The following is a 144,179-nucleotide window of genomic DNA, read 5'->3' as shown; positions in this document are numbered from 1 at the left end:
TAAACTTTCCCCAAACCTCCCTTCTTCCCCACTTTGTACTTTTGCAGACAGTTCGAGTGCTCAGAACCCCCATCTTAGTGATTCCCAAGCTGGTCTCAGTTCTGGGGGGGATCACAAGATGGCAGAGACTCCTTTGTCCGGCCACAAGGAGCCTTTTTCTTTGACTGTCACTCCTTCCCAAAATCCCTTTTGCAATCCCTTCCTCTCCCCAGACCCCTCCTTCCCTTTGGCACCGCCCTCTACCCTCAAACCTCTTCCCTCCGACTCCGCCCATTGTGAGTCAAGCCTCCAGCCCCTCTCTGCCTCTGGTTCCCATGGTTTCCCCGCCCACAATCCCAGTTCCCACGCCAGGGAGGGGAGCGGGGGTGAGCCGGGAACCCAAAGCAGGAACCGATCCCAACTTTTCTGCTACCCCTTTCACATATCGACGGTCAAAAAAGGGGGGTGTTGTCCATGGTTATTGGAACCCCTTCCCCCAATAAGTGAGTCAGGATTTATGCAAAGCTCAGATCAATTTTGATCAATTTTAGATATGAAAGTGAATACTTTTGCAAGCTTTTAAAAGCAAATTTAGCAGGGAATCCTACAGTTCCCTTTAACCTCCAAAAAGATTTACTTCTGGAGCTTTGGCAAAATCCTGAAACGGCTGTTGATAATAATAATTTCCCAATTCGATTAGAACATCTATGTGGTAATAGTGAATGGGTGTCAGCCCTCAAGCAGCCTCAGGAAATTCCTTTGCTTCCATCAGAACCTTTTGTAACATTTGTGGAGCAGTTAACATGAGCTATCGAGTTACAGGTTAAGAAAGAAGGAGCCCAAGAACAGGTCCCAGAGGAAATGGCTCTGGCTGATGCAAACAAACAGTGCAAGGCAGCCATCCTCAGCCTGCCCATGGAACTGGCTCCAACCTTAGATGACATGCTCCAGGTGTGTGCCAGGAAGGTTCTCTTCATGACAGCTCACCAGAGATGCATTCAAGCCACCACAAAAAGCCGCTGCTGCAGACACCATACCTCCTGCGCCTGTGCCACGACCACCACCCAAAAAAAGAACGTGTCTCCTGTACAATCAGGCTAGACATTGGGCATCTCAATGCCCTTTAAAGAGACAATTACTGGACTTTCGGGACAATAGGGGCAGGGGGTCTCAGGGGCCCAAAGAGAACCTTTCAAAAAACTAAAAGATGAGCGCCGGCTTGCGCAGCGTGCCGACATAAATGGGGCAAGTCCAAGGAGGGGGGAGAAAAAACTAGAAAATGCAGATGTTAAATTAACAAATCCTGCTTTAACCAGTTCTGCCTTTCAACAGAAGTCACCGGATGTAATAGTAAAAGATCCAGCGACCAGAGAAACAAAAAGTCCTCATGATCTGGTGTCCTAGGGTAACTTTATGATGCTTGTATCCCCAGTCGTCTGTTCTGTTTGTGCTGTATATTGAGTTCTGTGCCTTTAAGACTGGTTCTAAGAGCAAGGAGAAGCACGGAGTTTGTTTTGAGAAAACTGCCTGACTCCTACACATTCTTCTCTGGACGGGGTGTTCGGCGGAGGCTTGGAGAGACTGCAGGACAGATTTTTTTTGCTTTTAGTTAGTTTCAGCTAGCTAGGGCAGAGAAGTTCCCTGAACTGTTTTTTTTTCTTTTTTCTTGGAACTGTTTGAACCTGCTGTGGACTGAAAACCCAGGGGATCACTGGGGGCTTGCACCTGTGGCCCACCGGGGCCTGGACCTCGACATTTTCCAGCAGCGCCGGAGGGACTGGGACTGATGAGAGAGCTGAGCTCCATCCATGGCAAGAACTTTCTCAATTTGCCATCTCACTCCAGAAGGAGAGGTTTTATTGTTTCATATTATTCATTCTTTATACTTGTATGCACTTTGTTTGTTAAGTAAAATAGCTTTTTCCACTTTTCTCCAAAGAAGTTTTTTACCGGACCGGTTGGAGGGAGGGGCCACTTGGGTTTGCTTCCCAGAGGGATCCTATTCAGGGGTTTTCTCCCAAATTTGTCCCTAAACAAGGACATCTGGTCACCTGGGGTCGTGGGTATGCCTATGTGTCCACTCCCCCAGGTCTCAAGTGGGTGCCAGCCGAGTGGGTGAAACCTTTCATCCCTAAAACTGCAAAGCCACGTGCAGAGGCCCCACAAGTGGCCAGTGCTGCCTGGAGGAGGAGAAAGCGCCGAACCCTCTCCTAATTATCCTTTTCCCTTAACAGTGTTTTTCTGGACAGTTTATTTGCACTAGTGGTCATTTTTTATTTTTCAGCTTTAAAGGCACTCAAGATCTGAACTCTTCCATGGACTGAGCCTTCCTCCTTCTCAATTTAATAAGAAAAAGGGAGATGTTGTAGTGTGTTAATTTGGTTTATATTGTATTTCATTTTTATATTGGGTTTTGTAATGTTTCTTGTTCCCTGGAAACTGTATCACATGGTTTGTCCCTGCTCCATCCCGCCCATCCTCCCACACTGGAATGTAACCCAACTCTGTTCCACTCCCACCTTGTCTCTGATTGGGTAGTGGCTTGTCCCTGCCTTTAGCCTCTGCCCCCTGGGTAAAAGCCCTGGGAGGAGGAGGGGCGGTCTCTTTGACACGGGGACCGCAACGGGAGCGGACCCCTAAATAAAGCCATAATTCCCCCCGGACAAAGAGCAGACTCTTTCCTTTTGCCATCGACGGATGCCTGTTCTCTCTAAAGAACCGCAACATAAGACAATAATATCAACTTATGAATAATGCCTATTATCATATCAGTAAATTCACAGTATGTAATTAATATTGTCACAGCAGACCTCACATTTGATATAGAGACAGGTCAAGCCACAGACTCTTGTCTAATAACATGAAAAAGTCTCGGTTTATTCTTTATAATTCAGCCATCCTGACCCTAATTATTCACTGACTTTTGAATGCAGTAAACTCAAACCTTAGGGTTCCTTTTACAGACTCTGACTGCTGGTTATCTCCTACAAGAATATGACTGCAAGTATTTTCTTGCCACCCTTGACCGTAGGCCTTTGCCTAGCTCAATTATGACTGCAACGGACTACCACTGCAGGGTCCAGCTGCAGACCCAGACCAACCTCATAGCAGATTACTCACAGCAGTAAGTGTCTCTCCCATTTGGTCAGTCTTCTAGTCTTCCCAAACCGTTCCTTCAATATTTTCAGTTCCTTTTTCCTCAGGATCTTCTATCTATCCTGTTCTTTTATCAAATTCATAACACAGCTGTGACTTATCAGGGATGAAGTCCCCTGTAACCTTTTCTCTTTAAAATATATCAATTGTAACTAGTTGAAAAAGTTGAGAGAATATATTCCAAACATTCATATATTTATAACAGTAAAATGAAACAAAAAGGGGAGATAAAATTATGAGCCCTTTCACCAGATGAGTTGGAATCTGAAAAACAGGATGGAATCAAAAAGAGACTGCACCGACAAACCTAATCTAAAGCTGAGAAGAAACACAGCATTCCACAGCAAGGATGGACAACAACACTCCACAAAGAAAAAGGCTAGAGAGTCTATCCACCACCCAGAACAAGGTCCCCAAAAGCTTCCACCTTCCGCTCAATATCAAAGACAACAACAGGCCTAAAGAACCCCTAGGAAACACTGAAAAGTCCAAACAGCTCTGCCACCTGTATGGTCACAACCCATGGGTATTAGGATGCATAAAAAAGAAAACACTGAACAACTGACCAGGAAAAGCTATAGTAACTCAGACTGAATAACACTCAAACCTGGTATAAACAAAGTTTGACAGTGATAAAGCTTAACAAAATGAACTCAATAGAACTCTGCCCTAAAAGGATTTCAAATTAATAAAATGTAGCTCAATTATTACTTCAGTAAAACACAAGGTACACTTAAGTCAAAGTCAACCATCATATGCAATACAACTATAAATATGACAAGATGTAGCTTATTCTACTATTATTAACACAAAAATAAAATGAAAAAGTAGAATACTGTAAGTAGAATAACTGCATGATGGTATACTGGAGGGATAAAAGTCTCAACAAGCATATTAAACTTATAAGTAAATCAGTTATGCGAAAAACCCAGGGCAACTGCAAATTTCACCAAAACAAGAATTTAGTAAAACTTAAAGTGCAGGGTTACTGAAAAACAAATATAATAATGTGTAATTTGGCAGACTGCTGAACAGCTGAGTAGCTTCTTGCAATTGTATTTTGTGTCATTTCATCTGGCAAATTTGTTAACATTCTTAAGAAATCAGACTGTTGAAATCTTTGATAGGTAATAAGGCACTGCATTTATTGCTTCTTATCTCTCCAGCAACCTTAAAACTGTAAAAATTAGAATTAATTCAAAAAACAAAATTAACTTTAAAAAATCCCCTATATCAATGCATTTTCAAGGCATACAAACTGCATCCTCTTCTGTCTACAAATGGAAGGTGTTCATTAGCAGTTCATCACAGCTGCTTCAGTTGGAGTTGCCTTTTTTCTAAAACATAACTATACTTTGAAATTTAGAGAAGCATCTTTTAACAAAACTTAAGAATAATTTTGAATTAAACAACTCTTAAACTTGATAAAAACTAATCTGAAGAGAACTTAGCATCCAGATACTAAAGCAATAACATATAACTCAACAGTACTCTAACCTAAACATAGTGGAGCTTAATTATGCTTAGTTCTATCAACCCTTAATTTATATTAAAATATAAATACAACCTTAAGCATAATTCATAGTAGCTGCAGCTTTACTAAAAAAACCCCAAAACAACAACCTAAAGTTTGGTAAACTGCTATTCAACTTTGCAGCATTTTGAAAATGTCTGTACAATATATTCAAGTTTCTTCTATTTCCTCCTGTATTTCTTAGTAAGTTTTCAGATTGCTGGACTGCTGTTACTCTTTTCTTTGAGATTTCTGACAAGGTCTTTTCATTTCCCTGCAAAGCTGTCTGTTCTTGGATCTTTTCTACCTGGATCTGCCTAAACAGGATTGTCTTCCAAGTTAGTTTTAGAGTGGTAAATGCATCCATGACTCCAATTAAAATTTTACTTATCTTTTTACTCTCCATTGTGATAGCAGGTCTCTTCCTCACACTAGTGATAGGTTCTTGCACGATAAGGGAATGAAATGCTGCTACTTTCCTTTCTGGCCCTGTAACGGTAATTGTATATTCACTTTGCAAACACAATGCAGCTCCTCCAATTCCTGTAATTGCAATTGTCCTGTTGTGATACGTCAAGCTGCAGCTTATCTGTGGTCGATCACGTTGCTCTTCTTGGCGCTGGCTGCATTCCCTACGGCCGGGCCGCCCGGCTGGCCCCGGGAGGGATGTTAGGCAGGGGCCGGGCCGGGCTCGGCTGGTGGGGCGGCGCAGTCCATGGGCGCGGCGGCAGCAGCGATGATGGATCCGCTCTGCCCCAAGTCTCTGTGTCTCTGGGCACCGCGGAGGAGGAGGCGAGGGCTCTTTTTTGAGTTTCTCGACAAGGCGTAATTAAAAGCTGTTCGTTTACTACGTCAAAATGTCTCTCTTTAATCATTTTCCCCCTCACTTCAGCCCAATTAATTGATTTTAAACTCTTTCCTGAAACATCTTGTGACTTAAAATTTGAGGGGTCTCTTTCTGGATTCAGTGAGCCTGCATCATGCAAATCTGTCTCTTTTTTTCCGGGATAGAATAATTTTCTCGCTGTTGTATTCCTTCCATTTGTTTATAATTTTAGGTTCCGATCTTCTCCCCCCTTTTCCTTGCAATAATAGAAGCGGCCAGAGGTAGCATTGTACTTGGAGGCGGCGAGCCTCGGTGGTCACAAAATGGCGTCGGCGGTAATGCGCATGCTCCAGATAGGGCGTCGGCATTTTGTTGTACGGAAAAGAACAAGGAGCAGCCCTTCTGTTGTATGAAAGGTCTTTGAAGGGCGCCGCCATTTTGTTGTACGGACGGCTGTGCTGCACATGCGCAGTGCTGCTGAAGGACGCCGCCCGATTCTGCGCCATGTTTAAAATGTGTTCGCTCGGGGGCTGGCCGTCCGGGCCGGGGGGCCCTTCTATATGGCCGAGGGGGACATCTGCAAGACTAGGCAAGCCACGCGCGGGGCCGAGAGAGCCCGCAAAAGGTTCGTTGGAACTCGGTCACGGGCTCAGCGGCGCCGAGCACGGCTCCGGTTTCGGCGGGGCTACCCGCGGTTTCTGCGGGGGGCCAGTCACACAACTGCTCGCTGGAACCTCTAACTTGCTCATAACTGTAACGGGTTAATGCTTTGTTTATCGAACTTGCAAACACAGGATGACTCATTACTTTTAAGAGAATCTTTAAACTTGCAAACACAGAATGACTCATGACTTTTTAAACTTGCAAACACAGGATGACTCATGATTTTTTAGACACATGTGCTATTGCTTAACAAGGCTTTTGAGTTTCAGGAAAAGGAACTGTAACTGTTTTCGGAAGATAGAAGACGGCCTCCTAGCAACAAGATAACACACATTGCGAAACCGACACGATAACAGAAGAAAGAACTGTATAAAATGGGACTGGAAGACCGTAACCGCGTGGCAGTGGGCGGAGTGCAGACTCTCCTGTTGCCCAGCGCTGCATTTGCTTATGCCCCGCTTGCTGTAATTAATAAAATTCTAATTGGGACTAAACCTTAAGTTGTGCAATTTATAACAATTTGGTGCCGTGACTCAGATGAGAATGTTCTGGTAGAATAGGAATACTGGGGAGGCGCCCCACCTCAAGCTGGCCCCAGGATCTCTGTAACCTACCCCGCTCTCACCGACGAACCTAAAACTCGGGACATAAGCAAAGGAGACCGGTCGACCCTATAAACTTTGTGCACAAAGGTCCGGATCGAAGACGCAGGATGCGTAAGTATTGTGTGGAATTACACACGGGGAGCCGTTCGGTCGGGGTCGGGTAGCCTGGAGTGTGCTGTGTGAGAGGGGAGCCGGCAGCCGGACACCCCAAGTGTCACAGTGTCCAATTCGCACTGACCCGCGCGACCACAGGCTAGCTCAGAGTTTCACTGTGGCAACGTGGTAAATTCGGAGCAGCGGACAAAGCGCGCCGCTTCCTCTCTGTGGGAACTTGGATCCCACCGTCAGCGACGGGCACATAGATGACGTAAGCGACCTCGGCAACTAATGAAAGGCGGACTCTCCCAAGCAGGATGTAACGTAGGTTTATTGAGGCAGAGGAAGCACGGGGCTCTGCACGCTGCAACCTGCTGCCCAGGAGAGACCCTGAGGCCAGGCGCACGGCAGTTTTTAAGGGGGGGTGGAAATGGGGGTGGCGACAACCGGTCAGCCAGTCACAGGAATCGGGGGGTTAACCGGGGGTGTGAACCATAGAACTGGGGACCAACCACAAAATGATGGGAGGGGGTCTCCCGGGCCCCAGCCTATCACTCGGCACCCTTCCCGGAGTTTTCTAGAAGCCAGGGAAGGGTCTCTGAGTGACAGGGCGACCACGAGGAGAGGGGGGGGGGGATTGACAGCGACAGGTGCAGGGAAGGGATGAATGACAGAAAACGTCTGGTTTTACAATAGACAAAACAACCAATGCAGAAGGGAAAACCAATGCAGAACACAGGGGTATACAGTGAACTCAACCATTATAAAATAACTTTAAAATCTTACAAAAATAACTTAATAACTTAATAAAAACAATTCTCACACCACCACATCTCCCCCTTTTTTGTTTTTTCAAGAGGAGTGGGACTGGAACGGAGGAGGGAGGTCAGTGATGCTGCGTTGGGTACCCCAGTCCATGCTCTCCTTCATCCGGATCTTCTCCGTCATCTTCCGGGGCCTCTTCCAGCACCTCCTCCAACTCCAGTCCTTCCTCCTCAGGGCTCTCCTCAGTTGGCACGATGACATGGTTGACTGAGGGGGAGTGTGTGGTGGCAGAAATTAAATTATACAATATCCTTTTAAGTAAACCGAACGCAAGCATAATTAACAACAAAACAAACAAACACAGCAACACAGTCTTTACGATGGATGAAGCCCAGCCGGAGATTCCCCAGTTAGTAAAGAGTCCGCTCAGCCAGTCATCTGTCAGCATCTCTCGCATCTGTCGGATGGCAGTGTGGACGTCCTCGGCTTTCAATTAGAAGTTCGCCAGGGTGGCCCACACGTTTGCTTTTGGTTGTGGGACCAGCCATCCGACGACTGAGAGACACAGGCTGAGCAATATCAGGAATCCGAGGGTTAGGTGGAATTTCCTCGGAGCGGGGAATCCGGTCTGGGTGGTTGCCATGTTAAAACTAAAAAACACTAAACACAAAGTTATTCAGGGTAGGAACAGTAGGGGAAAGGAAACTCCGCCCAAGGATGTTGCCCCTGTTTCCTCTTCCGCCTCCACGCTGCGTCTGCCACCTGCGGACTGATGACTGTTTTGGATCCTGAGCCCTTAGGGACGTAGGGCCTCACCCACTTGGATGGAATCCACCTTGGTCCCATGGGGGTGGACACGCAAGCGTATCCACGTCCCCACGTGACCAGGTCATGTGGCCCTTCCATCCTTCCGGACTCAGGATCCCTGACCATGACCGGGGGCCTTTCTCGGATGGAGAACAAGGAGCTCGCCCCGAAGTGCCTTATGATCGGTGGATTGAGACCTTCAAAGGAACAATTAAGAAAGTTGATGGTAAAAAGTGCCCTGGCCAGTCTGACTTGCTGGTGTTTCTGCTTTGAGGACCCGCTGCTGTTGATGTAAAACTCTCTTGATGGTACCATGGGTCCTCTCAACCATGGCTTGACCTGTGGGGGAGTGGGGGATGCCGGTCTTGTGCTCCACCCCCCATTGCTGCAGGAAGCTGCAGAGCTCCCTGGACTTGTACGCCGGGCCGTTGTTGGTTTTGAGTTCCTTCGGGATGCCCAAGAAGGAGAAGGCGTGGATGAGGTGTTTAATGACATCCCCTGCCTTCTCCCCTGTGTGGGCAGAAGCGAACACAGCTCCGGAGAATGTGTCGATAGACACATGTATATACTTTTGGTGGCCAAATTCAGGGAAATGGGTAACATCGGTTTGCCACACCTCACAGCTTCTCAGCCCCCGGGGGTTAACCCCCGCATGCGAGGTTGGCACTGCATGCTGGGAGCAGGACGGACACGCGGCCACAATTGCCTTGGCCTGTTCCCGTGTTAGGTGGAAATGGCGAACAAGGCCAGGCGCATTTTGATGGAACAGTTGATGACTGAGTTTTGCCTGCTCAAAGATGTTCGGCAGGGGGGCCATCTCGGCAGGGGCAGTGAGGGCATCTGCCTTCCTGTTTCCCTCCGCGATGAACCCCGGCAATTCAGTGTGTGACCCAGTGTGCATCACAAAGAAAGGTTGCTCTCGGTGGGAGACTAACTTGACTAATTTCGAGAGCAAATCGTACAATGCAATGTTGGACACGTCTTGAAGGATGGCCTGTTCCGCTCTGGACACCACCCCCGCTACATATGCGGAGTCTGTAACCAAATTGAAAGGTTCGGGAAACCTCTCAAAGGCCCTAACGACTGCGGCCAACTCAGCAACCTGAGGTGATCCTTCCACCTCAGCTACATCAGCCTCCCACTGCTGAGTTTGAGGGTCCTTCCAAGTCAAAACTGACTTGTGGGACCTTTCGGATGCGTCAGTAAAAACGGTTAAGGCTTTGAGTGGCCTTCTGCTGCGAACCTCTTTTAATGATAATACAAATTTGACGTCCTGATTAAAAATTTTGTGGGCAGGCCGATGAATTGAAATTTGCCCAGTAAAGGAATCCAGAGAGAACTGTAAAGCTTCATTTTCTTGAAGCAGGTGTTCCAACATTGACTTTGAAATTTGGCCCGATCTCAACCCGATTGGGATGTGAATACACACAAAGTCACAACCGGCCAATTCTCTGATCCGGAACCTTGCTTTCCGGATCAGCTCAGCCACCAACTCCTGTGCCCGGGTCATCCTTTTGGACCTCTGATGGCTCAGGAAGACCCACTCTATGATGGAGAGTGGATCTTTCCCATCTCGGTCCTTTTTCGGGATGTCTTTCCACTGAAAGATCATCCCGTGGAGGTGCGGCAACTTTCCCAGTATGATAAATTTGAAAGGCAGCTCGGGGTCAAATCGATGAGCTTGCCTTGAGGACATAGCGTCCTGAATTCTTTCCAGAGCCTTTTTTGCTTCTGGGGTAAGAGCCCTAGGAGAACTAAGCTCCTCTCCCCCTTTCAATAAATTGAAAAGGGGGGCTAGGTCTTCGGTGGTCAAACCTAGCCAGGGCCTTACCCAATTCAAAGCCCCACACAGCTGGTGGACATCCGCGAGGGAACTTACCTTTGTTTTGATGGCCAATTTCTGCGGAACAATGGTCCGCTTGCCGATTTCCAGCCCGAGGTACTTCCAGGGTGGCATCCTCTGAACTTTCTCCTCTTGCAGCTCGAAACCTGCAGCAACCAATGCATTGATTGTCAGGTCAAGCGCATGTGTGAGCACATCGTCAGTCGGGGCGCACACCAGGACATCATCCATATAATGATGGATGATGGCCTGTCCCGCGGCTGCGCGGACAGGGGACAACAAGGAGGCAACATACCACTGGCAGATGACTGGGCTGTTTTTCATCCCCTGAGGGAGTACCCGCCAGTGATAGCGCTTCCTTGGGGCTTCTCGGTTGATGGTGGGAACCGAGAATGCAAAACGTGGGGCATCATCCGGGTGAAGAGGAATTTGGAAAAAGCAATCCTTGATGTCAATGATAGCTAATTTCCAATTTTCGGGGAGCATAGTTGGGGAAAGCATGCCCGGTTGGAGAGATCCCATGTCCTCAATGACATTGTTAATTTGACGGAGGTCCTGGAGGAGGCGCCACTTGTCTTTCCCCGGCTTTTGAATCACAAAAACCGGAGAATTCCAAGGGCTATCAGTTTCTACTATGTGTCCTTTTCTTAACTGCTCCTCCACGAGCTCCTCGAGCGCTTTTAATTTTTGTTTAGAAAGCGGCCATTGCTCCACCCAAACTGGATTATCAGTGAGCCAATTAAGTTTTTTGGTGGGACGCTCTTCAATGTTCGCTGTGGAAATGTCCACTGAGGGGTCGGGTATGTCAATCTTGACCCCCCATTGAGCCATGAGATCCCTTCCAAGCAAGGGTTCCTTATAATTTAAAACAAAAGGGTGAATATTTGCCAATTGCCCCTTTGGCCCCTTAATTTGTACCACGCTCTTTGATTGTCTTGCCAATTGAAGCCCTCCAACACCCTGGATGTGTCCAGCCACGTCCTGCAAAGCCCAATGTGACGGCCAATCTTGGGCTGGCACGATCGTCACATTTGCCCCGGTGTCCAAAAGAGCTGTGATGTTCACTGTTTCCCCGCCCACCGTGAACTCGCATTCTACCCAGGGCCTTTCTTCAGTGATGGCTTGCACAGGGCAAGCCACCGGGACCGTTGATGTGTTCCTTGGTCCCCGGGTAGTGATGATCTGTGCGATTACTTGACCTTTTGGAAGAAAGGTCAGTGGATGGGTGCATCGCAGCCAGAGAACGAGATTCTCAAGGTTGTTGACTAAAATCCCCGGGAGAATCTCGATCTCTTGCGGGGTGTACTTACAATCCCTGATGATGACAAGTTCCTTCCCTTGGACTGGCCAGGTGCTTTGTTCCTTTAGGTTTACCGACAGGAAGGTCCAAACCACGCTTTTCAGGTGCAAGGCTTTGGTGAACTCCAACCTGAAAGGTTCCTTATTCGAAGATGTTATTAGAATATGTTTTGACAGGTCACGGTCAGTTTTGAAAGTCACATCAGGTGTGTCACGTCCGGTAAGAATGTCATTTTCGGTTTTGGGCAGCATATCATTGGCGCTTGTTCTTTCTTTCCCCCCTCCCACTGCCTGGTCTGCCCTATTTGTGTCACCGTGCCGGGCGGACCTGCGCTCCTCCCTCAGTTTAACTGACGGGAGTTATCTCCCGTCCCTCCCACTCTCCCACTTCCCCCGCCTCCCCCTTTTTTCTTTTTCAAAAGTTCGATGTCGTTCCTCAGTGGGCAATTATTGGCCCAGTGTCCCAGCTCCCGACAGATGATACACTTGTTTCTTTGGGGAGCATATGGCCTGCGAATGTGTTCTTGCTGGGTGCCAGATATTGCAGCTACTCTTGGTGTTGTTGATTTTGCGTCCCGATCATTACCCTGCATGTAGGGGACCTTGAGTTGGCACACCCGAAGAATGTCTTGAAGGGTCAGAGGAGGGTCTAAAGGGAGACTAAGAATTGCAGTCCTGCACAAATTGTTCGCATTTGCGAACACCATCTCCCTTAGGATCCCTTCTCTCACGGCCACTTCTGATACTTGGACTTCAATTGCTCGGGTGAGCCGCTCCACAAACTTAGTAAAAGCCTCTTTGGTCCCCTGCACGATCTTATAATATGGAATGACCGGGCCATCTGGCACCATGCTGAAAAAGGCTGTGACTGCATGCTCCCTGATGGTCTGGAGGGCTTTGATTGGGATGCTCGATGCTTGATCTGTCGGATCCGTCCACCTTCCCTCACCCATGAGCTGTTCCAGGGTGAGGGCATTCCCATTTTCATCAACTGCAGTCTCTGGATCTGTGAGGAGACTCGGCAAGGCTTCCCTAAGCAGCTGTCTCCATGCTGCCTCCCATAGCTTGAACTCTGTGGAGTCCATGAGGCAGGAGAACAGCTGCCTAAGGTCAGCTGGGATGACAACAGCAGCTTCGAGATTAGAGCGGAGCAAGCCCCTAAAATAGGGGCTGTCCCGCCCATAATCCCGATGTGCCTTGCAGAGGTCTCTGATGGTGGCCTGAGAAAATGGGTGGTGGACTGCTCGAACATTGTGCCCTCCTCGGGAGCCCTTGTAGACAACTGGGGACACTGAGGGAACAGGGGAAGGCTGATGCCTCCCTGCAGGCTCAGGCCCTGGCCCCGCCCCCTCTGGGCCCAGACCGTGGGAACTGGAAGGGGGAGCGTGGGAACCAGCAGGGGGAGCGTGGGAACCGGAAGCCCAGGAGGCAGGTCTTCCGGCAGGGGGCGTGGTTTGGGAACTCGCTGATGTCATGTGGGCGTTCCCGTGGGAGGAGTAACTGGGAGGAGCTGAGGGTGGAGTCCTTGAAGAGGGAGGAGGCATGGGCGGGGTCTTTTGGGGGATAGGAGGGGCCGAGGAGAGGAAGGGGTTGGGCTTATCAAGGGTGGGAAGAAAGGGATTGAAGGAAGGAGGATAGGGGGATGGGGAGGACTGTGCCATGCGGTCTCCTCCATCTTGGGGATAAGGGGTAGGGGAGCCATTTTGTGATGTGGAATCCTCAGCTAAACTAAATCGAACTCGGGGTCTGTTAACTGGGGAAAATGGGGAAGGGTGGAATTCTCGAGCAGCCCGGCCAGGGCTGACCGAGAAGCCCCGAGCAGTCTGGCTAGGACTGCCCGGGCGGGGGGATCGGGTGGTCCTTAAGGGGCCTGAGCTGGCAGGCTGAACCCCTGCTGCTCCCTTAAGGACTCCCTTCTGGGGACGAGGAGAAAGGGCAGGGGGACAAGGAGAACAGGGGGCAGTTTGTCTTGGGGCTGGCTGTTTCTGCACCTTCTTATTCATTTTTGTAACAGCAGCTGAAAGCTGCGAAGCCAAATTAAGAAATTTTGAAGCATGTTTGTCCCCTGAGAGAGCCAAATTATTAATTTTATTAATCACAGCATGCCAAAATTTGGAGCTGTAAATTTGCTCCGGGGACGTGTGAGGAAAGTGCAGGAACACCCACCTGACAAACCTTTTGAGCTCGCCTTTTGAAATTTTTAACTGGGCAAGTTCAATAACAGAATTAAAACTATAACACAATCCTTTCTGAGTGGCCGAGAGGCTACCACCCATGTCTCTCACAATTTGTTTCTGCCGTTCACCGACTAACACCCAGGCAAAATCAAAATGAAACTTAAAACGAACCACGGGTTAAACCTCCTAAAACCGGGTAATTTTCCCAAAACCAGTCCCGGGGAGCCGCGATGAAATTAAAATGCAGTGTCCTAAAACTCTCGGGAATCGCCGCCCGCCCGACTACTGCTTTTAACTTAAAATTTAAAAACGAAAGAGAAAGTAAAAGAGTTCCGAGGAAAGTTTTCCGCGGGGGAATGGGGATAACCGCCACCTCCCCGAGCCGCGCGGCTTGGGGTCCCCCCCACTCCTGGGGGATCCCTTTCCGAAATAGGGCCTTCTTCCTGAAGCACCCTTCCCAAAAAGTAAGTGCCCTCACGAAGAGCAACTTACCCCCTCCTGGAACAAGACGAAACCTGGGGTTGTCAGTATCAGCTGCCTGAAGTGGACCCGGTGGGTGCTCCGGGTTGACCACTTCTCCCCCGGGAGCGAGGTGAAAGCCGCTCCAGCAGGGGTAGCGGAGCGTCCAAAGATTTCTTCGGCTGTCCGACAGCCTAAATCTGTGCCGCGTGGTCCGCCTCGTGTCCTGAGGGTGGGGGCCCCGCGCTGGACGCCTGACCGCTGTCACAGTGTCCAATTCGCGCTGACCCACGCCTCCACAGGCTAGCTCAGTCTCACTGTGGCAACGTGGTAAATTCGGAGCAGCGGACAAAGCGCGCCGCTTCCTCTCTGTGGGAACTTGGATCCCACCGTCAGCGACGGGCACATAGATGACGTAAGCGACCTCGGCAACTAATGAAAGGCGGACTCTCCCAAGCAGGATGTAACGTAGGTTTATTGAGGCAGAGGAAGCACGGGGCTCTGCACGCTGCACCTGCTGCCCAGGAGAGACCCTGAGGCCAGGCGCACGGCAGTTTTTAAGGGGGGGTGGAAATGGGGGTGGCGACAACCGGTCAGCCAGTCACAGGAATCGGGGGGTTAACCGGGGGTGTGAACCATAGAACTGGGGACCAACCACAAAATGATGGGAGGGGGTCTCCCGGGCCCCAGCCTATCACTCGGCACCCTTCCCGGAGTTTTCTAGAAGCCAGGGAAGGGTCTCTGAGTGACAGGGCGACCACGAGGAGAGGGGGGGGGGGGATTGACAGCGACAGGTGCAGGGAAGGGATGAATGACAGAAAACGTCTGGTTTTACAATAGACAAAACAACCAATGCAGAAGGGAAAACCAATGCAGAACACAGGGGTATACAGTTGTCCTAGGGTAACTTTATGATGCTTGTATCCCCAATCGTCTGTTCTGTTTGTGCTGTATATTGAGTCCTGTGCCTTTAAGACTGGTTCTAAGAGCAAGGAGAAGCGCGGAGTTTGTTTTGAGAAAACTGCCTGACTCCTCCACATTCTTCTGTGGACAGCGTGTTCGGCGGAGGCTTGGAGAGACTGCAGGACAGAGATCTTGTTTTGCTTTTAGTTAGTTTCAGCTAGCTAGGGCAGAGAAGTTCCCTGGACTGTTTTTTTTCCCTTTTTCTTGGAACTGTTTAAACCTGCTCTGGACTGAAAACCCAGGGGAGCACTGGGGGCTGCACCTGCGGCCCACCGGGGCCTGGACCTCGGCATTTTCCAGCAGCGCCGGAGAGACTGGGACTGAGGAGAGGCACTGAGAGAGAGAGCTGAGCTACACCCACGGCAAGGACTTTCTCAATTTGCCATCTCACTTCAGAAGGAGAGGTTTTATTGTTTCATATTATTCATTCTTTATACTTGTATGCACTTCATTTGTTTAGTAAAATAGTTTTTTTCCACTTTTCTCCAAAGGTTGTTTTTTTTTACCGGACCGGTTGGAGGGAGGGGCCACTTGGGTTTGCTTCCTTAGAGGGATCCTATACAGGGGTTTTCTCCCAAATTTGTCCCAAACCAGGACAACAGTGAACTCAACCATTATAAAATAACTTAAAAATCTTACAAAAATAACTTAATAACTTAATAAAAACAATTCTCACACCACCACACACAAGTGAGTGTGGACCCTCAGTAGTGCGGTTCCCATTGCCCGCGAGGGCGTGGGCCACGAACAAGGGGAAGCGATTGGTTGCGCAAGTGTGATAGAAGGCACTCCAGAAGATGGGACAGGGGAAGAGCAAGCCCCCTCCACCCATGAAACTCCCACCTGTGCCTAAAGACAGTCCGTTAGGATTCATGCTAGCTGAATGGAAGCAGTATCCTGGGACTAGAGATAAGGATAAGGCCAAAATGATACACTATTGTATAGAAGTATGGGGTGGGAAAGAAATATCTAGAAATGTTTTTTGGCCTGTATTTGGATCATCGGAAGATTGGGTTAGGCAGAAACTCAACTTATGGGTAAACACTAAGACCCCCTTTAGTCAGGAGGAGAGTGACTATGCAAGTATATGGGTTAAGACCCCGGGAGTGTTCTTATTCAACCTAAAAGAAAAACCTGACCCTTGTGAAGATAAGAAAAGAGGGAAACGAGAGGAAGAAGTTCCCTTAGTTCCACCACCGTATGTACCACCACATGCCCCTCCACTCCCGGGTAATGAAAATGCACAGGAACAAGCTGAGACCCCACCTAGAGGTCCGATGACTAGACAAAGGGCGAGACAACAGAATTTATACCCTTTAAGGGAAATGCCCATGGGGGGACCTCAGGCTGGGATAGGGTTTATCTCTGTCCCACTAAGCTCAGGGGACGTACGGGACTTCAAAAAGGAAATGGGGAACTTGTTAGAAGATCCACTAGGAGTATCAGAAAGAGTGGACCAATTCCTAGGTCCCAACATTTATACTTGGGACGAATTACAATCCATATTGGGCATCCTTTTCACATCTGAAGAGAAAAACATCATTAGATGTGCAGGAATGCACATTTGGGATGCCCAGCATGCACAAGGGCCACAAGCAGACCTTAAATGGCCATTACAAAATCCCAACTGGAATCATCAGAACCCAGAACACCGGGGACACATGCAGGATTTAAGAACAATAATCATCCAGGGCATCCGTGAGGCAGTTCCAAGAGGGCAGAATATTAACAAAGCATTTAATGAAAGGCAAAAGAAGGAGGAAACCCCAACTGAGTGGCTAGAAAGATTAAGGAAGAATTTGCAATTATATTCGGGGATAGACCCTGAAGCCCCAGTGGGGCAAGCCCTGCTCAAAACACAGTTTGTTGCAAAATCATGGGAGGATATTAGGAAGAAATTAGAAAAGTTGGACAATTGGCAGGAGAGGGGATTGGACGAGTTATTGAGGGAAGCTCAGAAGGTATATGTGCGGAGAGAGGAAGAAAGCCACAAAAGACAAGTAAGAATGATGGTCACTGCAGTACGGGAAAGCAGAAGACAAGAAACACCCCGAAGGGACAGGTTAGACAGGCCTTCTCATCAGAAGTGGGAAGAAGTGTCGCCGAAGAATAGAGAGACACGAGCTTGTTTTTATTGTGGAGGAAAAGGACATCTGAGAAAGGATTGCAGAAAGAGAATGAAGGATGAGAGAATGTTTAAGGAAGACTAGGGAGGTCAGGGGCTCTATTTGCTGGGGACCAGGACATACCAGGAGCCCTTGATAAAAATAAAAATAGGTCCCCAGCGCCAGGAATTCGAGTTCCTGGTAGACACAGGGGCTGAAAGATCAACCATTCAAAAACTGCCCCTTGGGTGCACCTTTGCCCGAGAAACTGCCCTGGTAGTTGGGGCAAAGGGGGAGCCTTTTGAAGTAAAATCGGTAAAGGATGTAGTAATTGAAACAGACAAAAAGATTAAATTGGGTAACTTCTTAATAGTGCCAGAGGCAGAATATAATCTATTAGGAAGATACTTAATAATAGAATTGGGGATTAATTTAGAAATAGTAGATAAGGAGTTAAAGATTAAGCTATGCCCCCTTAGAGTGGAGGATGAGCAGAGAATAAACCCTGAAGTATGGTATACACCTGAGAGTGGGGGACAAATGGATATACCACCTTTTACAGTTACCCTTAAAAATCCAGATATCCCTGTTAGGATAAGGCAATATCCCATATCCTTAGAGGGATGAATGGGACTTAAACCGGAAATTGATAGACTGGTTAGCAAAGGACTACTGGAATCTTGCATGTCACCATTCAACACACCAATACTCCCCGTCAAGAAGCCAGATGGCACTTAGAGGCTAGTCCATGACTTAAGGGAAATTAACAAAAGGACTGTAGCTCGCTTCCCAGTAGTAGCTAATCCATATACCTTATTAAGTAACTTGGGGCCTAATAATTGTTGGTATAGTGTAATAGACTTAAAAGATGCCTTTTGGGCCTGCCCCCTTGCAGAAAGTAGCCGGGGTTATTTTGCCTTTGAATGGGAAGATCCAGAGATCCATAGGAGACAGCAATTGAGGTGGACTGTATTACCTCAAGGGTTTACGGAATCCCCTAACTTATTTGGACAAGCACTAGAACAAATCCTCCAAGATTACAAGACCAGGCCAGGAGTAACTTTGGTACAGTATGTAGATGATTTATTACTAGCAGGGGAAAGAGAGGACGATGTTCGAAAAGAGAGCATAAAGCTACTAAACTTTTTGGGACTTAAAGGCTTAAAGGTATCAAAGGTCAAGTTGCAATTTGTGGAAGAAGAAGTTAAATATTTAGGCCACTACCTTAGTAAGGGTGAAAAAAGAATTGACCCCGAGAGAGTGAAAGGTATATTAGCCTTGCCACCTGTCCTGGTTTGGGACAAATTTGGGAGAAAACCCCTGTATAGGATCCCTCCAAGGAAGCAAACCCACGTGGCCCCTCCCTCCAACCGGTCCGGAAAAAAACCCAAAACCCTCTTTGGAGAAAAGTGGAAAAAACTATTTTACTAAACAAATGAAGTGCATACAAGTATAAAGAATGAATAGTATGAAACAATAAAACCTCTCCTTCTGAAGTGAGATGGCAAATTGAGAAAGTCCTTGCCGTGGGTGTAGCTCGGCTCTCTCTCAGTGTCTCCTCAGTCCCAGTCTCTCCGGCGCTGCTGGAAAATGCCGAGGTCCAGGCCCCGGTGGGCCGCAGGTGCAGCCCCCAGTGCTCCCCTGGGTTTTCAGTCCAGAGCAGGTTTAAACAGTTCCAAGAAAAAGGAAAAAAAACAGTCCAGGGAACTTCTCTGCCCTAGCTAGCTGAAACTAACTAAAAGCAAAAAAAAGATCTCTGTCCTGCAGTCTCTCCAAGCCTCCGCCGAACACCCCGTCCGGAGAAGAATGTGGAGGAGTCGGGCAGTTTTCTCAAAACAAACTCCGCGCTTCTCCTTGCTCTTAGAACCAGTCTTAAAGGCACAGGACTCAATATTCAGCACAAACAGAACAGACGATTGGGGATACAGGCATCATAAAGTTACCCTAGGACACCACCCCCAAAGAACAAGAGGCAAATTAGGCAGCTTTTGGGACTAATAAGATATTGCAGACAATGGATTGAAAACTATAGTAGCAAGGTTAAATTCTTATATCAAAAACTTAGTCAAGAAGGTTTAATGAAATGGACCTGGGAAGATGAGGAAAGTTTAAAAGGAATACAACAGGACTTAATCCAAGCCCCCGTACTCAGTCTACCTGATTTAAAAAGACCCTTTTATTTATTCATAAACACAGATAATGGAACAGCCTACGGGGTATTGACTCAGGATTGGGCAGGGAAGAAGAAACCTGTGGGGTACCTATCCAAACTGTTAGATCCAGTTAGTAAAGGATGGCCTACTTGCTTACAAGCAGTTGTAGCCTGTGCGCTCCTGACGGAAGAAGCACACAAAATAACATTTAACAGCGAATTAAAAGTGTTATCTCCTCATAATATTAGGGGAATTTTACAACAAAAAGCAGATAAGTGGATTACAGACTCCAGACTTTTAAAATATGAAGGCATCCTTCTAGACTCCCCTAAACTGACCCTAGAAGTGATGGGCTTGCAAAATCCGGCCCAATTTTTATATGGGGAGCCAGATGAAAAGGAATTAGCTCATAACTGCATGACAACTATTGAGGAGCAAACTAAAATAAGACCAGACTTAGAGGAGGAAGAATTAGAAACAGGGGAAAGGCTATTTGTAGATGGATCATCACGGGTTATAAAAGGAAAAAGAGTGTCAGGCTATGCAATTATAGGGGGACCGGAACTAGAGGTTATAGAATCAGGCCCCCTGAATAAAACTTGGTCTGCACAAGCCTGTGAATTGTATGCTGTATTAAGAGCATTAGAAAGATTAAAAGATAAAGAAGGGACAATTTATACAGACTCTAAATATGCATTTGGGGTAGCGCACACCTTTGGGAAAATATGGGAAGAAAGGGGATTGATGAACTCCCAGGGAAAGGATTTAATACATCAGGAATTAATCAAAAGGGTATTAATAGCATTGAGAAAACCTAAGAACATTGCGGTGGTACATTTGAGAGGACATCAGAGAGGAATAGATTTTAGAAGTAGAGGAAACAATGCAGCAGATCAGGAGGCCAAGAAAGCCGCTCTAATGATAATACGACAAAAAGAAAAAGGGGGGCCCGGGACAGAGTCATTGGATGAGGAGAAAGCAGAATACAGATTTACTAAAACAGAAGAGCAGAGGTTATCTCAAATGGGAATATGTAAAGACCAGGATGGAAAATGGAAACTCTCTGATGGACGAGAAGTATTGCCAAAAGCAATAGCGCTGGAAATTTTGCATAGAATACACGAGAAAACTCACTGGGGAACCCAAGTTATAGTAGATCAGTTTGGAATTAAATATATGTGTATTGGAATTCATAACCTGGCCAAACAAGTAGTAGCGAGATGCACAACGTGTTTGCAAGTGAACAAGGCCAGCTTTAGAAAACAACCTCTGGGAGGACGACCATTAGCCCAAAGGCCGTTTGCAAACATACAAGTAGATTTTACAGAATTACCCAAGGTCGGGAGAGTGAAGTATTTATTAGTTATAATAGATCACTTAACTCATTATGTGGAGGCATTTCCCACCACCAGAGCTACCACGCAAGCTGTGGTAAAAGTGCTGCTAGAAAATATAATCCCCAGGTATGGGGCACCTGAAACAATAGACTCCGACAGAGGCCCCCATTTTGTGTCCAAAATCCTTAATGAAACAATGGAGTCCCTGGGAATTAAGTGGGAACACCATACTCCATGGCACCCTCAGAGTTCAGGACGGGTGGAAAGGATGAATGGGGAAATGTCTTGGTTTTGAAAAGACAGGTGTCTGCTATGGAGAGGCAGGCCTCTCTAGGAAATGAGGAATTTGAATCCTTCCCTCCGTGTTATTATAATTTGGAAGATTAAAAATAAAACTTTTCAGTCAGAGCTATGGGGAAAAGGAATAACAGTCCTTTACTAGTAAATATAACAGGACAGACAAAAAACAACAGCAATTATAACAATAGTAGAACAGAACTAAGAACCCCGAGGGCAAACGGTGGAAGCTCCGGCGCTGATGGCTGGAAGCCGGGCGTGGCGGACTGTCCTCCGCAGGCAGGGGGTGTCCTCGGCAGGCAGAGGTGGCAGTGCCAGAGAAGCCGCAGCGGCGGGACCCGGGCTCACCCAAAATCCAGCAGGACAGCGAAGAAACTCCGAATTCCTGGATACTCCAACAGATGGTGGAATTCCCAGGACCAGACTCTTTCGTTAACCGTGGACTCCAGCAGCCAGCAGCCCCTGATCTCTGCTCCCCCGAAGACCAGAAACGCCTGACCCCCACCCTCAGCTCTCTCTCCCGGAGCTTTTTTCCCTCCCCCAAACTAAGTGATCAGCTTTTTTTTGTCCAGGTTAAGTACTCAGCATTTAGTCTCCTAGCAACTTGGGGGGGGAGAAAAATTCTACAGGAGACTTAACCCTCAACAGGAAATTAAAAAACAGTTAACTAAATTAATGATTGAAACCAAACTATCATGGACAAAATGCTTACCGCTTGCATTGCTGAATATAAGAAACCAGCCAAGAACAGACATAGGTCTATCTCCTTTCGAAATGTTGTACAGGATGCCTTATCATGTAGAGAAGCCTTTAACCCATCCCAGTGTAAGAGACCAGGACATCAATCAATACATCACTGCCTTAATGGCATAGCGAGAAGAAATGTGGAAGAAGGGTCTTATAGTACAACGACCCCCATTAGACATTGCACTGCATCAAATAAAACCAGGGGACTGGGTATTAATCAAAACATGGAAAGACACTACCCTAGCGCCCCGATGGGAAGGACCTTACCTTGTATTACTCACAACAGAAACAGCAATAAGAACAGCTGAGAAGGGATGGACTCACGCTAGCAGGATCAAGGGCCCTGTAAGAGAACCAACTACCGAGTGGAAAGTTGTCAGCTCACCAGGAAGCCTGAAATTAAGACTGAAGAGATAAGTAAAAGACTGAATGAACGGATTTACAATTGAATATTTACCCAATCCATATTTAGTAATGATGATGTTAGAATAAGATGCAAGAAAGCAAACTGTAACTGTTACCCATTTGTATGTTATAACTGTAAAGTGTGCGGAGAAGGGTGGTGGACTCACTGCTATAGGGGAAGACCCCTAAAGGGGTTTGCACCCCTTGCTGGAAATTACAAAGAAATATTACTAATTGGCTACTAAACCTAAAAGTATCTCTTGGAGAATTAACTGTAGAATCCAGCGAATGGTGGGAGATATTTGCCAAAGGAGCAAATCCAGACTTGTATTGTCTAAACGTGCCCAGCCCATTCGTAGCAGAAATAGTTAAAGGGCGTTGCCAAAAGGAGCTACAGGAGCTCAGGTGCAACTCTCCACAAGTTAAAAGAGCGAACTGGTATTCTTATGTTGTCCGAAGTCGTAGAGCAGGGCAATCACTACCTCCTGAAGAATTCCCCTGCTGCCGAGAAGATGGTACCCCTCGTGGCTCGACGCACCTGAGTCGACGAGCGAGGCAGAGGGAGAAAAACTGGTGGAGGAAAGAGCCTCGCTTATGGGACAACAAGGCGATGTTCGCTGAACTGCCAAAAGAATGGGACTGATAGTATTACTGAGTTATGGCATTGTCACCACCAGAGGGAGCTTTCAGAAAAGAAAGAATACAAAATAGCCAGTGAAACCAAGCACCCGAATCTGCACACCATAATATGGATGCTATCATTATTAGTATGTTGTACTACCGCAGAGCACAATAACCCCCATCAACCCTTTAAGTGGTCCTTGATCCGATGGGAAGACCATAAAGTATTGTCCTCCATGATTACCCCAGGGAATCCCTCTTTTCAGTGTGAATTGAAAGATCTTTTTCCAGTTTGGCCACCTGTATTCCTTGGGGCCTTTTATTTTTGTGCTGCCTCAAATCCGGGAAAACCGTATTGTAACTATCCTGGGCATTATTATTGTGCGTACTGGGGATGCGAAACAGTATCCTTTGGATTCCCCCCCGGAGGAGGAAAAGATCAATTCATATCCGTAAAATGGTATCCCTATGGATGTAAAGAACCCCAACTATGGCAAGACGGAGGGCTAGGATGGCGGGGGAATTGTAAAGGAATTTGGATAAATGTTACTAAAGGAGACGATCAAGCGTGGGTAACAGGAAAACTGTGGGGGGCACGATTATGGGAACCTGGTACAGACAGAGGGGGACACTTTTTTATCAAAAAGGAACCAGCACCACAAGACTCAGAACTTATTGGCCAAATTCTGTGCTGCAGAAAGAACAGGAATTAGAACAACAATATAAGGGCCAAAGAGACGAGATAAAGAATAGTAACGTAGCCCCGACTGTTAAAGGAGTTGTAAAAACAGGACTAGAGTATAGTGCATTGTGGAAAATAATGCAAGCTAGTTACCAATTATTAAATATAACACATCCGAATTTGACCCGAGAATGCTGGCTATGTTATAGCATTAGGCCTCCCTTTTATGAAGGTATAGGTAGTACACAAAAAGTACGACGTATCAATGGAACCAATCCAGCGCAATGCCTTTGGAAACAGAATAAAACCGAAACACAAGGGGTAACCTTATCCCAAGTAACGGGTAAAGGGAGGTGTATAGGAAAAATACCACCAGAAAAAGAATACTTATGTGGAGTAATTATGACACAAAGAGAAGAGGATAAACCTGCAGGATGGCTCCTCCCTGCAGCAAATACAAAGCGGGTATGCAACACTATAGGCGTCACCCCCTGTTTATCATTAAAGGTTTTTAATTATGCTCGAGATTACTGTATCCAAGTAACCATTGTCCCCAGAATAATTTACCACTCAACTGATTATATTTACCAGCAACATACCACTGCAGAGCATCATCTAGTAAAAAGGGAACCCTTTACGGCCCTGACCATTGCAACCCTGCTGACTATAGGAGGAGTAGGAGCGGGGACAGGAGTAGCCTCCTTGATAAATCAGCAAAAAGAAATGAAGACATTGCGAATGTCAGTAGATGAGGATTTAGGAAGAATCGAGCAAGCCATTGATGGGTTAGTGAAGTCAGTAAGATCTTTATCTGAAGTAGTGTTACAAAATCGCAGGGGTCTAGATCTTTTGTTCTTGCAACAAGGTGGCCTGTGTGTAGCCCTAAAAGAAGAATGTTGTGCATATGCTGACCACACGGGAGTAGTAATAGATACCATGACAGAATTAAGAAACCGACTAGAGCAAAGGAAGCGAGAAAGAGAGGCAAACCAAAACTGGTATGAATCTTGGTTTGATTATTCCCCTTGGCTGACTACCCTGCTATCCACGATTGCGGGACCACTGATTTTATTGATACTTGGATTAACCTTTGGACCATGTATTTTTAATAAATTGATAACAATTGTGAAAGGACGCTTAGAAGCAGCACATTTAATGCTTATTAGAGTAAAATATGAATCGCTACCTAAAGACTCAGAAGATGAGAAATTAGAATGGGCCAGACAGGAATTAAAAAGATTCAATGAACAAATTTAGGCTGAAAGAAAAAGGGGGAATTGTAATGGGTTAATGCTTTGTTCATTGAACTTGAAAACACAGGATGACTCGTGACTTTTAAGAGAACCTTTGAACTTGCAAACACAGGATGACTCATGATTTTTTAGACACATGTGCTATTGCTTAACAAGGCTTTTGAGTTTCAGGAAAAGGAACTGTAACTGTTTTCGGAAGATAGAAGACGGCCTCCTAGCAACAAGATAACACACACTGCGAAACCGACACGATAACAGAAGAAAGAACTGTATAAAACGGGACTGGAAGACCGTAACCGCGCGGCAGTGGACGGAGTGCAGACTCCCCTGTCGCCCAGTGCTGTATTTGCTGTAATTAATAAAATTCTAATTGGGACTAAACCTTAAGTTGTGCAATTTATAACAATAACTTCATTAAGTATGCGGCACGCAGGGAGCAAAGAAGCTGTAATTTCATCTGTCTTTATGTAGCTTGCGGGAGATTTTTAATTACCCTGAGCAATAAATCTCTTATTTCTTGCTTAGAGACCAAATGAGAATGCAATCCTATTGTGAAAAATGCATATTATATGGCTCTACGCAAGATATTTACTATATGTATTATGTTGTATTAATTGTTAATGTTGTATTAATGTTTTGATAGTATAGTAAATATAGTTTTGTAGTTAAAGTGTAGTTTTTGTGTGCCAACCACAGGAAAACGTAAATCTTTCAGAGAAAAAAAGAATTTCCTACTTCCTTATCAGAAGAGATCAACTCCTCCTGCCTCTCAGCCTTGAGAATGCCACAGAGATTAAAGGAAAAAAAGTGATACTAACCAGAGACGGTTCTTTGTTTGAATAGAGTTTATGCATCATGTATGAAATATATGAATATTCAACAGGCTATTGCTTTTAAGAGATGGTCCTTTGTTAGCAGGCGTCCTTCTTCAGAGCTTTTTGCTCGGGGAGGCACCCAGACGTCTGTAACTTTGGGTTTTTTATTGTCTCGTATTGTCCTAACTCTAATTGTTCAATTTTTTTACTCTAATTCTATTTTTATAACCATCTTATTTACTATTAAACTTTTAAAATTTCAAAAACAAGTGAATGGTGTTTTTCACACCTATCAAAGTCTTTAAATTACAATAAACGTCCCTTTGTTATTTTGAGATTTTTTTGACCTGATCTCATGTCCCTTGGTGTCTGCGGAGCCCCGCGGAAAGGGCCCGCTCCGGCAAAGCCGCTGGGCCTGTTGAAAAACCTGCGCATTGAGACTATGAGGGAATGGCCTTGGAACTTCAGCTCCGAAAAAGAGTTGTCTTTCAGGAAATGCTGTCCTGTTTCTGCTATCTTCAAAGCTCGCGCGCCCAGTGCGGAACCGCGAACCGACCGGTGTCCGGGGCTCGGGGTTTTCTAAAGGATAAAACTCACCCGCGCGGAGCTCCTGGGGGTGGCCAAAATCCTCTCTCCTGGCCCCATTTCAATAGCCTCTTTAAGAACTCCTGGTCATACTTAATTGCTTTCTTAGAAAGGATAAGCTGGATGAGATTTAATGTTGCTTTCTCTTCTTTGGACAAAGCTGTCCCCATCTTCTCCAGCCCCGACCTCTCACCTGTTTTATCTGGTGAACCCGCTTCAGCCTTCTGAATTTTTTCTTCCAAAGCCTATCCTCGAAAGGGTTCATGCTTTCATACTCCGAGTGGAGTTTTGCGACGGCCAGCCGCGGAGGCTTCAGGCTGGGCCCCCTGCCGTTCTTCTCCGCAGACCCTCTTTGCACTCCTTCAGAGTTCAAAGAGTCCTGGTCCGCTTCAATATTACGCGTTCTTCTAATGTAGTGGGTCACCATTATGCAGGGGAGAAATGGGCAACTGAATAACAGAATCAATATGATTTCAGCAGAAGCCACTTTATTGTTTACATTCAAGTCCAGTTATAGATTCTAGGACTACTGTCCACGTGTACAGGTATCTCTCGATTGGCTAAGCCACTAGTTCACGAGGTAGGCACACATCCTTCAGGACACCTAATTGGTCAAGTGTCCATCATCACGTTGTGTGTCCTCTATCTAGGTTTTGCATTTTTTGTAGAGTTTCTCAGGCTATTTGTTCTTATTTTTAATCCTGTTGTTGTCTCAGTAGTGTTATAAATGAGAAGACCAAATTCGATAAATCAAAATTTGGAATTTTATTAAGAGACAAAAGAACAGTCTCGGACAGCCACAATTAAAAGGACAGCGTCGAGCCCGGGGTCGGCGCCGGGTGAACAACGATAACACACTCTGCCAGTCTGTTATCCCCCAAGTTCACATCTGGGGTTTGCAGCAGCCTCTTTTTATAGACTGGATCGCGGAGAGAGGCCTGAGATGATGTAAGTCCTCCATCTGAAGCAGCTTCATTAAGTATGCAAGTTTCAGTTCTAAGAGTCTGAATGGATCAGCGGAGGAGGACAATGCTGTCGATGGTCGGTTCCAGGTGTGGTGTAGACATGCTAATTTTGGCCGGAGACCATCTAGATAGAGATCTGAAACCATCATCGGGTTCTCCGGGCTATCATCTCTGTGTTCCGTTGCCCTTTGTTTCCTTTCAGCGAGTCCTGGCAGTGACAGTCTTCTGTCCTCCTTTCTGGTAATTCCAATCAAGCTCTTTCCGTGTCCCTCCCAAACCTTTTCAGGCTAGGGATATTTTGTATTCTGTTGAATCCCCTTCTTCCCAAGTTAACCCACAAAATGCTAAAACAAAACCTAACTTCTAACATGCTACTTTATACAGGACTTATAATCATACATTCAGTATTACAATTGATATTCTATTAACATGAAGTAACTTCAGAGCAGATGTTACATTCCTTTTAACGCTTTGTAGCCAAAGCATGTTTGTGTCTCTCTCCTGGTAGCTAATGCATGTTTGTGTCTCCCTCCTGGTAATTCTTAATCATGTTATGTCTCGTGCTTCCCCCTCCCTTGTCCTTTCAAGCGAGAAAAATTCCTGCACCCTTTTCTGAGCTGCTTAACTCTGAGTTAACTCAGAGTTTGTTGGATTAAAATAAAACCTTACATTTATTTAGATGATATTAAATTTTATCTATCAACACAAATTAACTTTAGGACATATATCACAATCCCCCCTCTTCTAAATTCACCAATTTAATTCGTGTTCTGGTTATAGTCTTTTTTCTCTATCAAGATAAAAAAGCCTCTTAACCATTTTAATTATTCAGGTTATATTTCTCCAGTTGTCTCGTTCCAATAGGTTTTTTCTATGCTTCCTTCCTGCATTCGAGCTTCAAATTTTTCTAACACCTGAGCAGCTTTACTCCTTTTCTCACTCAATTTCATGATTTTTGGGACTGCCTTTGTTTTATTTGCTCCCCCTGAGGCCAATTCAGGGTCCATAGGGAGTGCTGCTATTTGCATTCCCTGGACTACTGTATGGATTAATCTAATTAGACAGGGTATCAGACAGGGCAAGAAGACTAATCCAGCTACAGAACACAGGATAAAAAATCCCACCTTTTTCCACCAATCTCCTGCCCCAAATATTTGATCCCACCAAGACGCTTGGAGTATAGAGTTCCATTTCTGTACTGGGACATGTGCAACCTTTTTAATTTCTGCAGCTAAATCTCTAATTGTCTCTCCATAGTCATTGATTTCTATGCAACACTCTGAGTCATTAAATTTTCCACACACACCCCCTTCTTCTGCCAATAAATAGTCCAGGGCAATTCTATTTTGGTATACAAATGCTCTCATCTGCGAGTGCTGTCGGGCTAACAGCTCTAGAGCATCCGAAGTGTGATTCGAAACTATTTCTACTACAGCCTGTAACCTGATCAATCGGTTTAATAAGTATACTGGGGTTCGGTAGCCCCAGCTCCCATCTTGGGCCCATGTGGCAGGGCCATAATACTCTATAATGCGTTCTGCAGGCCACTCCTCCTCTCCCCATTTCTGATTCCCCCCTACCTGTGGAAATTCTCTCTTTATCTCTCGTCTCCTCCTGCTGAGAGTCTCATATAAAGGAGCCCCTAGTAAATTACTGCCCGTTCGGGGAAGTGTAAAGAATGAGGGTCTAATCATTCCTAGGGTGCAGGACCCTTTCCACTTACGGGGTAGCTCGCTATAAGCTTTCTTCCCACAAATCCAGTAGATTCCACTTGGGGCTTTCCATCTGATATATATGTTTTCTGGGTTTTCCCAAAATCCCGCTAAGTCAGTCAGGGAATAGTATGGGTTAGCATTTGTTACCTGGTGCCAGCAGAGTCCAATTTCTTCTATCTATTTACACCCTTCTTCTCTTTTCTTTCCCCAATACCCGTTGGGGGGTTCGGGTTGCCACATTTTGGACTTGTTGTTTGAGTTTACAGTTAGGGTGGATAGGCATGGGGTGTAACCTACTGTCTCACTGTATGTATTTCCTTCCCTGCTAATGCAAATTGTCCCTATTACCCGTTCATCCAGTGTCCATCCCTCTGGTCGAGTCATTGTTTTTAAGATTTTGTTATCCCATCTGAGCAGTTGTTCAGGGGCTAAACTCTCACCTTTCCAGGGCCACCTTTCTGCTGATCTCAATCCTCCACAGATCCAGCAGTTAGTTAGCCCCAATTCGGTAGCAATTTCTTGCACTAGATCCAGGAAGAGATTTTTGCTGGAGGCAGACAGGCTCCAATCACTAGATTCTCTTTCTAATTGCTCATATTGCTCGCTAAGTGTCCTCATCCTTTCTTGCTCCATTCTTTTCCTCTTTGCTTCTAATTCCTGCCTTTTTAGCTCTAAGGCTACCTTTTGTATCTTGTTTTCTGGCTCCAATCCTTCTTCATCTTTAGAAAAACAAAACACCTTTTCTAGTTTCAGACATACCCTTTCATCATTTTCACTCAGCAAATCCAGCAATATGGGTGCTCCGCTTAAAGAATTGGTTTGCAATTTCTTATTCTGTCCCACCCAATATGTTTTCCCGTTAAGGGTACACATGTCTAGCTTTTTCTTATCATAACACAATTGGTTCACTTGTAAGTATCCCACAAAGGTACTTTCCTTCTTCCCCCCAATCCATACAGTTTTATTACATTCCATGCAGGTGGGAATAAAAGGTAAGCCTTTTAGTTCCCTTCTTTTCCTAGACATTGCCATCGGGTTATTGGTTTTGTTCATTTGAGGCCCACTATTCAATTTGTAGTCCCCTCCCTTTTGCAATGTAGACCAGTCTACTCGTACCCTGGATTTTGAGACCTGATCCCAGGTAAGTTCTGAGTGAACCTCTGGGGGGTCAGTTCCTTTCCCCATCTCCTCCTTGAGGTTGGGGAGGCCATTCGTGGGGTACACGGCTAGGCTCAGGGTCACCAGGGTTACCCACAGGCGTATCCCTCTGCTCAACCCTTCGCCCGTTGGGGTGCCACCAACGGCGGGGTAAACCATCTTCCTGGCAGCAGGGATATTCTTCAGGGTTCCTACAGGTGCTCCTTTGAGCGTATCGCCTTTTGAATTGTTCCCACCTGGCTAATTTCACTTGGTCAGCTAAACAGGGTACTTTCACTGTTCTCCTGCACTCAATCACGAGTGGCTCCGCTCTTTTATTTACTCCTCCCCTTATTCCGTTTGTGAAATAATGAAACCACTCAGGAGAATCCAATTCAAAAAGACCCGATTCTGTGGCAATGTATAGAAATAGATTCGTAAGCCTGCTCTTCTCCTCAAAGCAATGTTCACAAAAACCCCACGGCCTGGCCCCTCTGTAACAATGAGTCACCCAAATCTGTTTACAATACCCGCACTTAAAATGAGCAAAGGGATAGCAGGGACATCCTGCTTGGTTACAACTTATCCGATAAGCGCTGGTCATTAGGTTTCCCGATGTATCTTCAGCTTTAAGTCTCCCGGAGCTGAGGTGACTTTCCACTGCGGAGAGCTGCTTTGCCGTTCAACTCTTTTCACCCGAGATGAGTGTGTCCAACCCTTTTCTGCTGTCCTCACTGCTGTGTCAGTGGTGAGGAGGATGAGAAAAGGTCCCTCCCAGTGCGGTGACAATGGGGCTTCTTTCCACGTCTTGATCAGCACCTGGTCTCCCGGCTGGATTTTGTGAATAGCAAATCCCAGAGGTGTGCCTTGTGCTATTAGTCCGCGTTTTCGGAGCTCCTGTAAATTTTTGTTAATTAAGACAAGATAAGACTGGATCTGGCAATCTTCCATTCGGGTGTGTCCAACCGGCATTCCATGCTCATATGGCATTCCATATAGCATTTCAAAGGGGGACAAACCAGAACCTGAATGGGGTTGGGTCCTAACATTTAGGAGAGCTAACGGAAGGCACCTCACCCATGACATTTTAGTTTCTAGCATAAGTTTGGATAATTGAGCTTTTAGAGTCTGATTCATTCTTTCTACCTGGCCTGAACTCTGAGGGTGCCAAGGAGTGTGATATTCCCATCTGATCCCCAAGGCCTCTGCTAAGTGTTTTATGATCTTTGATGTGAAGTGGGTTCCTTGGTCTGAGTCTATAGAGTCAGGGATCCCATATCTAGGTACTATTTCCTCCAGTAACCTTCGAGCCACGGTTTGTGCTGTTGCCCTGGGGCTAGGGAATGCTTCCACCCAATGTGTTAATTGGTCCACTATTACCAGTAAATACTTATACCTTCCTATTTTGGGTAGCTCAGTGAAATCTACTTGAATCCTCCCAAAGGGACGGTATGCTAAAGGTCGTCCCCCTGGTATATTTTGTCTGATTCTTGACTTATTAATTTTCTGACACACTAGGCAATTCTGAACTTCCTGCTTCGACCATCAGTGAGTTTCCATTTCCCGTTCTCTAATGTACCTCCTATCTTTTTAAAATCCTCGATTTCTTTTTCTGTGGGATGCGGAGGAAATTCCTGGGGACCTTTTGGTATGTTCTCAGGGATTTCAAGGGTGAGAAGAGCTGCTTTTCTGGCTTCCTGATCGGCCAAATTATTTCCCCTTATTCTGAATTGTAATCCTGCTTGATGACCTTTTACATATACTACGGCAATAGCTTTTGGTTCTCTTACTGCTTCGAGGATTTGTCTTATTAAGTCCTCATGCACGAGGTTTTTTCCTCAAGTGTTTATTAGTCCCCTTTCCTCCCAAATTTTTCCAAAAGTATGTACCACCCCAAAAGCATAGAGTCAGTAAAGATGGTCCCTGTTTTCCCTTTCAGCTCTCTTAGGGCTTGCAGTACTGCATACAATTCACATGCCTGAGCTGACCAAGAAGCGCTTAGGGGACCCGATTTGACCACCTCCCCGGTTTTCCCATTTATGATGGCATACCCCAATTTTCTTTTCCCTTCTATGACTCGGGCCGACCCATCTGCAAACCATTTCTCCCCCTCATCTAATTCTTCATCTTCCAAGTCCTCCCTTACTTTTGTCTGCAATTCTATCAAGTCTGAACAATTATGCATAGGCTTCCCCAGTGCTTCCCCATACAGAAATCCTGCTGGATTGCTTGCTTGGGTTGTTCTCAATTCCAATTCTGGAGCATGGATGAGAATGGCCTCATACTTTAAAAGCCTCGCATCCGTGAGCCATTTTTCAGCTTTTTGTTGTAAGATAGTTCTCACATTGTGTGGGGTATAGACTACCATAGGAGCTCCAAATGTGATCTTTTTAGCTTCTTCTACTAATAAGGCCACAGCCACTATGGCTTGCAAACATGTGGGCCATCCCCTGCTTACAGGGTCTAATAATTTTGAAAGGTAGCTTACAGGTTTTTTACCTCCAGCCCATTCCTGTGTTAAAACCCCGTAGGCTGTGTGATTACTTACATCCACAAATAACTGGAACGTTTTGTTTATGTTGGGGAGGCTTAAGACAGGTGCAGTTACCAAGGCCTCCTTTAGCCTTTGCAGTTCCTTGTCATCCTGTTCAGTCCATTTTATCTTGTCCTTTGTCAATTTCTCGTATAGGAATTTTGCCTTATCACTATACCCCTCTATCCACTGCCTACAATAACCCAACAGCCCCAACAATTGGCGTACCTGCCTTTTGTTCTTGGGGGAAGGCAGTTCTAAAATCCCGGCTATTCTTTCTGGATCTAACTTTTTCTTTCCTCTTATGAGCCAGTGTCCTAGATATTTTACTCCTGGCTCGGTGAATTGTAATTTCTGTTTAGACACCTTCAAACCCTTTTCCCCCAAAAAGTTTAATAATTCAATGGTACACTCCCTTACATCCCCTTCTGTTTCACCAGCCACTAATAAGTCATCTACATACTGCAAGATCTTTGTCCCTTTCCTGGGAGAAAATTGACTTAGCAATTGCTCTAGGGCTTGTCCAAATAAATTGGGTGAGTCCACAAACCCTTGAGGAAGTGAGGCCCATCTTAGCTGTTGTTTGCGATTAGTGTCAGGGTCTTCCCACTGGAATGCAAAGAAGTCCCGACTGCCCTCGGCTAAAGGGCAGGTCCAGAATGCATCTTTTAGATCTATGACACTATACCACGTGTCCTCGGGGGAGACTCTATTTAGAAGAGTATATGGATTGGCAACTACAGGAAACCGTGTCTTTGTCCTTTCTTTTATTGCTCTTAAATCTTGCACTAACCTATAGCTTCCATCTGTCTTTTTAATGGCTAAAATCGGGGTGTTATGCCTTGACATGCAAGGTTCCAAAATGCCCTTTTTTATTAGATCCTCTATGATGGGCTTCAGTCCCCGTCTTCCTTCTAAAGGGATAGGATATTGTTTGATCCTTATGGGGTCCTCGGGTCTCTCTATTTCAACTGAAATAGGGGTCATGTCTAGCTTCCCGGCCTCCCTCCCTGTGTGCCATACTTTAGGGTTAATTTTATCTTCATCCTCACAGGTTAGTTTCTATATGCTAACTACGATCCGTGAATCCCTTACAATTAAGTTAATACCCAGTGCTACTATCAGATCCCTTCCTAACAAGTTATAATCAGCTTCCTCTACCAATAACATGTCCCCGCAACAAAATTTAGTATCTGATTCAATTTCTACATTCTTTACTATGGGAACTTTAAAAGGTTCCCCTTTTGTCCCTATAACCACCATAAAGTCCTTGCTGACCTGGCATCCTGGGGGTAACTGTTTAAATGTGCTTTTCTCGGCCCCAGAGTCTACTAAAAAGTCCATCTTTGTTCCCTTGGGTCCAATTTTTAATGTTATCAAGGGCTCTTCTGATGTCATGGACCTTAAAATGTAGAGCCCCTGACATCCCTAATATTCTTGAAACATCTTTTCATCCCTCATCCTTTTCGGGCAATCCCTTTTTACGTGTCCTTTTTTCTTACAGTAAAAGCATTCCAACCCCTCTGCTCGATTCACCGGGGTCCCTTTCTGTGGACGCGCTGGTCCCTTCGATGGTCCTTTCTTTAGAGGTTTTTCTGAAGCCCGGGGCCGTTCCTGTTTTTGGGCTTCCCTTACAGCTGCTACCAGTACTCGAGCTTGTATTTTCTGCTTTTCCTCATCTCTCCTCATATATATTTTCTGAGCTTCCCTTAATAGCTCCTGTAATCCCTTCTCTTGCCACCCTTCAATTTTCTCTAACTTTTTCCGTATATCCTCCCATGATTTTGCTACAAACTGGGTTTTTAGCAAGACTTCTCCCACAGGAGAGTCAGGGTCTGTTCCTGAATATATTTGTAGACTTTTCCTTAACCTTTCTAACCATTCGGTAGGGGTTTCCTCCTTCCCTTGGCATTCCCCAAAAACCTTACTCAGATTCTGCCCCCGGGGTACGGCTTCCCTGATTCCCTGAATGATTATGTTCCTCATATCGATCATATTTCTTCTGCCCTCCTCGGTCTGGGCATTCCATCGGGGATCCTGGCTTGGCCATTTCTGATCTCCCGGGGTACTTTGAGGGTTCCGCCGCTCCCATTCCCTTATTCCTGCCTGTCGTATCATTTCTCTCTCTTCCGTGTTAAATAAGGACCTCAAAATGGCTGTGAGATCCTCATAGGAATATATACTAGTTCCCAAAACCTCATCCAGCCTTTCAGATACTCCTAAGGGGTCATCCATAAGCTTTCCCATCTCCTTTTTGAAAGCTCTCACATCGCTGGTGTTAATCGGGACGTTTACGTACCCGATAATTCCAGGGGCGGTTGGTACTTCTCTTAAGGGAAATAGATTAGCCTTTTCCCCTTCCCCTTCACTCTCTGCCTCATTCATTCTCTTTAGCTGTCTCCTAGTCCTCCTAGAGGGTGGGGTATGCTTATCTTCTGCTGGGACCTGCGGTGCCATGGGAGCGGGACTAAAGAATGCTGCCAGATCTAATTCAAGCGGCTGGCCATCGAGGAGCGGGGCAGGAGCGTGGGGAACCTGCACCACCCCCCCTGATGGCCGAGGAGCCGGCACCGGTTCTAGCGGGGGAGGGAGCCCAACCGGTGGGAACGGGGCCCCAGATTGTGACCTTAACGGAGGGGCAGATGGAGGGGGTGAGGGTCCGGGGATCCTTTGCCCCAAAGGATCTCCCAATCTCCTGGGGTTTTGAGGTTCATCTGGACCTGGGAGGGGAGGGGGTGAGGGCACTAGGTAAGGTGGGGGAAGGTTATCTAAAGGTTCCCACTTATCCCCTGAGACAGAGGTAGGACACTTTAATTTCACAGGGAAAATCCTAGCATCGATCTTTTCCCAGATCCCTGCATATCCCTGTTCCTCTTCACTTCCCCTCTCCTTAACATAAAGTGTTAGTGCTTTGCAAACCCATTCCTCAAATGTCCCAAAAATGGGCCAAGTTACATGGTCCCGTATTTCCACCCCTCCCCATATTTCCATACAGTAATGCACCATCTGACTCTTTGACTTCTTTCTCCTTATGGGGCACTCGTCCCAATGTTCTAACATCCATCCCAATGGACTCTCAATCGGGATTTCAGGGATCCCTTTACTGGTTTCCTGTTTGGCTTTTCTTAAAGCCTTTTTACTATTCTTACTTTTCGTTTGCCCCATGGTATGGGTCCACCAGATACTGTCCCTTTAAGAGTGATCGCTCCCCCTCAGGGTGTTCTCTGGTGATTGTGAGCTCTCCTTTCTCTCTTCCTTGGACCTTTCCCGGTCCTAGGCTGAAAAGTTTACCAGTCCCCGGAACTCTTGTAAGGACGTAACCTTCCCTTTCAGCCTTCCTGTGACCGATCCCCCCTTTCCGAAAACTCCCCGAGTTTTCAGGGCTTAACGTGTGAGGTGCATTTTACCCCCGAAACTTTCGCTTCCCCCGCAACCGACCACGCCCCTCGTGGGACAATGGAACTGCGATTTTGGGGTCCCACTCGCTTCGTGATAAAATCACGTCTCACTCACACGCTCGGTCACCCCCACTCAACCACGCAATACTTATGATCCTTTTCCTGCGTGGGCTCTTCGTGCACGTAGACTTTTACGAGTAGATTTCTTCGCCGCGGCTCCGGAGGTTCTGCTCCCCAAAACCTCCCCGAGTTCCCCGAGAGCTCTGACCTCGCCTATTCCCTTTTAAATGTGGCTTTTTGCTGTTTTAGTCCGTCGTGTGGTTGATCGGTTCCACCCGGCTCTCCCAGCTCTGCCAGGCCGCTGAATTCAGCAGGGCGCCTCCTGGTCAGAGACAGGGGTCCGACGGGGGTCTCGGTATCACTCCAATCACGTCGGGGTCACCAGAAATTGTTATAAATGAGAAGACCAAATTCGATAAATCAAAATTTAGACTTTTTTTAAGAGACAAAATAACAGTCTCGGACAGCCACAATTAAAAGGACAGCATCGAGCCCAGGGTCGGCGCCGGGTGAACAACGATAACACACTCTGCCAGTCTGTTATCCCCCAAGTTCACATCTGGGGTTTGCAGCAGCCTCTTTTTATACACTGGATCGCGGAGAGAGGCCTGAGATGATGTAAGTCCTCCATCCCAGGCAACTTCATTAAGTATGCAAGTTTCAGTTCTAAGAGTCTGAATGGATCAGCGGAGGAGGACAATGCTGTCAATGGTCGGTTCCAGGTGTGGTGTAGACATGCTAATTTTGGCCGGAGACCATCTAGATAGAGATCTGAAACCATCATCGGGTTCTCCGAGCTATCATCTCTGTGTTCCGTTGCCCTTTGTTTCCTTTCAGCGATTCCTGGCAGTGACAGTCTTCTGTCCTCCTTTCTGGTAATTCCAATCAAGCTCTTTCCGTGTCCCTCCCAAACCTTTTCAGGCTAGGGATATTTTGTATTCTGTTGAATCCCCTTCTTCCCAAGTTAACCCACAAAATGCTAAAACAAAACCTAACTTCTAACATGCTACTTTATACAGGACTTATAATCATACATTCAGTATTACAATTGTGTCCTAGGTTACAATGTAAAATGTGCCCAAAGTATGTATTCTATCACCATCTACATGAAATGTTGTTGTGCACCACTGTTTCCCGTGCCCCCTCCCTCCAGACTATCTTCTGTTAATGGCCCATCAATACCGTCCTGCATGACTCAGATAACTCTCCCCAGGAGCTATCTCTGTTTAATAGGCAATCAAGGACCCATTGCAAAACTGATAAAATGATATCAGTCCATTGTGAGATGCTCCGCCCAGGGGGAGGAGCCAAGCATTCCCACCTAGATATAATCTGGGCCTTGGGACAGCACAGGCAGCCTTACCCACTAGACTCCCAGAGGACAAGAGCTACCAGACCTTTCTGCAAGAACACTGCTTCAACAAGACCACTTCATCTAGACTGCTACCATCACGGTTTCAGGTTGTATTCTGACTCTGTCAGTGATCTTTTGTATCATTGCATGTGTTTTATTTTATTTTGCCTTTTTTTTTTCCTCTCCTATTAAATTGTTTTTTCTGGCTTGGAGTCTCTCGCTGGTTTTGCCTTCAAGCCAGCACATACATTTTTGTCGCCCAACGTGGGGCAGGAGGTACTGAGAAAAGTCAGAATTACAATTTTGTAGTGAGGAAAAAAGAAACAGCTGTCCGCTATGATGCTCAACATGCTTTCATATATCTTATACCTAGCTCTCTACATTTTTCCACACATGGGGCAGTACTTGCCGGTCTTAATGCTCATGTGTAGACCAGGGTATGGTACCAGAATTGCTGTATTGGTCTATTATGTTTATTGTATGATAACCTCTGAGGCAATGAGCATCATTCGGAATATATATTCTATTTTGTGTTCTTGTCCTGGTCCAGAATGCTACATCTGGGCTCTCAACAATCGCACCCAGCCCCTGTGGGGAGGGGTAAAGAATAATTTTTTCCAGCCTTTTAGGTATGGTACAGCAGTTTTCAAAAGTATTGAGTTCTCTCTAGGTGCCAAGGACAGCATAATATTGTTGTTAGTTCTGCTTTGCCTTCTCTGTACGGCCTGCACCATGCTCACCATGTTTAGAAATCAAACACTACATGGGGTTGTGCAGCGTCTCCTTGAGGAGGAGGGAAAAAGAAACAAATGCAAAACAACGGCATCCGTGTCTACACAAACTGTCGTAAAGGAAACAGGAACCGCATCTATGCAGACTGTCACAGAAGAGAAAAGAACCAAAAACAAGGCAACAGTTTCTGCATCTACTCAGACCATCACAGAGGAGAAAGGAACCAAAAACAAAGCAACAGTGTCAGTGTCTACACAAGCTGTCACAGAGGAGAAAGAAACCAAAGGTGCCATCAGCATCTCCACACAAACTGTCACCGAAGCAGAACAACCTAAACCAGTGGCAGTTGCCCCTGTTCAGAAGAAGAAATCAAAGAGCAAATCAGTCCGCATAATGACTGATGAGGATGTGGCAGGACCTTCGCACCCAGCAGAAGAGACAGAGCCAGAGATCATCACCCGCTCTCTATCCCTGGGTGAACTGCGTGACCTGCGGAGGGAATTCACCCGCCAGACAAACGAGTCCATCCTGACCTGGCTGCTCCGCATCTGGGACACTGCAGCCAATGACACCATTCTGGATGGAAGTGAGGCCAGGCAACTAGGATCGCTGTCTCGGGATGTGGTCATTGACCAGGGGATCGGGAGAACCCAACAAACTCTCAGCCTCTGGCGGCGACTGCTAACAAGTGTGAGGGACAGATACCTTTGTAAAGAAGACCTCCAGGTGCACCAAGGAAAATGGAGCACAATGGAACAAGGTATCCGATGCCTGAGGGAATTGGCTGTGCTGGAGATCATTTTCTCAGAAGACGAGAGATTTCCTAAAAGCCCAGATGATGTCCAGTGCACATCGCAGATGTGGTTGAGATTTGCACGGCTTGGACCAGAGATGTACTCCCGTTACCTGGCAACGCTGCAATGGAGGGAAGGTGAGGACAAGGTGGGCGTCTTGGTCAATAAACTAAGAATTTACGAGGATACTGTCACCGCCCCATTTCGTACTCATGTCTCATCCGTGGAAACAAGGCTGGCTGAGCAAGTCCGGAGCTTGATTGAAGAGGGCCATCAGAAACTGAGAAAGGAACTTAAGGAAGAAATTTACCACATCTCGCCAGAACCAACAAGAGTCTCTGCCATTAGGAGCAGGTATCCACCAGCCAGGGAGAGAGGATACACTCCACGGGGTAACCTCTGGTCTTTTCTTCGGGAGCATGGAGAAGACATGAGGAATTGGGATGGAAAACCCACCTCCTCCTTAGCAGCCCGGGTACGTGAACTGAAGAGAGAGACACCTACCACGAAGAGCTCATCTAGAGCCAACACTGCTCCAGTCTCAAAGGCACAGAACTCCAGACAGTATAAGAAGAATGATATGACTGATCCACTTGAAGGGACCTCAGGAACATATTTACAGGAAGAAAGCAACGTGTACCATGACCAGGAATAGGGGGCCCCTGCCTCTAGCCAGGTAGAGGAAAGGGACAATTGGATCTATTGGACTGTGTGGATCCGATGGCCTGGCACATCTGACCCACAAAAATATACGGCTTTAGTTGACACTGGTGCCCAATGTACCCTGATGCCATCAAGGTATGTAGGAACAGAATCCATTTCTATTTCTGGAGTGACAGGAGGGTCCCAGCAGCTGACTGTATTGGAGGCCGAAGTGAGTTTAACCGGGAATGGGTGGCAAAAACACCCCATCGTGACTGGCCCAGAGGCCCCATGCATCCTTGGCATAGACTACCTCAAAAATGGATACTTCAAAGATCCAAAAGGATATCGCTGGGCTTTTGGGATAGCTGCTGTAGAGACAGAAGACATCAGACAACTGAGTACCTTGCTTGGTCTCTCAGATGACTCCTGTGCTGTGGGACTACTAAGAGTTGAAGAACAACAGGTACCAATCGCCACAACAACAGTACACCGACGGCAATACCGCACCGACAGAGACTCTGTGATTCCTATCCATGAGATGATTCGGAAACTAGAGAGCCAAGGGGTGGTCAGCAAGGCTCGTTCACCTTTCAACAGCCCTATATGGCCAGTGCGTAAGTCCAGTGGAGAATGGAGACTGACTGTGGATTACCGTGCTCTAAATGAAGTCACCCCACCACTAAGTGCTGCTGTGCCAGACATGTTAGAGCTTCAGTACGAGCTAGAGTCCAAGGCAGCAAAGTGGTATGCGACCATTGATATTGCCAATGCCTTCTTCTCCATTCCTTTGGCAGCAGAGTGCAGGGCCCAGTTTGCCTTCACCTGGAAGGGCGTACAGTACACCTGGAACCGACTGCCCCAGGGGTGGAAACACAGCCCCACCATCTGCCATGGACTGATCCAGACTACACTGGAAAAAGGTGAGGCTCCTGAACATTTACAGTACATTGATGACATCATTGTATGGGGGAACACAGCAGGGGAAGTCTTTGAGAAAGGAGAAAAGATCATCCAGATTCTGCTGAAAGCTAGTTTTGCCATTAAGCGAAGTAAAGTGAAGAGACCGGCCCAAGAAATCCAGTTCCTGGGAGTAAAGTGGCAAGATGGACGGCGGCAGATTCCCACTGAGGTCATCAATAAGATCATTGCCATGTCCCCACCGACCAGCAAGAAGGAGACACAAGCTTTCCTAGGCGCCATAGGTTTCTGGAGGATGCACATTCCTGAGTACAGCCAGATTGTGAGCCCTCTCTACCTGGTCACCCGCAAGAAGAACGATTTCCACTGGGGCCCTGAACAGCAGCAAGCCTTTGCCCAGATCAAGCAGGAGATCGCTCATGCAGTAGCCCTTGGCCCAGTGAGGACGGGACCAGAGGTGAAGAACGTGCTCTACTCAGCAGCCGGGAACAATAGCCTGTCTTAGAGTCTTTGGCAGAAGGTGCCTGGGGAGACTCGGGGCCGACCACTGGGATTCTGAAGCCGAAGCTACAGAAGATCTGAAGCCAACTACACTCCCACAGAAAAGGAAATCTTAGCCGCCTATGAAGGACTTCAAGCTGCCTCAGAAGTAATTGGCACTGAAACGCAGCTGCTTTTGGCGCCCCGACTACCAGTGCTGGGATGGATGTTCAAGGGAAAGGTTCCTTCCACGCATCATGCCACTGACACCACATGGAGCAAATGGATTGCCCTCATCACACAGCGCGCCCGTATTGGAAACCCGAATCGCCCTGGGATTCTGGAAATTATAACTAACTGGCCTGAAGGTGAGACTTTTGGATTATCTTTTGAAGAAGAGGAAGAACAAGTGACACGTGCCGAGGAAGCCCCACCGTATAACGAGCTACCAGAGACTGAAAGACAATATGCCCTTTTCACTGACGGTTCCTGCCAAATTGTAAGCGCTAACCGAAAATGGAAGGCTGCAGTATGGAGCCCCACACGACGAGTTGCACAAGCTACTGAAGGACAAGGTGGATCAAGTCAGGTTGCAGAACTTAAAGCCATCCAGCTAGCTTTAGATATTGCCGAACGAGAGAAGTGGCCAAGACTCTATCTCTACACCGACTCATGGATGGTAGCTAATGCTCTGTGGGGATGGCTGAACCGCTGGAAAAAGGCCAATTGGCAGCGCAGAGGGAAACCCATCTGGGCTGCTGAGATTTGGCAAGACATCGCCGCCCGAGTAGAGAAGCTGACCGTGAAGGTTCGACACGTGGACGCACATGTGTCCAAGAGTCAGGCTAATAAAGAGCATCACAACAACGAGCAGGTGGACAAAGCCGCCAAGGTGAAAGTATCACAGGTGGATCTAGACTGGCAACACAAGGGAGAAGTATTCTTAGCCTGTTGGGCCCATGATGCGTCTAGTCATCAGGGGAGAGATGCAACATACCGATGGGCCCGTGACCGAGGGGTGGACCTTACTATGGACAACATCTCACAGGTCATCCACAACTGTGAGACCTGCGCTGCAATCAAACAGGCCAAGCGGGTAAAGCCTCTGTGGTACGGTGGACGATGGTTGAAGTACAAGTATGGGGAGGCCTGGCAGATTGACTACATCACCCTTCCCCAAACCCACCAAGGCAAGCGCTATGTGCTAACTATGGTGGAAGCCACCACTGGATGGTTGGAGACCTACCCTGTGCCTCATGCTACTGCTCGGAATACTATCTTAGGCCTTGAAAAGCAGGTCTTGTGGAGACATGGCACTCCTGAGAGAATCGAGTCAGACAATGGGACCCATTTCAAGAACAGCCTTATAAACACCTGGGCTAGAGAACATGGCATTGAATGGATATATCACATCCCTTATCATGCACCAGCTGCCGGGAAAGTTGAACGGTGCAATGGGTTACTTAAGACTACCCTGAAGGCGCTTGGTGGGGGGACTTTCAAAAATTGGGAACTGAACTTAGCAAAAGCCACCTGGATGGTCAACACTCGAGGGTCAATCAATCGAGCTGGTCCTGCCCAGTCTGAACCCTTGCACACAGTGGATGGAGATAAAGTCCCTGTGGTACACATGAAAGGCATCTTAGGAAAAACTGTTTGGATTAATCCCACATCAAGCAAAGGCAGACCCATCCGTGGGATTGTTTTTGCTCAAGGACCTGGTTCCACTTGGTGGGTAATGCAGAAAGATGGGGAAACCCGTTGTGTACCACAGAGAGACCTAATTTTAAGTGAGAACTGAGTGTAGGGTTTCATTCTGTATATGTGTATATTTATCTATCTAGCTGTAAGAATGTATTAATTTAAGTATGATGTAGATGGTCATAGAATAAGGGGTGGATTATGTCCTAAGTTACAATGTAAAATGTGCCCAAAGTATGTATTCTATCACCATCTACATGAAATGTTGTTGTGCACCACTGTTTCCCGTGCCCCCTCCCTCCAGACTATCTTCTGTTAATGGCCCATCAATGCCGTCCTGCATGACTCATAGATAACTCTCCCCAAGAGCTATCTCTGTTTAATAGGCAATCAAGGACCCATTGCAAAACTGATAAAATGATATCAGTCCATTGTGAGATGCTCCGCCCAGGGGGAGGAGCCAAGCATTCCCACCTAGATATAATCTGGGCCTTGGGACAGCACAGGCAGCCTTACCCACTGGACTCCCAGAGGACAAGAGCTACCAGACCTTTCTGCAAGAACACTGCTTCAACAAGACCACTTCATCTAGACTGCTACCATCACAGTTTCAGGTTGTATTCTGACTCTGTCAGTGATCTTTTGTATCATTGCATGTGTTTTATTTTATTTTGCCTTTTTTTTTTCCTCTCCTATTAAATTGTTTTTTCTGGCTTGGAGTCTCTCGCTGGTTTTGCCTTCAAGCCAGCACAAATTGATATTCTATTAACATGAAGTAACTTCAGAGCAGATGTTACATTCCTTTTTAACGCTTTGTAGCCAAAGCATGTTTGTGTCTCTCTCCTGGTAGCTAATGCATGTTTGTGTCTCCCTCCTGGTAATTCTTAATCATGTTATGTCTCGTGCTTCCCCCTCCCTTGTCCTTTCAAGTGAGAGAAATTCCTGCACCTTTTCTGAGCTGCTTTTCTCTGAGTTGACTCATAGTTTGTTGGATTAAAACAAAACTTACATTTATTTAGATGATATTACATTTTTATCTATCAACACAAATTAACTTTAGGACATATATCACAAGTAGCCTTGATGAATTCCTGAGAGCTCTGAAAACAAGACTGCAGGTGGCTTGTTATCTACAAACATTTTGGCTGGTACACAGAATGGCCTAAGTTATTCAGATACATCACTACAGGCTTTTATCCACAAAATGCTCAAGCAAGTTCATAAACTGCAGAACAAAATACTAAAGACTGCAGGTAATTATGTCAGAGACCTCTGGAGTCCTCTCCAGCATGAGGAGCCCCAGCAAAACTGTTGATGGGCTCCCACTGCTTCTGATCCTGGCTGGCAAATATTAATTTTGGTTTTTTTCAAGTTGAGAAATTAACTGCTTTGCAACCCCATCTAATTTGAATACTCCAATTAAGCAGTTTTGGTGCTTTTCTCCTCCCAGGACCTTCTCTGGCCTAGTACTCTAACCCCTTGGTTCCCAGGCTTCTGGAGCAGTCAGCCTCTGAGGTCTGCTGGTTTGTCTCCCTTGGATGATGATGATGGATGCCACATGTCATCCCAGCTGCAGCTCTCTGGGGTGTTATAAAGACCCTTGCTGGCATCTGGATTGTCTCCAAGCAGTCAGGTGTTCTTTCCAGGAGAGCTGACAAGCTCTGGTGTGGAGGACACACAGCTTTGTCCCATCGGCCTCCATTAACAGGGAAGCTGATTAAGTGTCTCATAATGAGCTCACCGTGTTCCTGCTCTGCAGACTGTTTGTTGGCTCTTGGCAAAGGCAGCCTGGGGAGAAGCTCTGCCTGGCTCCCACTGCCCATGGCTCTGCCACTGCAGTGCTATGGAAAGCCTTTCCCTCTGGCTTCAGGCTGATCTCTTCTGGAAGCATCTCATCCAAGATGTGCCTCTGCCCTCCCTCATCAGAGGCACGTGCAGGGTGGCCATTTGGGGACATGTGCAAGACATGGGGACTCTCTGCTGATGTGTTTGCACATCCTCAGCTGTGGCTGGGAAAAAGAGATGGATGGGAAAGTGAGTGCCATCAGCATGGGGAACAGGGCCATGCCAGGAAGATGGTCTGTGATATTCTGATTTGATATTCCATGACTCTAAATCAAGTAGGATGTGCCACCCTGCAGCATTTGGTGACAGCGGCATTGCCCACCTGGGAAGTGTATCTCCCACATGCCATGAGTGCTTGTCCCGGTTTGAAAAGACAGATGTCTGCTAGGCAGAGGCAGGCCTCTCTAGGAATGAGGAATTTGAATCCTTCCCTCCGTGTTATTATAATTTGGAAGATTAAAAAAAAAAAAACAACTTTTCAGTTAGAGCTATGGGGAAAGGAATAACAGTCCTTTACTAGTAACTATAACAGGACAGGCAAACAACAACAGCAATTATAATAATAGTAAAACAGAACTAAGAACCCCGAGGGCAAACGGTAGAAACTCCGGCGCTGATGGCTGGAAGCGGTGGATTGTCCTTGGCAGGCAGGGGGGTGTCCTGGCAGGCAAAGTGGGCAGTGCTGGAGAACCCGCAGCGGCTGGACCTGGGCTGACCTAAAATCTAGCAGGGCAGCAAAGAAACTCCGAATTTCTGGGTGCTCTAACATGATAGAATTCCCAGGACCAGACTCCTCCGTTAACTGTGGACCCCAGGCAGCTACCAGTCGCCCAACCATCCTCCCCAGAAAAACCGAGAGCAGCCAGTCCCCCACCTGTTACCTCCGCTGAGGCGTAGCGACCTGGTTCCAGGAACGACACGGCAGCCACACCCAGGCTGCTCGGACCACCAGCTCACAGACACCAGTGTGGTGGACGGCTAATGGCATTTATTAACTGGTTACATGGAGTTATAAAACCTCTGTTTGCTACATCACTTCCGTCTGCTTACGTTACAAGTTAGGTGTTGCTTACCTTATCAAGGACACTAACCAACTAAGAATTGAGGGAGGGGTTCTGTCTGCCCGTACAACGCGATATCTTCCGACCGCCTGTCCCTAATCTCCCACATTTCCCCCCCCCTCCCATGACTAAGTAAAAAAGTATAAAAGTATAAATGTTATAAAAGTATAAATGTCATAAAAATGCAAAAGCTGTTAAAGTTAGTATAATAGGATACAAAAGTGGTAGAAAATGTTAGTAACAAGCGCACTTCACGGTAATTGCATGCGTTTGACAAATAGGATGTCGACTTTCTCTAAACGTCTTCTAACAAACGACACTAACTTGTTCAAAATGCAAGGCCCAAAAATCAATGTCAGGAGTATCATGGTGAGAGGGCCTATTAAGGTGGGAACAAGGGTGGCTAGCCATGGTGACTGATTGAACCATGACTCGAACCATCCTTGTTGGGCCTCTCTCTCTCTCTTTCTCTGGGCCAGTCTTTCTCTCAGCTCGGCCATGGAGTCTCGCACGACTCCGGTATAGTCTGCATAAAAACAGCATTCTTCTCTCAAGGCGGCACACAGGCCTCCTTGCTGCATGAGCAAGAGGTCCAGTCCTCGCCTGTTCTGCAGGATGACTTCCGAAAGCGAGGAGATAGATCTTTCCAGAGAGGAGATGGATTTTTCAATTCTCAGTAAGTCTTCGTCAATTGTCATTTGCAGCTGAGAAAGTCTTTGATGTTGGGTCACGAGAGCTGAAACACCTGTGGCTGTGCCAGTGGCTCCTAGGCCAAGGAGCATTGCAATGGTTATACCTGTTATTACTTCTCTTTTGCGGAGCAGGATGGTTTCTTCTAAAAAGCGATACATTTCTTCTTCTTGGTGATATAGGACTCTAGGAACAATCAGAACTTGGACACAAAAGTCAGCAAGGTTATTGAGTTTGCTAAGGTACACACAGGGAGTTATTCCAATTTGTTGACAGACCCACATTCCTGATAGGAATGGAACTGCCCACTTATCAGTCTTTTGACTAGGTTGGATGAACTCAGTACAGATATTTCCCATCTGCTTTGCTACAGTTACACTGCCAAAGCATTTGCCTCGGCCTGTGACTTGACTCAGGGTAATTTCTCTCCGGGGTGTGTCCCACTTACAGTTGTGTGGATTGTTTGCTGCAGAATATTCGAAAGGAGCATCAAGGGCGACACCCTCATAAAAAGGAGGTTCTGCATTATAACATAACCAGCATGATTTTGTAAAGTTCGGATTGGATTGGTTCAATGACAAAAAGGTAGCATTTAACACACTAAGAAACAGATTGTAAGGATCTGACTTAGGTTTTTGGTAGATAGCTAAAGGACTGAATGAGGAGGAGGTGCTAGGTGTGGCCTCTCTCCTGTGTCTGCATGCTGTGAGAATCTGATAGGGTTTGAATGACTGGGGCACTGAAGGTGGGAGTCTGATAATTTGCACGTTTGCCCAATTTAAATGCCTGGCTGCATTTAAAGCATGCCATTTTTATCTTCTTCCAGTCTGTGAGAGGAGTTCGTTCTTTTTCTGACTTCCCCTCAACCCAAGTAGAAACATTGTTGTTACTGATTTTATATACTGTTACTTCTTCTTTGTCAGAGCCGGAGTCAGAGCCAGCAGCAGAGGACTGGCTGTCCCAGTCCCAGCTGAAGTCCGAGTCAGAGCCGGAAGTCGACTGACTGGCTGCTTCCGGGCTCTGGAGCCTTTTGGTCGGGCTCCGACCCCACCCCTTTCCCTCAGGGCTGGGCCGTCCCTTCCCTCTTGGCCCTAGCCCCTTTCTCTCGGGGCTGAGCCGCCCCCTGCACCTGCGCTCCCCTCGCCTCCTACTGTGGGAGCTTCTTGCCTTAGAAAAATGTGCTTTTTGGCAAAGATTACCTTCAGCTCTCTCTTTGCGCTCTCCTCCCTTTTTCTGCTCGCCCGCCCCCGCGTTAGCAAACGAGCTCTCTTTGTTTTCGTTGGCAACGAGCTCACTATCTAAATACTTTTTTTGTTTTCTGCAGTATAGTTGCTGCTTTCCCTCTCGGATTCAGCGCTATCTTGAGGTGCATAAGGTGGAGGTCCCTCTCCCGCTTTTTCAGCATTCCTAGCTTCTTCAGCTAGACCGTTGTAAAATGACTGCATCTGTTTTATCTCTTCAGTGAGCGACCTTGAGCTTGGAGGCTTTGAAGCGAGCTCTTGATTTTCCGAGCCTGAGCCTATGCATTCGGCCGAACCGACTTCATCAACACTCTGAGCATTATCACTAACATTCAGAGTACATTCTTTTACACTCTGAAAATTCTCAACAACAGTTCCCTCTGAGAAAGTTTGCATTGCTGCTGCAATACCTAATTGGGGGGAAACCTTTAAACAATTTTGGGCAGCTCTCCAGGTGTCTTGTTCCTGCAAAGCCTTCTGCAGTGCATCTACGACCCTTCCCCATGCCTTAAGATTTTTCCCCGAGCCGGAAGACATTGTGTCTTCGGCAAGAGCCTTAGTACATTGATCCCAAACATCTGGGTGGAAGATATCCACCGGTCTATCAATAATACTAAGTTGCAAAAGCCTCGTCACTGCGAGGGTAAAATCTTTTGCTTTACAATCAATTCCCCACTGCTTATGAATCTGAGAAACGACCTTCACGAGGGCTTCCATCCTCTGCGTGGGTCCGGAGGCGTCCCTCCTGTCAAGCTGGACCAGCCGCTCGGCCGTCGTTCACCCGTCCAGGCGACTCCCGATCTCCCGGGCAACTCCCGGGGCTTCGGCACCACTTGTTACCTCCGCTGAGGCGTAGCGGCCTGGTTCAGGAACGACACGGCAGCCACACCCAGGCTGCTCGGACCACCAGCTCACAGACACCAGTGTGGTGGACGGCTAATGGCGTTTATTAACTGGTTACATGGAGTTATAAAACCTCTGTTTGCTACATCACTTCCGTCTGCTTACGTTACAAGTTAGGTGTTGCTTACCTTATCAAGGACACTAACCAACTAAGAATTGAGGGAGGGGTTCTGTCTACCCGTACAACGTGATATCTTCCGACCGCCTGTCCCTAATCTCCCACACCCACCCTCAGCTCACAGGAGCCTTTTTTCCTCCCCCAAATCTAAGTGATCAACTCCCTTTGTCTGGGTTGAGCACCTTTTAACTATCAGTATTTAGTCTCCTAGCAACTTATGGGGGGGGCAGAAAAATTCCACTGGAAAACTTAACCCCCAACAGTGCTGCCAGAACTCAGATATTGTAAATCCCATGCCGGCCAGGAGTGATGCTCCAGGAAAGGGCCACCAGTATTCCAACAGAAATGTCCCCATGTCACCCACCCAAGTCACTGAGGCCCTGCCACGAAGACAAGGTGCTCGGCTGTCTTGGTGACACCACATGTCCCTGGGCTGGGCACAGGACAAGGCAGTGGGTGTTCTGGTCTCAGGTCACAGCACAACCTGGCAGCACCCACCCCAGGGATTCAGCACGCTTTAATGAACTCAGCACCAGCATGGAGGAATTAACAGCTCTGAATAATACTTGACACTTTGCTGTGAGGAAATTGTCGAGTGAAAAGCAATTTACTAAAAAAGAGGGAGGAAAGAAATGGTTTTGCTTATTAAGATCAACATCATATTAAAGTATTTTCTCAATACCCCATTTGGGTTGAATTTTACATTTTCTCTCTCTTGTTCTCACCGATGGGAGTAAAGCAGGGGGTTTCACTCTAATTGTTGGCTGCTTCATTTGGCCAGCAAATTTAATGAGCAAGATTATACATTTCTGTAGCATTTGAATTGCAAATGCTGCAGGAATATGATAAAAAAGGAAAACACGTGGGATTCTAAAATCAAATGGGAACCTTTCTGTAAGACATCAGTTTAAAAATTGCTTTATTTTTACAAATCTTAAAAATATATCCTGACAGAGTATTTGCCTTCCCCCCCTCCTTCCTTTTCATTTGGACTTTAAAGCAACAGGTTTGGTTTATGTGTTCACTGTTGCCTTCTGGCTTTTTAGCCTTAAGGAGCTGTATTTTCAGTTTTACTCTACTGTTGGCTAGAAACTTTAAAATATGTATGTCTATGTATTTCTATGAAGAGGCTGTCCCATGAATTGATGATTTAACAAAGGGAAATCTGAGGAAAGCCCTGTCCCCTCAGCTTTTCAGAAATTTGTGGAAGGTGGTACCCAAGGACAGGATGCTGTGCTGGCATCATGTCAGGTGTGTGGATGTCTTGGGTTGCAATGCAAGATGTATTCTATTCTTATCTATTGAAACCAGTTGAAGACGTGTTTTTCTTTATCTCATAACTCCAGGGGGCAGGTGTCTTTCTGTTAATGGGCCAGCTGTTAAAACCAGGTGGGGCAGTGTTCTTAATCTCTTCCACAACCCATCCTCCCTCCGGGGGATATCTGCTGTTAATGGGCCATTAAGGCTCACCAGATGACTGATAAAATTACATCATCCCCTTGTGAGATGCTCCATCCAGTGGGAGGAGCCAAGCATTCCTACCTGGATAAAACCTGACATTCAGAACACCAGGACAGCCTGTTTTCCACTGGATTCCCAGAGGAAAACTAGACCCATCTCACCACCACTGGACCCTTCTACCGGATCATCTCTACTCCAACAGAACCACATCTGTCACTCCAGGAGGACTTAATTGGACTGCTACCAACACTCTGACCAACACGGTGTCAGGTTGTGTTCTGACTCTGTCAGTGTTTTATTCTTTTGTTGGTTTGTTTGCTTTTTTTTTTTTTTTTGTACTACTACATTTTTAATATTCCTAGTAAAGAACTGTTATTCCTATTCCCATATCTTTGCCTGCAAGCCCCTTAATTTCAAAATTATAATCATTCAGAGGGAGGCAGTTTACATTCTCCATTCCAAGAGAAGCTCTGGATTTTTTCCCTGGCAGACACCTGTCTTTCCAAACTAAGACAGTGGAGGACAGGCCACTTCTGGAGAGCCATGGAGCTGCAGCTCGTGAGCCCAACACAGACGCAGTGAGCAATAGCAGGAGGTACTTCCCAGGCACTGCAGAAATGATTACAGCATCTTGGACTGTGAAGGGCAACAAGGAGAGAGCTCGATGTCTGGAGAAAATAGGAAGAGGAATGACCTGTGAAACCACATTTCTCGCTTCACCACCACTGGCTTATTCACATGGAGTGGTGACTCACCACCCGGAGACCCAGAGACCTGCTGTCCTTGTTTAGGGACAAATTTGGGAGAAAACCCCTGAATAGGATCCCTCTGGGAAGCAAACCCAAGTGGCCCCTCCCTCCAACCAGTCCGGTAAAAAACTTCTTTGGAGAAAAGTGGAAAAAGCTATTTTACTTAACAAACAAAGTGCATACAAGTATAAAGAATGAATAATATGAAACAATAAAACCTCTTGTTCTGGAGTGAGATGGCAAATTGAGAAAGTTCTTGCCATGGATGGAGCTTGGCTCTCTCTCAGTCTCTCATCAGTCCCAGTCCCTCCGGTGCTGCTGGAAAATGTTGAGGTCCAGGCCCCGGTGGGCCACAGGTGCAAGCCCCCAGTGATCCCCTGGGTTTTCAGTCCACAGCAGGTTTAAACAGTTCCAAGAAAAAGGGAAAAAAAACAGTCCAGGGAACTTCTCTGCCCTAGCTAGCTGAAACTAACTAAAAGCAAAGAAACAGATCTCTGTCCTGCAGTCTCTCCAAGCCTCCGCCGAACACCCCGTCCAGAGAAGAATGTGTAGGAGTCAGGCAGTTTTCTCAAAACAAACTCCGTGCTTCTCCTTGCTCTTAGAACCAGTCTTAAAGGCACAGGACTTAATATACAGCACAAACAGAACAGACGATTGGGGATACAAGCATCATAAAGTTACCCTAGGACACCTGCTCAGATGCTGATCCTGCAGGCAGGAGATGCAGCATCAGAGGGGATAACCTGGAGAGAGGGCTGGTGGGGAGGTGAGGGGCTGCAGGCAGTGAATGTGGCAGGGTGTAGCAACAGCATTTTCCCCTGTGGTGCTGTTCAGCTCCTGGGCCAAGCTCTTCTAAATGGCTGGTGATCTGGTACCATGTCTGCAAGCCAGAGAGATGCTTCTCCCAGAAATCCCAATAGTCTCCTTGTATCAATTATATTTCAGTGCAGCCCTACTTCTGCTTCAGAATCGGTAATTGCTTTGGAAAATGTCCTTTACCTCTTTTGAAGCACCATCATGCCTTTTGTTGCTACTAAAGTAATGGCTAAAAGCTGAGGGATGGCAGAAAATCAGAAATTTCTGAGAAAGGTCCTCAGGATTTGCCTCTGAGTCATCTCTATATTGGCAGAAAAAAAATGGCAAAAAAGAAAAGTATCTCTGCAGGTTCTAAAACAGCCCCAGAATTAGGAGTCTGGGCCAGGTGGACACATCCAACCCCTAACACACATTTCACTGGAACCTGATAGGGCTGAGATCAAAAGCTGTCATTGCAGTTATGTGACTGGTATGACACAACCTCCTTGAATGAGCTGCATGTGAGCAGCCCCCAGTGCTTCAGTAGCCTTCAAGCCCTGAGGAGGTGGTCCCTACCCTGCAGCTTCCATGCTGAACACCATAAGGCACAATGAGTGGATTAGCAAAACCTATGGAAATAGGTGAAGAAATGACAGTAGGCCTTAAGCTGGTTTTGCATGTATTTATGCAAATGATATTCCCAGCTAGATGGTAACTGAGGTAAAATCTGGATTATCCCTGCTGCCCTGGCTCAGCAGCCTGCTGCAGGCTTCTTGGCAGAGGAGAGCCTGGTTTGTAGCTCAGGCAGACACAGGGAGTCAGAACTGATCAATGATGGCAGTGGGGACAGCCCACAAGAGGTGGTGGTAGCCATACATCATCCACACTGTGGCTGCAGTGGGGAGGCTTTGGCTGCTGGGGGGTGTTGCAGTCCCACCTTGGCATCCACAGGACATGTTCCAGGCTCCTCACTCCATCCATGGCTTGGAGATGCTCCTTTGTCACCTCTCAGGGTACTGCTCCCAGTCCCACCTCCCTGTTGGGCACAGGACGGAGCAGGATTCAACTCTCACATTGGTGAGATGAGGATTGCAATTATTCCCGTCCCTTTCTTGTGCTGTCTGTTCCCTGAACATCCCTGCAGGATCTGTGTTTTAGCAGGTTAATTTAATAAGAGCCTGCTTTATTGTTACTGTCTGCAGGCACAGCATAGAGCAGCTGAGTCCATCAACAGCACAGAGCTGCTCTGGCAGCAATCGAATCCTGCCCGGATCTTCATTTGGGAAGGTTGTTTTGCTGAGAAAGGGCAAACCCTCCTGGGGCAGCACTGAGGGCTGACCCCTGCTCCTTTCTCCTTGGCAGGAGCTGTGGAGAAAGTGGCAGCAGAGATTAAATCAGGCCTTTGACCCGGGATGTGCCGCACCTCACTGGGAGGAGATGGTGATAGCAAGGGAGTGGCAGAGGTGGTATTGGCAGGAGGTGCCCTGCATGGCTGGCTCAGGGCTTGGCCATTTATGGCAGAAGCAGCTCTTCCCATTCAGAGTTTCAAAACCTTTTACATCACCAGCTATTTTTGTGGCTCGGGATATGTGGTAGGGCACAAGGCGGTGAAAGAGCTGTTCAAACTGTTTAATGAAGGGAATAACTCATCTTTAGGATAAGGAACAACCTGGTGCACTTTGAGATCGGTCCTTTTTTTCAGCTGTAGGCATCTATGCCCAGGTATAAAGTGCTGTGAGCTGGGAAATACATCTTGGCAATCCAAATCAATACTGGAGGAGGGGAAAAAATCCAGTTTCCCAATTCCATGTCCACCTGCTTGGGCTTCCCCTCAGCCCAAGAGCGAGGTGTTGCTGGTTAAAGTCAATTGCCCAAAAATATATTTGGCTTTTCTCCCGCTGTGCTCTTTGCCCCTTCCTCTCCTGCAGTCATCCCTCCACCCATCACAAACATAATGGACCAGCAGTGCCACAAAGTCGTGCACATAATGAACCTAAGCGGCCGTTTAATCTTATTGTCACCCTCATCCTCCCTTGTGCCCCTTTTATCCCTCCCCCCATTTGTAACTGTCGCTGATTGTCATGGTTAAAATTAGATGGGAAGCTCCTCTGGGAGCAACTGCAGCTTTCCATTATCCTGAGCACCCTGAGTGCATTAAGATACTTTGCAACAACTCATGATTTCTAATGGGGTAAAGTAGGAGGCAGCCTGTTTTAATGCTCACCTTTTTACATTTTCGAGCTGATTCACCAGCCACATGAAAATCTTCCATCAAGGCACATCTGCCTCCTGCCAGCAATTCACTTAAAAATACAATTCTGGAGGCAAAGGCGAAGGAAGGAGAGGGCTTTTTACTTACATGTAATAAATAAAAGTGAATCAAATTTGGTGTAACTAAAGTAAGATTTGTTATGGAGGATAAAAGTCCTCACTGACCTTTCCCCATAATGGACATGTTCTCTTTATGGAAAGGAAGTGAATAAAACAAAGCTGTTTGTGGAAACAACCACAAGCAGAGTCACCTCCTCAGTACCTTTGGATGGTTTTAGCCTTAACCAGGCACCTCTCTAGGGCTGCTGGAAGCCCAGGATGGACACAACGTGGCAGCCATGCCTGCCTTGGACTTGCAAACAGGTGATGCAGAGGGGAAAGGGACAAATCCAGCACCGCACACGTGCCTGCTGAAATTCTGCAGGCCACGGGGCACAGCAGAAACAAATGTGGTTATATTGGAGGGCAGCTTCTCATACGGGTGGGAATCATCAAGTTGGGTCCTGAAATGACTGGGGGATTTTATTTTAGAAAGAAAACAGACGTTGATTCTTTTTAGTTACTTCCTCTTGTGAAAAGTGCATATTATATGGCTCTACGCAAGAAATTTACTATATGTATTATGTTGTATTGATTGTTAATGTTGTATTAATATTTTGATAGTATGGTAAATGTAGTTTTGTAGTTAAAATGTAGTTTTTATATACCAACCACAGGAAAACATAAATCTTTCAGAGAAAAAGAATTTACTACTTCCTTATCAGAAGAGACCAACTTCTCCTGCCTTGCTCAGCCCTGAAGACGCCATAGAGATTAAAGGGAAAAAAAGTGACACTAACCAGAGACAATTCTTTGTTTGAATGGAATTTATGCATTGTAATAAATACGATTCACCAAATTCTATAAATCAAAATTTTGGAATTTTATTGAGAGACAAAATGACAGTCTCGGACAGCCACAATTAAAAGGACAGCGTCGAGCCCGGGATCGGCGCTGGGTGAATGCGGCAACACACTTAGCTAGTATATTACCCCCCAAGTTCACATTTCTGGCTTGGAGCAGTCCCTTTTTATACACTGGATCGCTAAGAGAAACTCGGGACTCCGAGGTTCCTCCTTCTGAGGCAGTCTCATTAGACATTCATGTTCCAGTTCTGGGATTCTGAATAGAGTTGCTCGAGAGGACAATGCCTTTAATCGTCGGGTCCAGGTGTGGTGTGGAGATGTTAATTTCAGGAGGAGACAGATGAGATATCGATCTGATGTAATCATCTGGTTCTCCGGGCTTCCATCTCCTTTTTCCGTTGTCTTTGTTCTCCCTTTAACGATTCCCGGCAGAGGCATCCTTGTGTCCCTTTTTCGGGTAATTCCGATCATAGTTTCCTCATGTCCCTCCTATGTCTTTTCTGGCAAAAGAAATTCCTGCACCCTTCTCTGGGCTGCTTTCGTCTGAGTTAACTCTTGGTATACTGGATTAAAAACAAAACTTATATTTATAGGGGTTGAATTACATCTTACATCTTTTTAACACGAATTAACTTTAGGACATATATCACATGCATCATGTATGAAATGTATGAATATTTAACAGGCTATTGCTTTTAAGAGATAATCCTTTGTTAACGGGGGGTCCTTCTTGGGAGCTTTTTGCTCGGGAAGTCACCTAGACAGGAAGGCACCCAGACGTCTGTAACTTTGTTTTTATTGTCTCGTATTGTCCTAACCCTAATTGTTCAATTTTTTTCTCGAATTCTATTTTTATAACCATTTTATTTACTATTAAACTTTCAAAATTTTAAAACAAGTGATTGGCATTTTTCACACTCTTAACAACAGGGGAGTTTCATTGATGGGGGAAGCGGCATGGCCGGTCCCCGCAGCGGCTGGGGATGGCTCTGGTGCCGTGCTGAGACCTGCTGTTAGCCCTGCCGCGGGAGTGCGGAGCCGCCGAGCCCAGCATCCCGAGCTCAGCTGTGAAAACTCGTGCCAGCTCTGGGAAGATTCTCATGGAAAGGGCTCCGACGGAAACGGGGGAAAGCGCGTGGCAGCCGAGCAGTGAGACTTGTGGCAGCTGCGGAAGTGTACAGACATGGGACGAGTCTTGTAGGTAGAGGTAACAACTTTTACAGAATCACGGAGTGGTTTGGGTTGGCAAGGACCTTAAAGATGATCTCGTTTCACCCCCTGCCGTGGATGGCCTTGGACACTTCCAGGGATTGGGGCAGCCACAGCTTCTCTGCGTGGCCTGTACCAGGGCCTCACCACCCTGACAGTAAAGATCTTCTTCCTAATATCTAATCTAAACTGTGGTATATGTCCTAAAGTTAATTTGTGTTAAAAGATATAAAATGTAATGCAATCTCTGTAAGGATAAGTTTCTGTTTTAATCCCGTATGTTAAGAGTTAACTCAGAGAAAAGTAGCTCGGAAAAGGCACAGGAATTTCTCTTGCCTGAAAGACATGGGAGGGACACGAAAGAAAAATGATTGGAATTACCAGAAAGGGAGACCAAAAAAAATGCCTCTGCCGGGAAACATTAGAAGAAGAACAGTGACGATGGAAAAAGGGGATGAGAGCCCGGAGACACAAATGATTACATCAGATCGCTATCTAGAATGTCTCTTCCTGAAATTAACATCTCCACACCACAACTGGCCACAGCCATTAACGGCATTGTCCTCCCCCTCCACCCTATTCAAACTCTTAGAACTGGAACATGAATGTTTAATGAAGATGCCTCGGAGGAAGAACCCTCGAAATCCCGAGTCTCTCTCAGCGATCCAGTGTATAAAAAGAGGCTGCTGCAAGCCAGAAATGTGAACTTGGGGGATAACAGACTGACAGAGTGTGTTATCATTGTTCACCCAGCGGCGACCCCGGGCTCGACGCTGTCCTTTTAATTGTGGCTGTCTGAGACTGTCATTTTGTCTCTCAATAAAATTCCAAATTTTGATTTATCGAATTTGGTCTATCGTATTTATTACATAAACCTACACTCTTTCAGTCCGAACGCATTCCCCCTTTCCTGTCACTACATGTATTTGTAAACAGTCTCTCTCTGTCTTTCCTGTAAATTCTGTTCAGGCACTGGAAGGGACAATTAGGTCACCCCGAAGCTTTCTCATCTCCAGGCTGAACAATCTCAATTCTCCCAGTCTTTCCTCATATTAGAGGTGCTCCATCCCTCTGATCAACTTGGTGACCCGCTTTGTCACCAGCCCAGCGGGCTTCCAGGGATGAAGAACCGCGGTGCTGGTGTCCCATTCTCGACACCCGCCAGTGTCTTAGACCGGGTCCCCTCCCCTGCGGGTCTTTTCCCGGCAGGGAGCTCAGAGGAGTTTGTTAAGACGTTCAAGTTATCGAGTGCCGAGCAGGAGCTCGTGGAGGAACAACGCACCCCTCACAGAGCCGCCCTTGAAGAGGCTGCGGCCGCGACCGCCATGTTAGGGGACCGGGCTGGGCTGGGACAGTGCCTCGATGCCTCATGCAAATCTGTCCCCCATCACAGCGCGGGTGCCTCAGTGCCACACTCAAATCTGCCCCTCCGGGCGCAGTTCAAGGCGGGCCGTGACGCAGCACGCCGGAAGTGAGCGGGAGGTGACGGGGCGGGGCCGCCTCCGGTGCCTCAGCAAAACCCTTCCGGGTGGGGGTGGCCCTGGCGGGCGGGTCCCGCGGCCGAGGCGGCGATGGCGGGAGCGCGGCGGTGACAGAGCGCAGCGGGGCTGGGGCCGCGCCGGGCACTGACGGGGGTTTCGCTCCCCCCAGGACGGGGCGGGAGCAGTGGGGCTTCGCCCTTCACCTGAGGCGGGCCGGGGCTATGCGAGGGCCGTGGTGCCGCCTGCCCTAGGCCCGGGCCCGGTGGGGAGCGGCGAGCGGGGCCCGATGCGGGAGTACAAGGTGGTGGTGCTGGGCAGCGGGGGGGTGGGGAAGTCCGCCCTGACGGTGCAGTTCGTCACCGGGACCTTCATCGAGAAGTACGACCCCACCATTGAGGACTTCTACCGCAAGGAGATCGAGGTAGACTCGTCTCCCTCGGTGCTGGAGATTCTGGATACGGCGGGCACCGAGCAGTTCGCCTCCATGCGCGACCTTTACATCAAGAATGGTCAGGGATTCATCCTCGTCTACAGCCTGGTCAACCAGCAGTCCTTCCAGGTAACCTCTCCTGATGTCCCGTTCTTTGATGGAGCCGGCACTGCCCCGAGGAAGGCGCTGGGCCGAGGAGGAAGTTTTAGGGGTAGCCACGTGTGCGTAGGATCGCTTTATCTCCGAAGGGCAAAAAGTGTAAATGCCCAGCTTGAAAGCGCATGATGGAAAATTGCTTGCTTTGCAGGTACTTATCGGGATGCTACCCTTGTCAAATCCCACGCAGTGCTGGAGAACAATGACTAGCTCCTACTTCCCCAACAGAAGTCTCTTGGCGATCCCCTTTTGTGAAGAAACCACTCGATATTAAAATCGAGACTTCCCCTTCCAACCCCTTCTCCTTCCTAAAAGGCATGTTTCTGTAGTTGCTCTTGAAGAGAGTCTTATTGTTCTACAGTTGTGACTTGTTAAGTGAGCTGCTATTTTCTGCTCTCTCCCCCCAAAATATATTCCTCTCCAGTGTGAGCTCGATGCTCTCACAGCGTAGGTGGAGTACTGGAGAGAACTAGCTATACATGATAATTTGTGGATCTGGATTTGATTTCTACTATTGAAACTCTCCAAAAAAAGGAAATGTCTCACCCAGTAACTGGTCTAAGCTACCTGTAGAAACAGGGCTTTGTTTTTGGGCAATAAGTGAGTTTAGCAGCACTCCATGCAGCGCAGGGATTTGCAGCTCCTGCCTTGGCTTGGGCTGCTGTGTGTTCCAGCTGCTTGGCAAGACCTCACACACCCCCACTGTTTGCTTCTGCTGAAGGCTAAACCTTATCTTAGCAGAGGCTTTGAAACAACCCTGTGCAAGCTGAAGGCATGCTTATCTCTGGAAAACAACAGCAGTGACATTGGGATGCTTCTGCTCTCATTTTCACAGATTTTTGGGTTCCAGTGAGCCCGCATTATTTGAGGAATGGATGTGCAGTAATCCACCTTGTTAATATTTAATTATTCCCATCTGTCTGTAGTATGTTCGCTCTGAAAGCTGTAGGTATAAACCACTCTGCAGTTCTTTACATAGTGGTAACTTCAAACGCTGGGATTGCTTTCTCTCAGAACAATGCAGGAATTTGTAGTACTGATAGTAACTTAAAAGACTCAGGAGGCAGAGGAGGCTGACTCAGACTTGAATAAATGCATCTCTAGGTAATAAAATCTCTTTACAGCATCTAATTTGGCTACTTACATGTGTTTAAATGTGTTCACAATGAATTATTCTAAGCATTCCAGGACTGAGAAGGCTTTATTTAAATTGACGGATTTCTCAAGTTGTAAACTAAGCACAAACTTCCTAAATGGTTGTGTAATGGCGTGCCCCTGCTAGGGTTACAGGTCCTTAGACTTGAGACAACTTCTTCAGAAAGCTGAAACCAGCCTTCAGAGCAATACCGTGTCCTCCTCCTCAACCGACTGTCTGAGAGCACAGCAGTCGCTTTCTGTTTGTATATGCACATAAATTCTATAAAATGTGCATGCTTTTATATAAAAGAAGTAACTTAGTGATAGGTAGTAAATTTTCTCTGAATTCTAGATCTGTGTGACTATGAGTTTAAGAAGTCTTCTGATGTATTTTTAATGTTCAGTTGCATGTGAGGGTTATTAAAATGTGTTTCTCTGGTGGTTCTATAGTAATTCCATGTGATTCCTTGCATGTACTAACCAGCTGGATTGTTTGACCAGGACATCAAGCCGATGAGGGACCAGATTGTCCGGGTGAAGAGATATGAGAAAGTTCCTCTGATCCTAGTGGGGAATAAAGTGGATCTGGAGTCTGAGAGGGAAGTCTTATCTGCAGAAGGCAGAGCCCTGGCTCAGGAGTGGGGCTGTCCCTTCATGGAGACATCAGCCAAGAGCAAAACAATGGTGGATGAACTGTTTGCTGAGATCGTCAGGCAAATGAACTATGCCTCCCTGCCTGAAAAACAAGATCAGTGTTGTACAACTTGCATCGTCCAGTGAGAGAAATTAAGAAAAACCTCAACCATGGCCATACAGAGCAGGTTGGTGAAACAGTCATCACTAACTGAGGTGCCTAAATATGGTGTTTTGGTAAGAGATAAAGTGACAGGGAGTCTGAAATGAGGCAGCCATTCTCCAAAAGAGATGGGAGCTTGTGCACATGAGTGAGTCAAATGGACTTCTTGTGTTACCTCAGTAGGGTTAGTCAGGGAATGCTGCATTTGCTTGCAGTAATTTTACAATGACACAAAGTGAATGATCTCATCTGCACCTATTTTGACTGTCAGTACTGTATTTGATGCTGTTATTCTGCATAAGTGCTTTGTGATGTGGTAGGTTTATTCTTGTAGCTGGTATCTGAATTATTTTCAAGTAATGGGAGTTAGCTTGGAGTTCAATGGGATTATTGTGACCAAGTTTCCCAGTAGTTTTTCTGAGACTTTGAGCTTGTTTAAAAGAAATAAAGTTCTGTAGTACAGAACCTGACAGTACCCTTCTGCCTTATCAGTGGAATAAGTTTCTCTTGCAAGAGAATCACCCTGAGTAGTGAGAAGTGGCTTGAAACCCACATGTAATAGTCAAAGGTGTGCACAAAGTGCTCTTCATCTCAAATCTCCAGAGCAGAGAACAGACTGTAAAATGGCTTCCCAATGTACCACTCTCCTTTCCCAGTGACTTGTAAGGGGTGTGATGAGAGTGCAGCTTTCAGAGGGCCCTCTGTAAAGCTTCCCCTGTGTCAGGTGTTGTTTTTTTATTCTTTTCCTCCAGGACAGCTGCCTTTGGCCTTTCACGTGTAGTCTTTTTCAGCATCTTTTTCACCTGACTGAATGGGTCTGTTCTTCCCCCGATGTGCATTCCCATGAGGTTGTTCTGAACCTCCCCACAGTCCTGTTTCCCCTGTAGCTGTTGCAGGTCTTGTTTCAGCGCTGGCTCGAATTCATGTTACTGCAAAGTACCGTTGGTGTGCTCTGTATGCAGCCAGCTGGTCCCTCAGACCTCCAGTTGTCTGTTGGACCTGTCTTTGCAAACAACTCGTGATCTCTGAGGGCAAGTGCAGGAATGAGGGAGGATGTGGAAATTCAGGGGAAAGAACTGCCCCTCCTGACAGCTGCACTGCTTGAGGCTCAGACTCCCCCTGCCATGTTAGTAACTTGCTTAACTCAAAGGAGCTTTTTGTGTCTGAGTGACAAGAGGGAAAATAGGTTGTTACTGGAAGCTTTGGACCATGTATCCTCTTTAATCTTGAGTGCAAGGTCAGAGAGTGAAGTCTCAAAGTTGTCTTTGAGATTGTTATCAAGTGTTTTGTAAATATAAAGTTTTAGGTGCTCGTGGCCCTAGCACTGTCATGCTACAGGTAATACACGATGTTTTTATCTCCAGTTCTGTGAAATTAGGAAGGGCTGCTGTCACTGTCTAAGAGGTGTGTGTAAGTTTGAGATTTGCTTGTTGAAAGGTGAGCAAGCTTGTTTTGGAGCAGAGGAAAATACAAAAAACGTATTTTATTGTACATTAATCACACCTGCAGAGTATAGAGTTCTAGGAAGAAATGAATCTAAGAAATTACTGCCTTTTTTTTTTTTTTTAGTTGAGTGCTGCGGGGGTAGTATCCTGAATTGCATATAGTAATGCAATGTTACAGCTATTTCTAAGGCAGCTTCACAAACAAGATTATGTGGACTAGAAGTATCATGCTAAAGGATATGGCAATCCCCTGGGTTACTAATGGTTCATCTTGTGCAGGTTACTGTCTTAAACTCTGACAAAATCAGACCTTTCATCCTTGAAACTTATAGTTCTGGAATTGATTGCTTCCAAGGGAGGCTTTGTAACCTATCTGTTTCTGGATTTAGAACATTTAATCTTAAAGGTGAAATTGAAGAAGGGGAGGGCCATGTTATTCCTTTGAATAACTTATGCCTAGATTTGGTGGGTTTCTTAAACATGTTCTTGCTTCAGAAGAAACATTTGTATTCTTATGTCTTTCTGAGCTCTTGAGACAGAGGATCTAAGCTTTTGTGATAGGGATTTCCTCTCCTTCCTTCTGCCTGGCTTAAACAATCACCCCAAGCCTTTAGCAGCAAACTGCTTCCTTGCTTCTGGGGAATGCTGTCTCTGCCCAGTATAGTCTCATCACCTGTGCCAAACAAGTCTTTCCTTCCTGATCCATTTCCTATTCAGTCCAGTTCTCACCATGTCTGCAACTTTTATTACTCATTCTGGCTTTTCACAGGCTTCATGCTCTGTATATTTTATTTCAGCCTAACACTTTTGGGGTACTTTTCCTGTCTCCCACTCTATCCTTGTTCTTTGATTGAGTGGATGTAGGATCTCATTAACTTTATCGTAAGCCTTTGCTGCTTGATAATTTCTGTCTGATGTGCTCTGGTAGGAGAGGTGCTGATGGTGTCTTGTGATGGCTCCAATCAGCTATGTAATCCTGCTTATCTGTGATCCTGGAAACAATTGCTGCTTGTCAGACCTCTGCTTTAGGAGTAACCCCTCCTACGTAAATTGAAACTGAGGAAGTAGAACCGGCTGTCTGAAAATCTGTGTGTAGGAAGTGGGCTTGAACTGTAGCTGTGTCCTGGGATCATCATCATAATCGCTGAGTTCCGTAACCTGGCTGTGTCCAGGAGGAGTCTTGGGTGTGTCAGTTCACAGAGCAGTACATACAACAGTTTGTGTTCTTGCAGTTCTGGTGGGGGTGGATTTTTTTTTTTTGCTGGGCCTAACTTTGCCTGAGGCTGTTCCAGTCTAAGTTTTAAGTCACAGGCACCACTTAACCTCTTTTTGGTGTTGATACCTCGGCCTGTCTGTCAGCTGTGATGCGTAGGTTCTTTCATGACATTTTTCAGAAGCATTTGCTAAACTGCTGTTCCAGTCAGCTGCCTTGGATGAGATGAAGGATGGAACATAACTGCATTGTCAGGATAACCCATAGTTCCTTTTAAAAATGTGTGTTCTCATATCCTGTTTCCCACCTCCCCTTTCCTGTTTCTGCAGTGGTCTTCTGTTGTTTTGCTCTTGCATTCAGAGATAGGAGAGTTCCAGGACCTGCTTTGTGTTCCTTGCTCCAGTATTTCTCTTGAATTTTCAGTATTACACTGTTTTGTATTTTGAATCTTCTTTAAAGTATGGTACCTGGTACAGTGCTTGTGCACTAAAGTCTTTCTGATACTAATAGAATTGGTAACACCTGAACATTGGGATGAGAGCCTGATTCTGATTAGTGATTTCTGTCTCCTGTGTTCATGAGTAACTGGTATTAGCAAGGTTGAAGGAAGAGTATTCCTCTTTAGGAATAAAAACTGAAAGTGTACTCTCTTCTGGTCTATGTGGCTGTGCAACAGAGACACATTTATTATGCTATATTGTCTAACTTCCCCTTCTCTTCTGCCGGCTCACAGAAGAGACCAGAGAGTGGTATAAAACATCACAGGCAAATGAAGCCAGATAAGATATCATGTAGTGTTAATTTTAGTAACTAAACACAAATGGAGAGATGACAAATCTGAATTGGGAGGTCCCTAACCTGCAAATGCAAGGATGCTGAAGGGCATGTGGAGGAAAATATCATTACTTCATTTTTCTGTTCTTACTATTCACAGCAATTCTTTGCTGGCCACATTATTGAATACTGGGTTTAGATGAAGTTTTTGGGATGGATCTAACTCTGGTAGGATGAAGAGCTACACTGTAAATGGTTTGCCTCTTCTGTGCTCTAAGCAAAGATAAAACATTTATTAAGCAGGTCTAATCCATCCCCATTAGCTAAATGTTGGTTCACTGCTTTTGACAGTACAGGGACTCTCTCTGTCTAAAATTTGTGGACCAGCAACAGTGTGTGGGGTGGGAGTGATCTCACCAGATTGGGAGAGAATTGCTGTTAGTTGGAAAACATACAAACAAACAAGAAAAACCTGGCTGTTGGCTCCTGTCAGGGCAGGAGTGCTGCTCATGAATGTTGGGATTGACCAGTTGTTAGGCAAGAAGGGGAACCCTGGCTATGTCAAAGCATTCTGTCATGACAAACTGTTAGCTGAGAGCAAATCAACAGCTGTAGAGAAATGGTGCAGTAGGAAACTCTCATTTGGAGAAATTACTTCAAGAATTGAGAAGGCTCCTGAAAAGCCATGGATCAAGCTAGAGTGAAGTACATGCACATACATATGACAGGTTTCTGCAGACTGAGCTTCGCCTGAGACTTTTAAGATATCTCTGCAGATAAATCCTGGGAGCTACAAGCAAGTTATCTGAAATGCAAAGATGTTTTGATTACATTGATAATGTGTTGGTGTGCTTGATTGAGGATGGTGGTGTACAACTCTGTCCCTGCTGAGGTTGTCTGAATGCTAAGGGGCTATTTTAGGAGTCATTTAGAGGGTCTGATTGCTGGGAACACATGTCAAAACTGAGTTAGTTGGCTCATCTGCCTGTTCCCAGAACTTGTGCTTGGCTATTGCTGTATGTTACTGGGTATTATACATACACTAGGTCCTACATTGGTGCATCTCTACAAGAGAACTTTCTGGCTTTTTTCCTGGCCTTTTCAGATCTTTAGATGTAATTTCATATCCCACAGCAGCAGCTGTTACAAAGTGAATAGCAGTAGGTTGTTACCTGCTTGCCTCTTGTATTACCATAGTTAGTGGAGCATTTGGGGAATGCTGCTGTGGAAAACAGTCCTTTGTAGCTCAGAATGGAAAACTGGCTGTTCCAGGCAGGGGAGAAGCCGTGTTCACTTTGGATGCATATTGAATATAGTTTTCATTAGGTTTGTTCTTTTTTTTTTTAATTGCAGATAAAACTCAGAGGAAACTTGCACAGATGCTGCTTTGGAGAACTTTCAGCCCAGGTTGCAGAGCTGAGCCTTGGTAAACCTGATGTATGGCACATTGCCATACATCTAAGTGCATAAGGTTGGTGGCCTCCAGGATCTACACCCCTTAATCAGAATGCTTAGCATGTTTACCATAAGTTTTAAAATCTGTTCTTTATCTATCTGTCCTTTTATAGCTTTCTAAGTTCATATAATGGCTAATATGCAAGAGCTCATTTTTAATATTTTAATTGATTTCTTTAATCAATTCTGAACTTGTATTTATTACTTAAACTCAGTATTACCTACTCAATGCCTTTTAAAAGAAGAGAGTTTTAATGGAGAATAAATTGAGCCTTAAACAAATGGTTACTTCTGTATATTACCTCACATCAGTGCTTTTTTCTCTTTGCAAGGTTTTCTCCTATAATGTAGCTGGTCATTCTTTGAATTTTTGTTTACGCATGACAGTGTCATGGAAAGATACTGAAGGCGCCTCTGTTGTATGGATGTAGTATCCCTTTTCTTGGCGAATGCAGCTGTGACAATGTGTTTGCAACCAGTCTGATTTGACAGTAGGGATTACTTGGAATGGGATATAAAGTCTCCAGTTGATGTTTCTCACAATCTCGGGTTTCTTAATTGTACACAATTGTAGCATTGCAAAATGACAGCACACTTTTCCTTCTACTGAGTTTCTAAACTTGCATGTTTACAAATTGCTTCTCTATGCCTTCGAAAAGGGATAATGTATCCTTCAAAACGGGCTCTATGCCTACCCTGTCAGCTCAGCTTTGCCTGGCACAGTAAGAGACATCTAGTAGACCTCTGCATATGTAAATCTAATGCAAATAAGATCACTTTACATTTTATAGTTCCTAATATTTGTCTTTCTAAATAATATTTTTAAGCAATATTTGTTAAAGGTTTTCTTGCACTGTCACAAATTGCTTTTTAGTTTGTGCTTTTTTTCCCCCGGTAAGCAAGTTTAATATTAGAGACAGGTTGGTGTAACAAGGGGAAAAGCACCAGGTTTCAGTGATACTAACTGCAAGCATGCTTTAAATAGCTGTTGCCTTCTTTATTGTTTACCTGATCAACATTTTCTCTGAATACTTGAAAATTTTAACAATAACACATGTATAAAGAGCAGAATGAAAATGTACAAAGAACAGACAAAATCTTTTTGTTCACCTTTATTATCGTGTTGCATACATGCAAGCTTTTTATAGCAGTGGTTTAAAATGTGTAAATTTTTTTGCAGAAATTTAATAACTGCAGCTCACCTACTGCACCAAAGTTCTAGGTTTTTAGGAGCCCAGCTTTAGTCGTTTGAACATGCTTCTAGAAATGTACATTCTTTCCCTGTAATAGCTAAATATCTATGAGAAAAGCTCCAGTAAAAGCAGTGATGGATATATGAGGTTAAGCAGTTGAAAACTCACAAGTATTGTGGATGATGGTATTTAAAACAATAAAAGATCACCACTTACAGTATCTCAATATTAATGTGTTTTATTGGTAATAATGCAGGCTGACTTTACAATATTAGCAGAAATAAAGATTCTGTGTCTACATTCAGTCTTGAATTTGAATCCTGAAAAGGACACCAGGATTTCTGCCTGGTTGTTGAAACACCTGATTCTTTTTCTGTGGGGTTACTTGAAATATTTTTTTTCCTGTTTGTACAAACTTTATAAACAGGCTGAGGCTAATACTTAGGTTTTCACTTTATTATCAGAATAAAACCAAACCTTGTATTCAAGGTAGATTTTTTAAGTGATGGTTGTTGATCTTTTTTGTAGGTTGTAAGGAAGTAATAGGGTATGAAAGTAATTCATAAAGATCCTAGTTTTCCTTTGTCTAAGGAGGAAAAAGTTGGTTGATATTGATCAGTGGTTCATTCCTATGGGTAGTTTTCAAAGCAGTGTTCATTTTCATTGACCTCAGCAAAAAAAAAAAGAAAAAGAAAAAACAGAAAACAAAACAACAACAAAAAAACCCCATAAAGAACCCCTTAAACTTGAACTAGTTTAGAGTGACAGCACTGGGAAAATGAGAGATGGTTTCTTCAGCACACGCGGGGGAAAAAGGGACCAAAAGTTGATTTAGGCTTCCTCGATAGTTTGCATGTGAAGTTGCTTATTAGAGTAAGAGGCTAATAATAAATGCAATATGTATTGTCTTTACTATGGCATCTACTTAGGAGTTGTTCAAATCACTGCAGTAGGGCTCTACAAATAAAAATGTAACATAACAGTTTGTATCTAATGTACTGTATCTTTATCAGTGATAAGTGAAATCTGGAATAACAAGTGCAAAAATGGAACAATTACCTATAATGCTTTGTAAAAAGTTTTTTCCAGTAGAATTCATTCTTGTCATTTTGTAAGACAACCCTACAGTCCACCTGTTTGTAACTTTTTTAATAAAATAGATACCTGTATTACCAAACTGGGGTGAGTAGTCTGTGTTCAGTTTCTTCTGGAGTGGGCTGAACTGACAAGCTGCTGCTGCTTTTTGTTTTGCAGGTTGTTTTTGAGGTCCTGGTTGTTCTAAATGCAGTAACCACATCTAAATTGTCTTGAGTGAGTCCTGGTGTGGGGGAACAGGTTGTACAGCTGTGCCCCAGCTGGGTGTAAAGCTCATGATCTTGGGTGCTCTGAGGAGAGAGAAGGGGGAACAAGGGCTGTGCATTGTCTTCCTGTGCAAGGCAGACATTCCCTGAACTGGGGGCTGGTTCAGAGCAGCCTCCTCACAGGCCAGTGTGATGGAGCTTTGTTCAAAATAAATCTGTTTGTCTTGTGCGAGCCTTTAACGTTCTTGTTTTCATGCAGGCTTTATGTGTGTGAAGATGGCCGCAAGTCCTGACATCACCTTGCAGTGTCTGTAGCTGCCCTCCAGCCAGAGCTGACATCTTTCCACCACCCTGGCAGAGTGAGTGCTCCTGGAGCTCTGCCACAGGAGAGGCACAAGATTTTTCCAGAAAACCAAAGTGCCCAAAGCTATTTGATAACAATTATCTTAAATGCTCAGTAAAAGCCCTGAATTTGCCAAGTCAATGATTGTCATCTGGGCCCTGTAACAAAAAGTGCATCTTCCTCAGGACATACAGTACTATGTTTGTAACTAAAGCTGTGTGTTAATGGAAAATGTGATTTCAACTTGAGAAAAAGTTGATACCTTGGTACCTTCAATCCTCAGCAATGTGTCAACAGGCAAACCCATGTAGCCTGCTCACCACCCCTCCTCCAGCTGAAACAGCGTTAACCTTATCTTGTAGGTAGGTTTCTGTGCCGTTTCTTCTTCCTGCTCACACTTCCTTTGCTGAAATAGAGAAGTACTTTCCATCTTGAGATGAAAATGATAGAGAAGAGCAGGATGTACTTCTAAGTGATTCTGGGTGAAATGTCTGCTTCCCTAACCTAGCTGAGAGGTGAGGGTGAAGCATGCCCTGTTCTCATTAGTGTCACTGAGGGTGGGAGCTGACACTTTAGGATCAGTCTGCTTTGAGGTGTTACTACTGGGCTCATTGCTGTGTGTCTGACTTCTCATGTGTTGTAAAAGTCAGAATGCAGCAATAATACTCCCAATTCCTGATGGCACTCAGTGTAACTAAGGAAGCTGCTTCCTGTTTCCACTTGTAGGTTGGGAAGTGATGTGAGTACAGCTGTTAAAACCCCTGTGACTTACACCACTGGTTTGTTTCCAGGTGACAGTGTAATACAGGCTGGGTTGGGGATTTTAAGGAAGGACATAAGATTCTTATTTAAAGCTATTGTCTTTCAAAAGTCTTGATGCTGAGAGTGAACTCAGTTGCTGCTACACAGACTTGTGTAGCATCCTTTGTTAAATAGGTGTGGCAATGTCATGTTGCTCTGTCTGGTTTTGGGGCTATTTATATAGTGTTTCATGGCAGCTTTTTCTTTGGTCTACCAGGTCTTGCTATACAGGTGCCTTCAGAAATCTCCCAGTGTCCTGCTTCCCCCATGCAGCCAGGGGACAGGGATGTCCCCCCAGAGCCATCAGAGATCAGGAACCAACTGCAGCACAGGTGAGAGGCCTGTCTCCACCCCACTCCCCCAGCCAGCACAGGTGACACATAACTGTGTCACTGCCCAGGGCAGAGCTGGGCCCTGCAGCCTGGCTGAGTGTGCAGGGTTACAACCCACAGCCAGGACAGAGAGACCCTGCCAGTGTGGAGGGTGAACTGCTGGCCCCACCTCCTGTGGAGCTGCATGCTGGCATTATTTGCCTCAGGAGGCTGGGCTGTAATTACAGTGTGAAACTAGGTGGAAGTGTCTAGTCTTAATTAAAATGAGATAGGGGTTCCAAAGCAATACGTGTTGACCTGTGTGAGTTATCTGTGCTGGAAAGGCAGCAGCCTGGGTAGTTGCTGGGGCTGGCTGAGTCACCGCTCACTCGCTGGCTGGAGGAAGCCGAACAGCTTCCGGAGCTGTGGGCAGGCTCTGTCAGGAGATGACATGGCCCAATGTTCTGCACTCTGAAAGTGAAATAATGTGGATTTGGGGTGTTTTACATGGCCACTTGTATCTCTGCCTGGTCAATACAGCAGCAAGGAGCAGAAAAGGACTCTGAGCTGTAAATCAGCACAGTGTTCGATTCAGAGGTGATTTCCCACTGGCAGTAGTGTGTTGGTGCTGCTGAGGGCAGCACTGAGCTTGGCTGGCAGTGACTGTGCTGATAGCAGGATTGTAAGGGATGAAACTTGTTTTCTGTGGAGACAATGTATTTAGTATGGAATCATCTTACTTGCTGCTGGTGCTCTCCTTCAAAGCTGTTTTCTTCAAGTCCCTCCAAAGGGTCTGGAGCAATAACTGAAATAATTGATGGGAAAGTCTCTCATGTTGTAGGAACCTGTAAAATATTCACTCATAGGGGAGGATTTGCTGCTTGTTTGATTTGTGGCATGTATGTGCTCCTTGGGTGTTCTGCTGGTTCAGTCTGAGTGTGCTGTGACAGCTCTCTTAGCAGTGCCTTACTTCCTCCGAAGCATATTTCTAGTGGTTAGGCTTGCGTGGGATTTGAGACTCCACGACACTGCCAGTTACTGGGTGACCTCAATTGTTCTTGCCTTGGAAGAAAAATCATAACTGTAGCACTTCCCTCCTGGGGGCATATGGGGAAGGGTGTGTTAGAGATGTGGAGGTCCTTGGACTTGCTTGGAATCAGATGCACCAGCATTGTAGACTAATTTTGAAGTTGGACTTCTTGCATGTAAATACATAAGTGGACTAGAACTTTAATAACAAAGTTGAAAAATTCTCAGACTTATGAAAAGGATTAGTATTTCATACATTTGTGAGACTACAATGTAACTTGTTCAGTCTTAAGACTTATGCTTCTACTAAAAGGTTTGATTTATGACTGCAACTCAGTAAAGCAAACAGTCAGCTTTCTGGGAAATTTCTGGCTTTTCCAGAAATTGTTTCTTTTTTCCTGCCACTAGGCTGACTACTTCATATAGTTTTACGTCCTTAGAAGATCTACCTTGACATTACATTTAAATTATTGGGTCAGCCCAGAAAAGAGAAAATACACTTGCTGTCTGTGACATTCCTGAAGGGCTACTTGTCTTTTTGGGAACTGGCAAGATAGGATGATCAGCCATCAGCTTGGGATTCATCCTACTGCTGGGACAGATCTTGGACCCCTTTTCTTCAAATTAATAATGATTGTGTAATCACCAACAGCCTGGCTTCTGTGGGAAAACAAGAAGAATTTAACAGAATTTTCAGAAAGCTGATTTATGTTGGAAAAGAGAAAGCTGCTCACAGAGCACACATAAGTGCTGGAGCAAGTTGCACCTATGTGGGGTGGTGAAGGATTTTCTAAGATGATATTGGATAACCACTGCTGGAGGAAGGAATGTGTGAGGTGTGTGTAGCTCCCTCCCTCTGCGTGTTGGGCTGTCACGTGGGATCTCTAAAATCCCTTGTGGTGCCGTGTCTCAGTGACCACAGTCACATTACTGATCCTGTCATTATTTTCCATTCATTATTCCAGAAATTAACACAGCCTTGCCAAATGCTCTAGGTCTAATCTCAGTAATGCAGATGTTTTAATAGGTTAGAGGAAAGATTTCAGCTGCAGGGCCTGCCCAGTGTCAGGCTGCAGTTAGACGTGCTTGCGTGTCCAGCTGCATTCCTTTCCTTTCAGCTGTCTGTGAAGTAGTTGTCAGCACAGGATCATCCGAATGGCTCCATCTTGGGGCCCAGTTTAATAATCTGGAAAGGTTTTGTGAATGTACCCCTGAGACCTTGGGACAGTCACAATGTAGGAATGTTTCCGAGTTTTGGAAATGTCTGTCTTGTAGCTGCCACCACCTGCCAGAAGGCCCTGGAAAAGGAGCCATGAAGTGGGGCTCACCTTTGATCACTACAAAAGTAGCAAGCTCCCAGCTTCAGGTGGATACTGCTCTGTTGTTCTCCACTGCCTGTTGTGAAGAGTGGCTTTAACACACCTTTCCCTCTGCTATGAGCTGTATCCCTGGAATTTGGTGTGCCCTGGTAGGATTGAAGTGTGATAAGGGTTTTTTGAGAAAGAATAAAAGGAATTTTAAAAAAAGAGTGGGGATAGAGAGGTTACCTGGGAGGGAAGTGTTAATAAAATTCAGGATCAAGATCCATATGGTAGAATGGGTCTGATCCATTGGCCTGGAGGTACCTGGAGAACATGTGTGTTTCTTTGTCTAGGTGTAATCAAGGCTTACTCAATGAGAATTATTTGTCTTGAGCCAAGAGGGAAACCACATATTTCATGAAAATATGCAGTATAGTTCCTTAGAACTCTATCCTTTCTGCTAGGATTCACCTGGCATTGCAGACTCCATTTGCCAGCTTTCTCAGACAAAGCCGTTTGCTGTAGGATCCTTCCTGATGCTCAGCAAGGGGCCCAGCAACAACATGTGTGAAAAAATAAAGGACAGCAAAAAGTAAAGGTACCAGCCCAGTGCTGTGCACTGCTACACAGGTGTGGTGAGGTGCCTCTTCCCCAGTCACGGAATGCTGTGTGATGTCCAAGTCCTTGGAGGCATCAGTGCTCCTTTGATTCAATACATTTAAGAGCCTTTCTCTTGCTGCTTAAATTGCTTTCTCATGTCTTTGAAGTGACCTGTTTGAATTAAACATCACAGAGTGCTTTTTATATAGCTGTGCCAACAACACAGTGCAACTGGCTTATCAAAAATGACATAAAGTTGTCTGGATATCACCAGAGTCAGTGGTATTTAGTTTCTTATACAGCTTGTGCTGTCATTTGTATTTGCTTAGAGCAAGCTGCCTTTTGCAGTCCTGGTAATAGTTTTTACATGACATGTAAAATCTGAAAAAGGAGAAAAAGTCAGCAATGCCCATGGATGCATGCTGGGAATGTGTGATTGCTGGACTGACCTGCTCATCCCTGCACACCAAGTCCTCTCCTGTGTTTGTTGTGGGGTACTACCAACACCATGAGAGGGAGTGTGGAAGCAACAAGTGGCTTGTCCTGGGATGGTTGGGCTCAGTGGGGCGGTGCTCTGGCCCCGGGGGTCAAACATGGTGCGGCACAGGTTGAAAACAGAACAGAAATGGAAATAAATTTATATTTCAGGGCTTCAGGACTTCAAAGAATGTTTTGCACTTAGGATTAATTTTTCTCAGGTGTCTGGAATTGCAGTTGTGCTTGGAGTCTTTAGTGCATAATCGAGGTTATTTGGGATTTCCTACTCTGTTATTGCAGGTAGGTAAAAAAAGCCTCTTACCTTAGCTGCTGAAGCTGAAATAAAAATATAATCACAAGAACAAGATTTGCTTTTATTCTATGATTCCTTGAGCATGAGATTATGTACTAATTTTGCCTTGGATGGGGCTGGGGCAAACAAGAGGAAAATGCTGCTGTATAATGTCACCTGATATCAAAATGCTGCTCAGAGAAGTCTTATCCTGCAGTTGGAAGGTAATGGGTGAACCCCACTTAAACACAAAATAAAAAATGCAATTATTTCCATTTTCCCAGCAATTACTTATGAGTAATGAGTTTCAGCACACTGATGTCAGTTTATTTAGCTGATGGTTGGTAAGCAAAATTTTGATGAAAATGTAAATGTTTCATTGTTTATTATATTCAGTAAATAGAACAGTTTTGAGGCAGAAATTTTTAGAAGGGCAAGACATGGCAAGTCAGGTCTAACTGTTGAGATATGTTCAAAATGTAATGTGGAGTAAGTGTACAACAATGATAATTGTTAAAGGTTTAAAGGAAGGACCATTTCCCTGGACTGTCCCCAATAGGTGTGTCTAAATCAACTCTGGGTTTTCCAGCCTGCTCCAGCATTTTTTCTGCCTCACAATTTAAGGGTCTTTCCTAGGATCTAACTCAGATCTTCCCTGCGATTTCCAGCAAACTCTTCATTTTCTCTAGCTCGGGAGCACAGCTGATCTGTCCTGGAGTGGCTCTGCATCAATCAGGTGATTGTTGTTCCTTTCTTCTCTTTTTAAGCTAAACAAACTCAATTTTTTCAGGCTTTGTTTTTTGAAAATACTTTCTAGGGGGTATATTTTATAAAAAGTTTAAAGCAACTGTGTATAAGCTGGGACCCCAGCTGAGAGTGAAACCATTCCTCTTGGAGGGGCAGCAGGAATGTGGTAGGTACCCTGTTCTGGAAAGAAATGTCCCTGTTCAGTGTTGGTGCCATGCCTTGGATTCATTAACCAGCTGGGATATCCTGTTGTGAGCCTGGAGCTGTTCAGAAGGACTTTGGCTGTGCCAGAGCCTGCTTTCGGTGATGCGGCCAAGAGCTGGGTTGCTCCCTGGCCCTGCAGCTGGGAGAGTTATGGCTGGGTGAAGAGGGAATGTGGATGTTTGATACAGCTCCAGCTGAAGAAGAGGAGGTGAAATGTGAGTGTATGAAAGGTCACAGCTCACCAGAGTCCACCTGGGTGAGTCCTGGGGCATTTTGAGTGTGCACTTCTGTCTGTTTAGCAGTGAGCTGGGTGTAGGTTCTTGCCTCTTGGACTGTGGTGTTTAAAATCCCCTGGCAGATCTCTATTCAATGACTTTATCTATTGATCTTCATTTCCTTTCCTCTAAACCAAATTTGAAGATAAACATGACAAAGCCCAAGGGACAGCAATGCACAGAGCTGCAGTGATGCAGGGGTAGCATGTTATGTCCCTTCTCTGCCATAGTTCATTCTCTCACAGCCTGCTCTTCTCTCAGGAGGCAGGGGGTAGGTTTGGGGCATTTCCTTGCCCATCCCCAGCCCCAAACCAGGACAGCAGCTCTGAACTGGCTTGCTTGCTGCCCAGTGATAATGGCTCACCATTCCAGGAGGCTCTGCAGGCTGTAGCTGCAGTGCCCAGCTCTCTGCCCTGTCCTGTGAGCTGCCCTCGCTCCAACACCAACAGGGAACAAAGGAGAAACCCCCAAACATCGATGTAAGTATTCTCCTTGGAAAAAGGGGCAACAGGGTTTGGGAGGAAGGAAACTTATTTCTTGCTCTGCCCAGTCCATCCCAGCAAGCTGCAGGGTATTTGAGAAGCTGAAGAAGACCTTGAGCCAATGTATCCAGCCTAATATGGGGTCAGATGCACTCAGTGGAAGAAAGTCCTTCCTGGGAGAGCTGGTGCAATGCAGGATGGTAGTAGCAAGGTCCAGAGTATTTAAAATCAAGGGCTGAGCAAGGAGCCCTGAAGCGGAACTCACTCCACCATGCTGCTGCTCAGGCCCCACTGTGCTCTGGTGCTGCTGCTTGGGGTCCCCTCCCCACCTGCCACTATTGCTGCACTTGCCCTTCATGGGTTCAGTGCTTTCCTGCACCATTTTCACATTGTTCCCTGCCCCTGCAGATAAGGGGGACGTACGTACCAGGCTGGACTTTGGCATTGGCTCAGGCCAGGAGCTGGAATTACTCCTAGTGCTCCCCCTGTGTGCTTCTCTGGCTGGCCCCCAAGTCACCTCCAGAAGAAGGAGATGGGGGTAAAACAGGTTTCTCATCTGCTCAGACAGCAAGTCTCCATGCCCCAAGCAAACCTTGCTTGTCCCACATCTTTTTGCTGTCCTTTAGTATCCTATACCAAAAAGGTTTTGTTTATGTAGTTTGATCCTGTTTGCTGCTGCTGGCTCCATGCTGTCTCCATGGATAGCTTTATAGGGTGGTCAGAGGGTCCTGTCTGACCCAAAATAGCCTTATTCCTTCATGGCAAGGTAGTGGAATAAACCCTTTTCTTCTGCCCACAACCCATCTTCTAACAGCATCTGTAGAGTCCAGGGTCAGTGCTCCTGGCATGCCAGGAAAGCATGTAGCAGAGAGACTTGGCTTCTTCTGGGCTTTGGGGGCTCATCTATTGCACCCCCATACATCCCTCCTGCCAGTCCAGTGTCCTCTCCGTGCTCCCAGTGTGGAGCTGTGCCTGTGATGTGAGAGCCATTCATAGGAGAGCTGCTCCTCTCCTTGGTGCCTGTCAGTATTTGACAGCACAAACATTTTAAACTGCAGAGGGAAAGTGCACTCAGCCCCCTCCCAGATGGTTTGTACATGATGCTGCCCTTCTGTGACACAAAGAACCAGGGCCATGTGCAGTGCTAGAAGTTTGGTCCTTGATGTGGTGCTGACACATGTGGCACAACCGTCCCCTCCTGGCAGTGGAGCACGATGGACTCAGCTGCTTTGTGTGATGCCTTAAGCTTTAGCTTTCATATTTTCAGATTCTGTGCTGCCTAGGGATGTAGTTCTGAGCCTCATATTAAGTGCCAGTAAGCTCTCTTCACAGAGTAGGTAGACAAAACAAATCCTTTTCCTGCTGAGGACCAAGGACAACTTTCAGTCAAAAAGCACAAACAACGGTGGACTGAAGGGAGGAACAAGAAGGATGGGACCTCACAACCTGAAGCTGTAATTGGACAATTAAACCCCAATATGCAAATGGACCAAAACTTATAAAAGTGTAACATCTTGTGACTGGTTAGCCATCTTTCTTTTGTGACCACCCCGGGTGCAGCCTTGGTTAGGCTCCTGTCTTGCCCAGGGTGGATCCTGGAGGTGTGTTGCATTGTGTGGCAACAGTGACCGTCATCCGGGGAGGTTACAACCACCGGCAGAGAAACAGATGAGACAAATCTTTATTGTAAGCACGAGAATCCATTTATTCCCCCCCACCCCGGGCTGGGGAGGGGGTGAGACCGAAGAGGGGTGAAGATGAAGAGGGCGAGCAGGGGCAGGCTCGTGGGTTTTATCAGGTATTCTAGGGGAGGAGTCTTAGGTTTTGGTCAAAGGGGGGAGATCAGATTTCAGCCTCCTCAAAGTAGGACTCCACATGGAGGCCTTTCAATAAATATTTTATTTTATAGCTCTGTCCAGTCTCTGTTTCAGGTCAGCCTTCCTAAGGCATCATGTGGAGCAGATTCACAGGGAAAAGCAGGTTGGCTTTGACTTTCAGGCTCCTTCTTGTCCTGGTTAGCAGAAGACTACACTTTTCCATGGGTAAAAAGCTCTATGGTCTTTTTCTCTGCACCAGAGATGACAATGTATTATGTTGCTCTGATGGCCTCTGTCTTGACATCCCCAGGAATATTTGGGAAGTGTAAGAGAGGCCATGGCAAATGATCTGGAGTGACTTACAATGGAAGTTTCAGTAGAAACAGGCAAGGGAGCACCAAACAAAATCTCTGCAGCACTAAATGCGGCTTTTTTGGTTCACTGAGCCATTTTTCTATCACTCTGGGTCCCACAGGATCGTGTGTGGTTGTGACTTTTTCCAGCAGCAACAATAATGATCTCCCCTATGCCAGTCCCATGCCTGCCTTTGGCACTGCTCAGTGCATTTATTTCTGAAAGTGGGGGCTCCTGCTCAAAGGCTGCTTTCACCCAAAAACTCAGTGAGGTGGTCTCTGATGGGTGAGAGGAACCAGAGGGGTCAGACAGCTCTTTGTGGCTCTGCAGCAGCTGGGACAGAAAAGCAGCACAAGCATCCCCAGGCACTCACCACACCAAGCAAGGCTGCACACAGCAGCCTGGGCTGAGCCCGGGGATCTGAGGGTGGGTGGGTGGCTCTGGCACTCCAAGGATGAGCTGATGAGTGAGGACGTGGACTTTTTGGATTTGAAATGGGAACCAGGTTGTTGCAAAGGCTTGTGAGACTTCACTAAGCTGCTCAACCAGGGTGTGAGCTGGGAATTAGGAGCAGGTTCTCCTTTGCCTCTCCAGGAAGGACTCACAGCTGGTTTTAAGTCCAGTTGGAAACATTTTCCAGTCTTTGGTGAAGTGCATCAGCCTGTCCACACATCACTCAGTGGACAGGACACAATCTGCCCACCCCACGGAGGCATCACAGCTGCCAGCCAGCTGCTCTCCCAGTGCACCTTAACCAGAGCAGAGCAAGGGTGACACTCACTGCTGGGTGATTTTGGCAGGAGAGATGCTCAGCTCTTCTCCCCTGACCCCATGGTACCAAGCATGGGCTTGTTTTGCCCTTGCATTGCTCACCACCAGCTGTAAGAGCTGAGTGTTTATCTCAGCCCCATTATTGCCAATCTTCTCCCTATTAATACACCCATGATTCACAGGCAGAAAACATTTTTTATTGCAGTGATGACATTTAAACCAAGGGAGGTATTGGTTTGTTGGGGTTTTTTAAAATTAGTTTTTAGGCAGTCAGCTCATTTGCTCCAGCCTCCATTCCACATCTGTGACTGCAGCCTTCTTCATCCAGCTGAGAGGGAAGCTCTCAGCTCTCTTGTGTGAAAGAGGAGTCAGGGCTCCCTTCCTGGCTCCTGGCTCACACTGCTAGGACTGCTGTGCCTGATGCACACCCAGCTGCATGCTCGAGGATGCTGCACCTGAAGGTCCAGTTCCTGGATGATTCCCAGAAGATCTTTGTAGTTGATGTAAGTGGATATAATATTTTTACTGATTTTTTGGTGTTAATAATTAAGTCATTGTTGCTCTGAAGGATTGCATGGTCTCTGATAGTTTCTGGTTTTCAGCTTGGAAAAAAGAAACCCAGCAAACAAACAAGAAAACCAATCTCAAATTCAAAATGAAAGTTTATGGTACTAATTGGTAAGTGGTTTTTTGGAATCAACACACTCCTATGCTCCCCTGTTATTGGCATTATTTGTGAAGAAGGAGGAATGGTTTTTACTTACCTGGTGTGATCTTTAGTAAATCAGTTAATATGAAGTGATGGTCTTGACAAGTGTCGAGTTCTCTCATTTGTCTGGCTGCCAGTGTAAACATTCAGCAAGGAAGTAAAGTCTGGGAATAGAATATAAATAGCATATTTGTCCAAGTTATCCCTGGTGAGAAACATCTGCACGCATCTCTTCCTGGGCATTCAGTTGAAAAAGAAAACTGTGGTTTTGTGAATAGCTGAGGAAAAAAACTCACTCTGTCTTATTTTCTGCATAGCAGTATCCCATCACTGGGACGCCCCACATCCCACAACACATTGTGATTAATAATTCACATTTAACAAATGCTAGCCCTGAACTAGATTTAAAATGTTAAGTATTAATATCTATGGTGTTAGATTTATGCATATGTGTATAGATAGCTGAAAGTAGGTATGTCTTGACTGTGTGTTAGAAGCTCTTTTTATAAGTGTGATTGCACATTTACTGTTGGTTAGGGTTTGATTATCACAGTAGCTAATTCAAGTAGATTTGTTCTAGTACTTACCTGCATCTCCTGTGGGAGCAGAGTGTTTAATATAAAATGGGGTTTTTTTCAAGTTCTGTTGCTTTTCTTATACTGTCCTCTTCTGTGGTTTATAGCACAGCCTGAGAACTGCTCTCTCAGATGCATGGCTCCATTTCTTTGTGACAGTAATTTGCACAAAAGATTATTATAAAGCAATTCCATCATTTGACACAGTATGCAAATTGTTTTAGTTTAATTAATCTATCCTAGTCCAGGAGTCACCTTAAAAATGAGACTAGTAATTTTAAAATGCTTTCCCCTCCTCCCCCCATTGATTGGATCAGGTCATAGTGAGACACAATTCAAAAGATGCTTCTGGTACAATGTTCCTGCATTTTTTTCCATCTCTGTTTTCTTATTTGCTCAAAATACAGCACTATAGCTCTGCACAACATATTATTGCAGCAAATAGCTTCCATTAGAGAAACTCCTGGTCATTTCCTTTTTGAGCATGGAATGGTATTGGAAACCCCTTTTAGGCATTTCATGCATTTGCTGCTGTGTGGGTACGATAAATGAGTAGCTGAATTAGTGACTTCTTCAGTATAAAAGGAGTGCTTTGAGCTAAGTTTTGAGCAGATATTTTAAGCAACTCTTTCTAAACCTCTCCTGACTTTGGAAAGCTCTTTTGATTGTGAAGTACTTCAGTATAATGGGAGGGAAAAGGACAAAAGTGAGAAAACACAGAGGGCCTGATTCCCCCTGCACTCACGCTCAGTGTAAACATCTCTACCTGCCTCATGTGGGTGTCACAGCTGCTGGCATGTGCAGCAGGGTCTCATTTCCAGGCTACTTTGCATGAGAACAAGTTCCTCTCCTGGTGCTGGATGCTGACCTGGGAAGGCTTCTGCCTCCACTGCATCCTTGCTGACAGTTGGGGCCACTAAGTTCCCAGGATTTCCTTCAGCTGAGCACTGGAGGTGGTTCCTGGGATAACAGGTCTGAGCCCTCAGGGCAGGGGAGGGAAGGGGCTTGGCACATCTCTGAATGTCCCCACTGTGCCCTCCCTGCTGAACACCCCATGGCTGGGCCTGGGATGCTGCTGGGCAAACCAAACAAGCCCAGAAAAACTAGTAGCTGAGGCTGAGTGAAAGAGTCTCCTGTGGTCATATGTCCCCTGTAAGGCTGGGAATTCCTTGACAGGAAGTGTGTGGGCCTGGTGGCAGAGGAGCAAGGGCACAGGGAGCCTTAGGGCTGGTGGCTTTTGGTGCATGCCACTGTGCTGGCTGCAGCATGCCTGATAGGGCAGGCATCTCCCAAGGTGGTGGGAGAAGATCACACCAAATCCCATGAGCTGTTGCTCACCCCTAAACCACAGACCTGGGTGTAGCAGCCTGTCCTAGGGGAACGCTGCAGAAGCAGGCTTTGCCATCTGACTGTGGGTGTTGCCAGAGTCCTTCTGTGTGTCCCATGTGCTGCATGTGTTGCTGTCTACCTCTGGAAGTGCCTCTGGCTTTCTGATTCTGCTCACAGTCCCAGGTACTTTCACCGAGGAGTGAAGGGCCAGTGCAGCCTCTCTTTTTCACCTTCTACCCTGGGGTTTCTGCCTATGGGTGCTCACCTGGCCCTGCATCATTTTCAGAGGCACCTGAAGGCTTGGACATGAGACAAACAGTCCCACATCATGCTTCTGCCTTTCACTGTGCTCTTCCAGCACAGACCCCCACTTCTCTCACTTGGTACAGTGCAGGGCTGGTGCTGCTGAGCATGACTGTACCCCAGTGCTTGAGGAAGCACTGGCCTCAGCACCCCAAAATCCAGGACAGGACACCTGCAAGCAACACTCTACAAGAGAAAGGCTCTGCTTCTAAAGCATCCCCTGCAGCAACGGGGCTGTGTCTCCCAGTGAGCAGGTTTTCCTGGGTTTGGGGCTGCTCCTGTCCCTGGGCAGTGCTGGGCTTGGAGCAGAGTGAGGGGCTCCCAGCAGACATATGGTAGGTAATAACCCACTGAGAAATGCTTGTCTTTCCTGGCTGCCTGACAAAGGCCAAGGCCTTTCATGCTAGAAAATTCTAGCTTGGAAAAAAACATTTATAATTTTTTTAATTACCTTTGTGATCCAGTAATTTTGAGGAGAACTGGGAGTGCTTCAGAGAGAATGCTGTCACTTTTCTGCAGCCTTTCAGCACAGAGCCAGCAATTTCATCCCAGGAGAAGCCCTGAAAAGGTGGTTATTAGTGTGCATCACCACCAGCAGCCAGGTCCCTCCCATCCCTGCTGAGGACAGCCACTGCCACAGGGAGCTGCAGCCTGTCTTCCCCTCCATCACCAAACATGCTATAGTTTAGCAGGTGTTTAACCTGGCCTCTGTTCCAGCTTGCTTTTGCAATAACCCATACTTCTTTTTGGTCTGCTTTTTACAAGCTGATGAAGGTGTATCAGGGTTTTGTTGGGGTGAGTCACTGCCATTTTAATTTCTGGTGTGTTCTGGAGCATTTTCCAGATTCAGGGGCCTCCTGGTTTGTTCTCCAGCCAGGTCATACAGCATGGCAACAAGTCAAGAAAACACCCTCCAAGTTTTTCTGTTTACTGGGAATAGCTACAGCCTGGCCTCCCTTATCAGCATGTAGCGCCACTTATTTCATATTGCTAAAGCCCACGGATGACTCAGAGCCCACGGCACAGAATCTCTGGTCCTGTTGCTGTTAATTACCATCAGCCATAATCGTGGCTCATCCCTGGCTGTTGGGGCACACGGACTCACTGCGCAGGTTTGAGGTCTGTTCCCATTGGCTCTTAATTAAGCATGTTTGCCATGGCTGTCCCTGGTTCAGGCAGGTGCTTGTCCTGAGGATCACTCACTGGTTTGCCAGAGACAGAACTGCCCAGACAGTGATAGTTGCAAACAGTGAGTCAAAACACGGTTTATTTTCTCTTGTTCTCCTTTCTGGTTTATGTTCCTTAATAAAGGAGAGAAATGATGGGAAGGAATCTGATTTCCAAAAGCAGGGAACACAGCATGCAGTTGTCCTGTTGTACATGCTGAAGCCAACAGCATTTATTGAGTAAGATTTTGCTGCTGCATGGTCAGGGAAGGGGTGAAGGAAGGGAGCTGAAACTTCTCCCCATCTCTCTGAAATCCCATCACGGCTGCTGTCAGCATTGCCTAACCTGTTGCTTCTGTGCTGTGTTTGTTTGTGTTGACGTTTAAGTCTCCTGTAGAATTTTTTCCCCCTCCCAAGTTGCTAGGAGACTAAGTGCTGAGTGCTTAACGTGGACAAAAGAACTGATAACTTAGTTTTGGGGGAGGGAAAAAAGCTCCCGGAGAGAGCTGAGGGTGGGGGGATCGCGCGGCTCTTTTCTTCTTCCGGGGGGAGCACCGATCGGGCCACGGCTGGCTGCTGGAGTCCACGGTTAACGAAGGAGTCTGGTCCTGGGAATTCTACCATCTGTTGGAGTGCCCAGGAATTCGGAGTTTCTTCGCTGTCCTGCTGGATTTTGGGTGAGACCGGGTCCCACCGCTGCGGCTTCTCCGGCACTGCCACCTCTGCCTGCCGAGGACACCCCCTGCCTGCGGAGGACAGTCCACCACACCCGGCTTCCAGCCATCAGCGCCGGAGCTTCCACCGTTTGCCCTCGGGGTTCTTAGTTCTGTTCTACTATTGTTATAATTGCTGTTGTTTTTTGTCTGTCCTGTTATATTTACTAGTAAAGGACTGTTATTCTTTTTTTCCCCATAGCTCTGACTGAAAAGTTTTTTCTTTTAATCTTCCAAATTATAATAACATGGAGGGAAGGATTCAAATTCCTCATTTCCTAGAGAGGCCTGCCTCTCCATAGCAGACACCTGTCTTTTCAAAACCAAGACAGTTTGCTAGCAAAAATCCTGTGGGAAAAGGCTCTTCAACCTCACCTGCAGCCACCTCAACCTTGTGGAGAAGGAGTACTTTGGGCTGGCGTTTCACAGCCAGGCTGGGAACCAGGTGAGTGCAGCCGGCAGCGTGGGCCCCTGGAGCTGCCATCGCCTGCATGGCTGGGGGATTGTTAGCATCTCCCTAAAATTCCAAATGGAAAATTAAATAGAAAGTTTTGCCATAATGGCAGAAAAAGCCTGAAAATGGGAGTTAGGAGGGGAGCCGCAAGCCCTAGTGATATCTACAGCTCATGAGGTCTATCCATAACCATCTGTGTGGTGCTGCCCAGCAGGACACTTGTCACAGCAGCCAAGCTGGCTAACATTTTCATGTTGCATTCTACCATGCTGCTGCTGCTTTTATTTCCCATCTCTTGTGCTGTTTATTTACCCAGCTGTTCATTGCCTTATTTCAGGTCTGGTTGGAACCACTAAAACCCATAACAAAGCAAGTCAAAAGTATGTATTTCAAGAATAGATTTCTTATAAATCACTACCAGTGAGAGTCTAGCAGACATGTTCATGCAGTGTTGTTGCTTGGGGACAGGATCTCTTGCTTCCAGCACTTATTCAGGCTCATTTTAGAGGGTGAGGCTGGGCAGGATTGTTTGCAAGGACATCTCAGTCCATACAAAATCCTATGGAAATACCACTGCCTTTGCAATCTGGTATCTGCACTATTTTAGGCTAGACCTGTTAATAACCTGACAGCTTGGCAGAGGAGCAAGGGTGGCTGAGTGCCTGTGTGGCCATGCTGGCAGCGTGACAGGCACTGCTCCTGCATGCTCTCCTTTTCCCTTGGCAGTTCAGAGTGGTCCGGGAACCTGCAGGGTCGCCCCTCTGCCCCGCAGGCCCTGCAAATCCTCCCCAGCCCCACGGAGATGTTGCAGAGCCTGACCTGAATTCAGGCCCATCCTCCTGCCATGGCTATGACTGGTGTTAACACAGTGCTGCTTTCAGCACAGGCCTCTTTCCATCCCCATAATATTTTCCCCAAGTACACGATGGCTGGGAGGTGACTGAGAGCTTGGGGCCATGTCCCCAGTCTTTGCCATGGGGAGGCTGCAGAACTGTGCATGAATTTCCCTGAAAGGAGAAAGCCTGATAAGGAGCCTTCCCTTTCTGGGTGCACCACAAATGGAATTGTTGCAGGCACCTATTTCCTTTACCAAGCGCCTTCTGGCCTGTCCCTCTGAGCCATCCCAGTGTGTTCTGTGACAGTTGGTGCTTACATAATTGCCTCCCTCCCTCCACACTCTTTGCCTTGGGCTTGGCTGCTTGTTCTCACTCATCCCACAAAAAAGCCTTTGCCCAAGCAGCCTCCTATGGAGCTGTTGCATCCCAAGTGCTTGGAGGGCTGAGTTTAACACATAGACCCAGTGATGGCAATTAACCAAGCCTCTGGCCACGTTCCCTGGCACCATTTCATGGAAACCCCCTCCCAACAGGGATTTTTGCAATTTAAAAAATTGCTGGGGCATTTTTCTCTTTAGTATTCTTTAGACATCCAAATCTCTATTTGCATCCATTGGTAATACTGGGGGCTTGGGCAGGCTGGTTTTGGGGGGGCAGGCTGTAGTCCCTGATTTGTAAAGGTCCAGATTAATTTACTCTGTAAAGAGGCAGCATGTGTGAAGAGAGTTGTAAATGTTCTCAATAAACATGTAAAAGACAACTTATGAAGATGTTGTGTTTAAGATCCTAAGGAGGTTCTTTTCAAATTTATGGTGAACTTTTTCCCAGTGGACCCCAGCCACCTGAGAGAAGAACTGACCAGGTACAGTGCTTGTTTTCTTACCACACAGTTCTGTGTTTTTGCAGTGTGTTAATTCTTTATCTTAATCCACCCCAGCCTGTCTGTCAGCAGTGGTTATCCTAAGTATCCTAAATATTGCACTTTACAGAACAAAAACAGAGAATATCTTTTCTTGATCCTCTGTTTTTAAACACAATCCACTTGAAGGATCAGCCATCTTATGAGGCTGCAATTTGTTTACTGCCAAACGTTTTAGCAGTTGAGCACAGAGTCTGATTGCTCAGTCTAGCTCCTGCCTCAAGCAGCGTTCTGAAAGAACTTTATTTTATTTTTAAAAATGACATTGTTAGCTTTCACAATTTTAGAGAAAGTATTGCAAACAGGGACTAAGAATAAAAACAAGAAAGTGGTTCTGCAGAACTTCAGCCCCAAGAGAGGCAAATGCCCTCCAAAACAGAAAGCAAAGTTAATTTTGAAATCTACTGATGAGCATTTCAATTGCAGGGACGTCGTGCTGGTCATAGTGGTGCCTAGCTGCAGCCTTCTGCAGGGTCTGCATGCTCATCCTGTGACCCTGCCGACGTGCATCCCATGGGTTGAGATATGGGAACAGGCATGGCCCTCATGGCTCAGCCCAGCACCCAGTTTCCCCCAGGGCTCCTGTCCCCCTCCACAAGTACCTCTTCACCCTCCAGATGAAGAAGGACCTGGCACAGGGGCGGCTGCCCTGCAGTGACAAGAGTGCGGCGCTGCTTGTCTCCCACCTGCTGCAGTGTAAGGACAAACGAGTGCCTGCAGGGACAGTGCCCCTTCCCTGGGGACAGGCTTTGGCTGTGCAGCCAGGGGTTCACACTGCACTGACCCTTCAGAGTCTAATCCATGCTCTCCCTGTGTCCCCAAAGCCAAGCTGGGTGACTTTCACGAGGAGACAGACCAGCAGCACCTGGCCACACAAAGGTACCTGCCCAACCAGGAGTACCTGGACAACAATATCATGCACTATCACCGGAAACACAGGTAAGGGCTTCTCCATGCTATGGCTACCCACAAATCCCCTATGGATGTCTGCTGACAGGATGTTCCCATCAGCAGGCAGGGCTAGCAGTGGGGTGGGCGTGATGCCAGCATGTGCACCTACAAAACAGCATTTTTTCAGCCCATTTCAGCATCTGCCTTCTCACTCCTGTTGCCTCCTGTGCGTTTGTGTCTGGAGGGAAGACGCTGGCCGAGTCGGATGTTCAGCTGCTGGAAGTGGCCAGGAAGCTGGAGATGTATGAGATCCACTTGCACCCCGCCAGCAACAGCGAGGGGGCACAGATCAACCTGGCCGTGACACACATGGGGGTGCTGGTGCTGCGGGTGAGGCCGGGGCTCAGGGAAGGCTGCCAGCACCCAGGCGGGGTTGCCTCTCCAGCTGGGGGCGACCCTTCTCCCCTTAGAGCTCTCCAAACTCTCTCAAATCCTACAAGAGGGCATATGTTCCACAGACCACAGCGGTGAAGGTGATGCTCTGGGATGTGGCTGTGGGACTCAGTCCCACCATCCCCCGCTGCATGCCACTGAACCTGCCCCAGCTCTGCTGGCCCTTATCCCATGAGTGTGGTGGCCGTGTGAGCAGCACAGGTTCCATGGCTCTGTCACATGTGTTCACCGTGTAATCTTCCAGCGAAAATAGCCCCCCACATCTGTGCAATTACATAACACTGTAATCACGGTTGAGCTGCACAGTAAATACAGGCTTCCTCTCAGCCAGCATGAGGCAGAGCTCTGCTCCCACACCAGCTGATTTCAACCTGGGATCATCTTGTCACAGCAAAAAAAAAAAAAAAACACAACAACAAACCCAAACATAAAACCCAGCTGTGGGTCTGCTGTTGGTAATTAGTGCTGCCAGACCTGGTTATTTATTCAGAGCCATAAACACCCCCTCATGCATGATTAGAGCATCTGTGAGCCCATTAAAATCTGGGCTCTCCCAGAAAGCTGAGAGGGTCCTGGTGCCAGACTGGAGTAACACAATTTTTCCTGGTTCTGCCATGGCACCAGTGTTTTGTGGCTGCATCTAACCTAGTGCAAAATGATAATGGGGTAAAGCGTGCTTGCAGCCTGCTTAAACCAGGTCTAAAGGTATGGGGGTGAGTTGAGCACTGCTACACTTCCCAGCAAAGGAGAGGAGAATATTATTTCTTTGAGGCGCTGATTCTGCCTTAACTCATGTGATATTTGAGGTGGCACAGATAGGACTCCCTGCCTTGACCTCTCTGAGGTTTGTCTGGGGATCCTGGACTTTTGCAAAGAGCTTCAGCAGGCAGAGTTAAGCCCTGAACCTCAATTTCTACTTGTAGAACTAGCTGATGGAGAGTCAAGCACCAAACCCCAGCACCCTTTCCCCAGACTCCAGCAGCTCCAAGAGCTGCATTGGAGTCTTATGCAGTGTCCTGTGAGCTCAGGCCTTGACCCACTGCATTTCTGTATTCACAGGTTGCCCCATCAAGCTGTAATTGCTGTGTTTGTCCTTGCAGGGCAATACAAAGATCAACACCTTCAACTGGTCCAAAATTCGCAAACTGAGTTTCAAGAGGAAGCATTTTCTCATCAAGCTCTATGCAAACATCTCTCTAAGTACCACACCACAGGCAGCTTCTGGGCTTGGGAGCAGATAGCTGTGGATGGAAGGTCAGCCACACAAAGTCCCCAATTTTGAGTAAAATCCATTTCTGCTGCTCATGATGGTGCTCCTTCTTGAGTGCAACATGTGCTACTCCTGTGTCCCTAGCGAGGTGACAGTGCACTGCCTGGAGCCACTGACAGCCCATATGACCCTTGGGGGATCAGGAGGGCAAATGGCAGAGCTTGTCCCATGCTCCTGACCCCGGCTGTCTTGTCTCTGGCACACAGGCGCTGTGCAAGGACACGCTGGAGTTCACTATGGTGAGCCAGGACACCTGCAAGGCCTTCTGGAAGATGTGTAGAGTACCATGCCTTTTTCAGGCTCTTTGAAGAGCCCAAGTCAAAGCCCAAAGCCCTTCTGTGCAGCAAAGGTTACAGCTTCTGCTACAGGTAAATTCCCAGGGGAAACCCAAACTTCTGGGGCTAGGAAGGGCCTGGGGATGGCTCTGAGCCTCCCTTTTATGTCAGCCCTGTCTGAATCTGAGGGGGTGAAAACAGCTACTTCTCCTAGAGAGACCCCTGCCTCAGTCCTGCTGCATTCCCTCACATGGGGCACAAGGCCTGCCCAGGGCTGGGGCTGATGGTGCTGCTCACATTTCTCCCCTCATGCTGCAGTGGGAGGACTCAGCGGCAGCGGCTGAAGCACGGGAGGAAGGCTAAGATGAAGAGCCTGCCCTTTGAGAGGTGCGAGGACATGGAGGGGGGGCAGTGCCCGAGAGGACTGGGGAGAGGGGAAGGACCCCCCTGGCCATACACCTACTCATGCTCTTGTCCTGCAGGAAACACTACACATCCTGCTATGATGAGAGGCAGTGCCACTCCTCCCCAGACCTCCTGATGGATGCATCAAAGCAGGTAAGTCTTCATGGCATCAGCAATAGTTCTCTGCCAAGGTCTTGGCATTTCTGCCCCAGCTGGAAGCCAAGCCAGACCCTCAGCTCTGGGCTCTCCCTTCCCACCCCACTCTGGGCACCCACCCCCTCTGTGCCCTGCCCAGATGGAGGAGCTGTGCCTGGCCTATGGCAGCCGGGGCTCCTACCACACCAACGGAGTGCATGGCTCTGAGCCCACCCTGGACAGCCGGCGCCGCAGCTCCACCATGGAGGTGATGTTTGCCACTGAGCTGGAGCGCTCCAAGCCCGAAGCATCCCCCATCTTCCTGCCCCACTCCAAAGGCTTGTCTACCTTCCCCCTGCTCTACACCGAGCTGGAGATGGAGCGGGCGTGGGAGTCCATTGACCTCTTTGGAGCCAGGAATCCCTTGACATCCTTTCGGCCCCACCAGTTCTCTGGGAACAGTAAAACACCTCTGTGGGCAACATGCAGGAAGTGAGCACCTGGCCGCTGGTGTACATGGATGTGCCCTGTCCCCTGCCCATGGTGGCCCTGGCCCCCCCTGTGCTCTTCTATCTGGACAAGGTGGTGCAGTCCCCAGGCCCTGCACTGGCCCCTGGCGAGGACACAGCAGGACCAGTTGGTGCAAGTGGCCCCGTGGCAGAAAGCCCCCCCCCAACAGAGCCCAAGTGGGACCCAGGCTGGGCAGTTCCATCATGAGGCTGCAGGCACAGCCATGGGCATATGCATGGTGGGGGAGAACAGGTCACTGGCTCGCTCCTTCGATTACAGCCTTCAGGAGCAGCCTCCCAGGCAGTCTTGGAGCCAGTCAGACATGAAAACCATCCACTTCCCCTACAGCTCTGAGTTCAGGCCACTGGGGCTGTGCCCTGCACTGAACAGCTGGAAAGGGGGTGTTTTTTGGCACATCCTAGCCCAGCAAGGGTTGGCTCCGGAGCTGCGGCGCTCCACCGAGCACTACCTGGGCAGCAGCACCGAGTCCAGAGACTCTGACTCAGACCTGCTGGCTGCTGACTACTGCTCCCTGTACGGCCGGCCACGTGCTGCGCTCACCCATTGCCCATGTGCGGCTCTCCTCGGGCAGCCTCCAACTGGATGAGGAGGTGTCCTTTGCCACCAGTGCTGCAGAAGAGAGGATTTCCAGAGGGGTCTCCAGGTATTTCACCTAGGTGCCTGACACTGGCCAGAGGGAGCAGAGGTGGCCGGTGCTGACCCAGGGTCAAAGAATGGTGACACTCTGTTTGCAGGTCTGCTTACAGTTTATGAAACATTGATGGGATTGTGTTGTGTGAGTGCTCTTAGCTATAGAGGATGTGTTAATGGACAGCAGGAGTGTGTTCAGAAGTATTCAACCCCTGCACCACATTTGGAAGCTGGTTTGCCTCTGCCACCATACTTTGAGAGGAGGGTCTTGCTTCAGCCAGGGACCAGGGATCTCCTAAAGCCCTGCTAAGCCCATATGTCCTGCCCAAGCTGATGCTTGGAGCTCAGCTGCTGGAGTCTTCATTGAGAGGGAGGGAGAAAAAGAGGCTTCTCACAGAATAGTTTCAGCTGCTGCTTTTCTCAGCTGCAGGGCAGCACACTGGAGGGAAGGGTGTTTCAGGCCCTTTTGGAAAGGAGCAAGATCTTCATGGGGGGCTGCTCCTTGAGCTGATGCCATGGGGACAGGACAAAACCCCAGCACAGAGCCCATCTCCTCCACCTGCCTCACCTCCCTCCAATGCTGCAGGGAGTACCTGGCCCTCAAAGACAAGGCTCTGTGTGTGGCTGTCTTCTCCCTGACCACTTTAGAGGATTATCCTTTTCCAGAAATAAATCAGTAGTGCTTCTCAAGCTTTTAGAAGCACCCCATGGTGAGCACTGGGAAGTGGGTTCATACTCTAACTGTGCTTTGCTTAGGCACATCAGCTATTATCTCCTGGCAGCATCATGACAACCCCAGTACCTCCGAGGGAGAGAGATGTGTAAGGGGGTTCTTTGGGGTCCTTTGCTTCCCCAAATCTGTCCTCAGTTAAGCAGCATGGGAAAAAAGATATCAGGAGCAGGTAGGAAAGGAACAGGCAGCTTGGAAGTATTTTTATTTAAAAAACTTACTATTACCCTAAACCTACATGAAATTTTGAGAATGATGACACCTCCATAAGATTTTAGGGAGGGATCTTGATAATTTTCTTTAAGAACAACCCTGTAAGTCTTTGTAGGACATGACTGTAAGCAGAGGGACAGCCCAAAAAATCCATGGCAGAGAAACCACTGCAGCCTGCTAGAAGGATTTCAGAAATACAGAAGCTGGGACAAAAAAAATAGATTTAAATGTAGAAAGATCTGGGCTTATGGGTCCTGCTCACTCTGCATGGTGCTGTCCTTTGTTTTAGAAAGTGGACAATAAAAAACAGTTATTCACACTGGAGTTTTGAGTTCCTCCTCCTGCCCTGTGAAATCTGCACCCCTAGTCCTGCAGGCACACTCCCCCCAGCACACCTTGCCCTGAGCCTCCCAGCTCAGGAGCTTCCCTCCTCAGTGCTCCAAGGAGTTGGTTTCCCTCTCCTGCTCTACTGCCTGGCTCCCTCTGTGCCTTCACTGTCCCAGAAACTGAGGAGACTTGTGGAGATTGTGGAATGCTGCTGAAAACAGCCACATTCTTGGTTGGTTGCCCAAAAAAATGCATTAGTCCAACAAGTGAGTACATTCTAAGGTTTGCTTCTGCTCCTAGTTACCCTGTGCTGAACCTGTGAACTGCAGAGATCCCTCATGCTGCTCTAGCACATGTTCTACTGAAAAAAAGGGATAATCTTTCTGGCTAGAGGGTTGTTTCTTCCCCATTCCCAAAGCTCTGCACCTTAGAAAGAGCAAGAGCAAGCACCCAGTACAACATTTAAGAATGGCAGTCAAGAATGGCAGTCTGTGGGCACAGCTTGGTAGAGGAATAAAAAAAGCAGCAGTTTCAAACACAGGCTGCACACACAGCCCTGGGATACATCCACAATCACTGTTAGCTCCTCAAAGCACGTAGACACACCTTGAGCATGTCCCAGGGCAAACACAGTCCCACCATGAGAGATCATTGTACAAACACCCTGCCCAAATATTCAGGAACTGCCAGATCTGGTCTTCAAGACTATGCTGGGAAAACAGCATTGAGAAGGAGAGACAAGGATTTGGGAACTATTTTTGGATTTTTCCATGGACTAGGGAGCACCGGGGCACAGCATGGGTACCATGCTTCAGCACATTCTACACATGGTCAAAAATAGCAGAGGAACAAAGCAGCTTGTCAGTAAGTGGCACAAATTGACATCTCCGAGCTAAATTCATTGTGTAAACCACTTTCTTGGGACTGACTAAAATTAAGGAACAATCCCAGTAAGCAGTGGCTTACTTGTCAAGGAACAATTGAAACAACCTTTGACTAAGTCCTTCCCCTTGCTTCCTACTCAGCCCTATTCACCCCTCAGATAAGGACATCTATTTAAGCGAATTTTTTTTCCCTAGGGAAGAAAACAAGGATGGAGAGAGGATGTGGAAAGATTTGGTTTACTGGTGGTGAAAGACAAACAGCAGAACCTGGAAAATGTAAACTGTTATAGTCCTTACACAAAGGATTATTGTAGGAGAGAAGGCACTGCAGCATCACAATGGGAAACCATTAATCTACTCAGTGCAGTCAGAAGTAACTGATTTATATAAAACACATAAAGGTTTAGACAAAATAGATAAAGCTGTGAAATAAGACAAGCCAACATACACCATTAAAACTTTGCAAAGAGGAAAATAATTTTATTCCAGTGTAAAGTAATAAAACTGTGATAAAATCAGACTTTTAACAATCACTAAACTTTGTGCAAACAAATTAAAACCTACACGCACTCCTATTCAGCTGTCAAAATTGCAAGGCAAGAACAGGTGTGATGACACTACACTGCTCAGAAATTAATAGAGAGGTCAGAGAGCAAGGGCTTAAAGAATGATTACATTGGTAAAGGACTCATCTACCCAAGAACAAATACATTTCTCTATTCTCCAATTCAGACTATTGATAAGATTACTTCAGCAACAATTCTTCTCAACCTACAGCAGGAAGCCTGGCAAACCAAAAGATCAAGAAAATGGTTCCTGCATTAATATTTTGATCTATCTTTCCATTAGCTATCTGCCAGCAACAGAATACTGCTGATTAAGTTACACAGTTCATCAATAACTAACACATGGGAAAAAGCTCATCTCTGGAACTAGCAATACAGATGTCCCTTCTTAGGAGCTAATTATAGTCTTACAATGCACAGAGACTTCAGGCATATGCAGCACAAAAAAAACAAAAACAAACCTTCTTGAATGGACTGTAATACAAGAGAATGAGTCTGTTTTGTACACATGTGGGGGAGTTTTTCCCATGCTGTCCCATGAGGTAGTTATACATCCCACACATTCCACAGGAAAAGAAGAGGCACCATAGTTCAGCAACTTATTACAGTTGTATCTCAAACATGTCAGGTTCCAATTTCCCATGTCATTTGCTGACCCCACCTACCCAGAATTGTTCATAGAGTTGCATAGATTAAAGATCCTGTGCCAACAGGGTAGAGCTACCAGTTACAAAACTCAGGAGGAATTCCCATCAGCTCTTTCCCACAGAAAAAGAACACCTTAAGGGAAGTGACATGGAAGTTAAAACATGTTTTTAATTCTGAAAAATGTATATAGAACTCCTTATAATGAGATTTGTGTTGAGACTGCCGAGGTGAAAGTTGAGGGAGCTGCCGCACAGGTCTTTGTGTCCCTTCACTGCCCCGTGCTGAGGCCAAAGGCAGTCAGAGCTGTGACACCGCTGCACTGTCAGACATGTCTGAGTTCACACATCCTGGAGTCTCCTCTCTAGGAAAGGAACCAAACTGAACCCCGGGACTGCTCCATCCATTCCCTGGGGCAAAGCAGCAGGAAGGTGTCCTCTGGACAAGGACAGTGTGGGGCACCCAGAGCTTTGCAAAGCACCCACGCAGGGAACACCTTTCTCACAACATGAGTCTGTGACAGACATGTCCACACCTCTGCACAGCTGCTGAAATCCAGAATAAAATGATGCACAACAGAACAAGCTCATGAAAGTTTACAGAACTTAAATATTTATTTTTAAACCATTGTAAACCCCCCAAAACATTGAAATAAGCTTCATCTATAAACAGATTTACAAGACTAACAACCACAGAAGCTAAAGGAGCACTACAATTTGTTTGTGATGCAGTTATTTTGTAAAGCTTCAGATCAACTGTATTTACAACTTTTGCTTACATTTATAAAAATATTTATTTAATCCATAACATTATTGTTTTCAAAAACTATTTCCAGACTTTTTCTCAGATATAAATTCTAATTGAATTTCAGTTATATAGCAGATGAAAGTTTTAAACAAACATTTTTTTTTAAATTAAAACAAGGAGTTAAAAGTAATTTTTTTTACAGTGTAGGCACCATTGAAAATAATTGTCCTTGGCATATCTAACCACCATCTCTCACAAGTGTCCTTTATATAAAAACAATGTAATGGCAAGATTTGACAAAAAATGCAGTATTTACTTGTACACCATTACTTTTTCAATAGATATATTTCAGATTCTTTAAAATTACTTTTGTGCAAAAACAAAATGTGCAGGTCTGAACCATAAAATAAACACACCCAGCCTTTATCAAAAATAAATTTACACAAACAGTTCCACAGCTAAGTACTGAAAAACAATCTCAGTTCAAAACTTCAGCATAATATACATACTGGGTTGAAAAAGGGAATAAACCAAATCAAAACAAAACAACAGAAGAGATTACCCATCTAGCAGTACCATAAATATATAACTGAAAGCAACTTTATAGTCTTACCTACTTTTTATGAAAAAAATCACTCCATACTGCACAGTACTACCTTTTTGTGAAAGTATATCTATAAATCAGTTGTTTGCACATTAACTGGTAAATACATATTTAAAATACATGTTCAGAAAATTAGAAACAAATTATGTTGATGTACTGTAATGTATTTCAGAACAAAAAAGTGTATAAATATCTTACAGGAGAAACAACACCACCACACAGAACGCTGGTGTTACACCAATACCTGCGTGTGAGGTACTATGTAACATGCGACGCTCAGCTTCTCTGGCTTCCTTCCACCCAAGCATGTATACTCAGAGGAAAAAAAATTAAATTAAGTTAAATTGGACTTCAGGTTTTGTCCATTATTGCCAAAAGCCCCACCCTCTCAACTGTATTGCTCTAAATTTTCCTACCATGATGATACAAGATTGAGTTACTACTTCAAAACCTGTTCTAAAGGTAATACACAGACTGTACATCAGGATAGACCTGTTGCTACATAACACCTGCAAACTATTGCAATATTGCTCTCAAATATATTTAATCATAGAGCTGCCTAAAATACTGTACCAATTTAGAATTAAAATAGATACTGTTGCAGGTCTGTTTTTCAGGGCACGATAACTATATGCTGATTGAAGCAGGTGCTACAGCAATACCCTTGCCACTACATTACATGTCTTGAATATGCTTGTGAAAAAGCTATTTTTCTCTGAAGCTTGTTAGTGATTTACAAAAGTTTAACTCATGAATATAAAAGACCTGTACAACTCCATGTACAGGAACAAAATAGCATCAAAACATACTGTACTTGCACATTCTATTAACTAAAGTAATGGTTATTTCTAAAAGCAAAACCGCACCTCAACATTTATCAGATTAAACAGGTGAAACTACTATATTAAAAGTTGTTCTTTACAAAATAATTTCCTGAAAATATAAAACCATGTACACTGCCACAAAATAGTTGAGTAGGTTCTTTCAAATCCTCAGTCACCATCAATATGTTGCAAAGATCCAAAAGGCACAAGGAGCTCATGAGCTAAGCACTGCCAAGCTTGAAGTAATTTTGGTGGGTTTCACTGGGTCCATATGAAAGAGCAGTCAATTGTGTGAAGTTTCTTAGGACGAGTCATTAACAGAAAATCTACAGATAAAAAATGCAAGTTAAAAAATTTGTTAATTATATTGTTTCAGCTAGGCAAACAGCACATAAATATTTCTGCATCACTAAACTAGTATATGCCTTCATCAATGGTTCATAGTAAAAAACCCACCAGAAGTGACATTCTCAAGAAAACATTCCTAAAAGAGGTAAGAAAAAGATTCTTTGTTCTCCCCTACTGCCTGTAAATATACTTAAGGCAAACCTGCAGGCTAAATTAAAGAAGCAAGATATAGCAACTACAGTAAAGCTGCAACACTTCAAGACCAGATACAGTAATTGTTAGTATTAGTTTTAGTCTCAAACAGAAGTGCTACCTATAACTACAAAGATAAAGATTTAAAGCACTGGACATAGCAGATCTTTCTCTTATTGCTAAACTACTTACTTCTGAAATTTCTCCATAAGTTTCTTCACCATCTTATCTGTGATCCCTGGATACATTGCTTCTGCCACATTGATGCTTTTCTCAAGTTCCTCAATTGCTTTCTTTCTGTTAGCATTATTTGTGTCCTGCTGCTTGAGCTGAGGAGGAAACCAAAAAATTAAAACTCAGAAAAGTTATTAGACATTTGGCTAATACTTTCAAAGAAGATTTTTAAGCCAACACTTACCTCAGCAAAGACAGGGGTGATTATCATAGTTAAACAACTCAGGGTTTTAACAAGATCCTGATCCTAGAAGTTAACAAATATGGATTACATCAGCATATATACAACATACACACTGCCTCTTAGCACACATGATTTTGGAAGTTGAATTAAATTTAACAAAGTGTTTAAAATACATTACAAAATCCACAGACGGTACATCAACAAATGTTATGGGATGTTGAAATAGATGCCTGATGACACATCTCAAACAATGTCATTCAGCATCAGAAAAACAGTTCAGTTTTTCCTGACTAGTAAGAGACTTTAAAATTCCCATCTCTATGAATGGATACTGATCTACAGTACATCTGCAGTATATTTTGCATTTGAGGCTGACATAGCATAGGAAATATCACTAACATGCATTATGTCTTGAACTGCAAAAAACCCAGTCAGTTCTTATGAAAAGTTAAGTTACTAAGTTTTATCACTATCTTCCTTAAACTGGCTTCAGAACCAGCAGTTAGAAAGAACTCCTCTGTCTATACGAACCGTCCCATTCTGGAGCTTCTTTACATCTGGCTTTTTCCGAACTGTAGTAAAGCTCCACTCAGGGTGAGAATTATTTTCTTTGTTGCTGGACTCCCTGAAACAAAAAGGACATGATGTACATAATACAACAGAACACCAAGCAAGCATAGGTAACCCAAATACATAACAAGTCTATCAGGATTAGTTCCATATTCCTTAAAATGAGAAGAAAAACATGTATTGAAACATTAATTGAACTTTAAAAGAGGCCGAATAAATTGAAATGTGGTCAAAAGCAAACAGATGTTATCTACCCACAAGGCTTACCTTCTCCCATGGCATCCCATTTAAGAGTTATCTGATAGGCAGAAAAACAAGAGACTTACAGAAAGCATGTTGTTCTACAGGCATTGTGCAAACTTCTTCATGCACCTCAACCTTGCTCTGCAATATCTCTAATTGTGATTCAGTGGTTTTGGTACAACCACTAGACTCAGACTAGGAAATAAATAGCACTTAAACAGAACTGAAATTGAGTTTACAGAGAGAAAGTTTAAAGAGGCAACAAGCACACGGCTTGACTTATGTGTTAGTCTTTAAGGTCATACAGGGGGTTTTCTTGGAAGAAGACAATAAAAAAAAGAACCAGACAGGTGTACAGAAATGGTGCTATTACAAAGAAAAGCTACAGCAAACCCACTTTAAGAAAATTATCTAAACAAAAAAACACCCCCAAAAAGACTGTACTGAAAATAAACTTACGAATCTGAACCATCGGAATTACTTTCATCACTACTATGTCCCTCTGCTTTCCATCTCTTAAACCTATCAATCAGTTCTGTCAGATAGGAAGTCTTCTTGGCATTTTTCATAATGAATTTGTGCTTCAGAAGTTCTTTTGCAGTGGGGCGCTGTAAGAAACACTTTAAATATTTAATGTTATACTAATATTTAATGATTTTAAATGCTAATAGGGGAGACTTAGTAAGACAACAGACTTCTAGAGCTAACTTGTATAATATCAGGAAATTAGTGAAACAGGAAGTCAGAAAAGCCAGTAATCCACATTTACGATCAAGTCACCCATGGACTATACAGCTTATCCTTCTATGTTAGAAGGTCACACCCAGGAAAATGACTAATGAAAACTCTCCAGTGCAGCATTTCCTTGTAAGCTGAATTCAGACAGCAAAAGCTGTGCTGAAGAAAAGGATTTCAGATTATTCTCTCCTCTGTTAAAGCTTCTCTTCTGACATTATCCTAGTTTAGGGTGCATTTTAGGAATCTGCCTCTGCCACCATTTCTTTCAGCATTCTCCTTCCTCCTTTTGAGTATTTTAAACAAAACAAACTAGGATAGAGACAGAGATATTAAAAAGCACCACTAAAATTTACAGTGGAAAGTACAGTCTCTAAGATTATTTCAATCACTGATGATGCACAATGACAGCAAAATACTTCACAAGCATAGGAGAACAGAAAACAAAACTGAAACATCTACACACACACACACACACTTATCTACTCACAAATGTTGGGTCCTTATTTAGACAGGCATCAATGAATTCTTTAAAAGGTTTACTGAAGTCTCCTGATAAAGTGGGAGGATTGTTTTTTGGAATGAGGAACAGAACTCTCATTGGATGCATATCCGAGTTGGGAGGCTCCCCCTTGGCCAGTTCAATTGCAGTGATGCCCAGTGACCATATGTCAGCCTGAGAGAGGGAAAAGGGACTGTTAGTACAAAAGTATGGGATGTCATGACTGCATTCATTCAATAACTGAAATCTTCACAGATAATGCATCTATATAATAAAATTAATGTTGGCCTAAGTAGATAATGCAAACTTTCCTAACACTTCAGGAACACCTGACTCACAAAGACCTGGCTGACTTAATCAGTCTTTAATGACAAACATCTGGATCATCATTTTTGTTGCAGCTGGTGTTCTAACACTGCCAGCAAGTTAAATGGACACCTAAATTTACACACTTTTGGAAAAGCTTCAGAAATATTGATTTTCCTTTAATTTTTCCCATATGTTAATGACAAATTGCCACAAATTTCCTATGTCTAATTCAGTTTGTTTAGGTATCCAACCTTGCTTGACAGCTCACTCTAAGGGAACAAGGCAAAAAGCTGAATCAAATCCAGCAAGGGATCACTTAATTTCTTTCCTAACAGACTGCTTGATGAATTTAGCTGGAGAATTATTGACAACTAGTTAAGACTTGAAACACCAATTGAAGCACTAAGTTCACAGTGTAAGTCACAGAAAAATAATGAAGTACCATTTATTTTAGCTAAAAGCGAGCATTATAAACAAATTCTTCCTTTGTATAAAAACACAGCATATTTTGATATCATATATAAAATACTAATATTCTAAAATTCTTTTCTGATTTTGACTTTTTTCCCAAGTGAAATATATTATTACTTGCATCTTTTTAGATGATCTACAATAGCTACTTAGATCACTAAAGGTATTTCTCAATAAAAAAAGTGTTTGGCTATAGTCAACTACACTTGGCACAGAACCATAAACCAAAACTGCCCATAGAGTAAACAAGGACTACAATTTGCATGTCTCCAATATTCCTTTTTTGTTCACAAGACCTAAAATAGCTGTACTTTATAGCAAAGAATTAAACTAACTCACTGTTTATTACTGAAATACTATAACCAACAACTGTGTATTGGAGCAAAATTATTTGAAAGAAGAGATGGGGCTTACAAATCTCTGGCACTACTAAAATGCATGAATTTCTAGTTTATTTTCCAGCCTTTTGGATTAGAGAGAAAAGAAGAAAGATTAAAATTCAGTCCAGATACCAAAATAGTCATCACTGTTAGTCTAGAAATGGAAGTGTATCCTATCCAAATCCTTCATCTCTCCTACCAATGGCTTGTATCTTCTGTGCTCTCCCACCAGACTACTGGCATGGAAAAAAAGGGGGAAGACATTGCTCTTGCAATACACTGAGGAGATGTGGAAGGCAAAAGATTAGGTTGTTGGGGAAATGTAAATGAAGGGGTGGTAAAGCTATCTATACAGGGCAAGCAGAAGAATTATTCCCAACCTGACTGGCCAACACACATTTTTAAAGCAGAGTAGAGAGCTTTTCCAAAGTGCTCTAGGGAACACATTACAGTGGGACCACTGAAACCCTAAACAGAATTCCAACTTTTTTATCAAGAATCCTTGTGACAAGTACACAAATTCATTCAAGTCTGACTGATGCTGGGAAAGTCTCCTGGAGTGTGAATGTTTTCAGGATACTTCAGATATACAACAGTTTTTTCTTTATATGCACATCACATAAGTACAGTATTACTTTGCGCATACCAAGATTTTTATTCTCTTGATGCTATTTTAAGGTTTTATCTACAGAGTGTGGAAAGTCCAATGCCAGACTGAAACACACTGCTGTTTCACTAACCACACGCCCTAGGACATCTTGTGGTTTTACACACAGAAGAGGGGACTGTTCCTTCCTTATTGTCATTTCTAGCACCAGTTCTCAACTCTCACAAAAGCATGGAAGAAGTCTGCTTTTCTACTACTAATTCACACAGGGAAACTCTCCTTTGCAATTAGTTATCCATCAAGAGCTCTCATGACAAAGAAAGGCACAAGGTACCATAATGCTACTAAGCCACAGCCACCAAGTTACTTTTTACCTTCTCAAGACCTGTGCTAAAATTTTCAGCATTACATGGATCCTCAGAAACATCATTTGAGAATTATACCCAGAGCTGTGTATAAAAATGTGAGAAATTAACATTTTGGCCACCATCTTGGCTTTAAATAAACTGCCATGTTCTGGTGGCATTTTATTTTGTGAGTACTTTATTACTGTTTGAATTAAGTTTATTTGAAACCCTGTAATTTCAAATCTACTTTTTTTCCTCCCCATACTGATAGAGCTAAAATAAAAAAATCAAAATAAATGCTGTCAGATAATCAGATACAAAAAAAAAAAAATGTTCTACTCTCATACTTACTTTTGAATCATATGCTGACTGCTGAATAACTTCAGGGGCCATCCAAAACGGGGTTCCAACAAAGGTATTTCTCTTAATTTGTGTGTCTGTTAGCTGCCCAGCAACTCCAAAGTCAGCAAGCTTAACATCACCTTGTTCTGATAACAAGACATTGGCAGCTGCCAAGGGGAAATAATAACTAATTAGAATACTGTTTTATGGTTTTTAAAGGCTTTAACAAAGTAACATTTGAAATGTTGCACACCTTTTATATCCCTGTGAATTTTTTTCTCTGAGTGTAGGTAGTCAAGACCTTTCAAGATTTCCTTTAGCATAGTAGCAATCTGGAACTCATCAAATGGGCCAGCACGCAGCTTCGGAAAAAAGACATGTTAAAATAATTTTAGTCTTGTATCTAATTTTTGCCTTGCTTTGATTAAATTAAATCTTAAACTTGAAACATTTTTTTTAAGTAAAGAACTAGCAAAATTAGTGAAATATTCAATGCAATATGTCAATATTTTAATTGAAATAGGTGCCACTGGAATGATCACCTTCACATCTCCTCTACTGCCAATACACTGAAAATGCTGTTACTCCTCAAACTTACACTGCCTGCGCTCCCCTCAGCATGCAAAGCACAAGAAAAGCAACAACTAACTTTCCACAGTTGTATTTCCCAACAGGCAGCAAACACAGCAGACTGAATTTTGCAATTTAGATTAAGTAAATTAAGAAAACCATTTTCAAAATAGATTAATCTGTTAAATGTGGGTTTTAAATTTAATTATGTAGTTTTTACTTGTCCCAGCCTTTTTGATTCCATGCTTGCTTTTGTATCAAGAATATAACATGCTGCTATAAAGCTGCTAATGGATTAAGTGTAAACTTTGCCCATTAGAAAGCTATGCAAATAAAAGAAATTAAGGTGAATGATCAAAAAAAATACCAACAACACAGCACCAAAACAGTGAACACCATGAAATTATGGTGAGGCAAATGAGGCAAAACTTAAACTTTATTCTTCTAAAATTTTATTCTTCTACAGGTTCAGTGATTTAAATTGACACTAATAAAAGCTACTTCCCTGTTTCTGATACTCCACAGAATACAATCTCAAAAGTGTTAGAGTACCTCACAGCCCCTTTCTCAAAAGGGCCAAGTTCTAGAGCTACAAACTACCACATGCTACACCTAATTACTATGCTTTTGATGAGTTGATGTGATGTAATTTCATAAAGTTTAAATAGATTTGTGAAGTCAAGCACATACTTCAACTCTCACAGACAGGACCCCTGTTAGCAAATACATAATTATTACCATTCTGTAATAGTGAAGACATGATATTTTCCCTTCAGAATCACACAAATACTGAGCTATATTATCTTACAGGAAAGGGTGGGTCTGTAGCGTTGCAGCTGAGGCAGAGCTGCACTGAAACCATGGGGAAACCACATCCACACTCAGTGGACTGACTGTGCTTGTGCACTCTCCAGGCTACACCCTCCATGAACGCCACACTATCTGAAGTAAAAGGCACTTTCATGCTTAACTGAAAATACCTGAACGTGGAAAACCCAACACCTTTTAGCCAGTTAAAATTAACTGTCTGTGGACACAGTCCTCATTCATTCCTGAGATCCAAACCTAAAGGAAACATTTTTTACTGAAATGTAATGAATTCTACTTGGAGGAGGTGGGAAGCGATGGACAGAGGACCCCAAACCTAAAACCCCATCAAACATAAAGCAAGAAAAGGACTTCTCAAACTAAAAAACCCCATTGCTTCCTTTGACTGAGAACAAATGGATGCTTCCTAATGCTTAGAGACAAAGAGTAAAAGAAAAATTAACATGAATTGAATGTGACAGAACTATCATTCAAATTCACACTTTTTGGAGCATTACCACACAGCCGTGATGTAATATCAGCTGCCTTCAGGTACTTATTTTTATAAAGTGATATAAAAACAGAATGAAATAAAGCTCACTGATACTTATAATGCAAAAAAAAAAGTATACTTACAAGATCCAAAGCTGACCCTCCACCCAAGTATTCCATTATTATCCATAGTTTTGTGCCCTGTATAGGAAGGCATGAATTGTCAAAAGTCCAAGGCTGCCATAAAAAATTTATATATATTTCAATAGACTAACAGCACACTCTTAGGAAAAGGCAAATAGAGAGTCTCGTTAATCACCTAGTTGTATGCAATTACTTCTTGTAGAATGAGCATACAGTTCCTCTGAAGTCTAAAATATAAATTAATAAGTTTGACTTCTGTATTTAAAAAAGCAATAAAAAACTCCATCACTACTGACCAATTTCTACTAAATAGTATCTAAAATTATTTCATTTAAAGGAACAGAACTTAGAGGGAAAAAAGTGATTAGGCAGTGGTTTAAGTTTTAATTAAATACAAATAATTATTTAAAATGGGCCTTGAGAATATGTGAGTTTCTGCACTTCCTCTGTGGCGATGTCTCAACTTCTAGAACTGACAAATTATTCTAACACTGATTTCTAGGTGCTGACTTTGTCCTCGGCTTGTTACTGCAAAAGGTGGCTGGTTCATAGAAACAAAATTGGAAACACTTGGTAGCAAATCTACAGACTACTTCCTTGCCAGAGTCCCCTCAAAAGACAAAACTCAAATATGAATCTATGTGGTACTGCTCCAGAAAATACCATGAATAAATATATTTATTTAAAATAAAACCCAGTTATTAAAAATACTCAACTGAACCACAGCTGGTGAAGTACCACACACACTGTATAAGTTTTCAGAAAATATTTACCAGTGCTGGTTCCTCATTACAGAGCACAAACTTAGGGCAGGAGTACTCTCTAAAGCCTCTTGCATTCTCCATTGTATACTTTCCCACCCTATGGCCTGCCCAGGGATGGAAATCTAAAGAAAACTCAGCAAGCAAATAAAGGTGCAGTTTCTGAAAGCACCACATCCAATCATCCTAACAAAGTGTGCTCTATTAGATTTACACTCAATTTAAAAACCACACAATTTATGAGAGTCTATTCCAATATTATGATCTCAGCAGGGAAGGGTGTTGTTATATTCTTTTAGCCTTCTGAAATGTTTACATTTTTGTAGTGGAGTCTTCTCATGCTTGTAACATAAACTAAGTGATTGTTTTCACATTCCTCTCTGATGAGGGACAATTCATGGACTTCTAGCCTGGCCAGTGGGGTGGAGAGGTGGCAACCTTATTCTCCAATCCCTGGTCAATGTCCAGAATCTATATAAGTGAAGTCAAGTAAATAAACTTTCCTTCTTTTGCCCTGACCTACAGACTGTGTGAGAATCATTCTTTTCGTGTCCTCTAGCGACAGAAGGGCTGGCTAATTTTAGCAGTTTTTATAAAGCCCAACTTTGTCAGCTCAGAAGACCTGCAAGGCACTCCTGTTCAAGGCAAACATTGTGGTTACCAGACATGTTTGGAGGATTTGACTATTACTTGAAAATAGTACAGGGTGAAAATGAGTAAGTACCGTTTCTCAATGTCTCAAAGAAATTGCTACTATCCACTGTAATTGGGTGTGTGTGGAAGCCCTTGAGCCTATCAGGGGAACTTCCAGGGCAATGCCCTGGAGGAATCTACCATAGGCTTTGAGAACCACTTAGGGTGAGAGAAAAAGGCTTCCTCCATGGTGCTCTGCAGCACTACATTAATCTACCTCAGTTTTGCTTTTCCAATTGGCCCGTTGGCCTTGCCGACCTCTGTTGTTCATATATGTCCCAGTTCTAGAGGGTTCTCCTTTCCCTGTTTCCCCATTGGTTTCTGTATCACTGATTGTCTGCCCTTATATTCCCTATTTGTTGTTGTCCTTTGCCCTGCCCTTGCACCACACCTGTGCCCTCAGATCATTGGCCCCTGACCCCATACTTAACCCTGGACACTCCATTGAACTTTGTCTTTTGTCCCTGGATCCCTTCAGCATGTGGCTGCAATAAACCCAGCTGGAACTCTATACAGAAGACCCTTCCTGCCTTTCATTCACTGAGCTAGCCATGGGGTGTGTGGACTTGAGTGACTGTTCATGCACTCACCCGAGCGGCTTCCTGAAGAGACGCTTTCAGGAGGGTAGTGGCATCTCACCATCCATTCCATGCTGCTGCAGGTGTGGATATGTTTTAGCCAGGCATGAACAACCTTTTTCCTAGCTATTTTCTGTCAGCCAAGTATAAATAGACAGGGCAGAACAACCAGTATCTCTAGATTGTCTCAAAGCTTTGCTGCACAAAATGCTGCACAATTCTGATGGAAGTCTCTGGATGTTACTGTAGGATTTCTCCATGTTTGAATTTGAAAAGCTGAGAATAACTTCAGGTTTGTTTTAATTGCAAAAAAAAAAAAAAAAAAAGAGCAAGCTCAGGTGGCTGTAATAGTTACAAGGCTAGATACTGAAAACCTAGGTCTAAATGGCACAAATAAGGAAAACAATAATGGAATTCCAGTCATCAAGAATTTATCTCTATGGTACTGTTGGAAAGTCCAGCTGAAGCACTTGATGAAGTGCACTTTCCAAATTTGTGTAACCAGAACATGCCAGAGCTATGGTAACTTTTAATATTTTTCTTGCCTGAACTGGTAGGGGAGTAATGCATTTTGTCAAGCCACTAGGCTGGAGGGAAACACTCATTTCAGCTATCTAACCTAACTTATCAAGGGGACCCTCCACACCCAATGGTTTATTTATTGATATGTTAATTGCAATCCAAGTGCAATAGGGGATAAGGAGACAAATTTAGATCCTGAACTTCTACAAATATGAAATATCTACAAGTATCTACAAATACCTCCATCAGGACTTAAATTATCTTACAGTCACAAAAGTTGCAATACAGCTGAAGTTTATATGATTCTAAACGCATTAGTGAAAGCCATGATATAAAGGTAAAACATTTTATTATTGTACACAAGTGTGTTTATTAAGGTGCATTCTTTGACTGTATATATGCTTGCACATCACTTACCAGTATGTTTAGAAAACACTATTGATCTTGCCAGACACCAAACGAAAATTTAGGAAAAAAATTACTAATACCTAAGCTTTAAGGTTAATTCAGTGGGAAACTCCCATTTGAACTTCCAAGATATCCCACATTACCATGATATGGGGCTTTTGTATCTTTTTGGGTCACAATAACTGAAAACTGGCATCAACTTTACCACAAGAACCTCAAGGAAGCAGACAGTGCCATCTTCTACCAATGATACGGTTTTTCAAGACTAAAATACCTGATAAAAGACAAGTAACATTGCACTGCTAGGAAAACTATTAAGGGACTGTCCAGACTTTTAAAATCACATTTACAAGTTGGATATACAAGCTGTAGCTAATGAACAGCTAGGCTGCAGAATGTCACAAGTTAGTAAGCAAGTAATTGAAACAAAGACACTCTTCCCTTCTGCCTTTCAGCAGCAGGGACATCTAGAAGCGCCTGCATGCAGCTGGCAAGCCCGAAGCTCCCTGGGACTGGGCCACTCCATCTCCATCAACCACAAGGCTGCCTTTGCATCCATAAGTGCCAAGAAAATGTCAAGATACAGAATATATAGAACAGACCTTTATCATTGGTACAAAAATAAAATCTCTCATCTGAAATGTTTGCAATTAAAACTCCCTCACAATTACATCTCTCCTTCCATGTTTTAGTTGTAACAACTTTTAGCTATCAACTATCTTGTCAGAGGGAAAACTCAAAAACTACAAAATGATGACAAGAACAATCTGCTTAGTCAAAGCTTAGTTAAAATTGATTAAAAAAGAGTAAGTTACAACAGAAGATGTTCCATTACAGTTCAACTGGATGAACTGAGGCTTACATGATAAACTTGAAGCCAACACATCATCTCAGCTGTGATTTCTTCAAAGTAGAAACTATAAAATTTAAAGATTCAGGACAGATCTAGATTACTGAACTAGAGAAATATCAGTAAGTGCTGTAGGCAACCTGAATGCCTTTGCACTGAGGGTTTGCTTTGGTATTTAGTCAAGAAAATACTAAGTCTCTTTGAACAGTGTAAAACTACAAACATTTCTAATGGCATTTCCACAGCTTTAGAGAGAGCTACATGTAAGATTAATACACTTTAGTAAACTATTTCTAGTCCATAAAGCATGATCTGAAACACAGTACACTGGCTCAACTGTTTTGTTTGCCTGCCAATAAAGATGCAAAGAAAAAAAAAAAGTATCTTAAATTTTGAAATACCTTCTATTTACCTTATGCTTATGCTCTTTTTAACCATTATCTTAAAAAGTGTTTCTAGGAATTTTTCAGTGATCTTTATATAAAAATTGAAGTATCCAGGCATAAACATATGGGGCCACTGTGAATGTGAACTTCACACCAGTTATATCCATGGCAAACTGTTTCTGATCTCTGCTGCCTAGGTCTTTGCTTTGTAAGAAATAAGATGTCATATTTTTCAGAATTTAACCTCAATATTCTTTAATCTCTAATTATACAGTCATTTGGTACACAACTGAACCCATTTCATTGTTTCAAAGAGATACTTACAGTGTATAGAAAAATTAAATCCTGAATGAAGTACTACACAGCTTAACAATTCGGCTGACAGCCACTCAAAGAAATAGCTAACAAAAAGTTAGCAGCTAGAGAAATTAAGTAAAACAAACAAACAAAAGTAGGCAGACACGACTCAAAATACCTGCTATTGCTAAAATGAAAAGGCAGAATAAAAGATTCTTTGCACACTGAACAAAGCCAATACCCTCTTTCCCCTGAGGAGTTTGAAGCTGAAAGATTTTGAACTAGCAACCAGGGATTAATGTAGTCTAAGAACTATTTAGATAGAATATACTACTTAAAAAGTTGCTTTATTTATTTTTAATTACAGAATTAAAGGTAGTAATTTATTTTTGGACATTTTTATTAATTTACTTGGGGAATAGCAAGCAGCAGAATTACCTATCATGCTACTCTGGGATGGAAAACATTCCTGTGAACAACTTTTTAGGGGTTTTTTTGTGTTAAGAGGAATTTCTTAAAGGAATGGGAAAGTAATCAATAATTCTACAAACACCTCCCCAAACTCCATGCACAGAATTTTTCCTCTCCCAAAAACTTTACAAATGTGAAAAGTAAACAAGAGATCAGCACTAATCTTTCAGAATTTATCCATTCAGAACAGAAATGGAAAGAACTCGCATAGTGGTGAGGAGAGTACTGCAGCATTAACATGATCCTACATTTGCCAAGAATTGTTTAAAAATAAAAAAAAACCTAAGCAGAATTTAATAGTTGTATAGCACTAATAGAATAACTAGACTTTACTTTCCATACCTATATTGCTGTAAATAATGAAAAGACTATTTTCTTTCCCCATTCAATCCATAACTTATAATGCCTTTTCCACTCCCCACCTCTGAGAAAACAAAGAACAAAACAAATCCCCACTCAAAGTTTAATTGCTCCATTTACAGCTGCTGCAATCACTGTTTAGTTCTGAGATTTCACAAAACACTTTTCCAAGCAAAACCACTTCCAAGTAAAAACACTTTCCAAGACTTTGACCTGTTTGTACTTCAGGGCAAACAACTGGGCTTTTACAGCACAAAGTTGAAATTATGGATATTCAGGAGAATAGAATTTAGGACTTAGCTCATCACAGAAAATAAAGGACTGTAAAAAAGACCAATCATGTCTGGATCTGCAGTACCATTTGTGCACTGCTCCAGGGGAACCTTACTAGTTGAATTCAAAGTTATTTTGAGACAAACCTGCTTGTCCTAATATGCTGTGATGGTGGAAAGTAAATCCTACTTCTCAGACATTTATTACTTATTCACAAACAAAACAAAAATCCCACTGATTGAGCCCAATAAAGAGAAGCAAAAATGGGTTATCAATGGCAATTTGTATGTTTACCTGGGTGTGAAAAACTCACAGTAAACAGCAAAGCCACTAAAGCTGTTTTACATTAGCCAAAATGAGAAGTTAGTATTTGGAGTATACTAAATATACTAGAAATATTGGAAAAATAATTTGCCCACTTAGTATTAAAATATAAAAGATTGAATACTTTTGCAATTTAAATGGAAAAAAGCAAACTCTACAAATATTACTAAATAAATTCTGCAAATACTTTTATGGATCACTGAAACATACAGCACAAGTGTGACACAGAGAACACTTATCAGAAATGTCTTTAAAATGTAGAAAATCCCACTACACCTTAAGAAAGCAGAAATGCTGAGAGGGAGACCAAGCACCAAAAACAAAACCAACCAGAAAAACCTCCCAAACTGAAGCAAACAAACCAAAACCAAGAAAAAACCCAAACACAAGCAAATAACCCGTCCCAGATACTTAATATACTTTGAACTATCACTAAAACTTAAGCTTACATTAAATGGTGTCAGGGATTTTTTAAAAGTCACCTAAAATATGTCAGCAGCACAAAACATTTAAGCATTATTTAAGGTGAAAAGTTTTACTCAACATTTTGGTTTTCTGTAGGTTTTCGGTTTTGTTTGTTTGTTAAATTATGCCTTAGATAACATTTCACACAGTACTTACATAACTCTGCTGATGTAAATGTTACTTTGTCTCAGGCCTACTAAGCTGCATAACTGGCAACACATTTTACATGGTGCAGGGTTTCTTTCCACACCAGAAACAGCTTTTGTTTCTGTAACTATGAAGGTATATTTCTCTTGCTCAGAAAGGCCACAAAATTGTGCTAGGGATTGTGGAAGAAGGAGAGAAACCCAAGGTCCAAAAGCAATGGCAAAAAGAATCCTTTATTAACTCTGTTCATTCTGTAGCCATTTTGTGCAAACCCCAGCCCCAAAGAGTAAGCAGCAAAGAGAAAAATGAAGTGAAAAACTCTGTTCAAAGAAAAATGAAAACCTAGTTAAAATGCCAGGTTGGCATGATAAATCTTCCTTAATTTTAGATTATTTTTCCTAGCAGCATTCTAGCAAATCTTTGTGCAATATTATACATTACCTTTAAATATGATCCATAGTATTTTGTTACATAAGGACTATCACACTGACTTAAAACGGTTATCTCTTGCTGTATATCTTCTATTTCATCTTCTGCTTCCTCAAGGTCTATGATTTTTATGGCAACCACTTGCTGTGTCCGATTATCAATTCCTTTGAAGACCTCACCAAAGGAGCCTTTCCCAATGCGTTCCAATTTTGTGAATAGTTCTTCTGGGTCTGCTCTGTGGTTCTAGAAAAAGATAAAAAAGAAGGGAAAAAAGATGAGTTGCCTAATTTACTTCCAAGTTATTAGCCCTCATTACTCCCCAAGAATCAGGTCATCCAGATTTATCATGACAAGAAGGGTTGTATCAGGTAAATTTATTTCCTACACACTAACATCTAATTCAGCTATTAGTTACAGAACATACTTTATACAATTCTGTCAAAGGTAAGTGAGCCTTACTAGGGAGGGAGTCAGGTGCAAACCTCATTTCACTTCCTCACATAACAACCCTTTAAAATGAAAGAATAGAGCTGTTCTTAATATTAATCCTGTCTGTGCAGTATTTCAGAAGACTGGGGAACGCAATTACTGGCACAGGACCACCAACGACATCGTCCAGGCAGAAAAGGCTGGGCTTCCCACCTGGCCAAGAGCCTGGGGCAGGCACAGCTCCCTGTCCCCTAACACAGCAAGGGGTGCTTGGGAGAGGATGGCATGACTGCCAGAGTCTGAGATCAGGTAAGACCAGGTGTCTTCAGGGCAGTTAAAAGTGCTGACAGAAAGATGAGCCAAAGGGACTGAGATGTGTTCAGCAAAGGAATAAGAAACTGTCATGGAGTACTGAACCCGTGGCACTGATCAGAACTGTCTGGTATCACCACACATGCCTTACAGAGGGGAGCAGAGCACTGCTGAGGACACCGCTGGTTTGGAATCTCTGCTGAGTAACAACTCTTAAAATTACCAGACTGGTTATTATAAAAATATTTTACATTTCTTAGCTTCACTCAAGTAGTCAGGAGGGCAACAAAAAGGAAGCAAATTCTCATATTCCCATCAAGATAAAGCATGCCATGTGGATGCTTAGAGAACCTTGCATATCCAAACATCAGAGCACTGGCTTTTGAAGGACATGGATGACACACTCCATGGATTAAGAACACAGAACTTCAGACCAGAGTACAAAAATTTACAGAGAAATGTTTTGAAGAGGTCAGACAGACACCAAAAAGAACAGAACAGCCCGTGCTTTGCAGATCAACAGAATTAAATGCCTTACTGCTATCAGAACTGGGCAACTGACTGCACAAATCACTGCTGAATAAAGAAACATCCCTGCCTGAAAAAAGCCCTCTAATTCAGTAAATTTTTGAAAATATGGAAGAGATGCTTTGCTCTGCATCTTTCTCACATTCCAAAAGTCAGAACCAGCGAAAGAAGTGGCAGGTTTGGTGAAAGCAGACATTTAACCTAAAGCACAGATTACCCTACACAACCAAATACTCAAGTATCAACATGAAACTCCAGAAAATAACTTTACACTGGTGTTCTTGCAAATTAATGAGAAAATTTTTACTGGGGAAAAAAAAATACATTAGTACTTTAAGCTAGTCCAAAATGGACAGTCCCATTTTCTTACATGTGGGTCCCTACTGTTGCTTCTTCCCTTTGACCAGAACCAGAATTTATTCCACAATACGATGAAATGAATCAGGAAACTGATTTAGCTAAGAGTTAACCATATAATGTGCCAGGTTTATTTTCAGCTGAATCAGTTCACTGCTCATATATACCAAGCTGTTATTTCTGCTATCACAAGAGGAGGGAACATGAATTAGTACATCAGATTCTTAGTGATCTGTGGAGGTAAGATTTCTAGATTTTGCAAACAGACAAGACACACTGCTGCTCCTGAGCAGCACATTACAACAGGAATGAGGAGTTTCCCCTTTGTCTGTAATGAGCTCATTGCTACTCTGCTCCATTAAAAACAATTCCTAGAAATTATTAAGCAAAAAACTTGTATTTTTTTCTGTTGATAGAGACAGTGAAAGACCTAAAAGATGAACAAATACACAATCAAAAGAAATGAAAAAAAAAAAAAAAAAAGGACCTATTTGGTCTGAAACCTGGGAGAACTAATATTGTTATATTAGGAAAGAAAATGACTGAAGGCTTCAGGTGCTCATAAAGTTTTTAGTTAAAATAGTCCCAGAACACCAGTAAATCTTCAGACTGTCCAAAGACAGACACATTGCCATACACTACTGCATCAGCTCCTGCCATCATTTCATTGCTAAGACTAAAAAACTTTTTTTTTTTTATTTAATCTGAATTTAAAATCTATTTCCAGGGGTGCTCCAAAAAATTATTGTAGGGACAGGTGTGGCAAAAGCAGCAGCGACTGCCACCCAGCCTTTCCCTGCTGCCAGGTAAGATGGGAAACCATCCTCTAGCCAGGAATGGTTTCTCAACTGCATTAGTTACAATAAGGAATAATTAACTGATAGTTCTCCATTTACAATAAACAGAGACACACACTTCCAATAAACAAGAAAGACGATTGGCAAACCTTTTTATTAATGCTTAAATACTCATCTTCATAAAAACTAGCTTCAATTCAAGACATACTTGGAATCTGGGATTTCAGGAGTCATTCATACTAATAGGTATTGTTGATTTGAGATTAAACCTGTTAAACACTTCCAGTCAGATAAAAGAAAAGCAATTTAATTACATACATACTCAGCTAATCCAGCCTTTCACAAATGTCTGATCACCTCAAAGGGCAAAACTTGGATTTTGCTGGGGGAGAAACCTTAAGCAGAAAACTCCTCTGGGCTCCTTAGTAGAAAAGCACATCACTCCATCCTATACACCCACTTAACCACCATCAACAGAACAAATCAGGCCTAGAAATTCTCTCCCCCAAGCTACTTAAGGTGAATCAGAGCTTTAAAGGCCATTTTATCTTCCAAAAACTCCTGATGACATTGTGTGTGAGCCCTGGAGTACAGGGAGAGATCAGTCATGGCTGGACTTGGCAATGCTGCAGAACTCCATGTACATCCCTGGGAGAACAAGGTGGAACAGAGGGGCATCAGAGGAGAACAAACTGTGTGGGACTACTTGAGGAAACAGTCACATCTTTCTATTCTCAGAAAATCCTGTCACAGCAAGCAAAGTCAGCTTTACAGCTTCTGTTACTGACCAAGGCTGACAAGGGACTGTAGGACACTCCAGGATAAAGACAAGTATTTCCAACCAACTACAGCTAATATTGAGATAATATCATTTGGAAAGATTTCGAACTTGTAACACTACATAACTTAAAACATGGTCTGAGAACAAAGACTGCATTTTGAAACATTTGCTTTGGCTTTTCTTAATTTCCTTGTCTTTCAGCCTACTGTTCTACAGGAATGTTTTTCTTTAACTAACGAAAACAAAACTTTAAAAGACTGCTCTGTAAACAAATGTATAGAAAAGGATAGAGATATATTTTATATAAAAAGAAATGTATATGTGTGTATACAAACCCTCAATACATGCCAGTAAATTTCTGCAACACAGCTGCCAGCTAAACTTCTAATATGGTAGAAATTAAGATTTTTAACACTATTAACACGCCTGAGCAAAAACACCCATTGTTATTCCTTGTTGTTTCACAGATCTTTCAATGAAATGGAAAAGGGCTTTGAAAGACACCTACATGAATAACTGGTATTCTTTTTTTAAAATAAATACTGGTTTCCATGGAAAGCCATGTCTATTGGGCAGCAGATGGTAACAACACAGTAGACAGTATATGGACTCCATCATCACCTCTCCAAAGATAATACCTATAAGTGGACAAATCAGGCAGAGAATGTCTTGCTCTTTCCCTCCCTAAGCCCAGTTCCACAGACAAAAGCAGCAACAAGTATGACAAGCACAGGCACATGCCAGCTCCAGTTCCACCAGTGACTAAGAGCACCAGCACTAGCGTGACAACACAAGCCCTCTGCACCTTCTGCACTGCTTCCAAGTACACCATTTCACCAGCCCAGCACCACACAGCCTGGGGCCTTCAGGAAATCTCTCATTCAACCTTGTGCCATCGCTGTATGTGTTTATACACACCTGTATGCACACACAGGAAGTCACACAATCAGGCTCCAAAAAGTCAGGAGGTCATCCAGTCTGACCACCTGCTCAGAAGCCCCAAATAAAAAACACTATAGTATCATTTTTGCCAGCATACTTTTTTTTTTAAACGTAATTTTTGCCAGTTGTTATGTCAAGCATTCTGCCAATCTGGCTTATATAACCTCTTTCCTTTGATTCCAATAAACACATGTTTCTGAAGCAATGTCCTGGCTGTGTTCTGCTACAAGACTGACTTGGTGGCTCACCTTTTCACCTTTGACCCTGTCATGTACCTGTCCTTCAAATTCTGAATTCTTCCTTTAAAACAAACTTAAAACATACTGAATATGTAACTTCCAAGATTATACAGAAATCTAATAACATAGACCAAATTAGAAGAAACAGCATGTCAGGCTGTGTCTGGATCTGTCAGTGCAGGACAGCTCTTTTACAGAAACAGGTCTTCTGAAAATGCTCATTAATGAATTTCATTCAAAGGTACTAAATACAATTAAATGAAAAAAACAAAACTTCAAAGAATCTTGGACAGAGACTGAACTAATGCTTTGATTCTAACAAAATCAAGCACCTAACATCCTCTAGGATTCCTAAAGCAACTATTTTAACAGTCTTGTGAGATTTTTAAGTAGTCTGTCAGTGTGAGAACGTACATCCTCTTGTCTTAATAGTATTTCTAAAACCTGACCGAGAAATGCTGTTATACCATGAGGACTTTCAAGCATCTCCCAGGCTTTATCTGGAACAGAAGTTCCCTTAGAATTGTAGCACTGCTACACCTACACTTACACCTACATTACCCAAATACACATTAAATAAAGATATAATAATTAGTTCAAAGGATTTTATAAAAGTTTGGTAAGAGAAGACCATAAAGTGTTTACCCATGTTTTTCAAGCAACCACTACTATGGCAGTCTAACAGGTCCTGGTATCTTTGGAAGCCATTAGAATTACCTGCGTTTAAAAGACTGTCATTTCAAGCAATTCCATTTTCAGGCATTTATCTATTCTCAGATAATAAAGTACCTCTTAAATTTTTCTTCTGTTCAGATCCCCCAAAAATAAAATTAAGAGGGAGCAAGATTGACAAACCTGATAGGCTACAGTACTTCTTAAGAGTCATGTCTTAATCAACAGATACATTCTTTATCTCTTCCCGTACACTACCTGCATGTAGTTTCAGATATTTTATATATATATATATACACACACACTAATTATACACCATGCATATTAATTCATGTAACAATATTTATTCACATAAATTATATATATTTTTATATTTTACCTGCATAAGCAAAGTTACTCCCAGAAAAAGTGCCATAGGCATGTGTGTGTGTATACATAAAAATTTAAATAGTTTGAAGTTAATAAAGACACAGGTGCAGATCCATTATTACTTACAAAGAATAAGAAAAATGAACCTGCTGACATTCAAGACAAGGGTGGAACCTATAGACATCTCTTTTTCTCCATCTTGAACACATACACACTTTTGTTTTCAGGTATTTTGGCAAGTAAATAAACTCTGATGCTGCCCTGCAGTCCTGTTCAAAACTAAGACATCAGGATTTGATTGTATTTACTGGAACTGTATGATACATACGCAGAGAAAATTATTTTAACAACAAAAAAACCCCAATTTGATTTTATCAGACTTTTACATTATCTACAAGTTTTTCTACTCAGTGGGTAGTAAAAACAGATCTGGGTTTTGCTGTCCTTAAATGGGACCTGACTTCTGTTACACCCTTTATGAAACATCTCTCTTATCTGATAAGGCCAAGACTCATTGCCATTTTTAGTGAGAACCTAAGGAACTTCATATAAAAGCAAAAACAGCAAGCAAAAATGTATGTGGCTTTGTTTTCATCAAGTTAGCCATAAGGCAAGCTGCTTGAAAATTTATATGACTATCAAAACTCTAAAATCATCATTCAAATCCACCTATTGTCAGATTTTTAAGGAAATAATTACCTTCATATTCAAACCATCTCTGACCTGTGGCAGATGCGAGCTGTCAATTGTACGTTATGCTGAAAATGGAAACCACTGAAGTCACTTCCTCTATTCTTACCTTTTCTTTCACACAAAGCAGCTTAGGAAAAAGCATAAATAAGTACAAAAAAAGACTAATACCATATGTTCCAAAGATTAGCTCTTTGACACAAGGCAATTAAAAAAAATTACACCAATTATTTATAAAGAGTACTTTGCACTGAGGAAAGGAAACACAGAGAAATTTCCCATGACAGTGAGCTTCTCTATAACTGATATCCTGCACATCCTACAATTCAAACGGAGTCCCACTTGGCTTCTATGTATCAATACCTTTTAACTACCTAGTATATTTTTAAAACGTCCTCAAACTACTGCATACAGCTGCATAATCTCCAGTCTGTTCACATCTCTGAGGAGCACAGCTTATTAAAAAAATCAGAGAAATTAAGGCAGGGGACACACACAAATTACATGACTGAGTCTTTACTACGATTTGAAAAAAATATGAGTGGCTGAATGTTTACTAGCTAGAAGCACAGACATCCTGAAATGGAGATAGAAATCAGTTCAAGACATCAACAGGTTCTGGTGTCCCAGCATTTCAACTAACTGTTCTGCATTTATTAAGAGTTCAACAAACTGATCTTTCACAACAAGTTTCATCTTCTATGTTGAACAGTGCAGGACAAGTGACTGCTGAATAAATAACCCACCTCAATGAACTAACCTGAATCAGAAGTCAGAACATAAAGGACTACTGCAATTTTTCATTGCTAAAGAACACTTGTAACCTCTCAATTTTAAGAACTGCTTTGAAAAACATACTCTGCAGAGAGATTTCAAAGGCCACATCTAATAGGAATGTGGAAAAATAACCATTTATGGGCTGCAGCCTACTTTTAGCAGTGTGCCTTTCCTTTCAGCACCAGCCTGCTTATCAGTACACAAACAATTTTTTTATTCTTGCCACCCTTATTTAAAGGAATAACCATGTCAGAACTCTGCCAGCAATAACCTATATCATTACAGCATTTCAATCATTTTCCTAATATTTAAATACAGCTAAGTGGCAACTGCTACATAAATTTGACAGGCATTCTCACTCTAGAAGCCCTTTTAGCATTTCTTCTGTGTAAGTTAGGACTTGATACACAGACCTTCCTCCTGTAAATAAGATTAGAATTATACTACAAGCCAGCTAGGACACAAATAACAACAAAATCCAGGTTTTTAACTTGCCAATTCATAAACTAAAAAGTAGTAAAAAGACCTCAAGTATGACACACATTAGTACTTTTGCTAAATCTCTCCACTGAAGAAGTCATTACTTATTTTCAGGCCAAACAAAACAAAACTAAAGTGAGGCACAAACATGCTAGTTGAGAAGGATGGCTCCAAACCACAGTGTGGGTGGGTTAAAGAGCAGGCCACAAGTTTAGTTACCACAGATAAGTCTCCAGGCATAGTGACTGCCTGCAATGAACCTTAAGTGGGACTCCATGCTTAGAGGGTATCACCATTAATTTGGGGAGGGACCATTTGGAGAAAGGAAGGCAAATACCAGTCTACTAGAATCCTTCCCAAGGCTAGAGGACCACAAGCTTGAAAGCTGTATTTTCTTCTTGAACACTGGCCCTTGATCTTATCGATGATACTGGACCTGAAGCTACAAAAAGCACGCAATGAAAAACCAGAAATACAACTCCAAAACGAGCTACAAAGAAAGAAACCTCTGCTGCCAGAACCAACCTGCCCGTTTCAGGAAACTCCTTTTTCAATTAATTTGCAGCTCATTCATAGCATGGCAAAGCATCTCACTACATAAAAGGCAAGGGGAAGGGGGAGGGGAGGAAAAGAAACACCCTGGAGAAAAAAAAAAATCAGATTCTTCTTGCCAACTAGGCTAGAATAAAGCTGTACAGGAATGTAAATATGTTCTTGCTATGACCAGCTGCCAGATGATACCTTCCTAGGTGAGAGATCAACAACAAGAACATTTTGCTCCCCTCATAATTCTCTGTTTTTAACTGATCTACATCAATAGAAATTCAATCTTTTTTACTCAGTGTTTTACATTTAGGCATGCTACAACACTCATGGTCACTTCAAGCTGTACACTGTTTTTATTATTCTCCATTCAGCTCCCAACACAGAAGCCTCCACTGAAACACAACTTGACAGCTAGCAAAGCATAAGATACCCTCTGATCCTCACCCAGTCAACATAATTCAGATATTCAAAACATAACAGTACCCAGTTGAGAGGAAAGCCTGCAAAAGACTGGGGAGCAGGAAGAAACAGGAAAAAAAACACAAAAATCATTCTCCAGGACTGAACACATGATTCTTGAATTCTGTTTCATGTAAACAGTGAAGCCACTCTGGGCTCTCAGACTCCCCCTTCCAAGGCTCAGGTGTGAAACCTGCAGATTTCTGCACATTTCTCATTCCTTTTTTTCCTTCACTGCAACAAGAATTCACGCAGAACCATGACAGACCTTGTCACAAAGCTTTTTCAGATATGCTGCCTCAATCAAGACCATTCAAATCCAGACTTCAGCAACAAACTTGGCTACACACTTCCAAAAATTGCAGATCTGTGCAATTCTTCAGTTTTCCTTATGAAGAAGGAACTAAGTTGAAGCCATGCTCTTTCCTAAGCTATGGACCTAATCAATATAGCCCATCTCTGCAAAAACAAATGCACAAAATGAGGAAGAATGAGACCAGTAAACTACTGCTACCTTGTCAGTACCTGTATTAATAGTTTCTCTGATTCAGTTCTTTTTGCCAAATCTATTTGGCTAGCAATTCTCTGGCAGAGGAGATTTCAGTGAATATCACCAGGTGGGCACCCTTCCCAGGAGATTTAAGCTTCTCCTTTCAGAGCTAAGGAGTGTTCTCAGTGATCCTCACCTAATCAGCAGAACAGACATGTTCCAGAAGAACTGCAAGAAGTTTAAAGAACAAATGACAGTTCTTTAAATAGAGTAAATACTGGTGAGGCAGTCTTAGGAAGTAATTTTATTTCCAATTATTGTAAGAAAGAAATAGCAGGATTTGGAACAGTGACTCCTGATGCGATAGATACTTCACCAACTCTTTATTTCTTCAAAGACAATATACAAACAGACAATACAGCATGACAAAAAATATTTGTCACAGAAGCATTTCAAAACCAACTTTGTACTGTTCATCTCCAACCTCATCTTCCCAAAACCTATTTCTGAACCCTTCTGACAATTATTAAATTCAGTCCCTAAGAATAAATGAAAGACAAAACAATAGTCTCTTATAATATTCCAAATTTCACGACTTCTAAATCTGAAGACAGCCACTAAAGAGAAAACAAGTGGTAGTTTTGCTATTGGTTCTAAAATTCAGCCTTTCACTTTTAGAGATGACTGAAAACTGAGGCTGCTACTCTTGTCTATCTTCCCTAATACATTTCACAGGTCTCATAGGACAAATGCTGTTGCAGAGGCACATTCAGTCATATATACACTTCCTGGTATACCACTGAGTTTCTATATATAAAGAAACATTCCTCCTCTCAAAATAAGTACCTAAATAAAAAAAAAAAAAGCAATATATTACTGAGCTATTGCTTGCTATACATTCTCCTTTTGGAGAAAAAGGAGAAAAGCAAGACAAAACTTTCATCAGGATTTGTAAAGCTGAGACACTGGAGTTCAAAAACAGCCAGTGCAAATATATTCTATGTTAAAATCAAAATAAAATAACAATTATATACTTTTAAAAGTTAGAACTCTGTTTTCAGATGTAATGTTTTTACCTTTGGGGGAATATTATTCTCTGCTCAAAACTGACTGTATGATGGTACAGAACAGCACAGAGATTAAGGTGAATTGGTTTATGTGCTCTCCAGCTTCAGCTGATTTGCCTCAGAATTCCAAGTCAAAGCACTTAATGTGTCTATAAAACTGTAAAATATGGACAGAAAACACTACTACAGGACTGGATTTTTCTTTTAACCCTGATAAAAGCATCTGCTGAATTCTAGGTGATTATACCTGCACAGCTCCCATGTACCAAATACTTTTCAGAGCTCTGTTTACTCTCCTCCTTTGACACTAGTAAGACAGTACAAGGATGACTGAGCTCTACGTTCCTTGTCACCAGAGTAACTTACCATGCGACATAAGAGGGAAGAACCAAGTTCAGCTAATAAAGCCTGAGCTGAATTAGCAATCTACTATTAGATACAATAGACCTTGTAGGTCCTGTACAATCTGGAAAAGGAACAACTGCAGTGTTGAATTCCACAAATATTTTAAAGCAGATCTGCTTCAAGCAGAAAGAAGGCTTGTTCTCCATAAGGATTAAAATACTGTCTTCCTGCAGTCTACCAGCACTGTGGCTCAAAGTACCAATCAAGGAACTGAAACTGGAAAAAACACCACAGTCCACATCAACTTAATCATAAGACATCAGTTTTCTAGGCACTGTGGAAGTCTTCTGGTGTCCTGCAAGAGCTAGACTTTCCAGTTTCCCTTAAGTAAGACATGTTTCTAAATAGTAAAAGTTTAAAGCCTTTTCAAATTCACTGTAGAAGCATCTGGATACAGCTCAGTTCCTAGGAGAGGAGTAAATTAAAAGAACCTTGAATGGATCTTCCTTCAAAGGTTTAAGTTCCTCTAACATGCACTTTCTAAACATTTAAGTATTTTACAGTAACAGACTGGTTGCTCTTAACAGAAGCCATATTCTTTTAACTTTAGTGCACAAGGTTTACTAGAAATCTGACACACTTCCAGACTAGCTTTAGGTACCACACATTTCTAGATGTGCACTAAGTTAAAAGAAAATGTGAGGGTTTTTTTCTAGGGCTATGAAAAGGACCACTTACAAAATTAAACACTACCTCTCATCTTTCTCTACCCATCCAACTAGGCATTACCTGATCTGCCCCTGAGCAGCCTGAAGGGAGGGACTCTCCAGCTTCCTGGCTCAGGCCGTTCAGTGAGCAGCACCCTACAGCCACTGTTAACTGGCAGCACAGAGAGCAAAGCTCACCTTGACATCCAAGTTTTCATTTAATCAAGCAATCCTTCAATTGTGAATCAGAGTACACTGCCTGACAGGTCACATGCTCCTGGCTGCTCTACTTTTAGAGGAAGTTAGGTTCTTTATTGCATGATAGTCTGAATGCCAACAAAAACAGACGGAGAGCAGTTCTAAACAACCTTTCTGGCTGTGCTCAAAACTACTGTCATACAGGATCAGAAGATATCAACAAAGCCATGAGAAGGGAAACAAGAAAGTGTTTAGATGAATAGGATAGCAGAGATAACGGGACAGAGCCGCAAACCAAGTTCCAAATACACACATACTAACAAAAAATACAAATGAGAACAATCAATATTTCAATCAGTTAATAAATTCGTATTTCACAGACTTAAGGTTTTGCATGACAAATTAGAATAGGAAAAGGGTAAGTTTATACATTAAAACTCTACCAGCTAAAAAAGGCATTTATTACTTGAGTGATGCTCCATCAAGTTTACAGACTAGTTTAGAAAATTTAAATGCTGACATATTGAAAAGTAGCCTCCCTGTCCACCTTAGAAAGGTTAATTGTTACTCACTTGCAAGTGAACAGTTTCCAACCTCTTATTTGTAGAGTTTTGGAGCATTGTGTGAGATGCTGCCAAGAACATAAGTTCATCAGAAACACATCAATCTCAAATGACTGACATCCTCCAAATGTCCCAATCATTTGAAACACACAACCCTCTGAACTGTGTACTGTCTGCTGGGCAATACAAAAGCACTTAGGACTAATAATAAGGGGTCCAAAACCTTCTTCACTCCAGCTGTTTTCAGCACCTGGTCTGGCAAAGACACAGGCAACATTTCTCTTGCAAGCTGTTAAGATAAAAATGTTCTGGAGGAGTTCAACTGGATTCCTTGAAGACAGTGCTGGTGAACAGGTTTCTCACTGTGAGATCTCAAAGCATTCCAGACTAAGAACTAGTTTGAATATTTTTATCCCAAGGAACAAAGTTACTGTGACATTACTGAATAAAACCTCAAACCTGACAATCAGGCTCACTGCAAACTGTGCTTCCTGTAACCAGAACACCTTAACTGTGCTCACCATCCTTTCCATTTTCCATCTCATCTTGGATTCTGTGTAAAATGCTGTAATTTGGGGTATCATGTTCAGCTTCAGGGCACTCATTTTATATATACACTGAGTATTTTGATTTTACTGAATGGGCTTAGAAGTTCAGCAGCTGGCTAAGTTAACACTGTACAACTGCATCAAGTGGAGCCTTTCCAAAGGAGCAAGGAAAATGAATGTGTTTAGGAAGTTGTTTGCAGAGGCAAGACTTGTTAGGTATAAAATTTGGTTTTGTTAGGGACACAAGAGAGGTTAAACAGAACGTAACCACTACATAAACAAATGGTTCTGTAACTACTCATAAGGGCAACAGATAATACTACCTCTGTGTCTGCCATTGCTGCCAGTGGACTAAAGTCAGACCCCAAGTCCACCAAAAAAACTGTGATTTTCTGAAATTTTCCATGTATGAGGCTTTTTTAAAGGGGACCTGACTCTTCATAAGATGAAAAATCTTAAGAGTCAAAAAAATTTCTGATTTACTTTGCTGATAAATTGTCTTAAGCCTTGCTTTTGGAGCATGTGAATTACATAACATGTTTATTTCTGGATTTTTCTTGATATTTTTTGTATAATCAAATATAAGGGAAAGCATAAGATGACAAGCTGAAAACTTCAAGCTTGTGACATTCTCTGACAAATTGAGTTTCCAACTGTTATATTCAATAAAACCTTCCCTCAACAGATTATAGAACAAGAGGTTTGACATTACACTTTCCCAGTGATAGTTTTAACATAACTATTACATCTTGCATCACAGAAGAACCTGTTTATTCCTTCTTCAAGCAATCACCACACATTTACTTTAACACTGAGCAGAAGCAGGCACGCTTTCACCATCACTTAGATGATCCTGACTGAATAGTCCAAACAGGTTAAAAAATCCCAAAGGAAACAACTCTTCTACCTCAGACTGCCATGCAGTTGTTGTGTTGATTTTAGGGTGGTTTTTTTTTTTTTTTTTTTAAATTAAAACACTGTATTATGACTCTTCTAAAAGAAGGATGAGCAGATTAACATCACACCAAATTCAATTTCTTTGTATTCTGAGGGTTTCAGGACTTGTGTAATCATCTTCAATAAAAAAAAGATAACCAAGGAAAAAATTGTGCTTTAATTCTATGCATCTGGATTTATCTAATAGTTTAAAAAATGTTTTTAACATACTGATATATGTTAAGGGCTGTGGGTTACACTAATAACAATACTAGTGGGGATAAGGATGCTATTAGGATAAAAATTATTGGTATAACAATGGAAAAACAACCTTAACTTCAAGGTCCTTTTGTGATGGCAGTTACAGAAAATAGGACATCAATACATTAAGCAGATATAAAAATAGGAAATTGACAAACTAGAATGTTGAAACAGAAGCTTCCCAAATACAAACACACTAGAAAGCCCAAAAGCTGTAAATAAAGCAGCTCAGATTAAAGCCTTTAACTCTTTTATCACAAAATTTCTTTAGAATGTTCTAATGCAACAGTTACTCTGACACAATGGAACAAGTAGGCTGAGAAGATGTGGCTTGTATCCTCTTATAGAAACAAGTCAGTGAATAACCATAATTTAACAGATTTCAGAAAGCCTAAAAATTATTAGAAATGAGAAAGGTAAAATAAACTATAGCACTGTAACTGACATAAATTAATATATAAATACTGTTTATACATAAATTTTACACTTTCTACAAGTCATAAAGTTACCTGACCAAGAGATATATTAACTTTCTGTTCTGAAGCCTCCTGAACTCTCTATTGTATCTCTCACATACACAGAGATGTATCATAAATGTTTCTATATTATTTGAAGTGAAAAAAACCTCTGATGTTATACAGGTATGACTATCTCAGAAGTTAAAAGAATGCTCAGAACATTGACTGGGCTGCCAGTGTCTGACAAGAAAAAAATCAACGCTGAAATGAGCTGGGTTCTCAACTACTTTACATTGATAAAGATCTCTGGCCAAATTTGTATTAGATTGTCCAGTGGAGTAAGAATGAAGAGTCAGAGGTATTCCACCTTTCCTATGAAAGTCAGTAACATACCAACTTGTTTGTTTTCTAAGCAGGTAACACAAACATACAAAAATGACACTAGGCCTCATTCCCAGGCGAGGAGAGGTGCAGGTTTCTGACAGACTATGTTCCTCCCCAGTGCTCTGTCCCCACCAGATCTGGCAGATACCACCTTTCCATGAATCCCAAAGTCCTCCGGGAAGCTGCACTACAGGCCCAGCGCCAGGGTGGTGGGGAAGTCCTGCAGCAGGTCCGCCTGCCAGGGCGCCTGGTATGTCATTTACAGCGCACCCTCACACCTTGCGATTAACTTCACTTCACCTTTAATCAGTTTTAGAGGCTCTTACGTGTTCCTGGATGTGGCGCAGCCACCCCTGAACAAAGGGGGCAGGGAGAGGAATCCCTTCTCCCCCGCCGGGGTGCAGGTATGCGACACCCGAAGCCTCCCGTTAGCTCGAAGCAGCCCCTGCTTACCTCCCTGCCTCCCTCGCTCCCCTGGCGAGGCGGCCGGCCCGGCCTCTCCCCAGCCCGAACGCGGCCCACCCGCGGCCCCCCACGCCCCAGCGGCGGCTCCGCCCGGGGCGGGCCGCAAGCGCCGCTTCCGGAGCCGGGCCCGGGCCCATCGCCTCCATTTTGGGCCTGGTGTGGAGCTCACCTGCATGCCGGGCACTTGCACCACCACGGGCGAGTGGGCCATGGCGGGCTGCGGCGGCCGGGTGGGCGCCGCCTGCTGCTCCCCGATCTCGGCCTCTTTCTCCTGGGCGGCGGCGGCGGGGCCTGGAAGGACAAAGCGGCGGGGAGGCGGCGGCTTCAGCGCGGGCCGCGCTCCCTCCTTCCCTCCCCGCCCTGCCCGCCAGCCCCTGCTCGCCGCCGGCTCCTCACCTCGCGGCCGCGGGGCTGCGCTGCGCGAAGGGCGGGCGGGGGTCGCTAGCGCCGCTGTCCCCTGCCCGCCGGGCTCCCCGCAGCGGCCCTGCCCATGCCTCGCTCCCCGGTCCCGGCGTGGGGGCAGCTGCTCGGGGCCCCCCGGGGTGGCGGCTCTCGGCGCGGCCGGGGCTGGCTCAGAGCGCCATGTCGGGCTCAGGCTGCAGACGGCGGCTGCTGTGTGGAGGCTGCTTCCGTCTGGGCTCCGATCTCGCAGGGCGGAGCCGCCGCACGGCCCTGGCGTCACGGCACCCGCCTCCTCGGGCGGGCCGGGACCGGGACACGCCGGAGGGAGGGGCCGCGGAGATCCCCGGGCCGCCCGTGCTGTTACAGAATCAACAACAAATAGGTTGGAAAAGACCTCTGAGGTAATCGAGTCCAACCTATGGTCCAACACCACCTTGTCAACCAGACCAGGGCACTGAGTGCCACTTTCAGTATTTCCTTAAAAACCTCCAGTAACGGTGACTCCAACACCTCCCAGGGCTGCCTGTTCCAATGTCTAAATCACCCTTTCTGTGAAGAAAATCTTTCTAATGTTCAACATAAACCTCCCCTGGCACAGCCTCGACCTTATCCCCTTGTCCTGTCGCTGGTTTCCCGGGAGAAGAGCCCAACACCCACCTGGCTACAGCCTCCTGTCAGGGAGTTGTACAGAGCTATAAGGTCCTCCCTGAGTGTCCTTTTCTCCAGGCCAAACACCCTCAGTTCCCTCGAGAGCTCCTCATCAGACTTGTGCTCCAGATGCTTCACCCAGTTCTGTTGCTCTTCTCTGGACCCAGTTCAGCACCTCAATGTCCTTTCTGAGCTGAGGGGCCCAGAACTGGACCCAGCACTCAAGGTGTGGCTTCACCAGTGGCAGTGCTGACCCCTTGGGTGCTGTCATGGGGTCCTTCCTGCACAGTCACAGCACCGCTCCCTGGCCCCACTGCCAACACCCCATCACCCCTGTACCCCTGGCTCCTGCGCCTCGGAGACACAGGGTAGTAACAGGGTACAAATAACTGAGGGAATATTTTATGGGGTTTACTTGCTTTTGTGACAAAAGCAGTGATGTCTTCTTGTCTCAGGGGTGGTCCTGGAAGCCTGCTGTGATGGAGATGATGAGGGCAGGTCCAGATCGTCTTTGGAGGTTCAGCTCCCAGTTCAGGGTGGTTGGCTCTTTCTTGGCTCACCAGGAGGGTTCCCCCCTCCTCGGCCAGCTCTCCCCACCTGCATGGGCTGCTGCAGGGCTGTCCCAACACATACCTCTGTCCCTCACCACCACCTGCTTTCCTGGTGAGGTGGGCTGCCCCCAACATTCTACCAGGGCCTGGAAAGGGGAAAATAACAGTGTTTTGAAGTGACTTTTTTCCCATTCATGCATGAGTCACATGTAATTCACATTTCTATACATGTAAGTTTTGCCAGTTACTAAAGCAAAGCTCAAATCGTCATCTTTCATGGCAGTGGTCTTCCCAGCAGCCCTCTGAGCAAGAGTATAGAAATCACATGGATCCATCACAAATATCCTCATGGGCATGTGAGGGCTTCCCTCAAATTCATAGGTTTCTAGGTCTAAAAGCTGTTGTAGCGCATTAATTTGGTTTATATTGTGTTTCATTTTTATATTGGATTTGTAATCTTTCCCCAGTTCCCCTTGGAAACTGTATCACGTGGTTTGTCCATGCTCGGCCGCGCCCATCCCCCACACTGGAATGTAACCCAATTCTGTTCCACTCCCACCTTATCCCTGATTAGGTAGTGGCTTGTCCCTGCCTCTAGGCCCTGCCCCCTGGGAAAAAAGCCCCGGGACGCCCGGGGGCTCGGTCTCTCTGGCACTGGCGGGGACAGGAAAGGAGCTAAGTAAGAGCTCTGGCCGGCGGGGGCAGGACCCCAGAATAAAGCCGTGATATCCCCCCGGCGAGGGAGCAGGCTCTGTGCCTTTTGCCATCGACAGTCGTCTGGGTCTCTCTAAAGAACCTCCACAAAAAGCCAAGAAAAAGTAAGGTAAGCTGGAGGTGTTGGATTGCTGGCCATACCAGAGCTATCCTGCTGAGAGGGTGGGTCCGTTCAGAAAGGATGTGACAGCAGGCAGTCTCCCTTCCTCAGGACTCAGAGGAATGTTGCACTGTGGCAAGGAACACAAAACACCTCTGTTTAAGGCAAGATTGTGTTAAAACAGGCTGAAGACAAGAATTTCAAAGTTAGGCAGTCTTTCCATCCCTAACTCACTGTGGTTTGAACCAAAAAACAAACAGTAATGTTTGTTAAGGACAGGCTTGTGGATCATGGTGGAATATTTTTTTTCCAACTTGCCAGTTTGTTAAGCCTTTACTATTACTAAAATATTTGGTTTCTTCTGCACCTTTAAAAAATAGCATGATTTTAAAAGGCTTCTGTCTGATAGTTATACATCTAAGTTACTTATGAGCCTACCTGGAGTTCATTTTAATGCATAGAATGTTTAAGGTAAGTATTTTCTGAAAGTTTATACCTTAAACTTAAATTCAAAAATGTTTTCCATTAATAAACCTCTGGGAATAAATGGGGATTTCTACTGACAAAAAGCTTTCTTAATTATGTACAGTGGTTCAGCAAATAAATGAATGAATATTTACTCATGGTACTTCTGAATCCTGCCTGATTCATTCTGCTCAAATATACTTAAATCACTTCTTCTTCTGCCTTTTAATAATCTTTAAAACATGAGCCCTGAAAAAATCCTAACAAATGAAATAAGATGATTTTTATTTCATGCTGCTGCTGCATTGCAGACCTGCTGCTCCTCTTCTGGTTCTGGGGCTTTGCTTTTCTCTTTCTATCCATATATTACTTTGATTTTTCACTCCAGATTGCTGCTAACTGTTTATCTCAGCCTTGTCTTGATGTTATACATATTTTCTCCCTGTTTACTTTGTACCAGAGAATGCTAATTGCCAATCCATTCTTCCTATTTTGGGGCCATATACTGAGACTTTTGGCCTTTTATACATTTCTGACTTGCATGCAGCTTAATATAACATGAAAGGGATTGTAGCAGACTTATTTAAGAGAATTCTACTTCTGCTCTTGCAGGACAAGTGTGAAGCATGTGATAAGGTATTATCATGGCTTGGCACAGTTTTGTTTTTTGGTTATAGAGAAATGTGATATGTTTTTCCCTGCCAGGACAGTGGAGTGGTTTTGGGAGGGGAGGACAGGGACCTATCAGAAAGCTAGCCAAGCTATTGGCAGCTAGTTTGACCAATAAGGATGTCAATGCAACTTTGGAAAGGACATTTAAAACTCCAATCTGCAGCAGATCAGTTTCTCTCTCGCTTCGCAATCAGCCATGAGGTAACATTGTAGGCGGCAGGCAGGCCTGGGTCTGGCCCTGCTGCCCCTCTGGGCAGCCAGGCCAGGTCCAGCTGGGCCTCCAGAAGCTGCTGCCCGCATGAAGAGCGGGGGGAGCCCGGGTCGAACCCTGTTGCCTGCTGGGCGGCTGGGCCGGGCCCAGCCGGGCCTCCAAGAGCTGCTGCCCACATGGGAGCGGCCTGGGTTGGGCCCTTTTACAGCTTTGTGGTAGCTCCGAGCCAGACTGCCCTGGATGAGACTGAGGGGTGGAAAAAAGGACATCTACCAGCTTCCTCCATCAGCACAGCTGTCCTGGTTTGGGACAAATTTGGGAGAAAACCCCTGTAGAGGATCCCTCTAAGGAAGCAAGCCCAAGTGGCCCCTCCCTCCAACCAGTCCGGTAAAAAAAAAAAACCTCTTTGGAGAAAAGTGGAAAAAACTATTTTACTAAACAAATGAAGTGCATACAAGTATAAAGAATGAATAATATGAAACAATAAAACCTCTCCTTCTGAAGTGAGGTGGCAAATTGAGAAAGTCCTTGCTGTGGGTGGAGCTCGGCTCTCTCTCAGTCTCTCCTCAGTCCCAGTCCCTCCGGCACTGCTGGAAAATGCCGAGGTCCAGCCCCGGTGGGCCGCAGGTGCAGCCCCCAGTGCTCCCCTGGGTTTTCAGTCCAGAGCAGGTTTAAACAGTTCCAAGAAAAAGGAAAAAAACAGTCCAGGGAACTTCTCTGCCCTAGCTAGCTGAAACTAACTAAAAGCAAAAAACCAGATCTCTGTCCTGCAGTCTCTCCAAGCTTCCGCCGAACACGCTGTCCACAGAAGAATGTGGAGGAGTCAGGCAGTTTTCTCAAAACAAACTCCGCGCTTCTCCTTGCTCTTAGAACCAGTCTTAAAGGCACAGGACTCAATATACAGCACAAACAGAACAGACGACTGGGGATACAAGCATCATAAAGTTACCCTAGGACAACAGCTTTGCATTTTCTTCAGCCTCACGCAGCCCGGGGCATGCACGTGGGCCTTGCAGGCCCAGGCGGATTTATCCCTTTCCTAGCAACATGGAAGTTTTAAAGCACAATTCTTCCTTGAGAGAAAGAAGAAAGAAAACAGAGGGTACGTAGAACAGACATCACATGAAGTCAGTGGATTAGAAGTTAAAGAACTAATAATATTGGAATAGGATTGAAGAAGTGGACGCTTTTAACTAGATTTCTCAAGGGTAAATGATGGAGAAATGGACTGTTCTTTGTGGCATCTTAGTGTTGTTGGGGAGAATGCTAATTCTAATCAAAATTGAGGACTGATGTGACTGAGATTTAATTGAGAACTTTAAAGCCCCTGCTCCTGGGTTAAAAGGAGGTCTCAGCCTTTGAGACAAAGATGATTTTAGACTAGAAGTATTCATAAATAGTACCCCAGATACACTGAGAAGCTTTGCTGATGGAACATCACAGTCTGCAAAAACTCCGGGCAGCAGCAGATGTGTGACATTGGGAGCACTGGACTGTTTTGTCTTGTGGCAAACGTCTTCATAAAAAAATCTTAGAGGGACTCCTCCTGAAGTAATGAGTGATTATGTCTAAATAGTGAAACTGACTGAAAATCCCAAGTTGTGTCTTTCTATGTTGTTCAATAAGAAAGTTAATAGTTTGTAAGGGGAGAGGAGGGTGTTTTAAAGTGTCATTCTGTTTTAGTTTAAGTTTTCTTTTTCTCAACTTTTTTTCATTCCTTTAGTGTATGTTAATAAAACTATTTATTTTATTTTTAAGCTTAAGCCTGTTTTGTTTTTTTTTCTCCTAATCTCTCCCTCCCACAGAAAAAGAATAAATACTAGAACCTCCACATTAATTGGTGTTTCTGCCCGGTTTCATTAAATTAAGACCATTACAGGTATTCTCGCCAGCAATTATATCTGTAGCTGTCTCCCATGCATGGCAGGTTGACCAAAAGAAAAGTGCAGTGACAAAAGCACAAAGAAAAACATCCTGTGAAAAGGCAGGTCAAAAAGCCCAGGAATGACATGGTGAACAAAGCCTGGGAGGAAAATCTGTCAGGGAATCTTAAGTAATCAGCTGGTCATGCAATGACTGAATCATTGAGCCAGGCTGTGAAGTGAGGTAGACTGGCACCATAACATCTAAGAAAAGGGCTGTAATATTGTATTCCCCTCTGTAATTAGCAAATTCTAGTTTGTGCATTAAGAAAGACAGGTGATCAGTTGCTGATATTGCTCTATGAAAGACCTTCCCTGCTCCCTCCCAGCCTGCCTTTTAAATACCTGGTGCTGCTGTTTTCCAAGACAAAATGTGTCTATAATTCACTTAGGACAGCTCCCAGGGCCTCACAGTAGTGATGTGACCCAAGTCAGACCTTCAACTGTTTCATGTTTTTTAACTACTATTTTTGTGTTGCTGGTGTGAAAATATAATTATTTTTACATCAGAAGACTGCAGGGAGCTAGCAAAACCACAGAGCTTTTGGAGAGTGCCTGCACCATGTTAGTTGCTTTAGACCTACTACAAAAAGTGGTAGAAATGTCTCTTAAACTTTCAAACATAAATGAATAATATGAAATTAATTAGAGTGCTAAGCAGAAAAATACTGCATTTTACAGACTCCAAGGACTCACAGTGATGTGCTGGGAGAGGGAGGGAACAGGTGTCTGATCTGGTTCTAGCAGAGCTGATCCAAACTCACACATCTCTCTAGAAAATATGATGCCCAGTTTCTATGTATCAGGATGGATCTGGGTGTTCCAAATCCTTCAGTGCCTTTGCAAAGTTCAGCTGGCTGGTATTGCACTGACCTGGGCTTGTGGTGACAATCCCATGCGATGCATTTAGAGGCACCCACAATTCTCCTGCCTGGCACTTTTCTCTCAATACAAGCAGCACAGCTAAAGGGTTATCCCATAAAAGTGGAATACAGCATCCCAAACCAGTAAGTTTGAATGCCTTTCATGTTTTTAAGTTTGAAACACCTTGCCAAAGATGTTGTGGAAGTTAAAAGTTGACTGGAATTGGGGGAAAAAAGAACCACATATTTATTTTATTATTGAGAGCATCAGGGATGTCAAAGGAATTAAAATGTTTTTGTAAGCACATAATTTCTCAATTCTTTGACGTAAATCAGTCTCTGATTCATGGGCATTAGGGAAATCACTTTGTCTTCAAGGCAACTTATTTAGGACCTTCAGAATTTCCAGCACTGCCACTATAAGCTGCTGCTGATACTCACTAACATGGGAGACAAATGTAGTCCTTGTCAATGCCTTATTACAACTTTGACATCTCTGTATCCAATAAATAATTTAAAATTATAGAGCCTTGCAGCTGGACTAGAAACAGTACCATAGTACATTCACTTCTGCTCACTACCTTCATTCCCATGCCCAGAATACATCTTGTCTCCCCTCATTCTCTAGTATTCTCAGTATCCTACCTTCCTTGTAGCCTCTGTAGCTCTGGGTTCCCCCAGAGGAGGCAGCTCAGTTGTTCTGTAGGACACCAGGTGCATGGAGCTCCTCCAGCACAAATGGATTATTTCAATAATTCAGCTGCCAAAGTCTGCCAGTGCCAACTAAGTGTTAAAAAACTGAGATTTTCATGTAATATAGCAAACACGTGCATTTTATCCAGGAGACAACAATGGCACGTGCTTGACAAAAGTATGATGCTCCACGTCTTCCCTCAGAAGCAAAGGGAGCAAAATGATACACCTTCTTGCAATCTTCTTCTTAGAAATGTCTGAACTATTTTTTAATTGATACTTCCTGTACTTTTAAGGAAAATAATCAGGCTGAGGTAAATACCTAGGATGGAAGAGGTGGGTGAAGGATGCTGGTTCACCATCTCCTTCAATGTAAAGACTAAAGATCACGAAATCAAACAAGCAGATGCCAAGTTCAAAACAAGCAAAAAAAGGCACTTCTTCACACAGGGTATAGTTAAGCTGGTGAACTATTTGCTACAGGCCAAAAGTGTCTGGACAGTTTCATGGAAGGAACAAAAAAGAAACCCCTAACACTGGGAAATACTGTTTATAAAACTAGCACCTCTGGTTGAGGAATTAGGTGAGCTGCAAATCCCCTCAGGCAAGTGCAAGCACTGCCCCTGCTCGCTCCATTCTCATCCACTTCCCCAAGCCCCTTCCACCGGCTCCAGTCAGAGATCAGCTACTGTGGTGGACGGGCTTTGTTCTTGCATGATTGACCTGTTCCATGCAGAAGTTTCCGCCTGGAGGGTTAAAATTTGGCCACAGTACTCAGCTGAGATGGGAGGAACTGCCCTGTAATGGTAGGCAGAGCTATTTGCTAACAGGACCAGTAGACACAGTGCCAATGGTACTAGATGAGTCTGTAGCACAGGAATTTTGCATTGACACTGTTGGGAAGGATGAAGCCAGAAAGCCCTATAAATATGATTGCTTAGATTCTGAGAATGTGAAACGTGTAACTGAGATAGAATTGAAAGTAAGTTTTGATGTTTGAGATGTCCTAGCTGCTGGATGCCTAGGAAAACAACCCCCAATGTATGATTTATCCCACACTTGTAACACCCCCCTGGAGTATCAAGTATCTGTAACCCCATTGGCACAACCCTGTTACAGCCCACCTCGAGACCCCTTATCAGGGGGCTGCGAGAGTGGGCCTCTCTCTTCTCTTCTTCTGCCTCTTCTCTGTTTCTTCTGTCTCTTCTGTTTCTTCTCTCCTCTTATCTCTTTGTTTACCTCTTGCATCTTGCTCTTGGAATTTCCTTATCTCTCACTACCCCCACCTTCCAAGGCCATGCTTCAGCTGCGCCTGGCGGCTCTGAGCAAGGCCTCCCATCTTATACAATAAACCCCTTCTTCTAAAACCCAACTTCAGAGATCTCTCGTCTACATTCATCTACACCGTCCTGGAGTCCTCAGCAGCAAGAGGCATATTTCTACAGACACAATCTTTAATTTTCTATAACAGGGAAAAAAAATCAGTGAGTTGTCTTTATGAGGTCTTTATCACTAAGCTGATAGTGCATGTGTATTGTACCAGTCTGGTGAATGGTGAGTCACTATGTTCCTAAGGATTATGATAAATTTAATGGACTGTTCACAAGTTCAAGGGCAACTTTTCCATCTTCAACATAAAAGATCCTTGTGCCAGTTAAATTTTATTTCAATACAATATTTGGCTTAAAGAAGATGATCTTCTGTAGGATAGTTCTGTTTCCAAGATTGCAAGATAAGTGAGATGGAGCTACTGTTTTGTTTCTGACCTCTTTATTACAAATATACTCTATTTACACTTCCATCTCTAAAATAAACCACACATCTCTAAATACACACACACGGAGACACACATATATGTATTTATAGGTAATTGTATCCAATTCAGTAGTTTAATATCACAGAACATTGTTCTCAAATTCTTGTTCTCATATATTCTTCCCCCTGTTTGCAAATATATTTTGTAATTTTAAATAACTCTTCCCTGCTCTAATTTCCCCTCCAAAGCAGGAAACCAGAATTTCAGCAAAGCTGAGAGGCCCTGCCAGCAGGCAAACAAAACGCCAGCCCCAACAGCAGTGTCTTTACATAGCCAGTCCATCCTTTTTTTCTCCCCAAATTTTTTAGCAAAATGCATACAGTATTTATAGAATTAAAAACATTTCTATATAAGGGAACAGCAAGAAGCTGGTTCTTGTGGAATTCCTACACTAGCAAAGCACCCCTTCCAAAGAGGCTGATAGCCCTGGGCAGAACTCTGGGCAGGATATTTGTGAGGGCATATTGCTCTGCCAGCACCAAGAAAAGGGTGGAGAGAAAGACAGACAAGATGGGTTAAAGAAGAGAGAGGAAAGAGAAAAAAAAGGTAATTTTTAAAATATTCCAACTGAAAAAAAAGGAAGGGAAGGAAAGCATAAAGGAGAAGGAAAAAAAAAATCAGAAAGAAGTAATTATCTCATCTTGATAATTCTCACATGGAATTACTGTACTAAAGGAAGGAATTTCCTTACCTTTCCTACCACATCTTCAATATTTTTTGGTGCCTGATTTCTGTTGCTCTCAAGATGGTCTCTATTTCAGCCTCCAACTAAGCTGGTCCATGTGTGTAGCAAGGCAGCGATGATCTGATGGAGGCAACTGGGAGGGGAAAAAGAGGAGAATGAAGTCCTAGGGAGCACTAGCTGTGAGAAGGAGACTGCTTTTTCCCAGCCTTGCCAGGCTTCCAGCACGAAAACAGAGCCACACAAACATACACACACATGCATGTGTGTGCACAAACATGTGAATGCAGATGCACACACATCTTCAGTCCCTGTTCCAAGAGCTTCAGCCATCCTTCCTGAGAGGCCAGTGCCATCAGTTTGCTTTGTGCTGCTCTGCCACTTGCCTCTCAACCTTGCTGCCCTCCTCACTGGCTGCAGCCACAACACCTGCCTGTTGGGCCCTGACAGCGTGCTTGGCTTCCGGGAAGAAGTATCCACATACGATGGCAGCTCGAGAGAAAAATTGAAAAGGAATCAAAGCCATCTCTATTGAAATAAACATCTGTTCTGCATTCAGTATTGTGGCAACAGGGCTCACAAAATGCACGGGCAGCCCTCCAAGGGCTCCCGGCACATCACAGCTATCAGTACCTGCTGAAAACAGGCTGACAGAGCAGTCATGGCACAGTGGGGAGCATAGACAGGGACACTCAGAAGATAAAACTTTGGTCAAAGCTAGAAATGGTCCCTTCCATGCGGCTGAGATGTGTGCTCATCACCCCAGCCTGTTACAGTGTATTAATTTGGTTAATATTATGTTTCATTTGATTTGTAATGCTTCCCCAGTTTCCCTTAGAAACTATATCACGTGGTTTGTCCATGCTCGGCTGCGCCTATCCCCCACACTGGAATGTAACCCAACTCTGTTCTACTCCCACTTTATCCCTGATTGGGCAGTGTCTTGTCCCTGCCTCTGGGCCCTGCCCCCTGGGGAAAAAGCCCCAGGACGGGCAGGGCTTTGGGGACTCTGGCTCCGGCGTGGATGGGAAAGGAGCTAAAACTAGCTCCTGGGCAAATAAAGCAATATTCCCCCCCCCCGCCCCATCCCCAGACAAAGAGCAGGCTCTTTCCTTTTGCCATCGGCGGTTGTCTGGTCTCATAAAGAAACCCCACATCCCACATCTGGCACCAAACGTGCAGCTTGAAGCCACAAGGGGCTCCCTGAAAGCTGGAAGAACCACTTGGAGAGCACGTGGCCGAGGAATCTCACACAGGTATGTGAGTCACGAAACGTAGCCCACCCACGCAAAGACACAGACCTGTCAGGCTTGGCATTCTCTGTGGAGTCTCCGAAACACGGGATTCTACAGGCCAGGGCTGCAGTTTTCTCCTTTGGACTCAAAATACCCATTGGAGTGCTGCAAAGAAGCCCCCCAACCGGCAGGCTGCTCCCAGAGAGAGTGACCACATGTTCGTGGAAAGCTGATCCTGGGATCTGGGACTGGAAGCTCTTTTTGCACCAAAAAGGGTCAGTCTCAGGCAAAAGGAGTGATTGGGAAAGAAAGGAAAGATTTGTCTGAACGCTGGAGTTTTGGTGAGTACCACTTTGGGTTTTCGAAGGGAAATCTTTTTAAGAGGCAGTGATCCTCAGGGAAAAGGGTTTTTTCCTTTCGGGGAAGGTTTTTGCTTTCAGAGTAAACCTTCAGGGTGCTTGAATAGCACATTCCTTTTGGCAGCCTGGAGGGGGGTGGAAAAGGTAACTGTTTCCCCTTTTGGCTCTTTTTTTTTTCTCTCTCCAGCGAGGGTTTTTTAACTTTCAGTTTCTCAGCCACAGTTAAAGGGGACACAGAAACTTAAAATCTGAGCCAAAAATGGGTGCTAGGCTGTCTGTGTCTCAAAAAAGAGTCTATTATCAATTTTTAAGTGCCTCAGATGATGGGAAACCCCATTTTCCCAAGAAGCAATTAAAAAATTTCCTTCAGTGGTTATTTTCTCAATTTCCAGATGTATCATCTGAGCAAATAAGCTCCCCAGAATTTTGGGAAGCTGTTGCAAAAAAAAATGTCCCAATCAAGCTCCCCTAATGATAAGGAAAAAGCAAATTTTGCTCTTTGGAGCTTGCAGATTTTATTTCCAATGCAAAAACAAAATGAAAAGAAAAAAAGCCAGTTCCTTGTGGATTTTCCCCAGTTTCCTCAGTTTCTCCCTATCCTGACCCCAAAATCCCTTCCCCAAAATCGGATATTCCTCGAGAAACCCCTAAACATTCCCCAAAACTCCCTTCTTCCCCAGTTTGTAAACCCCAGGTTTGGTTTACTTTTGCAGGCAGTTCAAGTGCATAAAACCCCCATCTTAGTGAATCCCAGGCTAGTCCTAGTTCGGAAGGGGGGTCACAAGATGGAGGGGATTCCTTTCCCCAAAATGGCCAAAACCATGTGCTCTCGAGTCACGAGGAGTCTCTTCCTTTGTCCCTCCTTCCCGCAATCCCTTTCGCAATCCCTTCCTCTCCCCAGACCCCCCCTTCCTCCCTTCGGTGCCGCCCCTGGCACTGCCCTCTCCTCTGACTCCACCTCCTACCCTCAAACCTCCGCCCTCCGACTCCTCCCCGTGTGAGTCATGCCTCCAGCCCCTCCCTGCCCCTGGTTCCCACGGTTTCCCTGCCCACAGTCCCAGTTCCCACGCCCCAGAGGGGGGGCGGAGCCGGGAACCCGGAAGCAGGAAGTTATCCTGGCTTTTCTGCCACCCCTGTCACATACCGACGGTCAAAAAGGGGGGGTGCTGTCCACAGTAATTGGGACCCCTTCCCCCAACAAGCGATTCAGGATTTATGCAAAGCTCATATCGAATTTGGATGTGAAAGTGAATACTTTCGCAGCCTTTTAAAAGCAAATTTAGCAGGGAATCCTATTGTTCCCTTTGACCTCCGGCAGCTTTTTTCTTCCCTCCTTTCGTCCACACAGTTTAGGCTTTGGGACTCCACATGGAAAAAAAGATTAAGAGATTTACTCCCGGAGCTTTGGCAAAATCCTGAAACGGCTGTTGATAATAATAATTTGCCAATTCGATTAGAACATCTGTGTGGTGATGGTGAATGGATTTCAGCCCTCAAGCAGGCTCAAGAAATTCCTTTAGCTGTTTTAGAGCACATTAAAGAGACTGCTTTCAAAGCATTCTTTTCAATCCAGCCTGATGGGTCCTTCCAACCCTACAGTAAAATAAAGCAGCTTCCATCAGAACCTTTAGTAACATTTGTTGAGCGATTAACCTGAGCTATCGAGTTACAGGTTAAGAATGAAGGAGCCCAGGAACAGGTCCTGGAGGAGATGGCACTGGCCAATGCAAACAAACAGTGCAAGGCAGCCATCCTCATCCTGCCCTTGGAACCAGTGCCAACCTTAGATGACATGCTCCACGTGTGTACCCAGAAGGTTCCCTTCATGACAGCTCACCTTAACCACAGTTCCAGAGATGCATTCAGACCACTGCAAAGAGCTGCCGCAGCAGACGCCATGCCACCTGTGCCTGTGCCACAGCCACCGCCCAAGAGAAGAACAACGTGTCTCCTGTGTGATCAGGCTGGACATTGGGCATCTCAATGCCCTTTAAAGAAGCAATTTCTGGACTTTCGGATCAATGGGGGTGGGGGGTCTCAAGGGTCCAAAGGGAATTTTTCAAAAAACTAAAATCTCAGCGCCTACTTGCCCAGCGTGCCGACATAAAAGGGGCAAGTCCGAGGAGGGGGGATAAAAAATTAGAAAATGCAAATGTTAAATTAAATATTCCTGCTATAACCAGTTCTACCTTTCAGCAGAAATCATCAGATATGACCCTTTCAGATCATGACATGAGCAGACCCTGTCTAACCACAGAATGTCTCCAAAAGCCTTTTAGGTTGCAACTGACAGAATCCTTACACCTAAGTGACACAGACTGGCATTTAGGTTCATTGGATCTACAAGTGCTAGGCTCCTGGCAACATGTTGGCAATAAGTATGTCATCCTTGGGGGCACCAAGTACACACCGAGAGAGATCGAGATCCTTCCGGGTCTCATCTCATCAAACCCTAAACAACTAGTTCTCTGGCTGCGCTGTGTCCACCCACCTTTGTTTCTGCCTAAGGGGCAGATAATAGCTCAGGCAATTCCAGCACCTGACCCGTTCCCTAAAAAAGACATCACAAGGAACAAACACCTTGAGGTTTGCCCCACACGAGTTATTGGGAGGGACAAACTCATAAGAGGGTGTGAGGTCTGTCACAGTGAGGAAGTAGTAAACCTCAGGGGGGTTTTGGACACAGGTGTGGATGTAACGATTGTACCAGAAAGGATGTGGCCTTCACATTGGGAACTGCAAAATGTGGCAGGGCACATAGAAGGTATAGGGGGGATGAAATGGGCAAAACAATCAAAAAGTGTTGTGCAAATTAAGGGGCCAAATGGACAATTAGCTACACTGCGTCCATGTGTTTTAGATTATTCAGAGCCCTTGTGGGGGAGAGAACTGATAGCCCAGTGGGGGGTCACGATTGGCATTCCAGATGCCCTCCCGGTTTTTCGGGCTGCGGCCACTGAAGAGCGCCCTACCCAGAAACTCAATTGGAAAACTGATTCACCAGCCTGGGTAGAGCAGTGGCCACTCAGTAAAGAAAAATTGAAGGCGCTTCAGGAGCTAGTGGATGAACAGCTAGCTAAAGGCCACATTGTGGAAACCACGTCTCCGTGGAATTCCCCAGTCTTTGTTATAAAAAAGGCAAACAAAGGCAAGTGACAGCTCCTCCATGATCTCTGTCAAATTAATAATGTCATTGAGGACATGGGTTCTCTCCAACCAGGGATGACATCCCCAGCGATGCTCCCCCAAAATTGGAATTTGGCAATTATTGATATCAAAGATTGTTTCTTCCAGATCCCTCTGCACCCTGACGATGCCCCATGTTTCGCCTTCTCGGTCCCTACCCTCAACCGAGAAGCCCCAAGGAAAAGATACCACTGGAAATTTCTTCCCCAAGGGATGAAAAACTCGCCATTTATTTGTCAGTGGTACCTCTCTTCCCTGCTGTCCCCAGTGCATGCAGCTGTAGGAGAAGCCATCATCCTGCACTACACGGATGATGTGCTCGTGTGTGCCTCCAATGATGACTTACTGTCCCATGCGCTTGACCTGACAATCGATTCTTTAGTTGCTGCAGGGTTCAAGCTTCAGGAGGAAAAGATTCAAAGGATGCCGCCCTGGAAGTACCTGAGTCTGGAGATTGGTAAGCAGACCACTGTGCCGCAAAAATTAGCTGTCAAAAATAACATCAGAACTTTAGCAGATGTCCAGCAGTTGTGTGGGTCCTTAAATTGGGTAAGACCTTGGCTAGGTCTGACCACTGAGGACCTAGACCCCCTCTTTAATCTTTTAAAAGGGGGAGAGGAGCTAAGTTCTCCGAGGACCCTCACCCAAGAGGCAAGAGCAGCCCTAGAAAAGGTACAGGACTGTATGGCCACCAGACAGGCCAACAGGTGCAAATCAGACTTGCCATTTAAATTCATCATTTTAGGCAAATTGCCACACTTACACGGGGTGATTTTTCAGTGGGAAAGAGTGGAAAAATCAAAAAAGGACAAAGACTGTAGGGATCCCCTCTTAATCATAGAGTGGGTTTTCCTCAGTCACCACCGGTCCAAAAGAATGACCAGGCCACAGGAACTGGTAGCAGAATTGATCTGGAAAGCCAGGACCTGGATCAGGGAGTTGGCAGGATGTGATTTTGAGTGTATTCACATCCCAATTGAAATAAACTCGGGCCAAATCACAAAAGCAATGTTGGAGCACCTGATTCATGAAAATGAAGCTTTGCAGTTTGCTCTGGATAGCTACACAGGTCAAATTTCAATTCATCGGCCTGCTCACAAATTATTTAGAGAACAAATTCAATTCAAATTGTCATTAAAAAGTGTTCAGAGCAGGAGGCCTTTAAAGGCTCTAACCGTTTTTACAGATGCATCTGGAGCATCTCATAAATCAGTAATAACATGGAAAAATCCTCAAACTCAGCAGTGGGAAAAAGATATTGTCGAGGTGGAAGGCTCGTCTCAGGTAGCTGAGTTGGCTGCAGTTGTTAGAGCTTTTGAAAAGTTTCCTGAACCATTCAATTTGGTCACAGATTCGGCCTATGCAGCAGGTGTAGTATCCAGAGCTGAACAAGCTGTACTGAGTGAGGTTTCCAATTCTGCACTTTTCAACTTGCTCTCAAAACTAGTAAATCTGATCTCCCACCAAGAGCAAGAATTTGATGTGATGCACATCAGATCACACACCGATTTACCAGGATTCATAGCCAAGGGCAACAGAAGGGCTGATGCTCTTGCTGCGCCTGTGGAGATGGCCCCACTCCCAGACATCTTTGGACAAGCCAAAATCAGCCATCAGCTTTTTCACCAGAATGCACCAGGCCTAGTCTGCCAGTTCCACCTAACTCGGGAACAGGCTCGGGCAATTGTGTCAATGCGTCCCTCGTGCCAGCAACACACACTCCCAGCCCTAAGTGCAGGAGCAAACCCCAGGGGATTGAACAGCTGTGAGGTATGGCAGACAGACGTGACCCACATCATGTCCTTTGGTAGGCAAAGGTATGTCCATGTATCTGTAGACACCTTTTCTGGAGCTGTCTATGCCTCTGCCCACACAGGGGAGAAGTCTAGTGATGCCATGAAACACCTAATACAGGCTTTCTCCTTCCTGGGCATCCCCAAATCAATAAAAACTGATAATGGACCCACGTACACATCCAAGGAGTTCAGAAGCTTCCTGCAGCAATGGGGAGTAGAGCACAAAACAGGCATCCCCTACTCCCTGACAGGTCAGGCCATCGTGGAAAGGACCCACCAAAATCTCAAAAGGGTCCTCAGCCAACAACATCAGTCTCTAAAATTAGAAACACCCCAAATCCAGTTGTCCAAAGCCTTGTTCACTCTGAACTTTTTAAATTGCACATTTGAAAATCTTAACCCACCAATTGTGCAGAGAGAACTGCCAACTGCAGCTGAAAGCAAAGCCTCCAGTAGTGGTAAAGGATCCAGCAACCAGGGAAACAGAGGGTCCTCATGATCTGATCACCTGGGGTCGTGGGTATGCCTGTGTGTCCACTCCCTCAGGTCCCAAGTGGGTGCCAGCCAAGTGGGTGAAACCTTTCATCCCTAAAAGTGCAAAGCCACCTGCAGAGGCCCCACAAGTGGCCAGTGCTGCCTGGAGGAGGAGAAAGCGCCGAACCTTCCCCTTCTAATTATCATTATCCCTTAACAGTGTTTTTCTAGACAGTTTGTTTGCACTAAAGGTCATTTTTCTTCTGCAACTTTAAAGGTACTCAAGGTCCGAACTCTGAGCATCTCCCACAGACTGAGCCTTCCTCCTTCTCAATTTAATAAGAAAGAGGGAGATGTTACAGTGTATTAATTTGGTTAATATTGTGTTTCATTTGATTTGTAATGCTTCTCCGGTTTCCCTTAGAAACCTTATCACGTGGTTTGTCCATGCTCGGCCACGCCCATCCCCCACACTGGAATGTAACCCAACTCTGTTCTACTCCCACTTTATCCCTGATTGGGCAGTGTCTTGTCCCTGCCTCTGGGGCCTGCCCCCTGGGGAAAAAGCCCCGGGACAGGCGGGGCCTTGGGGACTCTGGCTCCGGCGTAGATGGGAAAGGAGCTAAAACTAGCTCCTGGGCAAATAAAGCAATAATCCCCCCCCCCCCCCCCATCCCCGGACAAAGAGCAGGCTCTTTCCTTTTGCCATCGGCGGTTGTCTGGTCTCATAAAGAAACCCCACATCCCACACCAGCCCACAGTTTCTTCCCAGTTGCCCCACTGCAGGCAGAGGAAGAAAGCAATGGGGTGTGGCTGTGGAAAAGCATTTGTTCCTGGAAACCATTCAGGAAGATATTTGTATTTGATGGCTCTTAGTTTACATTCAGTTCCCTGAGGAGTGGTCAGAATAGGCAGAGACCCATTGCCTTTGCCTCTACCCACAAGTTCTGCCCAGACCAACTGGGACATTAAATGCAATCCTCTTTTTTTTGCTTTCCACTCCCATATGCCTGCAGAGGCAGGACTGTGACACGACATTGAGCTGAGTCCAAACAACGCAGTGACAGTCACAGCCAGTGCATCCCAGTGCTACATTTGTGTTTTAGGGTAACTTTATGATGCTTGTATCTTTAATTGTTTGTTTTGTTTGTGCTGTATATTGAGTTCTGTGCTTTTAAGACTGGTTTTAAGAGCAAGGAGAAGCGCGGAGTTTGTTTTGAGAAAACTGCTTGACTTTTTAACATTTTTTTGCGTATGTGGTGTTTAGCGGAAGTTTGGAGAGACTGTAAGATAGAGATTTTTTTTTGCTTTTAGTTAGTTTTAGCTAGCTAGGGCAGAGAAGTTCCCTGGACTGTTTTTTTTCCTTTTTCTTGGAACTGTTTAAACCTGCTCTGGACTGAAAACCCAGGGGAGCACTGGGGGCTGCACTTGCGGCCCACTGGGGCTTGGACTTTGGCATTTTTTAGCAGCATTGGAGGGACTGGGACTGAGGAGAGACTGAGAGAGAGCCGAGCTACACCTACGGTAAGAACTTTTTAAATTTGCTATCTTACTTTAGAAGGAGAGGTTTTATTGTTTTATATTATTTATTTTTTATACTTGTATGTATTTTATTTGTTTAGTAAAATAGTTTTTTCCATTTTTCTCTAAGGAGGTTTTTTTTTTTTACCAGACTAGTTGGAGGGAGGGGCCACTGGGGTTTGCTTCCCAGAGGGATAGTATACAGGGGTTTTCTCCCAAATTTGTCCCCAAACCAGGACAATTTGTCATGTACATCCTTTGCTTTTAGTTATGGTGTCTTAGTAGGGGAAAGACCACAGTCAGGTCATAGAGACTCACCTGAACCTCTGTGGAGGCCCAGGGGCCTGCCACCAGAATAATTATGCCTCAACCCTGGAGGGACCAATGCAACCGGGCAGAAACACCCCTATAGATTAGGGTGAGGAAAACCTTCCTCTCATGGACCTTTGCAGCCACATGTTAATATCTCTTAGGTTTCATTGTTCTATTGGTTTGTTAAGTTTATGTCAACCTGTTCAGCCTCCATTCACCATATATGTGTAGCAGGATTTTTGGAGACAGACACAGAGAGGCCTGACAATGCTGGGAGAGTTCTGTTGTGTTAGCACTGTCAAGGACGATGAGCCTGAGAACCAGGACACTGAGCCTGAGAACCAGCTTTTTCCCTCAACAAAGTGTAAACAGGTAACTGCAAAGGAATGCTTATGCAGATAACACTAGCCAATAGCGAGTAGTAAAATGCCATGTGAACAGCTTGTGCACAAGAATGATATATGTATAAAAGAACCCTGTGTGCCCTCAATAAATGGAGCATTCACCACTACTTCTGTGAAGAAGCTGTTTGACTCTGGCTGTTCCCCGTGTTTTTGTTTTCGTTTTGTTTTTCTTTCTTTTCAAAAATCACCTTCAATTGGTGCCCGAACTTCGGACCTCAGGGTGATGACCTGGAGGAGAAAATTAGCGGTGGGACACTGAGTGGTTGGACGCTGAACTCGCCGACAGATGCAGCTGCATTGAGGTGAGACCCTCCGGAAAATAGCAGTCAGACGCTGATCTGCTGAGAGATGCATCAGCATTGAGGCAGAGGCTCGCCGTCCTTGCAAAGAGTGCGAGGCTGAGCTGGTAAGGGGAACAGGGGGCAGTTTCTCGAAAAAAAGGTGGAAGGCTTCGAGTACTCACTTCCCTGCCCCATTGACGAGGCAAGCATGGAATGCGAATTTGCTGCTGCATTGAAGTTATTATTATACTCTCTCAGAGAGGAAAAACAGTAGCAGAAAAAGTACCGCTGTAGAAATATGCCTCTTCCTGCTGCTGAGGCCTCCAGGACGGTGTAGATGAATGTAGACGAGAGATCTCTGAAGTTAGGTTTTAGAAGAAGGGGTTTATTGTATAAGATGGGAGGCCTTGCTCAGAGCCGCCAGGCGCAGCTGAAGCATGGCCTTGGAAGGTGGGGGTAGTGAGAGATAAGGAAATTCCAAGAGCAAGATGCAAGAGGTAAACAAAGAGATAAGAGGAGAGAAGAAACAGAAGAGACAGAAGAAACAGAGAAGAGGCAGAAGAAGAGAAGAGAGAGGCCCACTCTCGCAGCCCCCTGATAAGGGGTCTCGAGGTGGGCTGTAACAGGGTTGTGCCAATGGGGTTACAGATACTTGATACTCCAGGGGGGTGTTACAAGTGTGGGATAAATCATACATTGGGGGTTGTTTTCCTAGGCATCCAGCAGCTAGGACATCTCAAACATCAAAACTTACTTTCAATTCTATCTCAGTTACACGTTTCACATTCTCAGAATCTAAGCAATCATATTTATAGGGCTTTCTGGCTTCATCCTTCCCAACATCTCCCCCGTTCTTATTAACAACTAAAACGCTAGATACTGTCTTACTCATTACTTTTTGCACACACTGAAGTATGCAGGGAACCGCTACTAAAACTACAATTACTACTATTAAAACAATCAAACCTATCTTACAAAGTTCCTTTAGCCAAGGTGCAAAGCTCATACCATCAAAAAAATTGTCTAGCCAAGATGGGTCATCTATTGTAATTTGGCCAGCTAAATCTCTCAATTCTTGCAATTGTTTGTGAATGGAAACAGAGTGATCGAATAAATTCATGCAGCACAAACCTTCAAAATCTTTTGGAAAAGTTACTCTAACTAAACAGGTTTTTCAGGGCTTCTGTCAGATAGACAGATGGTATCAGAGCCTACAGACTTGGCTAAAACAACTCAGACATTCATCTTTGGTTGACTTAGGTAAAGCTTCACTACAAAAACTAAAACAAAAGAACAAAAGTAACATGCACGCGTGCAAATGATAAAACTTCAGTCTTTTCTTGGGCTGCTTTTGGCGGATCATCTTCTCCTGATGATTCTGCGCAGCTCAGGTCTGGGTGCTTGCTTCTTGGTTTGCAGCAGTACTGGCTGATGTGGGGGTCTCAGCAGGCTTCGATGCGTGGTACTGCTTCACGTTCTTC

At 44.5% G+C, this 144,179-nt stretch overlaps 3 protein-coding genes and 1 long non-coding RNA gene across 4 annotated transcripts; 3 read left to right on the top strand and 1 right to left on the bottom strand.

Moving 5' to 3' along the window:
- Positions 1 to 5,962: 5,962 nt before the first annotated feature.
- On the top strand, positions 5,963 to 6,631 carry LOC120764803 (uncharacterized). Its single transcript, XR_005704299.2, has 2 exons — positions 5,963 to 6,099; positions 6,407 to 6,631. It is a non-coding gene; the product is annotated as an uncharacterized LOC120764803 (long non-coding RNA).
- Positions 6,632 to 57,338: 50,707 nt separating this feature from the next.
- RAP2C (RAP2C, member of RAS oncogene family) lies at positions 57,339 to 67,088 on the top strand. The gene is made up of 3 exons (XM_040088831.2): positions 57,339 to 57,871; positions 59,537 to 59,856; positions 64,617 to 67,088. Exons 1-2 carry the CDS (start codon positions 57,599 to 57,601, stop codon positions 59,813 to 59,815), a joined length of 552 nt encoding a protein of 183 aa, XP_039944765.1. The 5' UTR covers positions 57,339 to 57,598; the 3' UTR covers positions 59,816 to 59,856; positions 64,617 to 67,088.
- Positions 67,089 to 75,946: 8,858 nt separating this feature from the next.
- FRMD7 (FERM domain containing 7) lies at positions 75,947 to 88,636 on the top strand. Its single transcript, XM_040088830.2, is given in 17 exon segments — positions 75,947 to 77,519; positions 82,152 to 82,256; positions 82,603 to 82,645; positions 83,885 to 83,963; position 84,212; positions 84,620 to 84,716; positions 84,845 to 84,958; positions 85,153 to 85,301; positions 86,465 to 86,559; positions 86,840 to 86,905; positions 86,907 to 87,002; positions 87,228 to 87,296; positions 87,392 to 87,467; positions 87,610 to 87,913; positions 87,916 to 88,115; positions 88,117 to 88,506; positions 88,508 to 88,636. Coding segments are annotated over 17 exon segments (2,070 nt in total). The 5' UTR covers positions 75,947 to 77,462.
- A 3,928-nt stretch (positions 88,637 to 92,564) lies between these two features.
- Positions 92,565 to 123,673, bottom strand: STK26 (serine/threonine kinase 26). The gene is made up of 11 exons (XM_040088870.2): positions 123,561 to 123,673; positions 108,604 to 108,834; positions 101,628 to 101,684; positions 99,868 to 99,976; positions 99,624 to 99,781; positions 97,147 to 97,332; positions 96,381 to 96,529; positions 95,640 to 95,733; positions 95,109 to 95,171; positions 94,883 to 95,019; positions 92,565 to 94,476 (listed from the first exon to the last, which is right to left on the bottom strand). The coding sequence occupies exons 1-11, from the start codon at positions 123,600 to 123,602 to the stop codon at positions 94,452 to 94,454; spliced, it is 1,251 nt and encodes a 416-aa protein (XP_039944804.1). The 5' UTR covers positions 123,603 to 123,673; the 3' UTR covers positions 92,565 to 94,451.
- Positions 123,674 to 144,179: the final 20,506 nt, after the last annotated feature.

This window comes from Hirundo rustica, chromosome W (assembly GCF_015227805.2).
Source record: "Hirundo rustica isolate bHirRus1 chromosome W, bHirRus1.pri.v3, whole genome shotgun sequence".
Classification (NCBI taxonomy): domain Eukaryota; kingdom Metazoa; phylum Chordata; class Aves; order Passeriformes; family Hirundinidae; genus Hirundo; species Hirundo rustica.
Note: the sequence above shows the minus strand (reverse complement) of the source record. Positions and strands in the feature narration are given on the sequence as shown.

Bases quoted from the DNA above. Each gene is read 5' to 3' on its own strand.
- RAP2C (XM_040088831.2), top strand. From the start codon at position 57,599: ATGCGGGAGTACAAGGTGGTGGTGCTGGGCAGCGGGGGGGTGGGGAAG. The intron at 57,872-59,536 runs GTAACCTCTCCT...TTGTTTGACCAG, and splicing joins TCAACCAGCAGTCCTTCCAG to GACATCAAGCCGATGAGGGA.
- STK26 (XM_040088870.2), bottom strand. From the start codon at position 123,602: ATGGCCCACTCGCCCGTGGTGGTGCAAGTGCCCGGCATGCAG. The intron at 99,977-101,627 runs GTAAGTATACTT...TTTTTTCCGAAG, and splicing joins GAGGGTCAGCTTTGGATCTT to CTGCGTGCTGGCCCATTTGA. The intron at 95,172-95,639 runs GTTCGTATAGAC...GTTAACTTCTAG, and splicing joins AGAAGCTCCAGAATGGGACG to GATCAGGATCTTGTTAAAAC.